Here is a 125,146-nt window from a genome sequence, read left to right as displayed (position 1 = left end):
TGTAAATCCATGCACTAGATTTCAACCAGACTAGTGATGAGGTGTGGCACAACTGTCATCATGCCTTTTCATGAGAAATGCAAAAGAACCTGCCTGACAACTGTCACGTCCTGATCGTAGATGGCTTTGTATGTTTCCATTTTTAGTTTGCTCAGGGTGTGATGTGGGTGGGTATTCTATGCTGTATGTCTAGGTTGTCTATTTCTATGTGTTTGGCCTGGTGTTGTTCCCAATCAAAGTCAGGTGTCTATCGTTCTCTCTGATTGGGAGCCATACTTAGGTAGCCTGTTTTCCCACTGTTGTTTGTGGGTGGTTGTTTTCTGTTTAGTGTATGTCACCTTGCAGAACTGTTCGTTTATCGTTTTTTTTTGTTGTTTTGTTATAGTAGTCGTATTCATTAAAAATAATTATGAGTACTTACCACGCTGCACCGTTGTCTTCTCCTTCTCCTCTATATGACGATCGTTACAACAACTAGAGGATGACCCTTTCAGAGCATTTTTTAAAATTAAATCTTCACACAAACAGGAAAATACCCTTGAGGTTTAAAACCTGTTTTGCAAGGGGGATCTGGGTAACAGCAATTAGGTGTTACCATGTAGCCTTGCCAACTCGAAGCTGGGGAACAATAGTATGTTGAGGGGAGAAGAAGGGAGGAAGAAGGGGAAAAGAGCGTTGAAAGAAAAGGAGGGAAAAATTTGAGAGAAAATAACAAAAAGGGAAAGGTTAAGGGTTCTTCTTCATGATGTGTTTATTATTCATTATTTATTACGATAAGCTGAAAAACAATGAAAACGTAGTTTTTTTCCTGTATTTGAAACGGAAGATTGAACCCGAAGGTACCGTGTTCAAATCCTGCCTCTGCCAGAAATAACATATGTTAACAACTATAGTTTCCAAAAATGTTATTATTTTTCACATGGGTTATCTTAAATTCACCTAAGTTAATAGAATGATTATGGTGGCATAATCATAAAATATATAAGTGTTTTTCTAATGAGGTTGCTTTCTTACTCTACTATGTTCTCAGTACTATACTCCGTGCTTCTACATCTGCATTTCTTGCTGTTTGGGGTTTAAGGCTGGGTTTCTGTATAGCACTTTGACATCGGCTGATGTAAAAAGGGCTTTATAAATACATTTGAGTAAATTGGATGAATTTGTTTATGCAATTGATATCTTAAATGATCAGTTATCTGTTGCATTTTCTTTTGGACTACATGAACTCAGCAAAAAAATAAACGTCCTCACTGTCAACTGTGTTTATTTTCAGCAAACTTAACGTGTAAATATTTGTATGAACATAACAAGATTCAACAACTGAAACATAAACTTAACAAGTTCCACAGACATGTGACTAACAGAAATATAATAATGTGTCCCTGGACAAAGGGGGGGTCAAAATCAAAAGTAACAGTCAGTTTCTTGACTGGCCACCAGCTGCATTAAGCACTGCATTGCATCTACTCCTCATGGACTGCACCAGATTTGCCAGTTCTTGCTGTGAGATGTTACCCCATTCTTCCACCAAGGCACCTGCAAGTTCCTGGACAATGCTGGGGAGAATGGCCCTAGCCCTCGAACTCCGATCCAACAGGTCCCAGACGTGCTCAATGGGATTGAGATCCGGGCTCTTTGCTGGTCATGGCTGAACACGGACGTTCCTATCTTGCAGGAAATCACGCACAGAACGAGCAGTATGGCTGGTGGCATTGTCATGCTGGAGGGTCATGTCAGGATGAGCCTGCAAGAAGAGTACCACATGAGGGAGGAGAATGTCTTCCCTGTAACGCACAGCGTTGAGATTGCCTGCAATGACAACAAGCTCATTCCAAATGATGCTGTGACACATCGCCCCAGACCATGACGGACCCTCCACCTCCAAATCGATCCTGCTCCAGAGTACAGGCCTTGGTGTAACGCTCATTCCTTTGACAATAAACACGAATCCGACCACCACCCCTGGTGAGACAAAACCGAGACTCGTCAGTGAAGAGCACTTTTTGCCAGTCCTGTCTGGTCCAGCGACGGTGGGTTTGTGCACATTGGCGACATTGTTGCCGGTGATGTCTGGTGAGGACCTGCCTTACAACAGGCCTTCAAGCCATCCGTCCAGCCTCTCTCAGCCTATTGCGGACAGTCTGAGCACTGATGGAGGGATTGTGCGTTCCTGGTGTAACTCGGGCAGTTGTTGTTGCCATCCTGTACCTGTCCCGCAGGTGTGATGTTCAGATGTACCGATCCTGTGCAGGTGTTGTTACACGTGGTGTACCACAGCGAGGACGATCAGCTGTCCGTCCTGTCTCCCTGTTGTGCTGTCTTATGCGTTTCACAGTATGGACATTGCAATTTATTGCCCTGGCCACATCTGCAGTCCTCATGCCTCCTTGCAGCATGCCTAATGCATGTTCATGCAGATGAGCAGGGACCCTGGGAATCTTTCTTTTGGTGTTTTTCAAAGTCAGTAGAAAGGCCTCTTTAGTGTCCTAAGTTTTCTTAACTGTGACCTTAATTGCCTACCATCTGTAAGCTGTTAGTGTCTTAACGACCGTTCCACAGGTGCATGTTTATTAATTGTTTATGGTTCACTGAACAAGCATGGGAAACAGTGTTTTAAACCCTTTACAATGAAGATCTGTGAAGTTACTTAGATTTTTACGAATTACCTTTGAAAGACAGGTTCCTGAGAAAGGGACGTTTCTTTTTTTGCTGAGTTTAATACCTGATTAGAATTAAATACATCACGTATTACAATTTACTCAGAGCCACATATTTTAGTTAAGGAATGTGAAGAATAATTGACCTACAATCAAAATTCAAATAATTGATTGAAATATATATATTTTTTTGTTAATGACAAATTTGAAACACACAACCCCTAGTGGCCCAAGGTAATGAGTGATTATGGCAATTGACTGATTCTGAGTGAATGACAACAGAATCCAAGCATAGAACATCCATGCAAAGAATAAAAAACACCATCTGATATAGGGCTAGGGCTCGATTCTATTAGATTAACTATGGTCAACACCCACATACCGGTTGTTTTATCGGTGTCGGAGGTGGAACTGTGTTAGATCTGTCATGTGATGCTGTTGATCACACTGGCAGCTTGAAAATCCAGCTCCAACTACCGTTGCAGAAATATTATTTGCTCAACAAGTTTAGAGCCTCATTTTATATTTTGAGAGTACCTACAACTCCAACTTTTGATATGAGTAAACTTAAGCAGCAGCATGTTGACAAGAGACAACTAAATACATGCTTCCTAGTTTCTCCTTCAAACTAGCCAATAAACAACAAGGCAGAGTCTGACACAACCACGAGCCTGACGGATAGGTAGCTGCATATACTGTATTTCCAAAATCTAGGATCTCTTGACAAAATGTCTGCTTATCAATAGAGTAAACTAGGAAATCCAGCGCTCTACAGTATCAATGGATGGGAAACTGACTGATCAGTGGCGTCATTAGGCCTGGGCTTCTGGGGCTTCAGCCCCGGATGTTTTTGCGCCAGCCCCAAATCTTTTGATGGTAAAATAAATATATATATTTTGTTTAATGTATTTTATGAATTTATTTCAGGCTGATATGAGATACCATAACCACACATTTAAAACAATTGTTTAACTGAATATTTATGACAGAAATATACAATGCAATATAGCAGAAACTGCAAGAAGACCCTGGGGTGACAGTGGTTGCTGTGATTGGTTGAGATTTCACAATGCAGTGGACCACTCACATCTCTTGACCCCAACCCTACACCACCGGTTAGACGTCAATGTAATCACTCAGCAAAACACTGGTCACTGTCGTAGCTGAATCAGAATTAGTTAGGTAACATATTTCATAATATGCAGAATATTAGAAAGGGAGAAGGGCTCCACTATGTCTGTACGCTAGTCACTCCCTTCTTTTCCCATTGGGGGAGGAGTATGGCAGTGTCTGGAATCATTGTATTACTCCTCTGATGTTGTATGAATCTTGACCTGGTATATGACCTAGAGAATCACTCCCCTTTCTGAGCTTGTCCAGGAGGGGGTGTATTTGAGATGGGAGTATCTAGAACTGACAATTGATATATGCCATTGGATTAGGTAATGTTTTGGTCCTAAGTGGTACCAAGAACGAGATTAGAATCTCGTCTAAAGAGACCAAACTGAAGGATAATTTATAGCTACTGCTATCTGGCTATGGGATACTCCTCTTTCAAGTAAAAGGCCTAAGATCTGTGGTTTGTCATGTGAGTTGAGGGGTGTATCTTGGCTATAAAAGATACTAACTATTCTTTTGTAAGGCACTCAGAGAATTCATTTATAGACACTGAATTGATCTGAGAGTCAAAAGGGCTATGGTGAAACTCATATAATTAAAGATGGAATGTAAAATAAAACTCTGACTTGTGTGGTTTGTAAACTCTTTCCATTTAGTAATACAGGAAATTACCACGACATCACTCAGCCAGAGTACGCAGCATAGCACAGAGCAATTATGGAATTTGGGAACTTTTTCAAAAAGAGAGGCAAAAAAAGCAAGCACTTTGAGCATGAGCAGACAGCAGTGAATGAGGTGGAGGGCAGAAAGTCAAAGTGCTGTAGCAGCAGCAGAGTTGGCCACAGGTTTGTGCAGGGGTGGCGGTAACTAACTAGCCAGTCTCCCTCAGCATAAGGGCTGGCTAATGCTAATAAGCTAGCATAAGCACTCAGCATACTTAAGCTACTGGGTGTCAGAGTTATTTAACAGTATATTTAGTGAATGGGCAAGCTAAGGATATGAATATAAGTTCTGATATTAGCAAGTGTTGATTTCCTGCAAGTGTATTTGACAGGTTTCGTTTCTGTAGCTAGCTTGGCTGGCGAGCCACGTCGGTAGCTACTGGCTGGCTAGCTAGCTGAGACAGAAAAGGTGAGTGAACGTTTTTCTGACTGAAGCACACATCTTCTGACAGTGCCCCACTGTGGAAGGAAGCGGAACTTTACTACAACTTGATATTTAACCCTGTTTAAAAATGGGAAATGTTGAGGCTGTAGAACTGACTTAATGAAAGGAATCAGAGGTCTTATGGGGTTATGGTATGACTCACGAACACGACAGCATCGGTTGTTAGGCTCTGACATCCACACGTTTTCCAGCAGTTGTCTGAACTCTGTCGCGGACATCCTGACTTCAAAGAGGTCTTCTCACAAAACTGTTGGATCGACAAACTAATGGCACCAATAACGAAAGAAACTCATGAACACGAAGGTGTAGGTTGATCTGCTCCTCGATGGAAATAGTCTAATTTACGTTGTAAAGTTTGACGGTCCCTAGCTAGCCCCAGAGCTAACCAATCCAAAGTCAGGTTGCCCACCAGCCAGCTGAACCTAAATGTTGAAATAATTTGGCTAACTCTTCTCACCTGCAAACACACATCAAATCACACCCCAAAACAAACTCACATTTCAATTCAATCATGGCCACTTTCATTTCTTAATGAACCAAATCTAAAACAAGGCTAAATCAGGAAGTGCATTAACCCTTTAAAACAAATTAAATGTTGCACCTTGCAGATGAGCCAAGGAGGAGCACTTAGAACAGCAGCAGCCAGAGGCAACTGGAGGAAAGAGGATGATTTAGGTCACGTGGCAACACCAGGCCCGCAAGCTGAATCCGGCCCTTGACACATTTCTAGTCGGCCCGTACAATGATTTGGGTGGTCAATTTATTTTGACACGCTTCCTTACCGCCGTGATGAGCTGCACTAAATGTCACAGGAAGCACTGCCAACGTGCTTCAAGCCAAATGGCAGCGCATTGCCACACACCCACACACAAGCCAGGAAGCTGTATCATCTGTATCAATCTGTAATTGCACTGACAGAATCTTCTACCAAACCAAATGTTTAAACAATGTGAACGGATCAGCTAGTCCGAAGCACCCCAACACAGGCAGGGGGCATAAAATGAGACCAGAGGCAATGGTTGTGGTTCCTTTTCTTTTGTATAGTCTCCTAAACAGGTCTTCTTTTGCCTGACAAAATAACTCCAGTACAGGGAAGTCCAACGTTGAAACACCAGTGTAACAAAACAAATAAACTAAGCGGTTGACCAAAAGGCTGTGGCCAAATTGGAAAGCAAAATAACAAACGGCTACTCCTGTCTTAGACTATCGTCTACACATAACAGTTACAGGAGGAACACTTCTCTCTACCTAAAGCCTGCCTAGGTTAACGGAGAGACAAGGTGCCTAGTCACAGAAGCTTTCTCTGAGGTAGGCAAAACCAACATCCTCACAGGTCCCTGTCTCTACTCCCAATCCATCCCCAGCTCCTCTCCTGGCACACCTATATAGAGGAAGACACAAAGCAATGGGTACGCTGGGTACGGATTGGCTTTACACTGAGTACCTATCCCCTGAGGAGGGTGCTGTCGTGTCGTCTTCCTCCGGCTGGTCACTGAAGTCTCACAACATGTCGTAGGCTAAATGTCCATGCCAAGTCTGGGTTCCAACGGATCATTGCTGTAGCCTACAGAAAATGTCATCTTAGTCATCAAAAAGTTATAATATAACGGATTCACGCGAGGTTATAAATTACTACTAAAGGACAATAGGACACACAAGACAGTATAAATGAGTCAACAGTTGAGTCCTCTACATTTATGAAATTACAGCCTGGTGGACAGTGAATTAAACGCTTTCATGTGTCCCGTTTACAGAGAGCAGTGGAGTACATACACATGCCACAGTCCTAGCTCGGTTTTTAAAGCTTAACAAGAAATAACAAAAAAATAAAAAACTGCAACAAAACACCATGCAAAGGAGAAACGTGTCGGCCTATTACAGTAGCCTAGGCTGGCAACAACTACAATATATTTTAAGTATTTCTTATTTTGTTTTAATATGTTAAAATGCTATATATGTAAGCGCGCAATGGTATGGTCTCTATTAACCAATCCACATGGTGAGTCCAGATAAATGTTTATTATTGTTTGGTTTAATTCAACCCATTCACATAAAGTGTCTCAGTCTCTTATATTCTTCCTTTAGTATTATAGAATGTGTCACATAAACAATGTTTATCCACTAGGAGTAGTGGTATAGTCTTGATAGTCAACACACCAAAACAAAAGCAACAGTATGGTGCCTCAATAGTCAATGTATACAATCAAACACTGATATACTGTATATTCAGACTGATAACACTCAATGAAAATGAGCAGTGGGCTGATTTCTCCAACCATCAGCATTAAAGACTCAAAAAGAAACAGTAATTTCACAAAAGCACATACTGTACAGTACTCAACAAGGCGTAGCAAAGTATTTCTCACACTCAGTAACCCTCAATAACTAATAGCAAAATAGTTCAACACTAGTTGGTGGAATATCCAAACAGTCACCCAATCCATGACATTGTAGATAATCAACCTCTGATTATCAGATAACTTGAAAGTATGTCACAAACAAAATAGTCAATAAAATAAAATGATGTTAATTTTGTTTCAACTCAGTCCCGTTTAACAAAATAAACCAGCGACTGAAGCCTAAACTATCTTCATTGTCAATGTCCTTTCATCTCCCATCATAGAACACCTTTCTTCCATGAGAGAATCGTGTTCTTTCTTTTAGAGTCACTGTGAAACAATCTCAAGTCCGCTTCTTTCATATCCGTTACCAAACTAATGATCTTCAGCTTCAATGAGTTAGTAATCCGCATCTCTAGTCAGATTTAGCGATATGCTCCAGCTCATGAGTTTCCAGAATAGCTGTATTTGCTTAATTCACACTGTCTGCTACTGTGGCTAATTGTTATTTGTTGCCAACTTCACACCATCTCTGTCCATTCACACTGCCACTATTCTGTTCTATGAATGACGTTGAGTCTAAGTCCAACAGTGACAGTTTTTACTTCCCTTTGCTGTAGTTCAATGTCTGCTTTCCTCCAGCTGCAACTTCCTGCGCTATTCAATGTCACGATCCTTGACATTGCTGGTCCCGATCCCGTGCTGCTGCTAACTCGCCGCTCTGCAGCCGAAGGCTCTATGGGCCATTGGCAAGCTCGCTAATATTGCTTGCCGCAGCAAACAATTTGTGGTCTCTCTCGCTCCGCTTGCAGCGCCGATGAATGAAAATAGTATTACACAGAAAGTCTCTCATTCGTTCTCCAGTACAATCTTAGAAAAATGGGGTCCAAAAGGGTTCCTCAGCTGTCCCCATAGGAGCACCGTTTTTGGTTCAAGGTAGAACTCTTTTGGGTTCCATTTAGATCCCTCTCTGGAAATGGTTCTACATGGAACTCAAAAGGGTTCTACCTTGAACCAAAAAGGGTTGTTCAAAGGGTTCTCCTACGGGACAGCTGAAGAACCCTTTTAGGTTCTTGATAGCACCTTTGTTTCTAAGAGTGTAAACTCCACTGATTTCAGGTAAGTCACGTTATTTCTAACTGTATTTATTGTCTTCTTCTTTGGAATCTATAGGCTATACTGTACATTTCTCATTCATAATGTCAATTGCATTTGCATTACATTGTTATGTAATTCATGAGATTATTGTTATATAGCCTTCTCTATTGTACCCATGTGGAAGAGATGAGTTTGGCGTATTACAGGCTGACTACACCGCTCGCGTCGCGTGCACTGCAAAATACATTTTGAAATCTATATTATTCAATTATTGCACCCACACTGCTCGCGCACGCCAACGTGTCTGCGTTGCCACCGGCTAAAATTGAAGTCAGTTCTATTTGTGATGCAGATCGCGCTGCAAGTCCCGCCTCTCCCATCTCCTCATTGGTTTATAGAACCAGGTACCCACGTGCCATCTCCTCATTGGTTATACCCATGTGGGTGACTGAAAGACAAACGAGGTCAGTGGGGGTAATGCACCTAATTTATGGAAGTTGCCAATTGCAATATAAAGTCCAGAGAAGAAAAAGCCTGGAAGGAGGAGAGATGACTAGAAACGATTCGGTTGACCGTTTTATGTGTGGATTAATTGTCGGAGTAAAGGACCTTGTGCATTTCAGGTAAAATAGCAACTCAATGTTTTTTCCCAGGACAAATTAACTAGCAACAGCAAGATATCTAAATAGAACAAATTACCTAGCAAGTGCAAGCTAGCTAGCTAAATTGCCATAAATGTTTAATGCTTTTCGACCTGTCCCCAAATTAATGTAATTGGTTCAGAGTTTGTTTTGATATTTTAACCTGCGTGTCGTGATCTTATTTGGTGTGGGGGGACAAAATAAATGTATGCACGATGGCGCACGCGCGAAGCCGGTATGGGTTCCGTGTTACTAGCAGCACAATGTTTGGTCATGGAAGTTTTTCATGTTGTTGTCAGAGAAAAAAAGATCAACACCAAGCCTGATCCTTTGGTTGGCGGATCACGTTCAACTAAAGGTGCATACACCACCACCTACTGCTCTAAAGTGTGAGGCCAGTTACATCCTACATACATTAAATTATCTTCCTTATTCCTGTTCCTAAAGTAAATGGAAAAAAATCACAACCAACTACCCCTACACCTATATACCACTATTTTATATAAATCACCACCCCATGAACTTTTCTGCAGTAAAATCTCATACACCCAGGTACTTCTCTGCAGCTGCCACGTACACTCATTAAAAACCCACTACCCCATTCCACTACTTTGACCCTATCTGCTCCTGCAACATGCCAACGGCCTGGGAGGACGGGACACCACCACTCAACACTGTAACTCTTCTGGAGTCGTATACCCAAAATACCTCCCTGCGGCTTCCACCACAACATATATTTTCTGTGACTTACTTTCCATTTCAGCGGTACAGTTGATAACCATTGCTATGAATGCTAAGAAGCCAACCTTACTAAAGCATAACTCACTCATTACCCTATTCTTCTGTACTGGCACAGATCTATTGCTCACAGAGATGCTCTCAGCATCCCTCACCCTTGACCCTCCTCCTCCACTTTCTTCACTGCCTCAGCATAAAACACCCTCTGCACTACTCGACTCTGGACACTTTAATCTGCCTCTCTCGCACCGGACACTTCTGATCCCCAGCAACATGAGCACCCCTACAATTGACAGATACAACTTTATCCTCTGAAACTCCACAATCATCTATCCCATGCCCTCCTGCACACTTCCCACATCTTAGAATCTCCCTCCTTCACACTGCTGCAACATGACCATAAATGTTGCACCTGAAACAGTGGAACAGTGGATTCTGCACAAAAGCTCTGGCAGGATAACTGATACAAGTATTTGAGAACAAGTATTTGATACACTGCTAATTTTGCAGGTTTTCCTACTTACAAAGCATGTAGAGGTCTGTAATTTATCATAGGTACACTTCAACTGTGAGAGACGGAATCTAAAACAAAAATCCAGAAAGTCACATTGTATGATTTTTAAGTAATTAATTAGCATTTTATTGCATGACATAAGTATTTGATACATCAGAAAAGCAAAACTTAATATTTGGTACAGAAACCTTTGTTTGCAATTACAGAGATCATACGTTTCATGTAGTTCTTGACCAGGTTTGCACACACTGCAGCAGGGATTTTGGCCCACTCCTCCATACAGACCTTCTCCAGATCCTTCAGGTTTCAGGGCTGTCGCTGGGCAAAGCGGACTTTCAGCTCCCTCCAAAGATTTTCTATTGGGTTCAGGTCTGGAGACTGGCTAGGCCACTCCAGGACCTTGAGATGCTTCTTACGGAGCCACTCCTTAGTTGCCCTGGCTGTGTGTTTCAGGGTCGTTGTCATGCTGGAAGACCCAGCCACGACCCATCTTTAATGCTCTTACTGAGGGAAGGAGGTTGTTGGCCAAGATCTCGCGATACATGGCCCCATCCATCCTCCCCTCAATACGGTGCAGTCGTCCTGTCCCCTTTGCATAAAAGCATCCCCAAAGAATGATGTTTCCACCTCCATGCTTCACGGTTGGGATGGTGTTCTTGGGGTTGTTCTCATCCTTCTTCTTCCTCCAAACACGGCGAGTGGAGTTTAGACCAAAAATATCTATTTTTGTCTCATCAGACCACATGACCTTCTCCCATTCCTCCTCTGGATCATCCAGATGGTCATTGGCAAACTTCAGACGGGCCTGGACTTGAGCAGGTGGACCTTGCGTGCGCTGCAGGATTTTAATCCATGACGGCGTAGTGTGTTAGTAATGGTTTTCTTTGAGACTGTGGTCCCAGCTCTCTTCAGGTCATTGACCAGGTCCTGCCATGTAGTTCTGGGCTGATCCCTCACCTTCCTCATGATCATTGATGCCCCACTAGGTGAGATCTTGCATGGAGCCCCAGACCGAGGGTGATTGACCGTCATCTTGAACTTCTTCCATTTTCTAATAATTGCGCCAGATGTTGCCTTCTCACCAAGCTGCTTGCCTATTGTCCTGTAGCCCATTCCAGCATTGTGCAGGTCTACAATTTTATCCCTGATGACCTTACACAGCTCGCTTGTCTTGGCCATTGTGGAGAGGTTGGAGTTTGTTTGATTGAGTGTGTAGATAGGTGTCTTATATACAGGTAACGAGTTCAAACAGGTGCAGTTAATACAGGTAATGTGGAGAACAGGAGGGCTTCTTAAAGAAAAACGAACAGGTCTGTGAGAGCTGGAATTCTTACTGGTTGGTAGGTGATCAAATACTTATGTCATGCAATAAAATGCAAATTAATTACTTAAAAATCATTCAATGTGATTTTCTGTTTTTTTGTTTTAGATTCTGTCTCTCACAGTTGAAGTACCTATGATAAAAAAATTACAGACCTCTACATGCTTCGTAAGTAGGACAACCTGCCAAATCGGCAGTGTATCAAATACTTGTTCTCCCCACTGTATATAGCATTTTAATGAAAGAGATGGAGACCCGCACACTGTAAAATAAAAGAGGAATATATCTATAGTATGTTAGGAATAGTTGATTGGTTAAGATCATTGTTTCTTTGCTGAACCAGTCAATCATTAAAACAGAACCAAGACGTTCTAAGGAAGGTCTGTTGCGTCTTTGTACTGAATTAGCTAAGGTAGTCAAGCGCAGGAGAGCAGAGATGTCAAAGTAGCGTCTTTAATAGGCAAGTCCAAAATGGGTCAGGTACAATACCAATAAACGCCCAAGACATAGGAACACACAGTCACTCACGGAAGGAGAAAAAACAGCGCTCCTTACTTTTCCTACAACACTGTACACACTTGAATAACCTAAGGAAAACCTCAACGAGCAACACGAAAATAATCCCACACAAACCTAAGCGGGAAACGGGGGTAAATATACACACAGAAATTAAAGCAAATGAAAACCAGGTGTGAATGAAATGTCCATTTTCTAATAATTGCACCAACAGCTGTTGCCTTCTCACCAAGCTGCTTGCCTATTGTCCTGTAGCCCATCCCATCCTTGTGCAGGTCTACAATTTTATCCCTGATGTCCTTACACAGCTCTCTGGTCTTGGCCATTGTGGAGAGGTTGGAGTGTGTTTGATTGAGTGTGTGGACAGGTGTCTTTTATACAGGTAACGAGTTCAAACAGGTGCAGTTAATACAGGTAATGAGTGGAGAACAGGAGGGCTTCTTAAAGAAAAACTAACAGGTCTGTGAGAGCCGGAATTCTTACTGGATGGTAGGTGATCAAATACTTATGTCATGCAATAAAATGCAAATTAATTACTTAAAAATCATGTGATTTTCTGGATTTTTGTTTTAGATTCCGTCTCTCACAGTTGAAGTGTACCTATGATAAAAATTACAGACCTCTCCATGCTTTGTAAGTAGGAAAACCTGCAAAATCGGCAGTGTATCAAATAATTGTTCTCCTCACTGTAAGTGGACAATATAAAGCGCCATATTTTTTCTAATAAAACAATGGCCAGTTTGGGTCACAGTTGTATGCAATTCTTTTGTTTTAAACAAACATAATAGGCTACGTATGGCCTGCAAATTAGACTGCATCAAACCGGGAGAAGCTAGCTAATGTTAGCTAGCTAGGCTAACTGAGGCTGCAGTACATGTGATTTTTCATCCTACAGTCATCCTTCAATAACAACTCCATTCAGTACATTAAGTAGCAGTTGGTTGGTTCTTGGTCGTTGCAACCTGTCCTCCTCCTTTCATTTTTTATTCCATCTTCCATTGATTAGAAATCTCCTAACTTCCTGCTGGATGCAAAGACAAAGGGGATGTGCATGGCCTATCAGGAGATTTTTATTTTATTTTACCGTTATTTTACCAGGTAAGTTGACTGAGAACACGTTCTCATTTGCAGCAACGACCTGGGGAATAGTTACAGGGGAGAGGAGGGGGATGAATGAGCCAATTGTAAACTGGGGATTATTAGGTGACCATGATGGTTTGAGGGCCAGATTGGGAATTTAGCCAGGACACCGGGGTTAACACCCCTACTCTTACGATAAGTGCCACTACCTGGACAACGAGCACAGCAAGAGGCGCATCAAGGAGGTGCTGCAGAAAATCAGTCTGCCTGACCCTCAGCAGGCTGATGATGACTTCCTGGTCCATGCAGTGGACACAACTGAAGCTTACACAGAGTGAGTGTCTGTGTATGTCATAGTTTACGCCCTGAGGGAGCTGCTCAAGTGCAATGACACCAGGACAGAACTTTTCCCCATGATTAAAAACATTCAAATAAAAAAATAAAACATGTAATGTCATTTACTTTCTGATAATTGAGTGTTGTCAAGATCAAACATAATTTTAAGCAAGATGTATTTTCACCTAAAACCAATTATATTTTCTTATTCCTTGTAGCTTTTGAAAAAAACGTACGTTTTGAACTTGACAATGAATCTTTCTCCTTCGACAAATGTGCTGACTTTGCGGATGGTTATGATCTGATAATGTGGGAAAAATATAGAGAAAAAAAATAAGGGAGATTTCACACATCAGCTAAAAATAATTTGGGTTGACGCATAAAATAAATAATTGGCTTTCTACGCAACAACATGGTAAGAGCAAAATAAAACAATTGCCGTATTATCATTTAAAACAAAAAAAATGTGCTCTATGCATAGCCGTGGGAAGAAGGGGTGCTGAGGGTGCTGCAGCACCCCCCCCCCGATAAATCAGATTATTTTTATATATTTTTTAATAAAACATCTATTTGTGCACTGAGCCTTTATTACTCCTGTGTGAGTGGACAAAAATAGTTGTCAGCCAAGCAGGGAGAACACAATTCTCAGTAACCCCACCCCTAAACATCTTCCCGAAGCCATGGCTCTATGCACATCTTGCCATGATTGTTATTGCTGCAAAGCTTTAAAGGATTTTCTATCTATCCCCCACTCCCACATTCCCCAGTTTAGAAGCTCAGAATCTTGGGTTCTACCTGGAACCAAAAAGGGCTTTTCAAAGGGTTATCCTATGGGGACAGCCAAAGAACCCTTTTAGGTTCTAAATAGCACCTTTTTTTCTAAGAGTTTAGGCAAACCAAGCCTCCAACTTTGTCGGGCTCACCAGACCCTGCAGGGCCTGGGCTTCACACTGTGTCTCCTGCTCTCTAATCAAGGCCTTGGCATATATATTTCTGGCCTTTCTAGCCTTTGATCCTGCAAAAGAGGAGCGCCTGCATAAGCTTTACAAGCCTCCACTAATCATCATACTCCTCACTGCTGTCCAGGGTATCATTTGCACCCTCTGGCCAATCTTTGAATCTCCCAAGGTAGGCCACACAACATCCCCACAGAGCATGCAAATCCAGCTCCAGTGTGATGTGTGCCTCCAACAGGGTTGGATAGTACACCACCAGGAGGGTAGCTCTCCAGGAACAGGGTTGGAGAGTACACCTCCAGGAGGGTAGCTCTCCAGGAACAGGGTTGGAGAGTACACCTCCAGGAGGGTAGCTCTCCAGGAACAGGGTTGGAGAGTACACCTCCAGGAGGGTAGCTCTCCAGGAACAGGGTTGGAGAGTACACCTCCAGGAGGGTAGCTCTCCAGGAACAGGGTTGGAGAGTACACCTCCAGGAGGGTAGCTCTCCAGGAACAGGGTTGCAGAGTACACCTCCAGGAGGGTAGCTCTCCGGGTACAGGGTTGCAGAGTACACCTCCAGGAGGGTAGCTTTCCAGGTATAGGGCTGGAGAGTACACCTCCAGGAGGGTAGCTCTCCAGGAACAGGGTTGGAAAGCCCTGGGCTATATTATCTTTAGCATGCTAATGTAGCTTGTGGGTGGGCAAACTATACATCTTCAGGAGTGAACAAGCACCACCACCCAGAAAGGCCTCTGCTATTCTAGTCTCCAACTACGGCATCATCTTCTGACACTTCCTCCCCAGGGGCTATGAGGTAGATCTACCATGCACCGGGTCGGAGGGAGGGAAGATTAGAGGATTTTCAGGGGGTCTTTTCCACTAAGTCTGCAGGACAGGAGTTGGGTAATAGCTCCAGGGACTTTGGAGTCACTCAGCACTAAGATCAGAAGGCCATTCCCCCCTCATAGCTCCACCTCAACTCTAGACCGCCCTTGGTGAGGGCCATTGGGCCCACTCAGCCAGAGGTGAGAGGTTAGAGGTGTTCTTTCTGTTGCACCTACTTTAAAAGGATAACATCTTATAAAGGCTTCATAAAGTGAGCATTCAAATACAATAGTGATAGCTACCAATAAACGTTTTTATAATCAGCATTATACTGTATATTAATTTTGATTGTAAGTAGAGGGTGGTGTTGCCTTTTGTTTAGGGGGGCCATGGATATTGTTTGTATTGCTTCTTTGAATTTTCTGTTTCTCTTGAAAAGAGTTAACAAACGTTTCTTCGTAAGATGACTGACCTGTGCCAGTACATTAACTCTTATGGAAAAAGAACACATCAGGATTCCCCCTTATATGAACATCTGTATTGTAAACAGGTAACTGGGTATCTGTCAAATCAAAATACTTATTCAATAAAGTCATGGTTATTTTCCTTAATTTTGGAGACCTACTTGCTTCATTCTATGGTGTAATTCTCTTAGTAAAAAAGTCACACTTCTACCTGATTGAACCTCAAATACAACAGAAAAACAAGTATGCTATTATATAATGGACACCTCCACCTGTATCAAAAACATTCATCTCTGCCTCTCTGTTCTTAGACTCCATTAATACATCAGGCTAATTGTATTGGTTGGCCAGGCTTGTGGTGCAGCCAAAGCTTTACACACTGAATGGTTGGCCAAGCACAGATCAGGATGAAAAACAGCTGAGAATAGCCATACAGCATAGCTTACACAAGCACCAGTCACTGCTGTCGAAACGTGCTGAATACAAATCGTCCTAACCTAAACTCCAAATTATAACAGCACACTGACTGGGAGCACATACTGTAGTTCCCAGAAGACAACATAAAGACAATAAATAGGTAGTTATCTACATACAAGTCATTATATTTATAAGAACAATGCTATTTCAGATGCAGTTACTTCTTACGGGTTGATGGAGCCATGCTAAGATGTTAAGGAAATAACACAAATCTAACATAAATCATGAAAACTCCCATAACAAGGAAGTGATGGAAAAGATCAATGAAAATATATAACGCAAGTGTAACGGCAGTCCTCCTCCTCTTCATCTGAAGAGGAGGAGTATTGAGGGAACCAAGGCGCAGCGTAGTGAAATGACATATTTTATTAACGAAAACACGAACTTGACTAAACTAACAAAACAACAAAACGGTGTAGACAGACCTAGACGACGAACTTACATAAAACAAGAAGAACGCACGAATAGGAAACATAGACTACACAAACCGAACAAACCGTAAACAGTCCCCGTGGTGTACAGACACAGACACGGAAGACAATCACCCACAACGAACACTGTGAAAACGCCTACCTAAATATGACTCTTAATTAGAGGAACGCCAAACACCTGTCTCTAATTAAGAGCCATACCAGGCAACCCAATAAACCAACACAGAAACAGAAAACATAGAATGCCCACCCAAACTCACGTCCTGACCAACTAACACATATAACAAACTAACAGAAATAGGTCAGGAACGTGACATAACCCCCCCCTTTAGGTGCGAACTCCGGATGCACCAGCACAAAGTCTAGGGGAGGGTCTGGGTGGGCATCTGACCACGGTGGTGGCTCAGGCTCCGGGCGAGGTCCCCACCCCACCATAATCAATCCTAGCCTCCATCTCCCCCTAAGAATGTCCACCCTCATTTTACCCCCACAAAATCCTCTTAGTAACATCAATGACAGGGACAGCACCGGGACAGAGAGATAGATCAAGACAGAGGGATAGCACAAGACAGATGGATAGATCTGAATATAGACGTAGATCATGATAGAGAGGGAGATCAGAATAGACGGGCAACTCCGGACTGAAAGGCAGCTCCGGACAGAGAGACAGCTCTGGACTGAGGGGCAGTTCTGGGTATATAGCCGTTTCTGGCTGAAGGGCAGCTCATGGCTGACTGACGAATCTGGACGCTCATGGCAGGCTGACGGCTCTCGACGCTCATGGCTGGCTGACGGCTCTCGACGCTCATGGCTGGCTGAAGGCTCTGGACGCTCATGGCTCACTGACGGCTCTCGACGCTCATGGCTGGCTGACGGCTCTCGACGCTCATGGCTGGCTGACGGCTCTCGACGCTCATGGCAGGCTGACGGCTCTCGACGCTCATGGCAGGCTGACGGCTCTCGACGCTCATGGCAGGCTGACGGCTCTGGCTGCTCATGGCTCGCTGGCGGCTCTGGCAGATCCTGTCTGTCTGGCGGCTCTGGCAGATCCTGTCTGGCTGGCGGCTCTGGCAGATCCTGTCTGGCTGGCGGCTCTGGCAGATCCTGTCTGGTTGGCGGCTCTGGCAGATCCTGTCTGGTTGGCGGCTCTGGCAGATCCTGTCTGGTTGGCGGCTCTGGCAGATCCTGTCTGGTTGGCGGCTCTGGCAGATCCTGTCTGGTTGGCGGCTCTGGCAGATCCTGTCTGGTTGGCGGCTCTGGCAGATCCTGTCTGACGGACGGCTCTAGCGGCTCCTGTCTGGCGGGCGGCTCTAGCGGCTCCTGTCTGGCGGGCGGCTCTAGCGGCTCCTGTCTGGCGGACGGCTCTGTAGGCTCATGGCAGACGGGCGGCTTTGCAGGCTCATGGCAGACGGATGGCTCAGACGGCGCTGGGGAGACGGATGGCTCAGATGGCGCTGGGGAGACGGATGGCTCAGATGGCGCTGGGGAGACGGATGGCTCAGATGGCGCTGGGGAGACGGATGGCTCAGATGGCGCTGGGGAGACGGATGGCTCAGATGGCGCTGGGGAGACGGATGGCTCTGGCCGGATAAGGCGCACTGTAGACCTGGTGCGTGGTGCCGGAACTGGAGGCACCGGGCTAAGGACACGCACCTTCATGCTAGTGCGGGGAGCAGGGACAGGGCACACTGGACTCTCAAAGCCTACTCTATACCTGGTGCGTGGTACCGGCACTGGTGGCACCGGGCTGAGGGCAAGCACATCAGGATTAGTAGGGGGAGAAGAAACAGTGTGTACAGGGCTCTGGAGACGCACAGGAGGCTTAGTGCGTGGTGCCGGAACTGGAGGCACCAAACTGGATACACGCACTACAGGGAGAGTGCATGGAGAAGGAACAGGGCTCTGGAAACGCACTGGTAGCCTAGTGCGTAATGTAGGCACTGTAGGTACTAGGCTGGGGCGGGGAGGTAGCGCCGGAAATACCGGACCGTGCAGGCGTACTGGCTCTCTTGAGCATTGAGCCTGCCCAACCTTACCTGGTTGAATGCTCCCGGTTGCCCGACCAGTGCGGGGAGGTGGAATAACCGAACCTATGTAGGCGAACCGGGGAAACCATGCATAAGGCAGGTGCCATGTATGCCGGCCCGAGGAGACGCACTGGAGACCAGACACGTTGAGCCGGCCTCATGACACCTGGCTCAATGCCCAATCTAGCCCTACCAGTGCGGGGAGGTGGAATAACCCGCACTGGGCTATGCACTCGTACAGGAGACACCGTGCGCTCTACTGCGTAACACTGCGCCTGCCCGTACTCCCGCTCTCCACGGTAAGCCTGGGAAGTGGGCGCAGGTCTCCTACCTGCCCTTGGCCCACTACCTCTTAGCCCCCCCCCCCCCCCAAGAAATTTTTGGGTGTTACTCACGGGCTTTTTGGGCTTCCGTGTAACTCCGGTTCCCTTCTCCGGTTGCCTCTGCTCTCCTCAGTGCCTCCAGCTGTTCCCATGGGAGGCGATCCCTACCAGCCAGGATCTCCTCCCATGTGTAGCAACCTTTCCCGTCCAATACATCGTCCCAAGTCCATTCCTCCTTCTTTTTCTGTCCCTTACTCCGTTTACTCCGCTGCTTGGTTCTGGAGATTTGGTGGGTGATTCTGTAACGGCAGTCCTCCTCCTCTTCATCTGAAGAGGAGGAGTATTGAGGGAACCAAGGCGCAGCGTAGTGAAATGACATATTTTATTAACGAAAACACGAACTTGACTAAACTAACAAAACAACAAAACGGTGTAGACAGACCTAGACGACGAACTTACATAAAACAAGAAGAACGCACGAATAGGAAACATAGACTACACAAACCGAACAAACCGTAAACAGTCCGGGTGGTGTACAGACACAGACACGGAAGACAATCACCCACAACGAACACTGTGAAAACGCCTACCTAAATATGACTCTTAATTAGAGGAACGCCAAACACCTGCCTCTAATTAAGAGCCATACCAGGCAACCCAATAAACCAACACAGAAACAGAAAACATAGAATGCCCACCCAAACTCACGTCCTGACCAACTAACACATATAACAAACTAACAGAAATAGGTCAGGAACGTGACAGCAAGTTACAACAACAGGCATGGCACAGGCTAAGCTTGATCTGCTCCCCTAACAGAGAGGTACAAACAGGTCATTTCTCTAAGTCTGTGTTGTACACCTGACTGACCGGGGTTGGCAGGGATTACAGTGGGACACTAACTGCTTGGAGACAGTTGTCTATGAGCTCAGACTGGGCACTTAGTTTGATTACCCTCGCCTCTTAGCCCTGACTAGGGTTGCAAAGCTACCGGTAATTTACCAATGTCACCGGATTCTTTGGTCATTTTTGTTGATTAACAGAAAATCTATGACAATCTATCGTCACTTTGGTAATTATTACTTGAATAACTAAATATAAAAAATATTGATATACACTGTGTATACCATTTTGTCTTGCCCATTCACGATCTAAACGGCACACATACACAATCCATGTATCAATTGTTAAACATCCTTCTTTAACCTGTCTCCTCCCCTTCATCTATGCTGATTGTAGTGGATTTAACAAGTGACATCAATACGGGATCATAGCTTTCACCTGGATTCACCTGGTCAGTCTACAGTGCATTCAAAAAGTATTCAGACCCCTTGACTTTTTCCACATTTTGTTACATTACAGCCTTATTGTCACACAATGATCTGTTTCACCTGTCTTTGTCATTTTCTCCATCCCCCACCAGGTGTCGCCCATCTTCCCCATTATCCCCTGTGTATTTATACCTGTGTTCTCTGTTTTTGTTGCCAGTTTGTCTTGTTTGTTCAAGCCAACCAGTGTTTTGTGTCTCAACTCCTGCTTTTTCCAGTTTCTCTTTTCTCGCCCTCCTGGTTTTGACCCTTACCTGTCCTGACTCCGAGCCCGCCTGCCTGACCACTCTGCATGCCCCTGACCCTGAGCCTGCCTGCTAACCTGTACCTTCGCGCCCCTCTGGATTACCAACCTCTGCCTTACCCTGACCCTGCCTGCCGCCCGGTACTGTTGCCCCACCTCTGGTTTACTGACCACTGCCTGCCTTGTCCTGTCTATTGCCTGCCCCTGTTGGAATATTAAACTATTGTTTATTCGACGTGGTCTGCATCTGGGTCTTACCTTCATACTTAATAGTATAAACTGGCCATGACTGACCCAGCAGACCCGGACCAGCTGCGCAACGCCATCTCCTCCCAAGGAGCCACTGATAGGCACGAGGAATTGCTTCGTGGACTGATGGAGGGGGTCCAAACATTGGCTGAGCGCCATGACCGGGCGTTGGACATGCTGCTGGAAAAGTTATGCGGGTCATCTCGGTGGCAGCCTGCCATGGTGGTAACCCCACCGCCCCTCAGCAACTCGGCGGTTAGCAGCGCCATCCCACCGGCCACTCCACCTTCTCGGGAGCCCCGGTTACCTCCTCCAAAATGCTTTAACGGAGAACTGAGCACCTGTTGGGTGCTTTTAGATTGGTGTGCCCTCATTTTCTAGCTTCAGCCCTCCTCCTTCCCATAGGATCACTCCAAAATAGCCAACCTCATCACGCTGATGTCTGGATGGACTCTCACCTGGGCTACCGCCGTATGGGAACAGCAACCAGCTGTATGCACGAGCCTGGAGGGGTTCGTAGGAGACGTGAGGAAGGTCTTTGATGCCCCGTTCTCTGGGAGAGAAGCTGCCCAAAAGCTAATCCAGCTCCAAGAGAACGCCCGCACTGCGGCCGACTATGCGGTGGATTTCCGTATGTTGGCAGCGGAGAGTGTGTGGAACCCGGAAGCACTGTTCGACATGTACCTGCACAGCGTCTAGGAGGAGGTTAAGGACGAGCTTGCGGCTCAGGAGTTACCCACAGATTTTGACTCCTTCATCGCTTTGACCATCCACATCGATGGGCGATTGCTGGAACAACGGATGGAGAGGAAATTCGATTTCACTCTGTCATGACGTTGGCATGTTGGTGGAGGTTTATGACCCCCATAAATACCTTTCCCCTTTTTCCTCTCTCTACTCTACCGATGTGACTATTGAAAATCCCTTTGTTAACATAGAGAATCTGGTAACATCAAAAGGTGGGAAACTGAACCATATTTCGGTAATCCAACCAGTTGAAAATATGCATATTTAAATGTTTAAATATGAAACTATTTGTGAAAAGATAAAATGTAATTTTATCTTCTTAAATGAGAGAACGGTTTGTCATAGAGAAACTCTGCTCACTCAGAGGCCCCGCCCAGGTGAACAGACACTGGTTGTAAACTATGAAACACGCCCTTCTTTCACCACTATATAAACCCGTGACGAAAATTCAACTTCCTGTTCCAAGGATGTGAGAACTTGCGGTCCCTGTGTTAAAAAGGACAAGGTTACCTACAGAACTAAGCCAACCTCAGCGTGAGCTCTGGTTGAACGACAAGAACCTAACGAAATTAGCATCGAATTTCAACGTGAAGATGACGATCCACACGCCGAAAAGATGAATTTCGACTATACCAGCCAGAATATAGCATGAGCTTAAAGTATGGCAACTTGGTATGAACTTTGAATTTTTATTCACTGAAGAAGTGATACCTCCTAGCCGTTGCGTTAGCGCAGCAACTGTAGATGTGGGCTAGGAGAGGACGGACAGAGTATCTGTTCTCCCACACGACGACGGTACTACCAAGTACCTGTTTTAACACCAGATATTCTTTAAAAAAATATTTTTTTCAATAATTATTTATTACAAAAAACACAAGGAGGGGGTAACATTAAAGTATTAGAACATGAAGGACAAACAATACAGCATCAAGACACTATCAAACATATATCAGTCTTTCCACAACAGAGCCATCCTTATGTGTGAGGGTGCGTGTGCATGATAGTGATATAAAATATATGTCATATTTTCCTTTTTCATGATGACAATCTTGTGAAGACCGAACCCTCCAAGAACCCCCCACAGTTCCCCAATAGCTGTCCCTCAACCATTCGAGACCCCTCCCACAGTCCCCCCCAACCCCCTGGAAGAAAAAAAGAAATACAATTAATTCCATTCCCCACCCCCAAGAAACCCGCAATGCACCAACAACCAAAATAATGAACTGAAAGAAAAAAGGGAAAGACAGAAGAAAACAGCCAACAACAATGCAAAAAATAAAATAAAATAAATGTAAAGCAAAGGACATCAAGGACAACTGAAATCATAACAGCAATGCCTACTGTATATGTTTGTGTGCATGTCTGGCACTATTACATGTATGTGTGTGTTCTTGTATGTGTTTATTTGAATGAGAGTGTGTGTATATGCATGTGTACAAACACCTGCACGGCATCAGCCTCAGGCAAACCAGCATTAGTTGTAAAAACACTGCCACTTAGTGTCATTCAAATGTACTTTTGTTATGTTTCATTTTGACTTATTTTTCTCCTTTATCTTTTGACCATCATTCTCTCACACAGCAGCTCCACTCTCTCTTGTCTCCAATTCCACATACCAACCCTCAGCTTCCCTCAGGCCATCCCATCTATCTCTGCTGGCCACCCACTTCGTGTTTCTATGCAACACATATCTTTCAACTATGCTGTGATGTTTAACGTACAATTTCAATCTATCTAATCGAATAGAATCTACATGAAGGACATAACTCTACCATTACAATTTACAATATAATTTAAGAACAAAATACCCTTTTCAAACATCTTTCCCATAAATACAGGTATTTTATCAACCAGCACATTTGATTTCAGCCATAATATTTGTTGTAATACTATTCTTAGGCTAAATTGACCATAATTAGTGCTTGTAAAGTTACTGCCATCAGAGGTATTATGACGGTCAAAATTCGAGCTTCAAGAACCTTCAACCTAATTCAAGAAATTAATTTTTTTTAATTCCCTTGCCTGTTTGCCTGTGAGCCAATGCCACAGAAAATTGAGATAAGTTATGTGTGTAACAAATCTGAGTAAGTTGATGTGTATGATATTGGATATGATATAATGAGAGTGTGTACGATGTCTGTATAAGAGTAAGACTATAATGTGTGATGTCCATATAAATAACAACTCTGCCTTTTTGCATGTTTGAGTGTCTATGTGTGTAACATGTAGTGCGCATAGCCTTAATATTCATAATTGTAATCCATTTCGTATCACCATCATAGTTGCATCATAATTACCTTTAACATAATTGACAAACACATCCCAGCATTTCCATAGCAATTGACATTTCACATGATCATGAAAGAGACCTTGCATTACTCTAGAGACGTCTTCACTACAGTACAAATGTATTCCGTACAATATATTATTATTCCCCAATGCCCCTATTTTGATATCTTCCCCTTGGTTGTTGTAAACATATATAAACTTGTAGACAAATACATAAAAAATATAGATAAACAATAAACACATAAAATTATAAAACAGTTCTCGACAATAAAGAAAGAGGGAGAGAAGAGAAAAGAGAGAATGAGAATAAGAGAAGAGAGCGAGTTCTGCAAGGTGCTACAAACACTAAACAGAAAATAACCACCCACAAATAACAGTGGGAAAACAGGCTACCTAAGTATGGTTCTCAATCAGAGACAACAATAGACAGCTGCCTCTGATTGGGAACCATACCAGGCCAAACATAGAAATACAAAACCTAGACATGCAAACATAGAATGCCCACCCACATCACACCCTGACCAAACAAAAAACAGAAACATACAAAGCAATCTACGGTCAGGGCGTGACAGCGAGATCAGGTGTGTGTGTGTGTGTGTGTGTGTGTGTGTGTGTGTGTGTGTGTGTGTGTGTGTGTGTGTGTGTGTGTGTGTGTGTGTGTGTGTGTGTGTGTGTATAAGGTCGTATGTGTAAGCAAGCATGTAGTTGAGTACGTGTGTCAGGATATGGCCAGGATTGTTCAGGTTTTGGTCACTAGATGTCCCCATTGCACCTTTTTTGAACCTTTTGTTTTTTCCTTGCTCTAATTATTGTTTGCACCTGTGTGTCGTTTCCTTGTTGGTATTTAAACCCTGTGTGTTCCTCAGTTCTTTGCTCAGTGTTTGTATGTTAGCACCCAGCCCCAGCCTTGTTGTGAACATATATTTCTCTTGTTGGATTTTCCAGAGGTTCTCTGGTTTTGTTCTTGTTTATTTTTGATTAGTCTTTTGAGGTTTGTTTTTTCCCTGCTGTTCTTACCACTTTCTGGATTTTCTTTGTATTTTGAAGGATATCCATTTTTTCCTCTTGGCTTTATTTTTGTCGTTGTGGATTTAGATTCTTTGCCTGAAGATCTTTTCCTTTTATTAAACCACCATCTCTAGTACTGCTGTGTCTGCCTCATCTTCTGGGTTCTGCCGACTATTAGTGACTGTTTCTCACACCGGGTCCTGACAACGTGTGTGTTCATATCCACTTCATAATGTTCAGATATTTTAAACAGTTCCCATACCTTCTTTTTTTCGTAACCTGAAGTCCCTGTAGAATTTAGTACAACCACGGTGTTATGGAGCTCTCTCTGAATAGCTGTCCATCTATAAAGAGTTTGTCCACAATGATAAAGGCACGCCTACCATCCATCCTTTGTTGTCTTTGAACCAGATATAGTCTCTTATGACGTTTGTTTACCTCCCTGGTCATTGAGACCGAATTTGGACCCTTTAAGCTCCCTTCCTCTGCTTTTGATCAGCTTCTTTTGTTGGTAGTGTTCAAATTTTGCAATGATCGGTCGGGGACCCTTGGTCTTGTCGCTCCGAGCTCCAAGTCTGTGTACTCGGCGGAAAGCCACCTTGTTTACAGTCTCTATAGGAAGTTTCAATGTGGATTTCATGAATTCTCCGATCGCGCCCTCTGGATTATTGGATGCGCCCTCAGGAATCCCAGAAAAATTTAGATTTTCACACATGCTACGACTTTGTATGTCTAGTAGCATCTCCTTCATCACCCTGTTTTCCCTGAGTAGACAATCCATGTTGGAATCGTGTATTTTTACCTTGGCTGTGAGTGTCTTGTTTTCTCTTTGGAGCGCCAGACATTCTTCAAAAGACAAGCCGGCCTTCCATCTACGACCAACCGATCGAAGCGCAGCTCAGAGTAAATATTTATTGCATTTTCCTTTTCCAAATGGGCGGTTATTTAGAATGCATAAGATTCTGTATTTACTATAGAGTAGCTACCTACGGCCCGATAGAGACACAAAATGTTTTTGTTCCTCAGTCTTCCCGCTCTTTCATTCAAAACCCAACCCCCTTTCTTTGTGTAACCAGCCGTCATATCTGTTCCATCCGCCAGGGACGTTTTGTAATCAACGTATGATCCATTCTGTGTAGATGTAATTCTGTGTGATTATTTAGTTATTTAGTAAATAAATAATTACACCAAATTTTGTTTTGCTGATTCAACTTGTTAGCCAGGGTTCGTGAAGATAACCAAGATTTTTCCACTTTCAGATGAGACTAAATAAGGTTACGATTAAATATTGACTGCTATTGAGGTAAAATATTACCTGGTTTTTAAGAGTTTATTCGTAAGACAACAGCTCTATTAACATTCTTTCGTGGTGCCCCGACTTTCTAGTTAATTACATTTACCTGATTAGCTTAATCAGGTAATATTAATTACAGAGAAATTATTTTATAGAATAGCATGTCATATCACTTAATCTGGCATAGCCAAAGACACAACAACTCGCACGTCCAGGGATTCCACCTCGCCTCCGAGTCATCCCGGAAGTCCCCGACGGTCCCGTGTGCGAGAGCACCCAAGATTTCACGACGTTCCTTGAGAGTCACCGGGGAGGGCCGAGGCACTGTTTCCCGAGCCCGTGCAACGAGGCAGGGCTGGACTGTCGCCAGCAGAATAGCAACACCAGATCAGCACAAGGAGCTGTCTGTATTGCGGGACTTTTGGTCATTTTGTGTCCTCGTGCTTGGTAAAAGACCAGGCTCACCGGTAGGAGTGAGTACTCTGGTGGGGCATATGGGGAACTTTTCTACTTCCCTTACTCGCACCACTTTTCATGACATTCTGCTGTGGGAAATTCCTTTGACCTCATGGCTTGGTTTTTGCTTTTTTATTTTTCTTGTTTCCGCTTTGTCATTATGGGGTATTGTGTGTAGATTTATGAGTAACATTTGTTATTTAATCAAATTTAGAATAAGGTTTAAACGTAACAAAATGTGGAAAATGTTACTTTCCAGGTGATCTTAATGTTTTGTATACTCAGTGTATAGTATTAATTTGTTATATCTGTGCCTATACTGTCCATGGGTTTCTAGTAGATAGACCATATGGTTCAAGAGAAAATAGCCTAATTAATGAAAAAAGCATCTAATCAACAATTACATTATTTTTAATTAACTCTATAACTCTTACAACTATCGACTTTTTCAACAACTGCCACCAGTTTAACATCAAACCATTGACAAGGAATACATGTTGACATAATAATAAATAAGTGTGAAAAATAATGGAAATTATATTTCATGCTGGAACCCTCATACTAAACACCAATGGTATTCACTGAGTTGATGGTTTATATTTAAGATTTATTTTTACAGCTGTCATTCTATTTTAAAGTCATCTTATTGAATTATTTCAAATATTTGACATAATAAGGCCACACAGAGGGCCAGACAGAATTAGACACCTGGACATAGACACCTGGAAGTACCCAAAAGGGCCACTAGATGTCTTGAGATAGATTACATAAAATCCATGAAAGATATCAAAATGCTGGTAGTTTACTGGTAAACGTATAAAGCTTCCAGTAATATACCCTCCCTTTTCAACCCTAGCACTGGCATACGCCCAAATGTATCACCCGATCAAATGCCCTGGCATACGCCCAAATGTATGACCCGATCAAATGCCCTGGCATACGCCCAAATATATCACCCGATCAAATGCCCTGTCATATGCCCAAATGTATGGCCTGATTGAATGCCTTGGTATATACCCAAAGGCCTTGATATGCCAGTGTATGAAATACAATATGTCGAAACATATATGATCCAAGCATGTTTTTTTGTATGCTTTATTATCAGTATATTAGGCACTGAGAAAATACAGTATGCCCAACTAAGCAGAATGATCATTTGTTATGGTTCATTTACTTCAGTCTGTGTAGAGTATTATTGTAATTACAATGATATGCCCAATGTATGACAGAGGCCTTGGTATGCCCAATATCTGACAGAGGCCTTGATATGCCCAGTGAAAGACAGAGGTCTTGATATGCCCAGTGTATGACAGAGGTCTTGATATGCCCCGTGTATGACAGAGGTCTTGATTTGCCCAATGTATGACAGAGGCCTTGATATGCCCAATGTATGACATACAGTATGTTGAAACATATATGATCCAAGCAGGTTTTTTGTATGCTTTGTTATCAGTATATTAGGCACTGATAAAATACAGTATGCCCAACTAAGCAGAAAGATAGCTGGTGTGGTTCATTGACTTCAGTCTGTGCAAAGTATCATTGTAATCTCAATAATGAGTATTCTCAATGATGTGAATCTGCCTGAGAAACTTTAACATACTTTATTTATAAACATACTGTTATACACCTGTATGTTATGACTTCTGTCTGCTGATCATAGACTTATACATGTCATCTTAAACTCTGAAAATGTATTGCATTCAAGTATAGACACTTGGCTTGATCAGTTGGTTTGATGTATTATCAAAATTAACTTAGAACTTTTAGATGACTTTATAGCAGTCCTATTCAATTAGTTTTTCAATTCAGTAAATCAAAATGTAAGTAACATAATATAGATGTGTACATAGAGAAACCTATGACAAGGCAACCTTTACAGGACTCCAGGAGGAAAGCATGGTATATGGATAATAAATTGATAATTGGGAAACAAAAACAAAGTAACTGAACTAGGGAACACAGGTAGCTTCCTGTCTTTGATATTACCTACATCTTGCCTGTAAACAATCGTTAGACAAGGCTAAAAAAGACACAGGGCCCTGACGATGTGGGCCCTGATTACCTTGATGAGCTTAAAGTCTTATGTGTCTGTGTGTGTGCGCATCATTCACTTAATTTGACCATCTGTGCATGCTAAAGGAGAGAGAAGAAGAGTCCTCCAATCCTATGTGATCCTTTCAGCTACTCAGTCTCTCTGGCTCTGTTTCTTGGGTAGGACCTCGTAGCTTCAAGAAGCCTCATCTACGAACCCCGTAAGAAAGTCGGTATGATCCATCTATTCAAGAACCCAGTAAAGAAGATTGATTTAGAGGCTGAATTGTTGCCGAGTTTTCGTAAGGTATGCACCCTGCTGAACACCCAAGTTTTCAACGGTAATCAGACAGAAGCACCGATGGATGAGCAGGTCTATCCACACTTACTAGGCTAAATATTTGGTTGTGTATCTCTTTATTGAAATCACATCACAAACTGACATTTTTAATCTAAAGTCTTTTTCAACGTCTGGACATAAAAAATGGGTTGTTCCCCATCCAAAGGTCATCTCTTCCCAGGGATCCCAGATGGGGTACACAAGGCTCTGCTGCCAGTACCACCAGAGGTGGGTAACATCAAGCCTGTTGAGGGAGAAAACCAAGATATTAACAATACGGATATTGACGAAGAAGTGGAGGAACTCCCACTATCAGCTGAAGAGGAAAATCCTATGGCCGCCCTGGGAAAAGTGGCGGACATGGCCCCCAACACAGCCGTTGTGTCAAACCTAGGGGCCGTCTCTCAAATAGAGGTCAAAATGACATCACAGGTGAGAAACACACAGCGTGAGGAGTTACCGGAAAAGCAGGCAAAAAAGGTCAAGAAGCGAAGGAAGAATAAGGGCGTCAAACGAGGCTGCCGAAAAGAAAAGGAGACAAACACCTCAATCATCCAGGGGAAGGTGGACCTTCCCATGCACATGGTGAGAGCTCACCAGGCCGCCTACGAATACCTGAACCCCAACATCTCCAAGTGTGAGACCCTGCTGGGGCTGCTGGACCAGGCCGCCCAGACCCAGCTCTCCCTGCAGCCCATGATGACAGCCATTGTGATGCGCTTCGAGGAGGTCAACCAGGCCCTGGAGGAAATGGCTGAGGAAGGGGAGCTGATGCTGAAGGAGCATGGCAACCACATGGCCTGGCCATCCGAGATAAGGGACCCAGCTCCCACCCCCTCCAAGCCCAATGCTGACCCATCAGAAACCCCCCCAGACCTGCTGCAGCTGCTGCTCCAGCATTCTACTGAAAAGATGAAGCTGGTGGGGAGCTCGATCCAAGGCCTGGGAGACACCGCTCTGGAAGAGGCGGCAGACTTCTTTGCCTCGCTATCTAGACTACTGGGAGATCGGCTGCATGCCAAGCGGGCAGTAGAGGAGCGTCTGACCCAGGTGCTGGCGCGCGTGGAGGCAGCTGCCAAGTGCAACCTCGATGACTTGTCCCTGCACAGCGAGGACAGTGGCATCGGGGGAGAGAACGAGTCACTGATGGGATCAGAGCGCCACCGTCGTCAACGGGGGAGTTCTGGGTCCGGTGGCAGTGCACGCCCCACACCCCCAAGCCATTCACCTGACCAGGTATGCCTTAACGAAGGTGAGGAGGGGGAAGAAAATGAGGAAGAGGATGATGATAATGAAGATGAGGAGGATGAAGAGGAAGAGAGGTCAGGGAGGGTGCGGTCCAACTCATCCCCGCCAGACCCCATACAGAACAGCAAGCACAGCAAAGGGCAGCCACCCAAACGACCCCAGACAGCTGCCCCCTTGGGCAGGCCGGTGAGACCACCACGGTCACTGTCCATAGAATCTCTACATGTTCAGGAGCTGCAACAGAAAGACCTGGACCGACGGACGGGAAACAACTCTCTGAGAAGATACTCTTCAGGGGGGCAGAGGGTTGCTAGATATGGACTCAAAGGGTCCACAAAGGCAAACCAAGCACCAAATTCACTACCAGCGATAGCACCACAACCCCCTGGTCGCAACTCCGTCAAAAGACTCATAAACACATTCAGTGGTGGGGTGGACGGCAGACCTGGCCAAAGTCTCCCTAGTGCACACCTTAGGGGGTCTAGGAGCAGTGGAACTCCACTCTTACCCGACATTGGAAGTGGAGAGGACATTGTCAATGGTAACAACAATAAGAACATCTGGGCAGCGGAAGGCGGGGAGGGCCTGGATGATGACAACCTGCCCCCCCCTCCCCCTGAGGTTCTGATGGACAATTCCTATGAGAGCAATGAGGAAAACCCGGATGATGAGGAAGGGGAAGAGGAGGACACCGACAGTAGGGGCCACCCTGTGCCACGCCAAAGGAGCACCGCCTCTCAGCGCCTGAGGGCCTCGCTGCAGAACATGACGGTGCTGCCCAACCGTGGAAGTGTCGGACCAATCAGACAGGATCACGAGACGAGGGGTGGACAGCAGCCAGCATCTGAAGGTGACCAAGAGAATGAGCAGGCCGCCTCTCTCTACCATAAGGCCCGCAAGATCATCCACCTTCGCAACGCAGCTGAATCCGCTGCAAACAAACCTGACCAGGGGGTTCGAGGACCCCTTAGAGCTGGGGTGAGTCTCAGGCATGGAAGCAGCAACCCCTATGAGGGGGAGTATTACCCCACCAGCATGCCACCGACCGTCCCACCAGTCTCCAGAGTTCGTCTACCACCCTCTTGTCCCTCTACACACCACAGACTACCAAGCCCCCCTGCTTTCGCACAGCCTAATCCACCCTCACGTCCACCCTCTCCCCGGGTCTTGAGATGGAGCAAGGAGGACAGTGGTGAAGACATGTCACCCTCAGTGTCCTTCAGCGATGCTCGATCTGTGTTCTGTCAAAATAGCCAAACCAACTCCCAGAGCTGGACCCCCCACTATAGCTCTACGCTCCCCAGACCCTATGGTGAGCCCTCCCGGGGAAGGCTGTCCACACGCGGGTCCCAGACTGTCAGTCGGCGCAGCCAGTCTGACCAGAGACCCAGCCTGACAACACAACAGGATTTGTCCAACCCAGGCACACCACGGGGCCGGACACGAGGAAGTGAGCCAAATATGTCCAAAAGCAGTGATAGGTGAGTGTTTCCCTTTACTCCCTTTGTCTAGCTACCAGTTTAGTGGATATTAGACCAAAGGCTTCCAAATTAATGTAAATGCAGAATTATGATCATGTGTTAGAAAGTAGCCAAACAAAAAATGTCAGAGAATAGTGAATAGAAAAATAAATAAATAAAGATACATTAGTTAACCTACAAAAGTAGAAATTCAACTTGATAATATCTCAATGAACTACAGTATCTATGCTCAAGTCAAACTTTATTTATATAGCACATTTCTTAAAAGGTGAGAGATAAAAACACAAGACGTTTTCTAAATTAGGAGACAAATACTATAACAACAACTGTGAAACTATGAGCTTGTTTGTTTTGCTTGACTTCTTCCAAAGGTCAATACTTTTGACGCCATGTAGATGGTATCTGATTCCATCAGCTGTCACTCAGTGGGTGGGTGTATGTACTGTAGCAAGGCTCAAGCCATGCCCACCAGTAGTCTGTGACGCTAACAGACCTAGCTATCACCCATAGACAATGATAGAGGCATCTAGCGGCCAAAAGGCCGTATTAGCATGGCCAGCGCCATTGAGGGCTTCCACCATTTTAATGTAGTCAACTGGGTGGGACTTCCAACTTCATTGGCTGATCCATCATGGTGACCCTGTTGGAGTCATGTCCAATTGGGTCATCAGGCGAGATCAGCTTATCGTGAAGAAGAAAATGTACTATTTCAAAATGGAGATAGCCTCAATGGCGCTGCCCATGCTGTCACAGACACTATAATGGCACAGATACAGAGAGTAGTCCTCTATCTATCTCTATGCTATCACCTTCAGTTTGGAACATCATCCTAAAACAGAATGTGAATCCACAGTTGGTAGATTAATTTGAGCAACAATTTAGAATTACCATTCAGGAATTTAAATGCTCAATATTCAAATGAAAAGACACCTACACACTTTATTTTGGATTTATATAACTATTTAAAAAAAATGTAAAGTCATCTCAAACTGTTAAAGTAATAAACAACTTGTCAAAAGAGCATAGCGCAAACAAACGTTTATTCTACATTTCTCAACTATAAATAATCACAACAACCTAGCTAGAAGTGTTTACTTGATACAAGAGCCATTCCGTAACATTAAACGTATGTACACTTTAGTAGCCCTAACCATTTTGATGAACAGATGTGACCTGAGATTTAACTTAGAGGCAAAACAAAATAAGTAGAACAACAAATACGTGACACAGCTTACACATATGGCAGCCTGCACAATTTTCAAGCTTCTTTCAATTCCTACAGACGCCTGAGGATTCTTCATAGGTGTGGTAACTGGTGTATTCAATGGCAACTAGAGCGAAACAAGTCCAGTGGCATTTTGATGGATCAGTTTTCCAGGTAGTGGGTGTGATCATCTGATTTTTTCAGATACATCAACTTTGTCTATGTGGGTTAATAATCGTCATGTCACAGTAAATTCCAAAGTCTGCATAACAAACGTGTGCTTAACAAGTTAGTCAATGGTCAAGTATTGGGGAACACAATCTTCAAAGCAGAGTGCTGATTATCGAGATTGGATGTTAACCTAGCAGTTGAGAGCGTTGAGCCAGTAACAGAAAGGTCGCTGGTTCGAATTCCCGACCTGACCAGGTGATAAAAAATGTTTTTAAATCAAATTTGGTCGATGTGCCCTTGAGCAAGGCACTAAACCCTAATTGTTAATTTAAGTCGCTCTGGATAAGAGCGTCTGCTAATTGACTTAGATGTAAAATAAATAAATATATATAAACACAGTAGGCCAGAGGGGGAGAGAGTATCACAGGAATGTGGACACTTCTTACTGTAAAAAACTGAAGTTACACTTCTCAGCATTAGATGAGGTGCTATAAGTTTAGCCTAATGTTACAGCAGACGATCAACGTCAACAATGTATTTTATTGGTACATTTACCCTTCTTCAGTGTGAGTAATTAAACATGGGGGTACTGAGGACTGCAAATTGCAAGAACATGTTGTCTGTTAGGTCATTAGCATAAACTTGATCACAACAACTTTAAATTCTATATTTGAACCCAATACCTTGTTATCAGTGTTTACATCACCATCACTCACTTACCCTACGTACTGCCTCCAGATTTACCCTGAGACAAACCACCTGTTTGGCCTAATCCTGGGTAGATTAGCTCTCCTTCCCCACTGCATCTCCCAGCTACCTGGTCCGCTACCCCATAATCCACGACTACATCCACAACTAAAGCCTCTCTTTTTCCTGTTGTCTTATAGGATGGTCAATGGTCTTGTGATGGAAGGGGACAACCAATCAGATCCAATTGCTGTTGATACTGATTTGGATCCTGAGCAGTAGTGCATGGCAGTCTGCCAGGGCAGAATCTACCAAGCGAATTAGAGGGTGAGGACTGAGCATAGAAAGGGATTATGGATTAGGAGGACTCTTAAGGCTAAGACTTCCCTTCTAATGAGAAGAGAAGGGGCTTATTCTAAGAAAGTGTGTTAGGTAATTGACCATGCCTCTCCCTCAGATTGCTTGACTGCAATAGAGAAAAGGTTGAAATACAGTGTACATGTTTTGGTCTATCTATTACGTCCTCTGATATGATGTTTTGTAATACAGTAATTACTGAAAACAAAAAACTATTTTGGGATATGTTGATTTATTGAAGAATAATAACGAGTGTACGTTGCGATCTGTCAGTACATTTGTGGAAATTAAAATCAATGTAATATACTGTATTGACTAAGACTAATTATATATTGGTGAATAGGTATAATTATTTGTTTGTTGTCCATGTCCTATTGTTTTTGAATTAGCATTTTGTGTTTGAACTGTTGGTATTGTTGTTATACAGTAACTACAGAGTTTGTTTACAAATGTTGTTTTATTATTATTTCGTAGTTTCACCTTTGTATTTTGTTTATTTCTGTTTTTTTCTACCTGTTCCCAATAAAAAAAATATAAAAATATACTGCCAACAGAGGAGAGAGGTGTAACTTAAACACATTACGTCACCCAGCTAGAAATGGCTCCCCGAATCGTCTCACAATACAGTTCTCTGAGCATTAAAATAATTATAGGTTATATTCTGTGTTATTATGTTAGGCCTATACATTTTCTTGGGGGGACCTGACAAATGAGCATGTATTACAAGGGAAATAGTCAACTGCTCATTTGCAAAAAACATTTTCATAGTTCCTGATTCCCACACCCTTGCTGTGCATAAAGGATAAACTCATCATTTTGAGTCAGCTATGAGATAATAAACCTGTTGTACCACTGGTCCATTTTTTATAGAACTGCACCCAGAAACGTGAAATACTGTAGCAAATTGCAGCTTGTAGCAGATTGTATTTTCATAAAAAGTCAAGCTAGTCTGCACCAGAACATTAATTTGTCTGACTGTCTACAGTAATGATTTACAGAGAGAATGCAAGAGAGAGAGAGTATGTGAGAGAAAGAGAAGTAAAAAGGTTAGACATCAGGAATTTACAGTCACATTGACAGTACATACAGTGCAATTGGGAAGTGTTCAGACCCCTTGACTTTTTTCATGTTTTGTTACGTTACAGCCTTATTATATATTTGATTAAATATTTTTTTCCCCCCATTAATCTACATACAAGACCCCATAATGGCAAAGTAAAAACGTTTTTTTAGTAATGTTTGCAAATTTAAATAACAAAACGGAAATATCACATTTACATAAGTATTCAGACCCTTTACTCAGTACTTTGTTGAAGCATCTTTGGCAACGATTACAGCCTTGAGTCTTCTTGGGTGTGACGCTACAAGCTTGGCACACCTGTATTTGGGGAGTTTCTCCCATTCTTCTCTGCAGATCCTCTCAAGCTCTGTCAGGTTGGATGGGGAGCGTCGCTGGACAGCTATCTTCAGGTCTCTCCAGAGATGTTCGATCGGGTTCAAGTCCAGACTCTGGCTGGGCCACTCAAGGACATTCAGAGACTTGTCCCGAAGCCACTTATGCATTGTCTTGGCTGTGTTCTTAGGGTTGTCCTGTTGGAAGGTGAACCTTTGCCCCAGTGTGAGGTCCTGAGTGCTCTAGAGCAGGTTTTCCTAAAGGAACTCTGTACTTTGCTCTGTTCATCTTTCCCTCGATCCTGACTAGTCTCCCAGCCCTTGTCACTGAAAAACATTCGCACAGCATGATGCTGACACCACCATGCTTCACCGTAGGGATGGTGCCAGGTTTCCTCCAGACGTGACATGTGGCATTCAGGCCAAAGAGTTCAATCTTGGGTTCATCAGATTCATCATTTCTCATGGTCTGAGAGTACTTTAGGTACCTTTTGGCAAACTCCAAGCAGGCTGTCATGTGCCTTTTACTGAGGAGTGGCTTCCGTCTGGCCACCATACCATAGAGGCCTGATTGGTGGAGTGCTGCAGATGGGTGTCCTTCTGGAAGATTCCCCATCTCCACAGAGAAAGTCTGGAGCTCTGTGAGTGACCATCAGGTTATTGGTCACCTCCCTGACCAAGGCCCTACTCCCTTGATTGCTCAGTTTGGTACCCTTCCTCAGATCTGTGCCTCGACACAATCCTGTCTCGGAGCTCTATGGACAATTCCGTCGACCTCATGGCTTGGTTTTTACTCTGACATACACTGTCAACTGTGGGACCTTATATAGACAGGTGTGTGCCTTTCCAAATCATGTCCAGTCAATTGAATGTACCACAGGTGGACTCCAATCAAGTTGTAGAAACATCTCAAGGATGATAAATGGGAACAGGATGCACCTGAGCTCAATTTCGAGTCTCATAGCAAAGGGGCTGAATACTTAAGTAAATATGGTATTTCTGTTTTACATTTTTTATATATTTGCACAATTTCTAAATACCCTATAATAAAGCGAAAACAAGGTGTTTGTGGATTGATGAGGATTTTTTATTTATTTAATCAATTTTAGAATAAGGCTGTAACGTAACAAAATGTGGAAAAAGTCAAGGGGTCTGAATACTTTCCGAATGCACTGTATAAAGTATGAAACCGATTAGACTTTCTGCCAGTTGTAACCTCCATTGCAATGCACACTTACTTGACACGCATTCGTTTTACACAACTCTGGTGCTTTCGTTTCAACATTTTTGTGAACCCCTCCTACCTGCCAACTTTAGGGAGTGTCATGCTTCGCTGTGAACTGTCTCGACTTGCCAGTCGGCTTTAGGAGCACCTTTCCCAAGCTACTCAAACAGCCTGTGAATTCCCCTGCTGTCAATTGGGTCTTTCAACACAAAATGACAGACAAAGGACTCACAGATGAGGCTGCGTCCGCAGCATGCAAAGAAGGGGAACCTATCACCCAGGTGAGTGCCACACGGATGGAGCGCACATTAAATAGAATATGTAAGCTAGCATTAATGTATCACTTATTTACAGTAGGCCTATTTTACTTGCTTGACAGTCTGTCTCAGCAAACCTGTTGTTGAGCAAGAGTCCCCCTCAGCTATGTTAGTTGTAGGCTACATAGCCCTGTGCTCCTTTAGCAAATACCATAGGAAAGTGTTTACTAGTAGTCCTAGTTCCAGGCCTTAGAATGCCATTATTTATACAGAGTAATGTGTTGCCTCTAGTTTGAGTTCTAACTTATCTTCTAGAGTTGTAAACTGAGAACATAGCTGAGGAGGACAGGGTAAAAACATATTTTGCAATTGACCTCTCTTTCTCTCTAATTCAATTTCAGTTCAATTTCAATGTAAGGGCTTTATAGGCATGGGAAACGTATGTTTGCATTGCCAAAGCAAGTGAAATAGATAATAAACAAAATCAAAATAAACAATAAAAAATTAACAGTAAACATTACTTACAAAAGTTCCAAAAGAATAAACACATTTCAAATGTCATATTATGTATATAGTGTTGTAATGATGTGCAAATAGTTAAAGTACGAAATGGAAATGAAAATAAATAAACATAAATATAGGTTGTATTTACAATGGTGTTTGTTCTTCACTGGTTGCCCTTTTTTTGTGGCAACAGGTCACACATCTTGCTGCTGTGATGGCACACTGTGGTATTTCACCCAATAGACATGGGATTTTATCAAAATTGGATTTGTTTTCAAATCCTTTGTAGGTCTGTGTAATCTGAGGGAAATATGTGTCTCTAATATATATTTGGCAGGAGGTTAGGAAGTGCAGCTCAGTTTCCACCTCATTTTGTGGGCAGTATGCACATAGCCTGTCTTCTCTTGAGAGTCAGGTCTGCCTTTGGCGGCCTTTCTCAATAGCAAGGCTATGCTCACTGAGTCTGTACATAGTCAAAGATTTCCTTAATTGTGGGTCAGTCACAATGGTCAGGTATTCTGCCACTGTGTACTCTCTGTTTGGGGCCAAAAAGCATTCTAGTTTGCTCTGTTTTTTTGTTAATTCTTTCCAATGTGTCAAGGAATTCTCTTTTTGTTTTCTCATGATTTGGTTGGGTCTAATTGTGTTGTGCTCTCTCTCTCTCGCCACCCTCTCTCTCTCTACCCCTTCTCTTGCTCACTCTGTCTCTCCCCATCACTCTCTGTCTCTCTCTCCCCCTGTCCCTATCTCTCTCTCCCCCTGTCCCTCTCTTTCCACCTGTCTCCCCCTCTCTCTCTCTCACTCTCTGTCTCACAATCTTTCCCCGTCATTCTCTGTCTCTCTCTCCCCATGTCCCTCTCCCTCTCTCTCACCCCATCACACACCCCCCCCCTCTCTCTCTCCCCACCTGTCCCCCTGTTTCTCTCTCTCCCCCCCTGTCCTCTCTCTCTACCTGTCCAACCGTTTCTCTCTCGCCCCTCTCTGTCTCTCCCCCTCTCTCTCGTTCACTCTGTCTCTATCTCCCCGTCACTCTCTCTGTCTCTCCCCCTGTCCCTCTCTCCCCACCTGTCTCCCCCTCTCTCTCTCTCTCTCTCTCTCTGTGTCTGTGTGTTTCCCCCTGTCTCTCCCCAGGACTACATGATGCAGCAAACCATGCTGAGGGTAAAAGACCCTCTCAAGTCTTTAGACTTCTACACTCGCATCATGGGCATGACGTGAGTCCCATACTGCTCTCTCACACACACACACAAAGGGGTTTCAGGCCTAGTACCCTACCCCTCTAGAAGATGTCTCACTCTGTGATTGGAACGAGGAAGGACCTAACTGAATTTGTCTAAAAGAAAGTTTAATTTTCGTTGCAAAACCTTTTCCATTTGTAGTAAATGGTTTCTATTGCTAAACGTTTTGCAAGAGAATCGGCATAATGAATACACCCCAATTGTGATTCCTATTTGTCTCAGGTTGCTGCAGAAGATAGACTTCCCATCAATGCTCTTCACATTCTACTTCCTGGGTTATGAGGAAAAGAAGGAGATCCCTACAGATGTAAAGGAGAGGACAGCATGGACTTTCTCTCGACGAGCCACCATCGAACTCACACAGTAGGCACCCCACTTAAAACCTTACCACACACAAGTACATAGATTCCAGATCTGCTAGTTGAGCTATGAAGTGCCCTGTAAACATGGAATATAATAGAAGATGATCCAGTAACATCTAACCAGGGGTCTCCAACAGGTCGATGAGATGATCCAGTAACATCTAACCAGGGGTCTCCAACAGGTCGATGAGATGATCCTGTAACATCTAACCAGGGGTCTCCAACAGGTCGATAAGATGATCCTGTAACATCTAACCCAGTGGTCTCCAACAGGTCGATGAGATGATCCTGTAACATCTAACCCAGTGGTCTCCAACAGGTTGATGAGATGATCCTGTAACATCTAACCAGGGGTCTCCAACAGGTCGATGAGATGATCCTGTAACATCTAACCAGGGGTCTCCAACAGGTCGATGAAATAATCCTGTTACATCTAACCCAGGGGTACCCAACATGTCGATAGCAAGCTATAAGTAGTTTGTGTGCTGTCAACGAGTAGCTCGCAAGTTGATACTGAGAAATAATCAGTAGCCTAATATTACATGATTAAATCAAATAAATAATTGTTCTAATCAAACGACAAGTTCTAGGCCCATTTATAGGGAACAGTCGAAGGCAGATAGCTTAGCACCCCGTGTTATCGGCATATATTACCTTCAACGGTGTTATCTTGTGATCAAGCCATCAATGTTTTGTGATTATTGGTGTTGTAAAAATGTTAGCCAACGGGTTATCAATTAGTAGTATTTCCACTGAAATGTCAAACATGCTGTCAGCTTTTTGATAAGTGGGTTATCAAAAAACATAAGTTCCGTATTATTGGCATACGGTCCTGTCACGCCCTGACTTTAGTTATATTTGCTTTCTTTATTATTTTGTTTAGGTCAGGGTGTGACAAGGGTGGTTTGTTTAGTTTTTGTATTGTCTAGGGGGTTTTTGTATTGTCTAGGGGGTTTTGTCTTGTCTAGGGTTTTTGGTTATCTATGGGGATTTTGTATTGTCTAGGGGTATGTAGGTTTATGGTGGCCTGAATGGGTTCCCAATCAGAGACAGCTGTTTATCGTCTCTGATTGGGGAGCCTATTCAGGTTGACATTTTCCATGTTGGTTTTGTGGGTAGTTGTCTATGTTTAGTTGCCTGGATGCACTATGTTGGCTTCACGTGTCGTTTGGATATTTATCGTTTTGATGGCGACATCGTTAAATAAAGTATGTACGCTCAAAACGCTGCGCCTTGGGCCACTCCTTTAAATGGCCGTGACAGGTCCCCAGTTATTGGCCACCTTACTATTTGGTTTAATTACAAGATATATCCTATAAAAAATGTTAAAAAATGAGACACCAACCTCGTATCCAAAGTGTTTACTAGATAGTTGGCTAGCCTTCCTGTGAAAAAAAAAAAAGACTTGCCTGTCAACTTTTCATTGCGTAGCCCGGTGCACCCTCCTGTGGACTCTTAAAATAATTGTCATTCACCAACAGATTCAGTCTTGTAACCAAATAATGTCTCATAATTTGTTTTACAGATGAATCTTATGTTTTGAGAAAGTAGATAACAGTTTAATATTAAAATATAAATGAGTATGAATAATTTACATAAAATAAAACTTTAACTTCAGTCATGTGCATTGACAAACAATTAAAACAATGTTGGAGTTTGTGTTGCAGAGATGCACTTGGAAAGTAAAGGAAGATGGGTTGAATAAATATATATTTTTGACATGTTCAAAAAAAAAAAAATATTTAACCTTTATTTAACCAGGTAGGCAAGTTGAGAACAAGTTCTCATGTACAATTGCGACCTGGCCAAGATAAAGCAAAACAGTTCGACACATACAACAACACAGAGTAAACAACACATGGAGTAAAACAAACATACAGTCAATAATGCAGTAGAAAAATAAGTCTATATACAATGTGAGCAAATGAGGTGAAATAAGGAAGGTAAAGGCCATGGTGGCAAAGTAAATACAATATAGCAAGTAAAACACTGGAATGGTAGATTTGCAGTGGAAGAATGTGCAAAGTAGAAATAGAAATAATGGGGTGCAAAGGAGCAAAATAAATAAATAAATAAATACAGTAGGGGAAGAGGTAGTTGTTTGTGCTAAATTATATATGGGCTATGTACAGGTGCAGTAATCTGTGAGCTTCTCTGACAGCTGGTGCTTAAAGCTAGTGAGGGAGATAAGTGTTTCCAGTTTCAGAGATTTTTGTAGTTCGTTCCAGTCATTGGCAGCAGAAAACTGGAAGCAGAGGCGGCCAAAGGAGGAATTGGTTTTGGGGGTGACCAGAGAGATATACCTGCTGGAGCGCATAAATAATTTTATATGAAAACAAACAAAACAATTAAATCTCGATCTCCATCCCTATCTTGTCACAAAAATTTGAATAGAATAGAAAATTATCCAACCAGAATGAAAATGTTTGTTTTGTTTTTTTGGTAGATACAGTACTGCACCAGAGAATTTTGATCCTCTGATGCAAGCGATGTGGGTGGTCCACTGCGACAACCATGGGTCAACCGGCCGCTCAGCCTGTCCGCCCGGGTCTACCGAGGTACACCATGCACCTTGGTAGATAAGAGAATAAAACTGTTACTAGCAGATGAAATGTGCATACACGTGGTAATCTCCTAAAAACAAAAGATGCCTAACATTGGCAGCCTGGCGGATAGCCATCCCTGCCCCGCAGTCCTCCACTGCATGGAACATGTCCACCTCACTCCACTGTTTCCTCTTGACTTTCTCCATGCTGTGGTGGTAAATACATGTAGCTATAACTTGGCATACTATACACATTTTAGAAAGATAACTCAATCTGAATATGTATAAACATTTACATTTCAAAGTTAAGGCAATTGAAAGGTGATGAACGTTTTCACAATAACTGAAAGTGTACCCACGTTTTTTATTTGATGATATCTGTAATGAGAATTGTCCCAATTAGTTTGATATTGATGCATACATTATAACACTTGACTAAATACTACCTCTATGTAACGTTAGCTGTTGTAAGATGAAACATAGCCTACAGTGATAAGTGTCAAAAAGTTAATGGTTCAAAGTTCAAAATTAATTTTTGCAGATTGTACAAAACGCCCCCGTCAGAGGACTCTAACTTTCATACGGTAAAGCTTGACAACTTTCAGTTGTTTTCGTGATATGTATTATCTAAAGCTTAGATAATGTCTTTCCTTTTTGCTTACTTAGCGGTTCTATCAACATTTAGCAACCAAGCTAGCAACAACATTAGCAAATCCGTTAGCTATATTTCAGAGGTAAAAAATTGGATATTAATGAACGACGTGTTGTCTGTCGCGCATTCGAATTTTACGATATACAGCGTTTCCCACAAAATGTATACATATTACTTTTTTGAAAACTCTCAAAACCTAACTTACATAAATTGCAATAAAAATCGGTGGTCAGTTAACTACAAGGGTGTCTTCAGTTAGCTAGAAGGGTATCGTTCATTTAAATGTTGAGCTCGAGGTGATTTAGTGCTCCAACCGCTAGAGAGTGTCCGATGTTGGGGGAAAATTAGCTATAACATATGAAAAAGTATAGAAGTTTGCTTGTTTGAAACAGGTATAACGTTACTGTCAAATACATTACTCCTACCGGACAGATAGTAGTGATGGGCATTCCGACTCTTTCGGCTCAGCTCACCAAAAAGAGACGTCTCTTTTGGTTCTCAGACTGCTCTTTAAAAAAAATATGTTTTGTATTTTTTCAAGTCAAACAGTTTGCGATAGTTTGATTATGATTGGTGTTAAAACAATTATAATTAAATTATTAAATGAAATCATACTCAAACTTAACCACAATCTGTATTTAAAAATGCATTGGTTTGTTATGAAAAAGAATGCTAGTAAACATGTGCATTTAAAGTATAACTTTTTAATGTATATAAACAAAGTGCATATAAATGTAACAATTCAAAACGAGTACAATCTGAACAACATAATAATAGAATATTGCACCATATCAAAGACAAATAAATAACAATGTGCAAAACTGCAGCATCCCACTTAAAACATTAAACTGGTACCTCTTTGCTCTCTCTTTATTGCCATGTTATAACCAGCAGCACACAGCAATGCTGACCATATTTATCTTATATGATAGATTTTGTATTCAGAAATGCAAGCTGCCTCACTTTCGAGGGGCTGATGCGGTTTCTTCTCTCAATAATTATTTGTCCCGTTTTCGAGAAGACCCTCTCAGAGGGAACGGATGTGGCCACCATGCAGAGTCTCCCTGTCATGACTTTAGTAAGCCGTGGGTAGACAGAGGCCTTGTTCTTCCACCAGGGGCTCCTCCAAATAGGATCGGACCTCCATTATGGCGTCTGCTGAGGGATTTGTTTGTGCTGCATCCCCAGTTGCTCTCTCGTCAAACAGCATCCAAACAGCAGACGTTTGTGGCACTACTGCTGGTGCTTCTGCTCCATCTGATCCCTCTTCTTCCTGTTGCTCTGGTGCCTGAGCCAGCTGACTGCTGGGGATGTCCCTCCCTGCTACTGAGGTTATTCTTTGAAGAGCCTCATCAATCGCTCTGGCATCACTGAAGGCTAACTTTTTAAACCTGGGGTCAAGTGCAGTGGTTTCTGATAGGACGTGATTATATTCCATTCTGTGGAACTTTCTGTCCATTGATGAACATAGGGTGCCCATCAACTCTGCCACATGTCCTGTGGTTACATTTTGCTTCTCTCTGGCGGCTGGCTGTGATTCGCTGCAGACCCTGACACAGGAGTATCACTTTTGAGGCTGTCACATAGCTGAAAAGAGAGAACAGTAACTTATTAGTTCAGGTTCATGTTTTGTCTACTGATACTACATTCTCATCTACTGCTCATATACATATATAATACTGGATTAAATAATGATGTAGTAAGAACTGCTTATGTACCTCTCTTCACTGATCTCCACAGTGACCTGCTCAAAGGGTTCCAGGACTCTGCACACGTCCTCCACCACCTCCCATTCCTATTGGGTCAGAGCATCAACAGGTGCATTGACAATGGCCAGGGTAGAGATGATGGCATCCTTTGACTCAAGAAACCGCTTCAACATATCAAATGTTGAATTCCACCTTGTAGTGCAGTCTTGATTGTTTAGGCCTCAGCTCAGGCATCCCCATCTGGCGTTGTGTAGACTTTCGTTTTTCAGCACCTACTGTGCTCAGGTGGAAGTATTCCACAGCTGCTTTCACTTTGTCCACAGTGGGCTTCATCACCTTCAGAGCATCTCTTACAATGAGGTTGATTGTGTGGGCAAGACATGGATGGTGGGTCCATTTTAAAATGTTCATGACATTTTGTTATGTTAGCTGCATTGTCGCTAACACAACAGACCACTTTTCCATCTACGTGCCATTCTCTGCCACTCTCAGCAGTTCCTCTGCCAAGTTCTCTGAGGTGTGTCTGTCGCTGAACTGAAAGCAGTCCAGAAGACAGCTAGACATCGAAAAATCTTCAATGAAGTGACATGTAACTGACATGTAAGAAGTGGTTACCCTTGATGTCCAGCAGTCAGCGGTAAGGCAAACTGCAGTAGTTTTTTGGACTCTTTCCCGCACTGAAGCCTGTGGGCTCTCGTATAGTTGTGGAATAAGTACTTTTGAAAGGATGTTCCTGCTTGGAATTGTGTACATTGGATTTAGACTATTGCTATAATTTCTAAAACCTCTGTCCTCCACGATCGAAAATGGCTGGAAATCGGTGGCAATCATTTTAGCCAATGCAATATCAATTTGGCCTTGTTTTGCTACAGACATAGACTTTGGTCCATAGAAGACATAAACTGGTCCATAGAAGACTGCGTTGCTGTGGGTCGCGGAGTTGGCCTACTTGACTGAGTGGATACATCTCCACGTGTGAAGGTGCTGGCTCCACCACTATCACTAGCAGGCCCGCTAGTTTCTGGAAGCTCCGCTACAGCTAGCTTCGCAGTTGGGTGCACAGTTCAAATATGCGGTGTTGTCACACCCTGATCAGTTTCACCTGTCCTCGTTATTGTCTCCACCCCCTCCAGGTGTCACTTATTTTCCCCAGTGTATTTATCTCTGTTTCCTGTCTCTCTGTGCCAGTTCATCTTGTATGTTAGTCAAGTCAACCAGCGTGTTTTTTCCGTAATCCTTTTACTATTCTCTTTTTGATAGTCCTCCCGGTTTTGACCCCTGCCTGTGTCTGGACTTCTTTCCTGCCTGCCTTATCATCCTGCCTGGCCTAACCTTGATTCGGCCTGCCCTTCGGTACCTTTTGGACTCTGAACTGGTTTTGACCCTTTTGCCTGTCCACGACCATCCTCTTGCCTTCCCCTATTGGATTAATACATATTGTAAGACTCCAACCATCTGCGTCCTGTGTCTGCATCTGGGTCTTGCCTTGTGTCATGATAGGTGTAGGTTGTGCGTAGAACCGGCTTTATATGAGATTTTGTTTTGGCAAATTCTACACTGTGCTCTAACATTGTCTACGTTATTAAAATGCACCCAAATGCTACTGTGCTTCCGACTCATTTTCCAGCTGTTGTTTTCACAGCTGTCCTTCCTCTCTCTCCTCGGCTGCTAAGTGTGTGACTGTGAGTTGGCTCCGCCCTCCCTCACGCATCTTTGGTTCATTGGTTGACACTGCGTGTCTGATTGACAGGAACAACAGGTGAAGCTGTTAGTCTGAGCAGACAGTCAAAACAAATGTGTGTGCACTTGAGCATTTAGGCCTATTTTATATTTCTTTTTTGTTCTTTGAATTAGTTAATTATATTCATTTAAATCTTTTGATTATTCATATCTTAATTTTTATTTTATTTTTATAAATAGATTTGGCTCTTCTGATATGTGAGCCAGCTCCCAACATTCACCTTCAAGAGCCGGCTTGTTAGCGAACGACCCATCACTAACAGATAGCCATGACACGTGTTGAAGTAGGCCTACAACAGTGCTTTCAGAGACTTGACCGAGTTCACATAAAAGGGCCAAAACACATGGAATACCGAACAACTGAAAACAAAAGACATTACTGCATTGGCAAAACTTGATCAAACTTATATAAATAATGTCACGATCGCCGTAAGCATACTCAGACCAAAGCGCAGTGCGATATGGGTTCCACATGTTTATTCAATGAAACGCACAAAAACAATAAAGAACAAACGAAACGTGATGTTCTGGAGTGCTCGCAGGCAACAACACAAAAACAAGATCCCACAAAAAAACAGTGGGGAAATGGCTGCCTAAATATGATCCCCAATCAGAGACAACGCTTAACAGCTGCCTCAGATTGGGAACCATACCAGGCCAACATAGAAATAAAACAACCTAGATTACCCACCCTAGTCACACCCCGACCTAACTAAAATAGAGAATAAAAAGGCTCTCTATGGTCAGGGCGTGACAAATAAATAAAAACTGATAGGGAAACAAACAAATCTTATTACACCATAGCCCAAACATTTCTCAAGGCTGCATGTCGTCTGAGATTCCCAAAGATTGGAAAGCAGCTGCGGTCATCCCCCTCTTCAAAGGGGGGGACACTCTTGACCCAAACTGCTACAGACCTATATCTATCCTACCCTGCCTTTCTAAGGTCTTCGAAAGCCAAGTCAACAAACAGATTACCGACCATTTCGAATTCCACCATACCTTCTCCGCTATGCAATCTGGTTTCAGTGCTGGTCATGGGTGCACCTCAGCCACGCTCAAGGTCCTAAACAATATCTTAACCGCCATCGATAAGAAACAATACTGTGCAGCCGTATTCATTGACCTGGCCAAGGCTTTCTACTCTGTCAATCACCACATCCTCATCAGCACACTCGACAGCCTTGGTTTCTCAAATGATTGCCTCGCCTGGTTCACCAACCACTTCTCTGATAGAGTTCAGTGTGTCATATCGGAGGGTTTGTTGTCCGGGCCTCTGGCAGTCTCTATGGTGGTGCCACAGGGTTCAATTCTTGGACCGACTCTCTTCTCTGTATACATCAATGATGTCGCTCTTGCTGCTGGTGAGTCTCTGATCCACCTCTATGCAGACGACACCATTCTGTATACTTCTGGCCCTTCTTTGGACACTGTGTTAACAACCCTGCAGGCGAGCTTCAATGCCATGCAACTCTCCTTCCGTGGCCTCCAATTGCTCTTAAATACAAGTAAAACTAAATGCATGCTCTTCAACCGATCGCTGCCTGCACCTGCCCGCCTGTCCAACATCACTACTCTGGACGGCTCTGACTTAGAATATGTGGACAACTACAAATACCTAGGTGTCTGGTTAGACTGTAAACTCTCCTTCCAGACTCACATCAAACATCTCCAATCCAAAGTTAAATCTAGAATTTGCTTCCTATTTTGCAACAAAACATCATTCACTCATCCTGCCAAACATACCCTCGTAAAACTGAACATCCTACCAATCTTTGACTTCGGTGACGTCATTTACAAAATAGCCTCCAATACCCTACTCAATAAATTGGATGCAGTCTATCACAGTGCCATCCGTTTTGTCGCCAAAGCCCCATATACTACCCACCACTGCAACCTGTACGCTCTCGTTGGCTGGCCCTCGCTTCATACTCGTCGCCAAACCCACTGGCTCCAGGTCATCTACAAGACCCTGCTAGGTAAAGTCTCCCTTATCTCAGCTCGCTGGTGACCATAGCAGCACCCACCTGTAGCACGCGCTCCAGCAGGTATATCTCTCTGGTCACCCCCAAAATCAATTCCTCCTTTGGCCGCCTCTCCTTCCAGTTTTCTGCTGCCAATGACTGGAACGAACTACAAAAATCACTGAAACTGGAAACACTTATCTCCCTCACTAGCTTTAAGCACCAGCTGTCAGAGCAGCTCACAGATTACTGCACCTGTACATAGCCCATCTATAATTTAGCACAAACAACTACCTCTTTCCCTACTGTATTTATTTATTTATTTTGCTCCTTTGCACCCCATTATTTCTATCTCTACTTTGCACATTCTTCCACTGCAAATCAACCATTCCAGTGTTTTACTTGCTATATTGTATTTACTTCACCACCAAAGCCTTTTTTTTGCCTTCACCTCCCTTATCTCACCTCACTTGCTCACATTGTATATAGACTTATTTTTCTACTGTATTATTGACTGTATGTTTGTTTTACTCCATGTGTAAGTCTGTGTTGTTGTATGTGTCGAACTGCTTTGCTTTATCTTCTCATTGTAAATGAGAACTTGTTCTCAACTTGCCTACCTGGTTAAATAAAGGTGAAATAAAACAATTATATATATTTTTTCATATAATGGTTGTGCTCACAAAGACTTGCACAGACTCTACACTGGACATTCAGGACAAAGCCAGAGAGGAAGAAGCAAAGCGAGAGGGTTTACTCCGCCCAAAAATTTGACAATGAAAGTAAGACCACAAAGTCTTACTTTGAAAAGTCTTACTTTGAATTAACTACATGTAGTTAATTCAAATATTTGTAATGTTTTTATTTAACCAGGCAAGTCAGTTAAGAGCAACATTTTATTTACAATGCTGTTCGGTTACTGACCCAACGGTTACCTTTCGGTTACTGACCCAACGCTCTAACCACTAGACTACCTGCTGGGGTGAATGATGGCCCTGGCTAGAATGGTCCTACCCCATCTCGCCTCCTCCAGCCTGCTATCTATCTTTTTGGACATGTATTTCCATTGTTAGAGCGGTCACTCGACTATCTTATAATAGAACATTTTTGACAAAGCTCTCATCTGAGCAGGTTTAAGAAGGGGTGCTTCATGTGTTTCATGTTTTTTTGTATTACATACATTCTTCGAAATTCACAACAAAATGACATAATCTTCATCAGCTAATCTCATAGAACAAAACGTATAAGATCTCCACGGACCTTATTTTCGGCATTTATCCAAAAACCTTAACCCATTAATTTTCCTCATAGGCTTTGTCCAACGAACCATGGCGGATTTGGTGTCTAGAAAAGACGGCATCAATATCTCTCTCTTATTCCTGTTTAATGTTCTTCACTAATTACTTTCTCCTCAGAAACATGGACCGAAACTATGGTTCCTACCCTGTCACAATACCATGATGGTGAAGATGATATACTGTATTTCTCACTTGACTCTTCTCTCTTCTCACTTCTCTGTTCTCTATAAGCAACTGGGGCTCTGAGTCAGATGAAAAATTATCTCTTCACAACGGAAACTCTGAACCGAGGGGTTTTGGTAAGAAAACTATATGATCTTTTAATTCAACATTTGAATGTGGTACAGCCGTTGTGTTTTTCAACCATGAGACAATTCCACATTATTTAAATTGTCCCACTCCACTTTCTCTATCATGCAGGGCACATCGGCATTGCTGTACCTGATGTTTATGCAGCCTGCAAAGTATTTGAAGAACAAGGAGTAACATTTGTTAAGAAACCGGATGATGGTATATTTTTCCCTCTTCTTTTCCCTCTCTCACATTATTTTGTGTTTATGTTTAGGGTCTCTGTGAAAAACAAATTTGTGTATAGAGTACATTACAGTTGACTAGTCATCTGTATCAGGCTGTTTCATTTGTGTTTTCTCAATTTGTAAATGTAACATTCTATTGTATTTTTTCACACAGGTAAAATGAAGGGAGTGGCCTTCATACAGGATCCTGATGGATACTGGATTGAAATTTTGAGCCCAAACAACATGTTCTCCTTAACATCATAGGGAGGCAAACTGGGCCAGCACAAACTTACTGGGTTCTGGAAAAAGGATGTGACATAAAAATAAGAGTGAAACTGAATAAGGTAACAAAGGGGGTTATGTGAGGAAATTAAGAAGTGAAGATGGAGTTTTTGCTTACGATTGGGATCACATGCAGGTTCCCGCGGTACTATGGACACTCAAGACAAAGGATGGGATAGCCGTAATATAACGAGACAACACTGCAATAACATCTGGTAAAAATGTGTATGTGACCAATAAAATTTGATTTGAGATGTTGGGATGGGACAAACTGACAATGAAGATGACCAGGGTAAATAACTGCTCCTAATGTGGTCTGACTGAGATTGGGATAATATCAGCCTGGTCAACATATTTGCAATAAACAGATGTGGATCATCCTCGTATTTTCAATTCCTCTGTCTTTCTATTCAAATTGTAAAGGTTTAACCAACGAGACCACTCAGCCTATTTATTTGGCTGAACATTAGAATTTGGAGCAGTAATCCCCTTGGATTTAACAACAAACAGATAACCAAGGTTGTCTCGTCAGCACCATTTCCACAGTAAAATATGAGTGACTGTGGAAAATAAGGCTTGCAGAAAACCATAGCTGCTGAAAGAAGTAACCATAGCATCAGTAGGTCTTATATATATACATATATACACACACAATACTGTTCAAAAGTTTGGGGTCACTTAGAAATGTCCTTGTTTTTGAAAGAAAGCACCATTTTTGTCCATTAAAATAACATAAAATTGATCAGAAATACAGTGTAGACATTGTTAATGTTGTAAATGACTATTGTAGCTGGAAACGGCAGATTTTTTATGGAATATCTACATAGGCATACAGAGGCCCATTATCAGCAAACATCACTCCTGTATTCCAGTGAATTGGCAACTCCGTGCTGCTGGCCTTCTAGGCAGAGTTGCAAAGAAAAAGCCATATCTCAGACTGGCCAATAAAAAGAAGAGAATAAGATGGGCAAAAGAACACAGACACTGGACAGAGGAACTCTGCGTAGAAGGCCAACATCCCGGAGTCGCCTCTTCACTGTTGACTTTGAGACTGGTGTTTTGCGAGTACTATTTAATGAAGCTGCCAGTTGAGGATTTGTGAGGCGTCTGTTTCTCAAACTAGACACTAATGTACTTGTCCTCTTGCTCAGTTGTGCACCGGGGCCTCCCACTCCTCTTTCTATTCTGGTTAGAGCCAGTTTGCGCTGTTCTGTGAAGGGAGTAGTATACAGCGTTGTACAAGATCTTCAGTTTCTTGGCAATTTCTCGCATGGAATAGCCTTCATTTCTCAGAACAAAAATAGACTGACAAGTTTCAGAAGAAAGTTATTTGTTTCTGGCCATTTTGAGCCTGTAATCGAACCCACAAATGCTGATGCTCCAGATACTCAACCATTCTAAAGAAGGCCAGTTTTATTTCGTCTTTAATCAGAACAACAGTTTTCAGCTGTGCTAACATAGTTGCAAAAAGGGTTTTCTAATGATCAATTAGCCTTTTAAAATTATAAACTTGGATTAGCTAACACAACGTGCCATTGGAACACAGGAGTGATGGTTGCTGATAATGGGCCTCTGTACGCCTATGTAGATATTCCCCCAAAAATCTGACATTTCCAGCGACAATAGTTATTTACAACATTAACAATGTCTACACTGTATTTCTGATCAATTTGATGTTATTTTAATGGGGGAAAAAATGTGCTTTTCTTTCAAAAACAAGGACATTTCTAAGTGACCCCAAACTTTTGAACGGTAGTGTATATACATTTATTGTTGTACTTGTAACCCCCTTTTCTCCCTAATTTCATGATACCCAATTGGTAGTTACAGTTTTGCCCCATCGCTGGTCGAGAGCCATGCGTCCTCAGAAACATGACCCTGCCAAGCCGCACTGCTGTTCTTGTATAGATTTACAGGAATTTGTTATCGTGGTACAGTTTTAAAACTATTGTATTGTTGGATTATAATACATTTGAATATTGTTGATCATTTTTGCAAGTGTCAGATTCGCCACCTGCATGTACACGGCTTGTCCTATTCCTATACACAAGGGGCGCTGTTTTTTCTTTGAACATTACCGCTTTTCCCACCCAAATAACATCCGGGTGTGACCCAATCCATTTGTGTTGTGATGGTGGAATTTTTCAGTCCGATTGCATATTATTTAATTTTTTACGCAAATTTGCCATTAATTCCCACGATTTTGATTGAATAAAGGGGAAAAGAACTTCAAGAAATTGTTCTCGTGGAAGGGAGAACGAAAGGGGATAGCTAGCTACGCTTATTGTGCTGGTATGTCACACAGGTGAAAGTGAAAACCAAGCGTTTGCGTCTTTGACTGCGTCATACAGCTATCTGACATGTTTTGATTGATTCGCTAGATTATTGGTATGGTTATAAACCGTGTGGTTCGAGCCCTGAGTGCGTATTGGCTGAAAGACGTGATATATCAGACCTTAAACCATTTATTGTATCTTTATTTAACTAGGCAAGTCAGTTGTGAATAAATTCTTATTTTCAATGACGGCCTACGAACAGTGGGTTAACTGCCTTGTTCAGGGGCAGAAGGACAGATTTTTATGAACAGAAAAAAATACTATTTACTGGTATAATTACGTTGGTAACCAGTTTATTAATAGCTATAAGGAACCTCGGGGGTTTGTGGTGGAAATATGGCCAGTGTCCAAAAGTAAGGGCTGTATCCAGGCACTCTGAGGTGCGTCGTGGGTAAGAACAGCCTTTAGCCGTAGCATATAGGCCATATACCTTATTGCTTAATTATCTAGCTACCTATTAAATGGACAATATCATTGTTGCATTACACAGTAGATAACGTTACACAGCTAGTTATGTCTACAGGTATAAAGCCAAGGTTAGCCCCCTGCAGTTATGGAACGTTTGCTCACAAGTATAATTCAATTGCCTGATGACCCAGATGTAATCATGTGATCCTTCCTTAACCCATAGAAAATCCCAGGACACCATTTGACAACTTAAAAATGGTGAAAGTCCTCAATGGTGCTGCCCATGCTAAAACTGTCTTGGTCACTTGAGGCCTCTCATTCTCTATGGGAGGGTTTGAATTTGTCAAATATAAACATTTGTTTGCGTTTTCCACATTTTGTAGTAAACTGTATCTGTTGCAAAATGTTTTGCGACAGAAGCGTAGTTAATACACCCCAGGTTGTCAAACTATGTTTTCTCCTCTTGTGTCAGATGTTAGTGAGACGCCTCCAGTCAAATCACAATGAGTAACAACAGCAATCCTTTGCGTCCACTGGCCTCTGTGTCAGAGATTGACCACATCCACCTGCTATCAGAGCAGCTGGGCGCCTTGGTTCCAGGTGAAGAGTACAGTGATGTCACCTTCATTGTGGAGGAGAAACGCTTCCCGGCCCATAGGGTCATTTTGGCAGCACGATGTCACTACTTCAGGTACACCTGTTTGAATGCTTTTTTCTTTTACTTTGCAATGCATGAGGTCCTTGGCTTCCCATGAAATGTCAGATGACTGTCTCTGTCGGACAGTTGGCGATTAAATATAACCTTAAAATTATTTTAGGTAATAGTGTACAAAGAAGACTGGGTAACAGTCTATGAAATGTCTAACAACCTTTTCCCCAGAGCTCTGCTGTATGGAGGGATGAAGGAGTCCCAGCCGCAGGCGGAGGTGACACTGGAGGAGACCCGAGCCGACGCTTTCTCCATGCTCCTCCACTACCTTTACACGGGCCGGGCTAGCCTCAGCTCAGCCCGCGAGGAGGTACTGCTGGACTTCCTGGGTCTGGCCCACCGCTACGGCCTCCAACCACTAGAGGACTCCACCTCTGAGTTCCTGCGCACCATCCTGCACACGCACAACGTGTGTTTGGTGTTTGACGTGGCCAGCCTGTACTCTCTGGGTGCGCTCAGTGAAGCATGCTGCGCCTACATGGACCGGCATGCCCCGGAGGTCCTGGCCTCGGACGGCTTCCTCACGTTGTCCAAGGTGAGGAGGAAGGTTCACGTTCATTAACAACGAATAGAAGAACATGGATCGAAACAGGAAGGGGACTACCTGGACTTGCTATTAAAAAAAATCAGTTGCAAAATGTTTTCAAACGATTTTCATTGTGTGCCCCAATGAACAAAACCCAGATGACTGAATCAAAGAAGGTAGTCTGAACTGAATCTGCTTCTATCCTCTCTGTGCAGACTGCTCTGCTGACTGTGGTACGGAGGGACTCGTTTGCAGCGAGCGAGAAGGAGATCTTCCAGGCGCTGTGTCGCTGGTGCCGGCAGACCGGCGAGGGTGGCGCCAGGCAGGAAGTGATGTCGGCCGTGCGGCTGCCGCTCATGAGTCTGATGGAGATGCTAAACGTGGTGCGTCCCTCGGGACTTCTCAGCCCAGACGACCTGCTGGACGCCATCAAGACGCGCTCAGAGAGCCGCGACATGGACCTCAACTACCGCGGCATCCTCAGTGGGTCTCAGTCTCTGCTAGTCCTGTTCTAGTAGTCAGCAACTAATAGTTTTATTTGTCAGTGTGTGTGTGTGTGTGTGTGTGTGTGTGTGTGTGTGTGTGTGTGTGTGTGTGTGTGTGTGTGTGTGAGAGAGACACAGTTGAAGTCGGAAGTTTACATAGACTTAGGTTGGAGTCATTAAAACTCCTTTTTCAACCACTCCACAAATTTCTTGTTAATAACAAACTATAGTTTTGGCAAGTCGGTTAGGACATCTACTTTGTGCATGACACAAAGTAGTTTCATTTATATTTCACAATTCGAGTGGGTCAGAAGTTAACACACAGTAAGACTGTACCTTTAAACAGCTTGGAAAATGATGCCATGGCTTTAGAAGCTTCTGATAGGCTAATTTACATCATTTGAGTCAATTGGAGGTGTACCTGTGGATGTATTTCAAGGCCTACCTTTAAACTCAGTGCCTATTTGCTTGATATCATGGGAAAATCAAAAGAAATCAGCCAAGACCTCAGAAAAAAAATGTAGACCTTCACAAGTCTGGTTCATCCTTGGGAGCAATTTCCAAACGCCTGACGGTACCATGCTCATCTGTACAAACAATAGTACGCAAGTATAAACACCATGGGACCACGCAGCCGTCATACCGCTCAGGAAGGAGACTCGTTCTGTCTCCTAGAGATGAACGTACTTTGGCGCGAAAAGTGCAAATCAATCCCAGAACAACAGCAAAGGACCTTGTGAAGATGCTGGAGGAAACAGGTACAAAAGTATCTATATCCACAGTAAAACGAGTCCTATATCGACATAACCTGAAAGGCCGCTCAGCAAGGAAGAAGCCATTGATCCAAAACCGCCATAAAATGCCAGACTACGGTTTGCAACTGCACATGGGGACAAAGATCGTACTTTTTGGAGAAATGTCCTCTGGTCTGATGAAACAAACATAGAACTGTTTGGCCATAATGACCATCGTTATGTTTGTAGGAAAAAGGGGGGGGGCTTGCAAGCCAAAGAAAACCATCCCAACTGTGAAGCACGGGGGTGGTAACATCTTGTGGGGGTGCTTTGCTGCAGGAAAAACTGAGTTTAAATGTATTTGGCTAAGGTGTATGTAAACTTCTGACTTCAACTGTATGTATTCAATGTGATGCCTTTGTGTTACAGTCCCAGAGGAAAATATTGCCACTATGAAGTACGGGGCCCAGGTGGTGAAGGGAGAGCTGAAGTCAGCGCTGCTGGACGGAGACACCCAGAACTACGACTTGGACCACGGCTTTTCAAGACACCCCATAGAGGAGGATGGCTGCGCTGGCCTCCAGATTAAGCTGGGTCAGGCCTACATCCTCAACCATATCCGCATCCTGCTCTGGGACAGAGACAGCCGGTGAGAGAGACATCCAGTGTGTTTTAGGGGATCCGTTTGAGCAAAGCACAATCACTTATCTTTATGACATAAGTTCTTTGGGATGCAAAGTGATTTACAGATCAGTGATTTTGATCAGTTTTACTGTCTTGTAATCAATCACGCACATTCCTTTCTCTCTGAAGGTTTCGCTCAACTGATGAGCAATGTTTTCATAGTGTTTTATATATTGAAGTAATGTTCATATCACATTACTGTCATAAAGATAGAGATACTCTTCAACATTGCTTTAGGGCAATTCCACGTTAACAGAGTGATGAACGGTAGACCACCAGGCTGTAGCAGGACCAGGAGAACAGACCACTAGGATCAGAGAGTCGCGACATGGACCTCAACTACCGCGGCATCCTCAGTGGGTCTCAGTCTCTGCTAGTCCTGTTCTAGTAGTCAGCAACTAATAGTTTGATCTGTCAGTGGGAGTATGTGCATTCTGTTTGCGTCTGAATTGCGTGTGTGCGTGTGTCTCTTTGTATTCTGTGCGTGTGTGTGTGCGAGAGAGAGCGATATCACATTACTGTCATAAAGATAGAGATACTCTTCAACATTGCTTTGGGGCAATTCCACGCTGACAGAGTGAGGCTGTATGTCAAACAGAAAATGTATGTGCTCACTACTGTAAGTCATTTTGGAAAAGAGCATCTGCTAAATGACAAAAATGTAAAACATAAACAAAAACCAATGATTGCGAAGTTAACAAATCGTACAACACTTTGCACAATGACTACTTTTAACAATCTCCACAGAAAATTTTACAAAAACACATTGACTTGAAGAACAGTGCAGTTGCGAAGTTTGGTAACAGAATGATGGTTTGTGCTTTTTGTGCCGTCATTCTGTTACCAAACTTTGCATCTACACTGTTTGGTGAAAAATCTGAGTCCTAGTATCACTCTGTTAATGTGGAATTGCCCTTTGGTCACTGCGATATGTATGGCCCATTACCCTCTCTCTGTATTTGAGCAGGTCTTATTCTTACTATATTGAAGTGTCCATGGATGAGCTGGATTGGATGCGTGTTGTAGACCATTCCAAGTATCTGTGTCGCTCTTGGCAGAACCTCTTCTTTACACCACGTGTAGCCAGGTAAATCTTTACCTATGGTTTTCTTAGGGTTGGCACCAATTTAGACTTTTGGTTCCACAACATAGGCGTGATTGTGTCCTTGTGTCCCAGGTACGTGCGCATTGTAGGGACGCATAACTCTGTCAACAAGGTCTTCCATCTAGTGAGTTTGGAGTGTATGTTCACACACCGCTCATTCACTCTGGAAAAAGGTCTTCTCGGTAAGGCAAGAATATCAACCAGAATACCAGTGTTATACAGTGCCTTCAGAAAGTATTCAGACCCCTTGACTTTTTGTAGATTTTGTTACGTTACAGCCTTATTCTAAAATGTATTAAATAATTAAAAATCCTCAAGCAGTCTTCACACAATACCACATAATGACAAAGCAATAAAAGGCTTTAACTTTTTTTATGAAAATGTATAAACAAAAAACAGATCCCTTATTTACTTAAGGATTCAGAACCTTTGCTATAAGACTCGAGATTGAGCTGAGGTGCATCTTGTTTCCATTGATCATCCTTGAGATGTTTCTTCAACTTGATTGGAGTCCACCTGTGGCAAACTCAATTGATTAAACATGATTTGGAAAGGCACACACCTGTATGTAAAGGTCCCACAGTTGACAGTGCATGTCAAAGCAAAAACCAAGCCATGAGGTCGAAGGAATTGTACATAGAGCTCCGAGACAGGATTGTTGTGGCACAGATTTGGGGAAGGGTACCAAAACATTTCTGTAGCATTGAACGTCCCCAAGGACACAGTGACCTCCATCATTCTTAAATGGAAGAAGTTTGGAACCACCAAGACTCTTCCTAGAGCTGGCCGCCCGGCCAAACTGAACAATCAGTGGAAAAGGGCCTTGGTCCGGGAGGTGACCAAGAACCCGATGATCACTGACAGAGCTCCAGAATTTCTCTGTGGAGATGGTATAATCTTCCAGAAGGACAACCATCTCTGCAGCACTCCAGAAATCTGGCCTTTATGGTAGAGTGACCAGATGGTAGCCACTCCTCAGTGAAAGGCACAAGGCCGCTCGCTTGGAGTTTGCCAAAAGGCCCCTAAAGACTCTCCGACCATGAGAAACAAGATTTTCTGCTCTGATAAAACCAAGATTGAACTATTTTGTCTGAATGCCAAGCCTCACGTCTGGAGGAAACCTGGCACCATCACTACGGTGAAGCATGGTGGTGGCAGCATCATGCTGTGGGGATGTTTTTCAGCGACATTGACTGGAAGACTAGTCAGGATTGAGGCAAAGATGAACGGAGCAAAGTAGAGCGAGATCCTTTATGAAAACCTACTCCAGAGCGCTCAGGGCGTCAGACTGGGGCGAAGGTTCACCTTCCAACAGTGCAACAACCCTAAGTACACAGCCAAGACGACGCAGGAGTGGCTCCGGGGACAAGTCTCTGAATGTCCTTGAGTGGCCCAGCCAGAGCCCGGACTCCACATCCAACCTGACAGAGCCTAACACGGAACCCAAACCGGCTGCGCTATCGTGCATACATTTATTTTGTCCCCCCACACCAAACGCGATCACGACACGCAGGTTAAAATATCAAAACAAACTCTGAACCAATTACATTAATTTGGGGCCGGGTCGAAAAGCATTAAACATGTATGGCAATTTAGCTAGTTATCTTGCACTTGCTAGCTAATTTGTCCTATTTAGCTAACTTGCTGTTGCTAGCTAATTTGTCCTGGGAAAAAACATTGAGTTATTTTACCTGAAATGCAGGTCCTCTACTCCGACAATTAATCCACACATAAAACGGCCAACCGAATCGTTTCTAGTCATCTCTCCTCCTTCCAGGCTTTTTCATCTTTGAACTTATATGGTGATCGGCATCTAAACTTTCATAGTATTACCACGACGACTGCCAAAACAGTTCATCTTTCAATCATCCACGTGGGTATAACCAATGAAGAGATGGCACGTGGGTACCTGCTTCTATAAACCAATGAGGAGATGGGAGAGGCAGGACTTTCAGCGCGATCTGCGTCAGAAATAGAACAGTTCTATTTTAGCCTTTGGCATCGCAGACGCTCGTTGGCGCGCCCGCAATAATTGAATAACATGGATTTCTAAATGTATTTTGCGGCGCACGCGACGTGTCCGGTCTGGTCAGCATGTAAGAGGATTTGCAGAGAAGAATGGGAGAAACTCCCCAAATGCAGGTGTGCCAAGCTTGTTGCGTCATACCCAAGAAGACTCGCGGTGGTAATCTCTGCCAGAGATGCTTCAACAAAGTAAAGTGTCTGAATATTCATTTTTTTATTTTTTTAAATAAATTTGCTAAAATTTCTACATTTGTTTTTGCTTTGTCATTACGGGGTATTGTGTGTAGACTGAGGGGAGGGGGGGACAAATGAATCCATTTTAGAATAAGACTAACGTAACCAAGTGTGAAAGTCAGGGGGTCTGAATACTTAATGAATGCACTGTAGATGATTTATAAAATACATTGATCAACATTTTAGACTACATTTATACATATTTAAATTGCTCTGATTTAACAAATATTTCAAAACTCCTCTCGCACAATTCTCTCCCATCACTTTCATGTCTGCAGTCCCCAATGAGAACATGGCTACCATCGCGGCCTGTTCCAGTGTCATCGAAGGGGTGAGTCGGAGCAGAAACGCCCTGCTCAACGGGGACACCCGCAACTACGACTGGGACTCTGGCTACACCTGTCACCAGCTGGGCTCTGGGGCCATCGTCATCCAACTGGCTCAGCCTTACTCTATAGGCTCCTTAAGGTGTGTGTGTGCACGTACACGTGTTTTTATTTGTGTGTGTGTGTGTGTTTTCACTGTTGCTGAGTTTTTGATTCTGTCTGCACAGTTGCTATAAAAAAAAATGTTTTTCTTCCATCTGGACAGACTACTACTGTGGGACTGTGATGAGCGATCCTACAGTTACTACATTGAGGTCTCCACCAATCAGCAGGAGTGGACAAAGGTGGTGGACCGCACCAAGGTGCCATGTCGGTAAGACTCCCAGTCACCCTTTCCCATACTCTTCAGATAATCTTTGTACAAATCTGTCCATTTTGAGATCTTTTAAGTCTTGTTTTTCTTCAACAGGTCGTGGCAGACGCTCAAATTCGACAAGCAGCCTGCCTCTTTTATCCGCATCGTAGGAACTCACAACTCCGCAAACGAGGTGAGAGGATTGCAAAAATGCCGTCATTTTTTTATCTGCCGTCATTTTTGTGTTTATAGCCTTTCCTCATTCTCCGTTTGGCTTTGTTTTTCAGGTGTTCCATTGTGTCCACTTTGAGTGTCCGGCCCAGTCTGACGCGGAGGTGAAAGAGGGCAGTCCTGGGCAGGAGTCCAGTTCCACGTCCCAGAACCCCAGACCTGTTCGGCCCTCCCGTACCCACAGCCTGCTCCCCTCCCTGCCCTCCTCATCCTCCACCTCCTCACAACCCCACCTCTGAGAGAAAAGGAGAAACCCTCAAGGCCACCATTTTGCACAACCTTTATCTATTACACAGGATGCACTGCTAAAATGCTGCTAAGCATACTATCCATTTTGATAAAAGATTGGCTTCTATTGCAATGATGAACATGTTTTTAGGGCACTCATACAGTCCTCCCTGTCTGAAATGATAGGCAATGTTGGGAAAAAAAGGCTATGGAGTAAATTTGTCCATGCATTTTCCATGAAGATATTGGCTAAAATTTGTAGCCAGTTTAAGGGTACTCAATTAGAACTTTTCAAAGCCTATGGGCCAGGTGCTATCCAGACAGTGGAGGTTGAAGCAGTACTGCTTGTCCAAAGATTAACCAATGCAATACAGCAGTGATGTTGGCAATAATATCACCTTAATGTTTTTCTTCTCATTTAAAAAAATGAACAATCACAATTGGAACAAGTTTTTACTTGAATGTCCAAAAATTATATTTTGACATTTTTCATAATTTCTATGCATTTTTAAGTAGTTTATTTGCACTTGTTGGTTAACTAGAATGATCATGTTCACCTATGGTTTTTATTTGCCGAATTCATTCGCTTCACCCCCCCTTGGGCTAAAAGACTATTACTGTCTTGGCTTACAGTAGTATGGCTGAGCAGCACTTCAATGTCTTGCTTCAAATCGTTTGGTATATTCCTAATTAATATTCATGGTTTATTTGCAGAGTCTTAACTATACTATATTTTAACTATATTGTTCCCCATATTTACTGTAAGAAAGTTGTCTAGGGCTACTAACACAGGAAAACTGTACAGTGCTGGTAATAGCTATTTCCATGAATGGATTTGTTTTTGTAATTTTATTATCCTGACCTCTTGAGGAACATTTCAAGTGCTGCTTGTGTTTACCTCTTGTCTATGATTTTGTTTGTGTGGTTTTATTTTGGCTCAACGATTTATCAATGCTATTCTTCCTATCCTCCCTCACCTTTAGTTGCCTGGCTCTTAATATGGCTCTTTCCTCTTATCTCCTTTGCTATTTTGGTAGCTTTTGTGTAGATTTTACCAATCTTTTTGATATTTTCACATTGCTGCTATTGCACGAGGGATGAACATTGACTTAAAGTAAATTACTGTTAGTAGAAAGCAGATTACCTTTCTCAAATCTATCTTTGCCATTCTCGTTCCTGAATAGTTTTGATTGCATTTTGTTGTATTTTCTTAGTATAATAACGTCATTACTGTCAATGTACTATATCATCATTGCTGGCGGTTGCTTGTGTTATTCTATATCACTGCCATTACCATACAGTGGTATTTCTTTTCAAAAGAGGTCTATTTTGTAGATGTTGATAGAGATTCAGCAGAAATGTCTCAATGTTTCACTGTTCAAATAATGGTGATTGATTTGTAAAGTCAAAGTTTGCACTACTCTAGTGGGCACCGAGAAAGTTTTTTTTTTTCAAATACTGTGTATGGCAAATGTTAGTGGCTCAAATGTATGTAAACGGCATTATGTCCTACGACTTATTTTGCAGTAATTCGCGTTAGCAACCCTCAAACTTGAAAGACCAAATGTTTTTAACATTGCTGATTAATACAGGTGTTGAATGCAGCCTTGGACATCCATCCTCATGACACCCTACCAGCTGGCAATCACGCTTTTAAACAATGCTATATTAAAACTTGTCATCATGACTCATGTCTTTGTATTTTGACATGTTTTACACGACACTAATATTATCAGAAACCTGTCCAACTCTCGAGGGAGGAGTTAGACCAGTGTTTCACAAACCTCTCGGGGGACCCCAAGAGGTTTCACAATTTAGTTGCAGGCCTGAACTAGCTCACCTGATTGACCTAGTCAAGAGCATGATGATTAGTTGGCAAATTGAATCAGTTGCGCTAGCTGTGGAATAGATCAAACGCATGGAAAAGCTGGGGTCCCCAAGGAGAGGGTTGACTACAACTGGGAGGGAATCAATTAATTATATCAGGGATGGGAAATTCCAGTTCTCTGGGGCTTAATTGGTGTCACACATTTTCTCCAGCCTTATTGCTAACACACCTGATTAAACTAAGTATGTTCTAAACTGAAGACCGTGATTAGTTGATTATTGGAGTCCGGTGTGTCACCAATCAGGCCCAGAGGACTAGTTTCCCATCCCTTATTTATATATACACACATCATTGGAGTGAATAGATTCCAGCACTTTCTCTGAAGAATGCATTTCAAGCACTGCAATTACAACTTTCACAATATGTTTTTTTATATATACTTCGAATAATGTGTGTTGTGTAATTACTACTCTGACGTGGAATGGATTTTGTGGTCCTCCTGCTTCAAAGCTGATCGATGTTTTGGGTTGTCCCAAACAGACCAAGGGGGTTGGGACATATTAAATATCGCACTTTGTAATACTTATTGTTCAATTTAAACCGTGAAATAAATCAACTGTTTTATATTACATGTGTTTAAAATGCATAAATCTAAATAGTTGCTTGTGTGTCGGCGAGCATACGTTCGTTAGCTCACCCACATCCCTCTTTTATTTTCGACCATAATGCCTCTCGTCCCAGTTGGTTCCTATATAGTTCATTGACCTCGTTACGCAGGAATCTGAAACACTGGGGATTGTGTTCAAAGCACGCCATTTTGATTCTATTGATAGGGCACAGTGCACGTTTTATTCTAAATGTGAGCCATAATGAGGGTCAGGTACCCGTAGTTTCCTGATCTGATTACTTTGTACATGTCGGCCCGCTGTATAATACGTATCGTATTTGAGGCCAGACTGCCCCCACAGGCAAGATAAATAGGGTGGTCCCGCGGAGAGGGACGCAGCACACGGTGTACTATAGTGGAATGATAACGAGGTAACTGCTTATACGCTGTGTCGAATACGTGTGATAATATTGAGATTGTTGGAAATATTTATTGTAATGTTGTATTTGTGTGGTTCATGTTACAGGTTGGATAAAGCACGAACACCCCCTCTGGCTATTCGTAGTAGCCGAGCTCCAGCTGATTGCGTTGAGTCCGGTGTGGACACTTGAATGCTCAATTAATCCAAACTGAGCAGTTTATGACTATTTGGATCCCTGTGGCCGCTCGTGTCGGCAAAGCCATCCACCTTCTTTGTCCAAATTGACCGAGGACTATTTATAGAAGCGGATATCATAGATTTGAGTTGGCTGAAGATCCTTGACAAAGACAAGGCCCCTGTCTCCTCCCCAGCCTTGCGTACCATCATTTTATTGAAGACATGGGGGATACTGGTAGTGAGCGCAGCAAACCTTTACCAACTCGGTGTCCCTGTGGATTTTGGGGGTAAGATGTCGCACATCATGTATTATTTGTTGTGGATATGGGTTAATGTGGGGATGGTAATTAATGTCGCCTAGACTAAATCCATTGTTGGGCAGACCGGGTGGGGGTTGGGGATAAGTTGATAGCCGAGCTAGCTCCACAACTGATCAGAATGTTTTTATAGATCTCCCCTCTGTCCGTGAGTGTAGTTCTATCAAAGCGTGAAATCTCCAGAGCATGATTTTACAACTGTGGTTTTGAATGTTTTACGTTTTCTGGTTAGAATCTGATGTGGTCTAGGCTATTATTCGGTCTAGTTCGGCTAGCTATGTCTCCTTAAATGGAAATGAAGCCAGTCATATAGCTGTGATATCCTAACTGAAGATGAAACGTTGGACACTTTATCCAATGTTCTCCCGACTGTCATTATATTGTAACCACAATCATCGAGTTTAAGCACGTTCCTCCCTCATATTCCAGTCTCCTTTGTGAAATAGAAGGACCAAGCAAATATTATAGCCTGTGTTAGGAATAAAAAAAAATGTTGATTTGTTTGAACTGGGCAGTTAATCCTGTATGGGGAATTTTATTACCAAAACCCTGCCCATCTTTTTTGGCCCATGCACTCTACTAGTCACACTGAGGCTCTTCAGGGCAGGTAGCCTAGTGGTCTGCTGTTTTTCAGCGGAAAAGGAAGCTAGGTTGAAAATGGTTGTATCCCCTGAAACGGAACATCCGGTTGTTGGAAACTTTGCTTAGGCTACATGTGAGTAGTTCAGTTTGCTCACATCTGTCAACGTCAGGTGACGCAATCGGCAGCCTGTTTATTGCTCCTACAGTCCACACCCCGTTTGAGGTGTCTGAAGCTTGTCAGTTTTCCCCTCTGAAGGCCTCTCAGGCGTTCTTTCCTTGTAGCCCTTCCCTTGTGTTAGACCTATATCTCTTTTTAGAGAACGCCTACTTACAGCCAGAGCCATGAACACATCCTGTTCAGTTTGAGTATTGCTGTTGACTAGGGCTGTCTGTCATGGCAGGCTATGCCTCATTAAACATTGGGAGGGGTGTCTATCTCAACACTGCAGGATATAGGCTTAGCATTTAGAAGTTGGCTAGTTTCAAGAAATCCGGGATGAATTTGCAGTGCCTTTCTGTTTTTGGTCAGTTCTTACATGGTGCATAAAATTGTGACTGAGTGCGAAGGACAGTCTTTGATAATGACAGGCCCATAGATTTCTATGGACACTGTCCATTGGACAGACCATTCTAGACTGATATTATGTTTTGATCAACATGTTAGCTCAGCGGAAGCCCTTAGGAAGACAAGGCATTCGGTTATGATGCGTAAACTGAAAGTGGGTAGGCAAACAAGTCTTCAATGTAGTGAAAGGATTCAAGGATTAAGCTAGCATGGGGCTGGTCAGAACTCACTTCTATGATGGAGGCTTTTCTAGGTATGGGCCTAGACACTGTACCGCTGAATGACATGTGATGTATGTGGGGAAGTTGCTGTTAAGGTCATAGTAGGATGAGTCCTAAATGTATCCCAAGTCAATTGGAACACTGCATTGGTCACGTTCCCTCCAAAGGGCACAATGGGCTAAATACCTTAGAGTTCCAGCCTCTCCCATATTGACAGTGATCACAGAGCCCTAAACAGAAACGTTCCAGCATTGTGAGTGTCAGAGATGTCCAGAATGAGAACAACCATTAGCCAACCTCTGGAAACATAATGTCATTGAGGGAGGGATTCAAAGGAAAGCCTGGAAATGCTGCATGTTTAGTGGAAGATGTTCAACTCAACAAAAAAATACATGTTTTTGATGTTACATGGAAGGGTTTGGTTTGTTTGCATGAATGTATCATGGAGTTTAGTCTGCCATGTGTTGCGTTGGCCTATTCTACATGATTAGGATTGTGAGAGGAGAGAACCTGTCTGCTTTGACGTTTGGTTTTCTATATAGGTCTAGATTGTGTCTAGCCTATTTCTGACCAAAGCATCTTGTAATGTATACAGTATTGCAAAAATGTGATTGATCCACAACGATGTTGTTGGCTCTATCCATGTTGTTGACTAGCCTACTCCAGTCAGTAATGACCCCTCACTGGCTGTTGGTCAGTTGTCCTAAAAGTCAAAGCCTGTCAGGATGGCCTCGCCGCACATCTGCTTAGCCTGGATTGATTAGCTTCTTAACCAATGAGGGATAAGATCAAAGGGATGTTGGTCTACCTGTCACTCATTTGTTGCTGTAAAAAAAATCCACTTTTTTACTACCTTGTGCTCCTTCCCTTTTGAACGGTTTGTGACGCCCTTTCCATTCCCCTCCCCCATAGCCTTTGTTTCCCCCTTCTCTTCTTCCCTGCCATGACTTTCTGTCATCTGTCACCCCTGCCATCAGCTTGTTTTCACTCACTCTGTAGCTATGGCAACCTCGTAGGTCCATCAGACTGTCTGGGTACAATAAAATGGGTCATGTTTGAGTGTCCTGAGAGGAATTGAAATAGTCATGCATGTTTTTATTTGTTTAGCTGCAAATAAGAGGGGCAGATTGCGTTGACAAATTGTTTAGTGGGCTTGGTACCATCTTTCTGTGACTGATTCTTATTTTTATCTCTCCCCAGGTCCAGTAAAACCATGAACCTCTGCTCAAAATGTTTTGCTGGTAAGCCTTCCCATATGTGTGGACAATGGGTTTCTGTTATGTGGCAGAACTCTGTGTGTACCTGAGGCATCAGGAGGGGGTGTGCAGATTTCTGCCTCGTGTGATGTCTCTGCTGTTTATAACACATTCAATTAGCCAACTTAGTTCGTTAGACATATTTTGTAGAAGTAAAGTGTTTCCCCTTATGGTATAAAAATCCCTGTGAAATATTCCATAGGCATGCTGTAAAAAAAATATTAGGCTATTTTCAGAATCCAGAAAGGGCCATAAACCTATTTCCAGATGGACGACTTACTGGCATAATGGCGATCTCTCAAGAATGAGTAAGATGGGTGTCAGGGAAAATATTCACCCAGGTCTGATGTCATGCATGCCTGTATGTCAGGGTGTTGACTCTCAAGCCTGCTGTGGTAAATGATTGCAGCTCTAAAATTGAGATTGTGACTGAAGTTTTGTGACTGGCTTCTGTAGTCCTTTTTGGGAGGCGTGGAACTCTGGCAGTGTCCATGGAAACGAGTGAAGACGGCACCTAAGGGGGCAGCATTGCTTAGAATAGATTTGATACACAAGAGCACAGCGACAGCAGAAGTGAGTTCTATGGAGGATTAAGAGATGACCCCGCTGCTTTTTAAGCTTGTGCTGCCCTCATGGTATGGGGATTTGATGGATAGACTCTGGTAGCCTAAAATATGGTCATTTTGAGTTTATGATTGGCATCTTGGGGGTGGGGGGGGTGGTGATGCATGCCCCCGCGTGTATGTTTGTGTGCGCCAAATCAAATGTTTTGTCACGTGCCGAGTACAACAGGTGTAGACATTACTGTGAAATGCTTACTTACAAGCCTTTAACCAACAATGCAGTTCAAGAAATGGAGCCAAGAAAATATTTACTAAATAAAGTAAAACAATTTAATCAAATCTAAAAGTTAACACATTAACATTCCTTAACAATTACAAGGCTATATACAAGGGGTACAGGTTAGTATAGGTAATTTGTCAAGTGACTGCATAGATAATAAACGAGTAGCAGTAGTGTATAAAACGAGGGGGTGGGGGTTAATGGAATTAGTCCGGGTGACCATTTGATTAATTGATCAGCAGTCTTATAACTTGGGGGTAGAAGCTGTCAAGGAGCCTTTTGGTTCTAGACTTGGCGCTCTGGTACCGCTTGCCGTGCGGTAGCAGAGAGCAGTCTGACTTGGGTGACTGGAGTCTTTGACAATTACTTTGGGTCTTCCTCTTACACCACCTAGTATATAGCTCTTGGATGGCAGGAAGCTTGGCCCCAGTGATGTTCTGAGCCGTACGCACTACCCTCTGGAGCGCCTTACGGTCAGATGCCGAGCAGTTGCCATGCCAGGTGGTGACGCAACCGGTCAGGATGCTCTTGATGGTGCAGCTGTAGAACTTTGAGGATCTGGGGACCCATGCCAAATCTTTTCAGTCTCTTGAGGGAGAAAAGGTGTGCCCTCTTCACGACTGTCTTGGTGCGTTTGGACCATGATAGTTAGTTGGTGATGTGTACACCAAGGAACTTTAAGCTCTCAAACCCGTTCCACTTAATCCCCGTCAATGTTAATGGGGGCCTGTTCGGCCCTCCTTTTCCTATAGTCCACGATCAGCTCCTTTGTCTTGCTCACATTGAGAGAGAGGTTGTTGTCCTGGCACCACAGTGCCAGGTCTCTGACCTCCCTATAGGCTGTCTCATCGTTGTCGGTAATCAGGCCTACCACTGTTGTTGTCAGCAAACTTGATGGTGTTGGAGTCGTACTTGGCCATGCAGTCGTGGGTGAATGGGGAGTACAGGAGGGGACTAAGCACACACCCCTGAGGGGCCCCAGTATTGAGGATCAGCATGGCAGGTGTTGTCTACCCTTAACACCTCGGGGGCAGCCAATCAGGAAGTCCAGGATCCAGTTGCAGTGGGAGGTGTTTAGTCCCAGGGTCCTTAGTGATGCGCTTCGTGGGTACTATGATGTTGAACGCTGAGCTGTAGTCAATGAACAGCATTCTCACATAGGTGTTCCTTTTGTCCAGGTGGGAAAGGGCAGTGTGGAGTGCGATTGTGTCATCTGTATGCGAATTGGAGTGGGTCTAGGGTTTCCGGCATGGTGGTGTTGATGTATTGAAGCAGCTGGTCTGTCAAGAGCCGATGTATGTGGTGCTTGGGGCACTAAAAAGCATTATATTTCATCTGTCTTTCAGATATCGAGAAGAAGCAGACGGATGAGGACTGTGCCCCAAAACCCAGCCCGAGCACTGGGAGTACCCAATCGGCTGTCTTCAATAGCGAGACGAGTAGCAGCAGCAAAAGTAGCCAATCCCTATTGTCGTCGCCACTCACTAGCTCCGAGCAGCCATCTGCATCAACCGAAGACCCTGTCCCCATGTTATCCAATACACAGGATGGTAAGATGAAGGGTCCACAACTTAAGAGTTTTGAGATGTTGCACTTTCTGAAACCTTTGAATTAATTACTATAGCTGAGTTCATTTTCAGTCATTCAATCTGACCTGGGTTCAAATACTATTTATGGTATTTCAATTACTTTCACATAGATTTTGAAGAAAGTATTTAAATATTTTTTTATTTGAAAATAAAAGTAGTTGAATATTTGGAAATGTATTAGGAATAACTTAAAAATAACGTATTTTTAAATACTCAGATTTGAACCTAGGTCTGTTTGGTCGTAGGGATATTTGGAAACAATTATTTGGAAAGTTTTGAATAGTATTAATATGAACTTATTTGAATACTTAAATTGAGTTGAGACTGACACACACACACCCACCCTTCAAACCCCCTATGCCCTTTTTGAAATCTCTCTTTAAAAGTCACTGAGATCTCTTCTAGCTATGCTAGCCAAGATAATGGTCAACTGACCATTTTTATGCAAGATACCACCCTGCATCCCACTGCTGGCTTGCCTCTGAAGCTGTGCAGTGTTAGTCCTGGTCAGTCCCTGGCTAGAAGACCAGATGCTGCTGGATGTGGTGTTGGAGGACCAGTAGGAGGCACTCTTTCCTCTGGTGTGTGTGCTGTCTTTCGGATGGGACGTTGTAGTCACTAAAGATCAAATTGTTTTTGTCACATGCGTCGGATACAACAGGTGTAGACCTTACCGTGAAATTCTTACTGAGAAGCCCTTAACCTGTCTAGGATGAGGGTGCCGCTAGCGGCACTCCCCCCCCCCCCCCCCCCCCCCCCACCCCCACTGAAAAACCAGTGCCGCGAAATTCAAAAAAAAAATTTTTTTTAAATATTTAACTTTCACACATTAAAGTCCAATACAGCTAATGAAAGACGCAGATCTTGTGAATCCAGCCAACATGTCCGATTTTTAAAATGTTTTACAGGGAAGACACAATATGTAAAGATGTACATCTATTACCTAAAAACACATTAGCATAATCCACCATCTTTTATTTGTCCACCAACACCAGTAGCTATCACCAATTCGGCTAAACTAAGATATTTATAGCCCCTAACCAAGAAAAACTCATCAGATGACAGTCTGATAACATATTTATGGTATGGGATAGGTTTTGTTAGAAAAATGTGCATATTTCAGGTAGATGGCATAGGTTACAATTGCACCCAAAATCAAAAATGGACTAGAATAACTACATAGAGCAACGTGTTTACCTACTTACTAATCATCAAACATTTCGTAAAAATACACAGCATACACTAATCGAAAGACACAGATCCTGTGAATACAGACAATGTTTCAGATTTTCTAAGTGTCTTACAGCGAAAACACAATAAATCGTTATATTAGCATAGCACATAGCAGCCCAGCATTGATTCTAGCCAAAGTGAGCGATAACGTCAACATCGCCAAAATATATTAATTTTTTCACTAACCTTCTCAGAATTCTTCAGATGACACTCCTGTAACATCATATTACACAATCCATATAGAGTTTGATCGAAAATGTTTATATTTAGCCACCAAAATCATGGTTAGACAATGTGAAATGTAGCCCAGCTGGTGAGAAAATGTCCGTGCGCCATTTAGACAGTGATCTACTCTTATACATAAATACTCATAAACGTGACTAAAAAATATAGGGTGGACAGGGATTGATAGACAATTTAATTCTTAATACAATCGCGGAATTACATTTTTTAAATTATCCTTACTTTTCAATACAGTTTGCGCCAAGCGAAGCTACGTCAAAAAACATGGCGTCCTAAGCCACTAACATTTTTCGACAAACACGATTTATCATAATAAAAATGTCCTACTTTGAGCTGTTCTTCCATCAGTATCTTGGGCAAAGGATCCTTTCTTGGGTCTAATCGTCTTTTGGTGGAAAGCTGTCCTCTTGCCATGTGGAAATGCCAACTGCGTTCGGGATGAACTGGAAGCGCGCCCAGCAATTCACAGCGTTTCAGAAATCAATGTCCCAAAATCGCACTAAACGGATATAAATTGCTATAAAACGCTTTAAATTAACTACCTTATGATGTTTTTAACTCCCATAACGAGTAGAAACATGACCAGAGTAATATTACTCCCTCTACTAATGCTTGGAACAAGTGCGGGTCGATGTCCTCCAGGCGCATTACGCAGCAAGAAAAGAGTTCCTAGCTACAGGGTTTTTTAATTTGTAGTGCCTGTGAACGCGCAATCGACCCCATTCAAATCGTCATCACGTAAAGGCATCCAGGGGAAGACGTAAGCAGTGTCCGTATACTCATAGCAATAACTGCGTCCTTTTAACTGACTCCAGATCAGGGGCCAACATTTCTGAAATCTGACTCCATGTCAGGGAAATTGCTGTAGAATGGGTTCTGTTCCACTTAGAGACAAAATTTCAACTCCTATAGAAACTATAGACTGTTTTCTATCCAATAATAATAATAATATGCATATTGTACGATCAAGAATTTTGTGGGAAGCCGTTTCAAAAATTACACGATTAGCATAAATAGTGACAACAGCGCCCCCATCAACAGGTTAACCAACAATGCAGTTAAAAAAAATATTTACTAAATAAATCAAAACTAAAAGTAGCAAGATTACACAACAATAACGAGGCTTTATACAGGGGGTACCGGTACCAAGTCAATGTGTGGGGGTACAGGTTAGTTGAGGTAATTTGTACATGTAGGTAGGGGTAAAGTGACTATGCATAGATAATAAACAGCGAGTAGCAGCAGTGTAAAAACAAAGTAGCGTTGAGGGGGTGTCTATGTAAATAGTCTGGTGGCCATTTGATTCATTGTTCAGCAGTCTTGTGGGTAGAAGCTGTTAAGGAGCCTTTTGGCCCTAGACCTGGTGCTCCGGTACCGCTTGCGGTGCAGTAGCAGAGAGAACAGAGAGAACAGTCTGACTTGGATGATTGGAGTCTTTGGCAATTACTTTGGGCCTTCATCTGACACTGCCTAGTAAATAGGTTCTAGATGGCAGGAAGCTTGGCCACAGTTATATACCGATCCATTCGTACTACACTCTGTAGCGCCCTACGGTCGATGCCAAGCAGTTTCCCTCTTTTTCCTGTAGACCACGATCAGCTTCTTTGTCTTGTTCGCATAGAGGGAGAGGTTGTTGTCCTGGCACCACACTGCCAGGTCTATGACCTCCCTATAGGCTCTCGTTGGTGATCAGGACTACCACTGTTGTCATCAGCAAACTTAATGATGGTGTTGGAGTTGTGCTGGGCCATGCAGTCGTGGGTGAACGGAGTACAGGAGGGGACTAAGCACGTACCCCTGAGGGGCCCCAGTGTTGAGGATCAGCGTGGCAGATGTGTTGTTGTCTACCCTTAACACCTAGGGGCCCGTCAGGAAGTCCAGGATCCAATGGCAGAGGGAGGTGTTATTCCCAGGGTCCTTAGCTTACTGATTACCTTTGAGGGCACTATGGTGTTGAATGCTGAGTTGTAGTCAATGAATAGCATTGTCACATAGGTGTTCCTTTTGTCTAGGTGGGAAAGGGCGGTGTTGATTGAGATTGCGTGATCTGTTGGAGCGGTATGTGAATTGGAGTGGGTCTAGGGTAGAGGTCGACGGATTATGATTTTTCAACACCAATACCGATTTATTGGAGGACCAAAAAAAGACGATACCGATTAATCAGCTGATTTTTTTTTTTGTGTGTTTTTGGGGAATTACAACAATACTCAATGAACACTTTTAACTTAATATAATAGATAAATAAAATCAATTTGGTTTAAATAATGCAAAAGCAAAGTGTTGGAGAAGGTAAAAGTGCAATATGTGCCATGTAAAAAGCTATCGGTTAAGTTCCTTGCTCAGAACATGAGAACATATGAAAGCTGGTGGTTCCTTTTAACATGAGTCTTCAATATTCCCAGTTAAGAAGTTTTAGGTTGTAGTTATTATAGGTATTATGACGTGTCGACTATTTCTCTCTATACCATTTGTATTTCATATACCTTTGACTATTAGATGTTCTAATAGGCACTTTAGTATTGCCAGCCTAATCTCAGGAGTTGATAGGCTTGAAGTCATAAACAGCGCTGTGCTTCAAGCATTGCAAAGAGCTGCGGGCAAACGCACTGCTGTTTGAATGAATGCTCACGAGCCTGCTGCCTCCCACCCCGCAGTCAGACTGCTCTATCAAATCAGACTTAATTATACTATAATAAACACACAGAAATGAGCCTTAGGTCATTAATATGGTCAAATCCGGAAACTATAATTTCAAACAAAACATTGATTCTTTCAGTTAAATACGTAACCATTCCGTATTTTATTGAACATGTGGCAACCCTAAGTCTAAATATTGCTGTTACATTGCACAGCCTTCAATGTTATGTCATAATTATGTAAAATTCAGGCAAATTAATTACGGTCTTTGTTAGGAAGAAATGGTCTTCCCACAGTTCGCAAACGAGCCAGGCGGCCCAAACTGCTGCATATACCCTGACTCTGCGTGCAATGGACGCAAGAGAAATTACACAATTTCCCTAGTTAACCTGTCTGGCACCGGGAATCCGCTAGCGGAACTCCTCCCACATTCCACTGAAAAGGCAGAGAGCGAAATTCAAAATATATATTTTTGAAATATTTAACTTTCACACATTAACAAGTCCAATACAGCAAATGAAAGATACACATCTTGTGAATCCAGTCAACATGTCTGATTTTTAAAATGTTTTACAGCGAAAACACCACACATTTGTTAGCTCACCACCAAATACAAAAAAGGACAGACATTTCACAGCACAGGTAGCATGCACAAAGCCAACCTAACTAACCAAGAACCAACCAAACTAACCAAGAAACAACTTCATCAGATGACAGTCTTATAACATGTTATACAATAAATCTATGTTTGTTCGAAAAATGTGCATATTTGAGGTATAAATCAGTTTTACATTGCAGCTACCATCACAGCTACCGTCAGAAATAGCACTGAAGCAGCCAGAGTAATTACAGACACCAACGTCAAATACCTAAATACTCATCATAAAACATTTCTGAAAAATCGATGGTGTACAGCAAATTAAAGACAAACATCTTGTGAATCCAGCCAATATTTCAGTTTTTTAAAAAAAAGTGTTTTACAGCGAAAACACAATATAGCATTATATTAGCTTACTACAATAGCCTACCACACTACCGCATTCATTCAAGGCACGTTAGCGATAGCAATAGGCACGTTAGCGATAGTGAATAAACCAGCAAAAGATATTAATTTTCACTAACCTTCATAAACCTTCATCAGATGACAGTCCTATAACATCAGGTTATACATACACTTATGTTTTGTTCGATAATGTGCATATTTAGAGCTGAAATCAGTGGTTATACATTGTGCTAACGTAGCATATTTTTCCCAGAATGTGCGGATAATTATTACACTCAACTATTCTGACCAAATAACTATTCATAAACGTTACTAGAAAATACATGTTGTATAGGAAATGATAGATACACTAGTTCTTAATGCAATCGCCGTGTTAGAATTCTAAAAATAACTTCATTACGACATCCAGCTTAGTTATAGCGAGAGAGTACCCAAAATCTGGGCGCAAACGACTATTTCACGTTTGACAGATATATGAAATAGCATCATAAAATGGGTCCTACTTTTGACGATCTTCCATCAGAATGTTTTACAAGGGGTCCTTTGTCCAGAACAATTGTTGTTTGGATTTAGAATGTCCTCTTCTCCAGTCAATTAGCACGGAAAGCTAGCAAAGTAGCGCGAAGCTCTCCTTCCTGAACAAAGGCACACAACGCAACACGCCTAACGTCCCGAATAAATTTCAATAATCTAATAAAACTATATTGAAAAAACATACTTTACGATGATATTGTCACATGTATCAAATAAAATCAAAGCCGGAGATATTAGTCGTCCATAACGACAGCTTATCAGAAGGCAAAACCAGGTCCCTTCACGCGCTCTCCAGAAAACAGGAAACTGGTGACAAGTCATGCCGAGAGCTTTTATTCGACCCCAGATCAAGTTATACACTCAATTTCTTCTCTCACTGCCTGTTGACATCTAGTGGAAGACGTATGAAGTGCATGTATACTGATATATATGAAGCCCATTTATAGGCAGGCCCTAGAACAGAGCATCGATTTCAGATTTTCCACTTCCTGTCAGGAAGTTTGCTGCAAAATGAGTTCTGTTTTACTCACAGATATAATTCAAACGGTTTTAGAAACTAGAGTGTTTTCTATCCAATAGTAATAATAATATGCATATTGTACGAGCAAGAATTGAGTACGAGGCTGTTTAAATTGGGCACGATTTTCCCCCAAAGTGAAAACAGCGCCCTCTGTCCTCAACAGGTTATTGCCTGCTAACATGAATTTCTTAACTAAATATGCAGGTTTAAAAAATATATTTGTGTATTGATTATAATTAAGGAAGGGATTGATGTTCATGGTTGGGTACATTGGTGCAACGATAGTGTTGTTTTCGCCAATGTGCTTTTGTTAAATCATTACCCGTTTTGGCGTAGTAGGCTGTGATTCAATGATAAATTAACAGGCACTGCATTGATTATATGCAAGACAAGCTACTCAACTACACATGGTGGATGATATTATTAGGTTAACTAGTGATTATGTGAAGATTGATTGTTTTTCATAAGTAAAGTTTAATGCTAGCTAGCAACCTTTTTCTCTTTAGTTCATTCTCTTGGTTGTTGGTGCATTGGGGGGGTTCATGGGGGTGGGGAATGGAATTATATATTTTTTTGGGGGGGGGGGGGGGGGGGGACCTCAAATGGTTGAGGGACAGCTATTGGGGGAACTGTGGGGGGGATCTTGGAGGGTTCGGGTTCACATTTTTTGGCCTGGTGGTAGATTTGTCAACGTGCCCTTGAACAGGTCATTGACTCTGGATGCCTCTGTGTGTCACTCTGAATGGGAATCTGTTGGATGACTGGTATGATGTAGTTGTTGAGCGGCGGATATTCAATAAAAAACAAAGCTAGCAACCTACCTTGGCTCCTTGCTGCACTTGTGTAAAAGGTGGTCAGCTTGCCACGCAGTCTTCTCGTGGATTGCAACGTAATCGGCGTCCAAAAATGCAGATTACCGATTGTTATGACAACTTGAAATCGGCCCTGATTTAATTGGTCGACCTCTAGTCTAGGGTTTCCGGGATGATGGTGTTGAAATGAGCCATGACCAGCCTTTCAAAGCACTTCATGGCTACTGACGTGAGTGCTACCTGGCTGTAATCATTTACGCAGGTTAGTTTTGCTTTCTTGGGCACAGGGACTATGGTGGTCTGTTTGAATCATGTAGGTATTACAGACTCGGTCAGTGAGAAGTTGACAATGTCAGTGAAGACACTTGCCAGTTGGTCTGCGCATGCTTAGAGTACACATCCTGGTAATCCGTCTGGCCCCCGCGGCTTTGTGAATGCTGGCCTGTTTACAGGTCTTGCTCTCATGGGCTAGGGAGAGCGTGATCACACAGTCATCCAGAACATCTGGCGCTCTCATGTATGCTTCAGTTTTGCGTGCCTTGAAGCGAGCATGAAAGGAATTTAGCTAGTCTGGTAGGCTCGTGTCACTGGGCAGCTCGCGGCTGGGTTTCACTTGGTAGTCCGTAATAGTTTGCTAGCCCTGCCACATCTGACGAGAGCCGGTGTAGTAGGATTCAATCTTAGTCCTGAATTGACACTTTGCCTGCTTGATGGTTCTTCTGAGGGCATAGCGGGATTTCTTATAAGCATCCGGATTAGTGCCCCACTCCTTGAAAGCGGCAGCTCTAGCCTTTATCTCATTGCAGATGTTGCCTGTAATCCATGACTTCTGGTTGGAATATGTACGTACTAGAGGTCGACCGATTAATCGGAATGGCTGATTTGTTTTCATAACAATCGGTAATCAGCATTTTTGGACGCTGATTACATTGCACTCCACGAGGAGACTGCGTGGCAGGCTGACTACCTGTTATGCTAGTGCAGCAAGAAGCCAAGGTAAGTTGCTAGCTAGCATTTAAACTTATCTTATAAAAAAAACAATCAGAGCCTTTACGTACACCAGTCACCAGTTACGTACACATGGTTGATATTACTAGTTTATATAGCTCGTCCTGCGTTGCATATAATTGATGCGGTGCCTGTTAATTTCTCATCGAATCACAGCCTACTTCGCCGAACGGGTGATGATTTAACAAGCACATTTGTGAAAAAAGCACTGTCGTTACACCAATGTGTACCTGACCATAAACATCAGTGCCTTTCTTTTAAAATCAATACACAAGTATATATTTTTAAACCTGCATATTTAGTTAATTTTACCGCTAGCATGAATTTCTTTTAACTAGGGAAATTGTGTCACTTCTCTTGCGTTCCGTGCAAGCAGAGTCAGGGTATATGATATGCAGCAGTTTGGGCCGCCTGGCTTGTTGCGAACTGTGAAGACCATTTCTTCCTAACAAAGACTGTACATAATTATGACATAACATTGAAGGTTGTGCAATATTTAGACTTAGGGATGCCACCCGTTAGATAAAATACGGAATGGTTTCGTATTTCACTGAAAGAATAAATGTTTTCAAAATGATAGTTTCTGGATTTGACCATATTAATGACCTAAGGCTCGTATTTCTGTGTTTATAATAATTAAGTCCATGATTTGATAGAGCAGTCTGACTGAGCGGTGGTAGGCAGCAGCAGGCTCGTAAGCATTCATTCAAACAGCACTTCGCTGTGCTTCAAGCATTGAGCTGTTTGACTTCAAGCCTATCAATTCCCGAGATTAGGATGGTGTAACCGATGTGAAATGGCTAGCTAGTTAGCAGGGTGCGCGCTAATAGCGTTGCACTCGCTCTGAGACCTTGAAGTAGTTGTTCCCCTTGCTCTGCAAGGGCTGTGGCTTTTGTGGAGCGATGGGTTACGATGCTTCGAGGGTGGCTGTTGTCGATGTGTCCCTGGTTCGAGCCCAGGTAGGGGTGAGGAGAGGGACGGAAGCTATACTGTTACACTGGCAATACTAAAGTGCCTATAAGAACATCCAATAGTCAAAGGTATATGAAATGCAAATGGTATAGAGAGAAATAGTCCTATAATAACTACAACATTAAACTTCTTACCTGGGAATATTGAAGACTCATGTTAAAAGGAACCACCAGCTTTCATATGTTCTGAGCAAGGAACTTAAACGATAGCTTTTTACATGGCACATATTGCACTTTTACCTTCTCCAACACTTTGTTTTTGCATTATTTAAACCAAATTGAACATGTTCCATTATCAGTGGCGTGCCTGGGCCTTCAGTGAGGTACTACACAGTCCCACCCGAATTAATCCACCTCTTATTACCATCATTATGATGCCATGGCTCTAGACACTATACATTTAGACAGAAACGCAGGCATTGCGTCACCTTGAAAATGACAAATTGACATTTTTGGGTAAACAGTGTTTATCCAAAAACATGACACAATCAATGAGTCTTTTCAATATTTCCCTTCACCTTTTCATTGTGCAGCTCTGTTGCCCTGCGCGCTTGTTCTTTGAGCTGTAGATCCACTCCGGTGTCCCCAAAAGTTTTCAAAAGCACCATTGCTTGTAAGTGCCCAGCCGTACTTTGGTGTCTTGTTGCTGCCTTGGTTAGACAACTCAAGTTTGCAAAGCCAATGTGGCTCCAAACACCAAATCGATCACTTGCAAATAATAGGCATTCCCAGCAGTACAGTTTGCAGTGCTTCTCGGAGCCAAGGAGCCTGTGAGCCATTGACAGCGCTCGTAGTCGAAACTTTGAAAGTGGCGAGCGAACGAACCCCTTTCCCGCCTGTGACAGGCTTTGTGGCGTCGGGCGACCTCTCCTTACAATGTCTAACTTTTCTTAAAGTTCGTCTTGAGAATGGCGTTATAATTATATCCTCGACCAAATCGATATCTTCTCCTCCTTCCGCCATTGTGGGTTGAAAAAACAGCTTAGTAGTACGCAAATCAATTTGTTTATCAAATTCAGTTTCCTAGATCTCCATAGGACCTGCCTCTCAATATTGGTAATCCAATCAAAAGACGTGCACGCACTACACCTGCTAGCTGGCTCCTGTGTAACACTGGAGCCAGCCAGCAGGCGTACAATAGCCAACTCTAAAGCTGATTGGTTGACACTAAATTTTCATTTCCATTCACTATAAGCTACAAGCGCCCGCACTGTTGATTCTGAAGGCCTGAGGGCAGATTTTAGACCCCTGGCAACACATGATGGCTGAATATGATTGGATAAAAGATCTAACATAAAGACCAGCCCTCCAAATCTCAACCTGGGGCTGGAAGCAGTGCAACCAAGAGGAAAGCTATGAAATGAAGAGTATAACTCTTACTCTGGGGAATAATTTAATACATATTTGTGGGAAAATGTATTTAAAAAAAAAATCTATTCTGGTGTTTAGGCCAGCAGAGAAGGCCTTGCAGGCCCTGACGGCCCACCACTGTCCATTATTGATTTTATTGATGTATTATATTAAGTTAAAATAAGTGTTCATTCAATTTTGTTGTAATTGTCATTATTACAATTAAAATGAAAGTTGGCCGATTTATTTTTTTAATCGTATCGTCTTTTTTTGGTACCCCAATAATCGGTATCGGCGTTGAAAAATCATAATCGGTCGACCTCTAGTACGTACGGTCACTGTGGGGACGACGTCGTCAATGCACTTTATTGATGTGACCAGTGGTATACTCCTCAATGGACTCCTGAGTGGTGCAGCGGTCTAAGGCACTGCATCTCAGTGCTGGAGGCATTCACTAGAGACCCTGGTTCGATTCCAGGCTTTATCGCAGCTGGCTGTGATTGGGAGTCCCATAGGGCGGTGCACAATTGGCCCAGTGTTAGGGCTTGGCTGGGGTAGGCCGTCATTGTAAATAAGAATTTGTTCTTAACTGACTTGCCTAGTTAAATAAAATAAATGCCATTGGATGAATCCCGGAACATGGCACTTACTGTACGAGTGTTAACCCAGGGGTTCTGGCTAAATTACCAATTTAGTCCTCATACCATCATGGTAATCAATAATCATGTGATTATTATTATTTGACCATGCTGGTCATTTATGAACATTTGAACATCTTGGCCATGTTCTGTTATAATCTCCACCCGGCACAGCCAGAAGAGGACTGGTCACCCTTTATAGCCTGGTTCCTCTCTAGGTTTCTTCCTAGGTTTTGGCCTTTCCAGTGAGTTTTTCCTAGCCACTGTGCTTCTACACCGGCATTGCTTGTTGTTTGGGGTGTTAGGCTGGGTTTCTGTACAGCACTTTGAGATATCAGCTGATGTAAGAGGGGCTATATAAATACATTTGATTTGATGGCCACCTAATCATCCCCAGCTTCCAATTGACTCCTTCGCCCCCCCCCCCCCCCCCCCCCCCACCGGGATGCTGGCACATGTTGACTCCAATGCTTCCCACAGTTAAGTTGGCTGGATGTCCTTTAGGTGGTGGACCATTCTTGATACACACTGAAACTGTTAAGGGTGGAAAAACCCAGCAGCTTTGCAGTTCTTAACAAACCAGTGCACCTGGCACACACAGTTCAAAGGCACTTAAATATTTAAATAGTTCACCCTCTGAATGGCACACATACAATCCATGTCTCGGCTTAAATCTTTCCTTAACTGTTCTCCTCCTCTTCATCTACATTGCTTGACGTAGACTTAACATGTGACCTCAATAAAGGATCATAGCTTTCACCCGGTGTCTGTCATGGAAAGAGCAGTTCTTAATGTTTTGTACACAGTGTATATACTGTATGCATTTCATGATCTGTGTTGGCAGAGGTCCGTAAGGTTGGACTGACAGCTTGCTTCTATTTCTGCCTCTGGAGGAGTGGTTCTGTGTGTGTCTCACTCTGCTGGCAATGCATGCACTCAGCCTGGCCTAGATAGGATGCATAGTGGGGCAACATGGTTGCACTGACAATCTGTTAAGATCTGCTTGCTTCTCCCAGGATTTCATTTAAGGTCCCCAGTTTTAAACTAATTGCAGTATCTTGTGTTTTTCTTTGTTACCTTCATGTTAATGTAAGAGTATGTTGATATAAACAGAGACTTGGCATGTCAGGATTTTTATATGGATTTTGATGTTACTTGAGCTTGTCTTACTACATAACATTGCCACAAGGTCTTGTCTCCAAAGCTGTATCTAATTCCCTGCTTCTTGGTCTAGGTGACACACATCTGGGCTCTTGATCAATGAGGAATGTTTCCTGTCTTATACTTTCTTTTTTCTCTCTCTCTCCACAGAACTATTATCATGCACAGAAACAGCTCAAGGCACCCTCTGTACGCCCAAAAAACGTCCTTGTGAATCAGGTACAGCCTTGCTCCTGCTCCCTGTGTTTGTGCAATACTGTACGTTGGACTCTGACACTGTGTAACCTTCTGTTTTTTCAGCTTCAGGGCCGGAGAGCGAGGCGTCACCGGAGAAACAAGCACGGGGAGACTCTGAGGGGGAGGTGGTTAGCGAGGAGCCTAGCCCAGGGCCCAAGCAGAAAAACCGCCGGCGCTGCTATCGCTGCCAAACCAAACTGGAGCTGGTACAGCAGGAACTGGGCTCCTGTCGCTGCGGTAAGTATGGCATGGGAATGACACAAACACATCTGCCCTTGGTTTTCATGTCTCCTAACTGCGACTTCAGTCATTTTAACATTCTCTTGTTCTCCTTCTGTCTTTCTGCCTCGTTCTTCCTCTCCTAGGCTACGTGTTCTGCATGCTGCACCGTCTACCTGAGCAGCACGACTGCCTGTTCGACCACCTGGGCCGTGGGCGCGAGGAGGCCGTCCTCAAGATGGTGAAGCTGGACCGCAAGGTGGGCCGCTCGTGCCAGCGCATTGGAGAAGAGTGCTCCTGAGTTGCCCCCGTTGACCCCCCGTCTCCACACGATGCACTTCAAGAGGGGGAAAGGAGCGAGGGAGGGAGTGGGGAGAGAAGGGAGAGCGAGCATGGTTGAAATAGACTCACAATTTGCCCCACCATTCTGGATCTGAGTATTGTTGATCCACTCCTGTTAGTCTTGACAGTTTGGACTCTGACTTGGACACTGTCACCACGGCAACTTCTGGAGCCACACTGTCACTATCGCATGTTCATTTTCACAGCCTTAACTTGCCCAGTCTTCAGATTCAACAAGGACCCTGTAAAGAAAGAACGGTCAGATTATTTTTTTTTTTTGCACACAGCAGCGCCACCATAGCGCAACTCTTTTCCCTCTGCTTCACCGATCACAAAAGAAGACTGTCTGCAACAGTACTTTCTATATGAAACTGACCTCTCTCTCCTTACCGGCTCCTTGGTTGTCTTTGTAAGCAGGTTTTCACTATGTCAATGGTCACTAAGGAACGGAACATAGACCTGTCTGTCCCTTGACCACTCCTCAGGTTGTAGGAGGGTGGGATATCGACCTTTAACTCCCCCACCTTATTTTCTCTTTTCCTTTCCCAATGGCTCTGCATGGCATTGGATTGAATTGGCTTGTATGTGTCGAGTAAGGACATTGTCCCCCGGGTCCTGGGTCAGTTGTTGTGTGGCCGTGTTTGTTCCTATGAGTCTCTGCCAGAGTGGTTTGAATCCAAACCAGACCACTAACCTTTGTACTGCAGCCAGCCTCCTCCTCCGCTCCTCTCAGTTGGATCAGTCTGAACAAATGGACTGGGGAGACGCAAGCAGAAGCTCTTCTCTGCCTGCTGCCCTTTGAATGAGTGTTGCTGTTCCTGCTCTTTGTTTTGTAATGCACTCTACTCCCTCTTCTGTACATACAAAATCCCTGACTCCTTGGACTATTGAACCATGGCTCTGTTCATATGGCCATACTAGAATACCACTTAGAATGCATGCCTCATACGTTGGTTCATTCTAAGTAGTATACTGCTAGTCTGTTCCATATCGTTCTCCTACTACCCTAGTCACACTACTTGACTGCTGGTCCCAATGCTCATCTCATTCTTCACTCACTTCATCCCCCTCTCCTCTGCTTCCTTCGACTCTCACTGGTCCCCTTCTGGTGCGAGGAATGATTTGAAGAAAGGAGAGAGTGATGTGTAGTGGTCAACAACAAAAAAGGAGCGTACTGTCGTGGCTGGTTTTATTTTGATATTTTGCGACCTGTTCTCTCGAGTGCTAATGGAAGAAATTAATATCTTTCTGTATCTTAAAAGAAATTGTATTTAACCATATGGTTTTGATTTACTTACACACTAGCATAGCGCTGCATATTTAGTTAAATGTATAAAAAATAATTTTGTTTTCTCTTATTGTATTTGGCCTTTTTGCTGAGGATGATTAAACTGGATTAGAGGAGCACGTAGTCTGTGTGATCTTTTAAAGTTGAATTATAATGGGAAAATAAGGGTAAACTTAAGGAGTCTATCTAACGTGAAGTGCAAACCTGATTCTGTCGACTGGCCGTAAGGGGGGAAAAAAGCTCATTGACACTTTTTACATATACAACTTGTGTGAAAAGTAGAAATACTTTTGACTGATAAACGAACAATAAATATCATACGATTGCATCTGTGCCCATACCCTTCTGCTTTGTGTTAACTTAATCTAGCCCTTGTTTTGAGGATTGCCAAATACCTTTCCCCGTATTAATGTCCTCTATTGAGCAGAGAAGTGGGGCAACAAAAGGTGAAGTTGGACACCTGCTCGCCGAACATATCATTACATCTCGGGTGCCCAAACCCCATCTTGCTTAATGAAACACAGCAATTAAAATCATGTGCTCCCTGGTCAAAATGAGATGAACATCAAATTAGGATATGAATGTCAGTGTGATCTGTCACTATTTCAGTCTAAAGACTAAGATTCTGTACTCTGTGTGTGTACTCAAAGGAACACAAGTGCAAGTTATGTATTTCAACATGACTCAATACATGTCAACAGCATACAGTATGCACACAAACACAGTAAATATTTCACATATGTAATGGAAGAAAAATAAGCTTATTTGCACTACTGTATGGAATAGATAAAGAACCTATCAAACATACTCCATTGCGAAAACAATGTCATTTGTTTTGGTCCGGGGGGGGGGTGGATATTTAATGGCATGACGAGGCCACTCCTGACAGGACTCTGCTGAAATGTCACCACAGGCAGCCTCCATTGCATAGAGAAGGGCCATATGTTCATGGGGTTTGTGATCATACCACCACCATGCTGAAAACAACGCAATGGGATTGAGAATTGTAAACCTGGTATGGTCATGGAATCAGTTGCGAGCCTGAGCAGCCTGATGGAAACTCACATTGTCCCAAATTATAACATTTGCTGCTCAGGATCACCTGACCGTCTGCTCTGTCTGAAAAAGAGTAAGGTGTGCAGGAAATGTAGAGATGGGCAGTGTTCTATGGTCCAAGGTTGTCATGGCGGTGGAGGACTCCATTGTGGCTCATAACTGTGCATATGGTATCATTTCCCCATGCTGACCAATGATGTTCCTTCCTCTCCTACTAGTCTTTGCTAAATTAATCTATGAATATGAGTTCCTGGGGGATGGTACTTGCATCCAACTTCATGATTCTCTGAAATGACAGTAAATACTGTATAGTAAAGTTCCCTGGCAACATCATTGAGTCTGTTTCAAAAGTGTAATACTAGTACATTACTTGTACTGTTTTATCCTTCACTCTTTAAGAATTCCTTTCAAATGGGACTCTGTAGATTTGCTTCATCCGGAGATGGTGTTTAAGAATGCGGGCTATGGTTGATCCGGTCACTCTGATGTTATGCAAAACAGCGGGGTTTTCAATCATCCGTTACATTTAAACTCAGTTTTTCACAATTCCTTACATTTAATCCTAGTGAAAAAATTCCCTGTCTTAGGTCAGTTAGGATCACCACTTTATTTTAAGAATGTGAAATGTCAGAATAATAGTAGAGAGAATGATTTTTCAGATTTTATTTCATCACATTCCCAGTGGGTCAGAAGTTTACATACACTTAATTAGTATTTGGTAGCATTGCCTTTAAATTGTTTAACTTGGGTCAAATGTTTCAAGTAGCCTTCCAAAAGCTTCCCACAACAAGTTGGGCAAATTTTGGCCCATTCCTCCTGACAGAGCTGGTGTAACGGAGTCAGGTTTGTAGGCCTCCATGCTCGCGCACACTTTTTTCAGTTCTGCCCGCAAATTTTCTAGTGGATTGAGGTCAGGGCTTTGTGATGGCCACTTCAATACCTTGACTTTGTTGTCCTTAAAACATTTTGCCACAACTTTGGAAGTATGCTTGGGGTCATTGCCCATTTGGAAGACCCATTGGGAACCAAGATTTAACTTCCTGACTGTCTTGAGATGTTGCTTCAATATATCCACATAATTTTCCATCATGATGCCATCTATTTAGTGAAGTGCACCAGTCCCTCCTGCAAAAAAGCACCCCCACAACATGATGCTGCCACCCCCGTGCTTCACGGTTGGGATGGTTTTCTTTGGCTTACAAGCCTCCCCCTTTTTCCTCCAAACAATGGTCATTATGGCCAAACAGTTCTATTTTTGTTGCATTAGACCAGAGGACCTTCCTCCAAAAAGTACAATCTTTGGCCCCATGTGCAGTTGCAAACCATAGTCTGGCTTTTTATGGCGGTTTTGGAGCAGTGGCTTCTTCCTTGCTGAGCGGCCTTTCAGGTTTAACTACCCTGGTAGGTTGACTAACAACCTGATCCAGGTTCTTCCTTTGTTCTCATCCTCCTAGATCTATCCGCTGCCTTCAACACCATGAACCATCAGATCCTCCTCTCTACCTTCTCAGGGCTGGGATTCTCAGGCTCTGCACACTCTTGGATTGCATCCTACCTGGCAGGCCACTCCTACCAGTTGACATGGAGAGGATCTGTGTCTGCACCACGTACTCTCACTACTGGTGTCCTCCAGGGCTCAGTTCTAGGCCCTCTCCTCTAAATACACTAAGTTACTCGGCTCCGTCATATCCTCACATGGTCTCTACTGTCATTGCTATGACCTCTCCATCCTGGTTGACAACTCCAGTGTCGCCTTACCAAAGCGCAAAGAACCTTGACGTGACCCTGGACAACACCCTGACGTTCTCTGCAAACATCGAAACAGTGACCCGCCCCTGCAGGTTAATGCTCTACAAAATCCGTAGATTACCTCACACAGGAAATGTTGCAGGTCCTAAATCAGGCACTTGTCCTCCCCCGCCTGGACTACTGCAACTCGCGGTTGGCTGGGCTCCCCGCTTGTGCAATCAAACCCCTGCAACTTATCCAGAATGCTGCAGCCCACCTGGTTTCAACCTTCCCAAGTTCTCTCATGTCACCCCGCTTCACCACACACTCCACTGGCTTCCAGTCAAAGCTGGCATCCACTACAAGACCATGGTGCTTACCTACGGAACAGCAACAGGATCTGCTCCTCCCTACCTTCAGGCTATTCTCAGACCCTACACCCCAACACTCAGTTCTGCCACTTCAGGTCTCATGGTACCCCAATAGTGGAACCAGCTTCCCCTTGAAGCTAGGACAGCAGAGTCCCTGCCCATCTTCCTAAAACATCTGAAACCCTACCTCTTCAAACCATATCTTAAATAATCCTCCTACTCACCTTGACCCCCCTGAAGAAATAATAATAACAACTTAACTTGCATGTGACCCCCACCCCTTACTTTCTATGACTGTGATATGTGGTTGTCCCACCTAGCTATCTGAATATAAATGTACTGATTATGACTGTGATATGTGGTTGTCCCACCTAGCTATCTTAAGAGGAACTGTAAGTCGCCCTGGATAAGAATTTCTGCTAAGTGACTGAAATGTTTTTTTTAAATGAAAACATACAAAAGTACAGTGCATTCAGAAAGTTTTCAAACCTTTTGACTTTTTCCACGTTGTTACATTACAGCCTTATTCTAAAATTGATTCAAATTGTTTTTTTCCCGCCTGTTTTCCCATCATCAATATACACACACAATACCCCATAATGACAAGGCAAAAACTGTTTATTTTGTATTTTTGCTAATGTATAAAAAAAAATTATCACATTTACCTAAGTATTCAAACCCTTTACTCAGTACTTTGTTGAGTCACCTTTGGCAGAGATTACAGCCTTGAATCTTCTTGGGTATGATGCTACAAGCTTGGCACACCTGTATTTGTGGAGTTTCTCCCAATCTTCTCTGCAGATCCTCTCAAGTGCTGTCAGGTTGGATGGGGAGCGTTGCTGCACAGCTATTTTCAGGTCTCTCCAGAGATGTTAGATCGGGTTCAAGTCCAGGCTCTGGCTGGGCAACTCAAGGACATTAAGACTTGTCCTGAAGCCACTCCTGCGTTGTCTTGGCTGTGTGCATAGTGTCGTTGTCCTGTTGGAAGGTGAACCTTCACCCCAGTCTGAGGTCCTGAGCACTCTGGAGCAGGTTTTCGTCAAGGATCTCTGTACTTTGCTCCGTTCATATTTCCCTCGATCCTGACTAGTCTGCCTGTCGCTGAAAAACATCCCCACAGCATGATACCACCATGCTTCACCATAGGGATGGCGCCAGGTTTCCTCCAGACGTGACACTTGGCATTCAGGCCAAAGAGTTCGATCTTGTTTTCATCAGACCAGAGAATATTGTTTCTCATGGTCTGAGTCCTTTAGGTGCCTTTTGGTAAACTCCAAGCAGGCTGTCATGTGCATTTTACTGAGGAGTGGCTTCCGTCTGGACACTCTACCATAAAGGCCTGAATTGTGGAGTGCTGCCGAGATGGTTGTCCTTCTAGAAGGTTATCCCATTCCCACAGAGCAACTCTGGAGCTCTGTCAGTGACTATTGGGTTCTTGGTCACCTCCCTAACCAAGGCCCTTCTCACCCGATTGCTCAGTTTGGCCGGGCGGCCAGCTTTAGGAAGAGTCTTGGTGGTTCCAAACGTTAACATTTAAGAGGGTCGAGGCCACCGTGTTCTTGGTGACCTTCAATGCTGCAGACATTTTTTGGCACGCTTCCCAATATCTGTGCCTCGACACAATCCTGTCTCTGAGCTCTACAGACAAATCCTTCGACCTCATGGCTTGGTTTTTGCTCTGACATGCACTGTCAACTGTGGGACCTTATATAGACAGGCATGTGCATTTCCAAATCATGTCCAATCAATTGAATTTACCACAGGTGGACTCCAAGTTGTAGAAACATCTCAAGGATGATCAATAGAAACAGGATGCACTTGAGTTCAATTTCGAGTCTCATAGCAAAGGGTCTGAATACTTAAGTAACTAAGGTATGTTTTTATTTTTCATAGTTTAGCAAAAAGTTAGTTTACGCTTTGTCATTATGGGTTATTGTGTGTAGATAGTTTTTTTTTCCTCAATCATTTTAGAATAAGTAATAAGAAAATGTGGAAAAAGTGGAGGGGTCTGAATACTTTCCAAACGCACTGTATGTGGACACCCCTTCAAATGAGTGGATTCTGCTAATTAAGCCACACCGTTGCTGACAGGTGTATAAAATTGAGCACACAGCCATGCAATCTCCATAGACCTACATTGGCAGTAGAATGGCCTTACTGAAGAGCTCAGTGACTCAACGTGGCACCATCAAAGGATGCCACCTTTCCAACAAGTCAGGTTGTCAAATTTCTGCCTTGCTACTGCCCCGGTCAACTGTAAGTGCTGTTATTGTGAAGTGGAAACGTCTAGGAGCAATAACGGCTCAGCCGCGAAGTATTAGGCCCCACAAGCTCACAGAATGGGACCGCCGAGTGCTGAAGCGCAAAAATCGCCTGTGCTTGGTTGCAACACTCAATACCGAGTTCCAACTACCTCTGGAAGCAATGTTAGCACAAGAACTGTTCGTCGGGAGTGTCATTAAATGGGTTTCCATGGCCATGCAGCCGCACACAAGCCTAAGATCACCATGAACAATGCCAAGCGTCGGCTGGAGTGTTGTAAAGCTCACCACCATTGGACTCAGGAGCAGTGGAAATGCGTTCTCTGGAGTGATGAATCACACTTCGCCATCTGGCAGTCCGACGGACGAATCTGGGTTTGGCGGATACCAGGAGAACGCTACCTGCCCCAATGCATAGTGCCAACTGTAAAGTTTGGTGGAGGAGGAATAATGGTCTGGGGCTGTTTTTCATTCTTTGGGCTAGGACCCTTAGTTCTGGTGAAGGGAAATCTTAACGCTACAGCATACAATGACATTGTAGCAGATTCTGTGCTTCCAACTTTGCAGCAACAGTTTGGATAAGGCCCGTTCCTGTTTCAGCATGACAATGCCCCGTGGACAAAGTGAGGTCTATACAGAAATGGTTTGTCGATCGGTGTGAAAGAACTTGACTGGGCTGCACAAGAGCCCTGACCTCAACCCCATCTTAAACCTTTTGGATTAATTGGAATTCAGACTGCGAGCCAGGCCAAATCGCCCAACATCAGTGCCTGACCTCACTAATGTTCTTGTGGCTGAATGGCAAGTCCCCGCAGAAATGTTCCAACATCTAGTGGAAAGCCTTACCAGAAGAATGGAGCCTATTATAGCAGAAAATGGGGGACCAACTCCATATTAATGCCCATGATTTTGGAATGAGATGTTCGACGAGCAGGTGTCCACATTTATTTGATCATGTAGCGTTCCTACTGTAGTAGGAGTAGTAGACTATCACCGGGCTCACCGTGGTGCCGGTGAAGCTTGTGGAGATGAGCTCTGAGCGGTTGGTCAGGATGGTGTCACAAGTGGCGCAGGAGAACAGGCATGTCCCACCATTGTGGTCCAGGAAGATCCTTCCCATAGCGGTGTTGTCAGCAGAGACCAACCTTCAGGAAAGGAAGAAAAAGGAAATCAATATAAAAAAAATGGAAAGTCATGTAAGACACTCATTCACACACAGCAGCTGAACAGAGAGAGGAGAGCAGTGAGGTGGGGATGGCTCATAGGAAGTGAAACAGGGGCGTGTATTCACTACGCCGACTCTGTTGCAAAATGTTTCTTAAAAGGAAGCAAACGAAACAGGGAGCGACCTACCTGAATTTGTCCAATAGAAACGTGTTTTGCAACTGTTTAATGATTACGGGCCTGGTTCACGTAAGACAGCTACATAAAGATGCGTATATACTGCCCAGTTAGTGATTTCTTTGTTTGTTTACAAGTGTTATAGTATGAGCCTATTGAAATCAACATGGCTGCCAACTCATTTAGGTCAACACATCATATGGATGACAGATGGTAAGAATTAAGAAGTGTCTCTTCTGTTCTGTTTCATAGTGAACGGTTGTCTTCATTGGCTGATGTAGACGACTCCTTGGGGGTAAAAGCCAATTTATGCGTGATCTGGGGTAGCGGGCCGGAGGCTCCGTACAAGGGTGTGACGCCATTGAGATGTCTCCGGAGGCCAAAAACAAGCTCTGTACCGCATCACCGTGCGCCTCCCAAATTTTGTAACAATGCGGAGGGTTCCGTATAGCTCCACATTGAAATGATTGGTTGACGGTAGATGGGGGCGATACGTCCTGTACTTTTTCCAACTACAACGATGTTTAATTAGCATAAAATATCATGGGTTTCAATGAGAACCATAGGAATACAGGAGGTATCTGTTCAAAATGACCCTGCTCATTGGACAATTCATTTAGAAGACAAACCTTAAACATTCAGGCTATCCTAACTTAAAATTATTAAAACTTAAACTATATCTACAGAGAGAAAAATTAGCATAAAATAACCCACCAACAGTAACACCAACTATCCAAACTATAGACACTAAACCAACTTTCACATGTTCAGGCTATTCTACCCAATCAATCAACAAACCAAATCTTTCCATCTATCTACCTTTTCAACTATAAACAGTCAATACCATTACCAGAGGTGGGTAAAGTACTGAAAAGCTGTAATTAAGTAAAAGTACTGTTACTTACATTGCAATTTACTCAAGTAAAAGCAGCCTAAAGAAACTAACAGTGGTGGAAAAAGTACCCAAATTGTCATACTTGAGTAAAAGTAAAGATGCCTTATTAGAAAGTGACTCAAGTCACCCAGTAAAATACTACTTAAGTCTAAAAGTACTTGGTTTTAAATATATTTAAGTATCAAAAGTAAATGTAATTGCTAAAATATACTTAAGTATCAAAAGTATAAATCATTTCAAATTCCTTATATTAAGCAAACCAGAAAGCACAATTTTCTTGTTTTAATGTATTTATTTTACAGATAGCCAGGGGCACACTCCAACACGGACATTATTTACAAATGAAGCATGTGTGTTTAGTGAGTCCGCCAGATCAGAAGCAGTAGGAATGACAACGGATGTTCTCTTGATAATAAGTGCATGAATTGAACCATTTTCCCGAACTGCTAAGCATTCAAAATATAGCGAGTGTCAGGGAAAATATATGGAGTAAAAAGCAATTCCTTTTCTGCAGGAATGTAGTGGGGTAAAAGTTGACAAGAATATAAATACTTCAATAAAAACTTTAAAGTACTATGTAAGTACTTTACATCACTGGAAACTACTCAAGTAAGAGTAAAAAAGTATCCAGTCAGAAAATGAATTAAGTACTAGTTACAAATGTAGTTTGGTCATGTTTTACATCCTATGGTAAATTGTGAGCGACAGCTAACATTTTTTTTATAACTTACTGCAAATGAATAGACATGCATGTATTATTTAAGCCTAACAGCATTATCTTTCAGATATCCTCAGCACAGGTAGGCTGTACAGTTTAAATTACAGTCTTATTCAAAGTTGACTTTATCAATGACCTCAATTTCATAAAACAGTACTTAAGACATTGGAGTAATTTCACAATTTCAATAGCATTAATGAAAATTAATTTCAATTACTTGTGATGGTGAATGCGTACTAAGAAGATTTAAACCAATTGTGATGTTGATTTTTTTAAATTAAGAATAAAATATCCACAAGGATCAGGTAAGTATTTCAACAGTCAACCAACAATCAATATTGACATTTCACTATCAATCCTGTTACTAGTATGCAAATCAGACAAATTTCAGCATGGAATTAAACATCAAGGTAAGAATCATGTAAGTAATAAATAATCAAACTGTGCAGATACTGTATCAATTGCCATAGTTAACTCATCTTTTGTTCTACTACGCTCCCATTGGCTAGCTAGCGTTGTCTCGCTCACAGGCGATCAGCACAGAGACAGTGGTCTTCCAAGGTAAGGATGGAAAGTGTAATTATGCTTATTATTCATAATTTCTCATTTATTAGCTAATCATTCAGTCGAATACTATTTTACAGCCACTGAATCTGTCTTTGAGCGTTCAAGGGACATTAATGGTTAGCTCTGTCCAACGACATGTTATTATATTTTTCAAATCTTGAAATACAAGGGCAAATGTTACTACTTCTACTTCATCACAATCCCGGATCCGGGAGCACCCCCATCAGTAAAAAAGCTGACTAGCATAGCCTAGCATAGCGTCACAAGTAAATACTAGCATCTAAATATCATTAAATCACAAGTCCAAGACACCAGATGAAAGATACACATCTTGTGAATCCAGCCATCATTTCTGATTTTTAAAATGTTTTACAGGGAAGACACAATATGTAAATCTATTAGCTAACCACGATAGCAAAAGACACAACTTTTTTTCCACCATTTTTTTCCTGCATAGGTAGCTATCACAATTTCGACCAAATAAAGATATAAATAGCCACTAACCAAGAAACAACTTCATCAGATGACAGTCTGATAACATATTTATTTTATAGAATATGTTTTGTTAGAAAAATGTGCATATTTCAGGTATAAATCATAGTTTACCATTGCAGCCACCATCACGACTCTCACCAAAGCAACTAAAATAACTACAGAGACCAACGTGAATTACCTAAATACTCATCATAAAACATTTATGAAAAATACACAGCGTACAGCAAATGAAAGACAAAGATCTTGTGAATCCAGCCAATATTTCAGATTTTTTAAGTGTTTTACAGCGAAAACACAATATAGCATTATATTAGCTTACTACAATAGCCAACCACACAACAGCATTGATTCAAGCCAACAATAGCGATAACGAATAAACCAGCAAAATATATTAATTTTTTCACTAACCTTCTCAAACTTCTTCAGATGACAGTCCTATAACATCATATTACACAATACATATAGAGTTTGTTCGAAAATGTGCATATTTAGCGGCACAAATCGTGGTTATACAATGAGAATAGTAGCCAAGCTGCCAACAATATGTCGGGAGAAATCTTGTGAGAGGCACCTAATCTAATCAGTAACTAAATTTAAACTTGACTAAAAAATACAGGTTGGACAGCAAATGAAAGATACATTAGTTCTTAATGCAATCGCTGTGTAAGATTTTTAAAATTAACGTTACTACGACATACAGCGTGCGTTAAAGCGAGACCGCACCGAAATTAATGGAGGAATATGAGTTTTACATTTTCCAACAGAACAACGAATTAACATCATAAATAGTTCTTACTTTTTGATGAGCTCCCATCAGAATCTTGGGCAAGTTGTCCTTTTCCCAAAAGAATCGTTGCTCGGTTGTAGATTGTCGTCTTCAACGTTGGAATTAGCAGTAAACATTAGCCATGTGGGCCAGACGTGCCCAACTCACTAGAACGCAGCACAAATAAATACCCGAAAATCGCAATATACTGATATAACTCGGTTTAAAATAACAACATTATGATGTATTTAACACCTATATCGAATAAAATCAGAGCCGGATATATCTAAGGGCTATAACGGGAGCTTTCTAGAACGCCATCCTGAGGTCTGTCTTGCGTCATGGCGAAGGAAAGAAAGAGAGGACCCCACGTTGCCAGCCCATTTATAAGGCCTCAGATCTGCCTAGCAACTCCATTTCAATTCTCACTATTTGTTGACATCCAGGGGAAGGCGTATGCAGTGCATCTCAACCAATAGAAGACATGCAAATTAATAAACCGACCTCAGAACAGCCTGCAGATTTCTCACTTCCTCATAGGAAAATTGCTCCAACTCGAGTTCTGTTTTACTCACAGATATAATTCAAACGGTTTTAGAAACTAGAGAGTGTTTTCTATCCAATAGTAATAATAATATGCATATTGTACGAGCAAGAATTGAGTACGAGGCAGTTTAATTTGGGAACGAAATTATTACAAAGTGCAAACAGCACCCCCTATTGAGATAAGGTTTTAATCAGTGGCTGAAATTTCACACTACGTGATATTCACTTCCGGACTTGGAGCACTCACAGCGTTGTAGAATGCATATTTGAAAAACGGGGCGTGGTTTTGGCTTAACTGTTTTGGGAAAAAGATGCACGCTCCTCAAGTCCGGAAGTGAATATCACGTAGTGCGAAATTTCAGTCGGATCCTTAAGATTAAGTAGTCTAGGTAAATTTAGCTGACCTTCAATTGCGGGAATTCAACAGAGTTGAGACATTTTACAACTCATTGAAACTCTGAATATAAAAACATGGGCAAACGTTACCAAACATGATAATAATAGGCCAGCATTACGGTAGGCAGTGTAAGAAATACCATTGTAAATAACACAAGCATATTGCTATTACATTGTTATAACTAACTTCTTTCTAAGCAGGGTTTCTCACACACCCAGAGACAGATGGCTGACACAGAACATTCATAAACACTGATAAGAAAAGGGTGCAGACACACACACATACTCAAGGACAGAGGGCTAACTACACACACACAAAATCTCCTGTTTTAGCTGAACATTTTGATAACAAGGAACTTTTGTTGCAAGACTCAGAAGGATGACGTCCAGCTCATCAGGACCAATCTGAGAAGACAACAACCTGTCCAGAACCAACCAAAGGACCAGAACTTCCAGACTCAACCTACTTTCTGTCCTGTATAAAATGACTATGTATTTCTGTTATCTCAACCTGCAGGTTCATTACGAGCTGAATGAACGAGTCCATGCATGTTTGTATCAGATATCTTTACCTCTGAATAAAACTGCTTTTTATTATACGAATATCCACCCTGTCCAGAGTCTCTACTTCGTCTCAGTTCTCCAGTAAACTTGTGTCATCAACAGCAGCTAATTGTTAAATTACACTTTACATTCTTAAATTGGAACGCCACTGCGCTAATCGCCTGTGAGTGAGACAACGCTAGCTAGCCAATGGGAGCGTAGTAGAACGCCCCTCAATAACGGGTGTGATTTTGGCTTAACTACGTTAGGAAACAGAGACTCATGTCCAATGTCATCCTTTTCCGAACCGTTCCTTTCCACTTCTTTCTCCCCCCCTCGGTTCTGTCGCTACACGCTGTAAATAAAATAAACAAATATGGCACATAAAGCTTACTGAGATTTTCCATTATATGACATGTGCTTACTAGCTAGTTCCTAGCCATTTCATTTGCACTCACAATTTCAACAGCAAAAGTATATCCGAGAAATACTTATTTTACTCCAGAAATATTTAATATTAGAAAGGCAGATGGTAATTAAAGGGGGTTTGACGACAATGAGAGCCAACGGACTTGATTACGTTATTTTAAATACATTTCATTGGTCAAGGGGTTGTGAAATGTTCATACAGACATACGTAAAAGGGAACCAATTGTATCGATTAATAAAAAAAATAAGAACCTCACATTCAATGTGATTTTCATCTGACAACAATGATAATATAAATATATTGAACTGAAATTATTTGGTAAAATTGAACAAGTAAAAAGTTATTTCCTTCAGAAATTACATGAGTAAAAGAAAAGTACTAGTTCCTCAAATGTATCTAAGTACATGTAACGCATTACTTGTAACGAGTTACTACCCACCTCTGACCATTAATTCTGCAGTCACTGCCACTCATTTATTTCACAACTATAAATAGTACAAGATAAGTTAGGAAACACACCACATTTTCTAAAGAAAATGTATTTCTCCAATTTAAAAACTAGCAGTCCTTGGTGTAACAGTTGGTATAATGGGACAATTCTAAGTACAACGCATTTCTCACCTCTGGACTGTGGTACTTTTTCCGAGCCATATCTCGCGCCGACTCTACAGTGGCTTAATCTAAACAGGAAGCCTGTTTGACTCCAGTACAAGCGCATGGTATGAATCTATTATGTCTATAATGTGTGATAGCTAACCTTATATTACAAAGCCATCATGTATGTTAATGTCGAAGACACATCGCATACCCAACTTCTTCTCACCGTGAATCTGTGATTTTCAGAGTTCTGTGTGGACACGTATGTTAAAACCTGCTTCGTTGTATTTCCCCCTTCTTTTTGTCATCGACGCGTCAGCTTTGTTTATTCTTTCACAGCTGTTCCGCAGACTGTATCAACATCCGGTACATGTGACCCCGCCCCCTACCCAGTAGGGGAGTTATCAGAGAAACCCAAAGGGTGCTGCCGAAACGAAACTGGGTGAGGACCAATCTGTCGAACCACTGTCTTTGAAATTACACTCACAGTAAAACCATAGACAATAAAGGAAGCTGATAAAACTACACTTTTGCTTTTCAGAAATATTAAATAAATATTTTTTTGAAAGAAGATGAAATGATGAAGCTAAACTCAGGCTTTATTGTACATTGTAATGTGTAGGATATCAGCTAGTCAAATCAAATGTTATTTGTCACATGCAACAGGTGTAGACCTTACAGTGAAATGCTTACTTACAAGCCCTTAACCAACAATGCTTTAAGAAGTTAAGAAAAAAATAAGTGTTAAGTAAAAAATAGATAAAAGTAACAAATAATTCAACAGCAGTATGAGAAACTCCTGGATCAGAACCCAGGTAGGCTGTCTAGCAACATAGCCTACTGACGGTCAGGTAGCAAAGTTTGCATCACAATACTTTCTGTGCTCAAACAACGCAGGGCAATTTGGGCTCCTGAGTGGCGCAGCGGTCTAAGGCACTGCGTCTCAGTGCAAGAGGCGTCACTACAGTCCCTGGTTCGAATCCAGGCTGTATCACATCCGGCCGTGATTGGGAGTCCCATAGGGCGGTGCACAATTGTCCCAGCGTCATCTGGGTTTGGCCGTAGGCCGTCATTGTAAATAAGAATTTCTTCTTAACTTACTGAGTTAACTTACTGAGTTAAATAAAAAAATTATTGGACATACAGTACACAACAGTAAGATCACAGAGAAGATCAAAAAAGTGATTAATCTCACTCCCAGACACTCCCGCCCTATGAAGGTCTGTTGGATCAACTCGTCAAACGCGACCTTTGTCGTTGGGCATGAGATTACAAAGAGAGTCTACTGGCATCTTGTGCTGCACATACTGTAAAGCCAAAGATAAGCAGGGCTCCTAATGAAGATGATAGCTAGACAAGAGTGCTTGAGTGGACAGTGTCATGAGAATTGTGTGTCCTTGGGAGATAGATAACAAAGATAGATATTGTGGCAAGACTTATCTCTGAAGTTATCAGAATTGAAGTGAGATAGTGATCATTGTGTCAAGTGTCTCAGATTAGGAGTGGTGATATAGTTCAAACTGATCCGAAATCAGCACTCTCTATTCTATATGGTAAGGTTTTATGGGAATTGGGGCACACCTCACTTGAGTCCAGGCCACTGTAGCAATCATGTCTCAGATTGATAGAATGATTGATTTCCTGTACTACTGCCACAGAACAATAAGGACAGCGAGACACATCCAGGTGTTCACATGTCCTGACCATCTTATGTCTATCAATAGAGGTGTCATAATACCCAGAAAACCTAGCGATCAACAGGGAAATGGTTCCAATCGTTTTTCCACCAATCATTTTTCCCATAGAGAATTTCAGAAACACTTAAAATAGGGGCTGGGTTTCTTGTAGGCTTATTCTGGTGTGACGTTTTGATAACCATGTAAATCTCTCTCCGACAAGGTGACTTAATCAATATATTCGGCTCTATTGACTCTCAGATTCGAAAATGCTTATTAGCATCAAAGTAGACACCATAGAAGACTACAAATCCCTGCAAGCTCCTGCACGTCATCTCTAGCTGACACGTTTGCTAACAGGTATTGTGTCAATTTAAAACTTGCACAAGAAATTGTGCCAATTTATTCATTACTGAATTTAGCAAACATTAGATAGTTAATCCAGAGATTCTTACCTTTGCCTCGATTCAGCAGTCTCGTCCAGATCATCATGGCATTTGTAGTTCTTTATGATAGCCACATTAGCAGCTAATTATTATTTCATTGCTGGGCGGGGGGGGGGGTAAATATAGTCAAATATATTGATTAAAGTCACCTTGTCCGAGAGAGATTTACACGGTTATCAAAACGCCACGCCAGGGTAAGCCTATGCGAAGCAGCCATTATTTGAAGTGTTTCTATAATCCCCTATAGGAAAAAGTTGTGTTACAAAAACGATTGGAACCATTTACTTGTTTGACCGCTAGGTTATATGAGTATTATGACTCATACTGTGGTACTCTATACAGGAACAACCACTCACACTGTCCTCCAACTTCAACTCCAAACTATTATCAAAAAGACTATTAACATAAATACATAAACAGGATTTCAGATCCACATTACATTTACAGTACGGTGAATCAAGAAACATAATGGACTGGATCTCAGTTGTTGTGGTGCATGATTGTACAGTCCAGTCAAGCAATTTCATACATCTCAGTTCAGTAATCTGTTAATCCTTTTTGATAGATGAAACAGATAACAGGTTATATACATATTGTAATCAAGTATAATATATCTCCCTCACCTTTCCTTCTGGCTGTCTCTAACCTCTGTAATCAATAGAGACAGATCATGAAGATAAATTATGAAGCAATTTAACGACACACTGTCACTGTTATGAAACATCAGGCACATATGGCTGGCCAAGAGATGTGCCCTGAGGACAATCTATAAAGAAATTAAATGTGCGTACATTCATATCACCATCAAATGATTACCCATTCATATGACCAATTTATGATGAAACTATGAAACCTTTCTATTTAAATTGCTCTTGCACGATACACTATATATACAAAAGTATGTGGACACCCCTTCAAATTAGTGTATCCGGCTATTTCAGCCATGCAATCTCCATAAATAGTGGAAGTGGAGTGGAAGCCTGTTCTCTGGAGTGAATGGATGAATCCGGGTTTGTTGCTACCTGCTCGAATGCATAGTGCCAACTGTAAAGTTTGGTGGAGGTGGAATAATGGTCTGGGGACGTTTTTCATGGTTCGGGCTAGGCACATTAGTTCCAGTGAATGGAAATCTTAACGCTACAGCATGCAATGACATTCTAGAGGATTCTGTGCTTCCAACTTTGTGGCAACAGTTTGGGGAAGACCCTTTTCTGTTTCAGCATGACAATTCCCCCGTGCACAAAACGAGTTCCATACAGAAAGGTTTTGTTGAGATCGGGGTGGAAGAACTTGACTGGCCTGCACAGACCTCTGACCTGAACCACAACGAACACCTTTGGGATGAATTGGAACGCCGACTGCGAGCCAGGCCTAATCGCCCAACATCAGTGCCTAACCTCACTAATGTTCTTGTGGCTGAATGGAAGCAATTCCCCGCAGCAATGTTCCAACATTTAGTGGAAAGCCTTCCCAGAAGAGTGGAGGCTGTTATAGTAGCAAAGGGAGGACCAACTCCATACTAATACCCATGAATTTGGAATGAGATGTTCGATGTTCGACATACTTTTGATCATGTAGTGTAGCTATTTCATCAGCCAGCTATTCAATGCCTGCACTCATAATCCAGGAATTAATACAACTTCTTATTTACAGATTTATTTTCATACAGTTTGAAATACAGTATGTTTTGTAACAGGTAGTCATTATAGGTTAATCTCCCTGTCCTTGTAGCAGGAAGTCAAGGATATCACGCATTTCAAATATCGCTGTTAGTTATATCACTAGCAATCACTAGCAATCTATTACCAATGAAGCTTTTCCTGAAGAGATTGCATTTAAACATTTTACACCACGCATAATACAAGATTGTGATTGTGATTTGCATCTATTGTATAAAACCATTGTCAAAGCAGTTAAAGGTGTAGAATAGATGGATAAATACAAATAGGATGCTCTGAAGTAAAAAATAATAATACGACATTGGAAATTGTTCATGTAAAAGTGGGGCACACCAATGGTTACGCATTGTCTTTGTTTTCAAACTACTTCCCGAGTACACACACTTCTTATTGTGAGAACCGGAAGCATACCTGTGGGGGAGTCTAACTGGTAGTAGTTACTGTTGTAGGCTTTATCAGTATGTATTCCAAGCATGTGATTTTATTTGACCATAGGGAAAAGAGCTAGTGTATAAATATCGAAATGCAGAATTAATTCAATTGAGCTTCAGCTCTTACAAATTCCATCCCTCTGCTGATGCTGTGCAAGCTCAACTTTTCTAGGTGATACATTATGTCACAAAACACACTTTCTCACAATACCAATAAGCAACTCACCCCACTTATATATTTAGCCTAACCCCCAATATTGGCTCGTCACATGGCATGATATGTTGTTAACAATGATTTTCAGTCAGTTTTATGAAAGGTAGTGCAGTGATTAAATAAATCTCAAACATAAAAGCAACCCCCATCTTTTATCTCCTCTCTCTCGCTCTCTCTCTCTCTCGTCCGTGCTTTCTTTTTCTTCCATCCATTCCCTTGAACGTGAGCCCAACCCCTCCCACTATGCATATACATGATGTGTGGGCTTTACCATGGACAGGTATATCTGTAAATCACATCAAACAGCAAGGTAGAGGAAAGCAAGACGGTAATGGACAATACGCCAAGACAGCGGAGCTGTTAGACAAACAGACAGACAGTCAAACAGAAAGACAGACAGACAGAAGACAACTGGTGGCTATATGAGGACAAACATTGACAGACGAAGGATGCTTCCATTACTGGTTATAGCTTTGCTGGGGTTCCCCACGGCAACAGGTTTCTATACACTTCTATAGCCTATTCAAATGATCTGATTATTTTACATATAATAGTAACTGGGTAAAGTGAAGAATATCAGTGTATTTTTGTCTTAGGTTTGCAGGAATGATATTGAAGAACATTTGCAAGTAGAGTCAAGTTGTATTCCTGTAGTGATTATTGTCATAAAGTAATATCTTAGGGACCTTGTCAATTAAACCCTCTCTTGTTTCTACTGTATAGCAACATCATAGGGGGCAATGAACTCTTGTTTCTGCTGTATGGCAACATCATAGGGGGCAATGAACTCTCTTGTTTCTACTGTATGACAACATCATAGGGGAGGATTCCTGTTGAATGTGTTCTGTTAAAAACTGTTTCTCTTTTCTCAGAAGATAACACTCAAGCGAGCAAATTTTTGAAAAACTACAGTGTTAAACTCATATTCGTGAATGCATTGTGGCAGTATTTGTAACATAGAGAGAGAATAAATAGATACTTTATTCATCTCTAAAGCAGGGGTCCCCAATTACATTCAGACGTGTGGCGATTTTTCCTTGAGCCGATGGTCGAGGGGCAAAAACGTAGTTATAAATAATTTGTACACTGCAAATTGACTGCTAGAATCCAAAACGGATATAGTATTTGACAAAAACAATAATTTCAAACTTTGATTACTTTGGGATATGATCACGTCTTTCTATTTAAGTGTGGGAATACTTATTTTAATCACTTTGAGCAGATTTTATGGTGATTTTCCAGTCTTTTATGTCCAACAACAAAAATTATTAAAACATTTTGCTCAGAAAACTTGGGAGACCAAATAAAGTCGCTCTCGGACCAAATTCGGTCCCACATGTGACTTTATTTGGTCGCCCAAGTTTTGAGCAAAATGTTTGAATAATGTTTGAGAGTTCATTCATAATTGTGGAACCCTGCTCTATAGTATGTGACCTGTAATGTCTCCTCTGTTATTCCCAGCCTCTGCAATGCCTTGCACCCACACCTCTCTCTCCGAGTCCCTTCCGTCCTCAGGTGAGTGTTCACTAACAATCAGTCATTAGTGATATACAATGGCTTGACTGCTGAGGATGTAAAGTACATCTTAACTGATCTAAGAACCATATGGTTTGGTCTTGTAGCCGACATGATCTATCTGCGTTCATTCAGTTCTATGTGTGGACGTCTAGAATATAGAGATCTGTCTGGGTTAATTCAGCTCTATATCTGGACACCTAGAATATAGAGATCTATCTTCAGTCTCTTTAGTCCTTTTTGAGTTGAGTTGGCTGTCCTGAACGATCAACCAATGTGGTCTTTTGCGGTCTCCTAATTTCACTCCTTTCTCTCCAGCTCACAGTGTCAGACCCTCAGATGTGGCTGTGCTCTCGGCCATTGGACTGCCCCACACACAAAGGTAAGCAACACATCAATTTCTCTAACCTTGATAGATAAGGGGACACTACCAGGGCTCCCAAGTTGTGCAGCGGTCTAAGGCACCGCATCTCCGTGCAAGAAGTGTCACTACAGTCCCTGGTTCGAATCCAGGTTCTATCACATCCGGCCGTAATTTGTAGTCCCATAGCGCGGTGTACAATTGGCCCAGTGTGGTCCGGGTTTGGCTGGGGTAGGCTGTCATTGTAAATAAGAATTTGTTCTTAACTGACTTGCCTAGTTAAATAAAGGTTATATAAAACATAAAACCACACTGATTCAATGTGAACACAGAAAGGTTTTCCAGACTTCTGTTTTTCTCTCTCCCTGAAGCAGTGAGCTGTCCAGAGTGTTATTGAGACTTCACGGTAAGCCTGCTATTCTTGGGGGGTTTGAGGGGCTCCTTGATGTATCAAATCAGTTATCTGAACCAGAAGACAACAAACGCAGGCTATTAACACAGACAGACAGGCAGACAGACACAGACACAGACACGCACACAAGTACACACACAAAAATAGCTGACAAATTCTAAAGAATCCTACCACGTAGCCAATTTCCTGTGACCTTAAGCACTAAAATGATAGTCTCTGTCAAATAAAATCTCAATACAACACACTTTGATTGGTTGATAAGATTGGTTGATAAGAGATAAGATTGGTTGATAAGACATGTTGGTCTGCTGACAGATCCTCCTCCTCCCCATGCCAAATTTCCTCCATTTGCAATCTGACCCTCATCATGTGTATAAATATATACAGTTGAAGTCAGAAGTTTACATACACCTTTAGCCAAATACATTTAAACTCAGTTTTTCACAATTCCTGACATTTAATCCAAGTAAAAATTCCCTGTCTTAGGTCAGTTAGGATCACCACTTTATTTTAAGAATGTGAAATGTCAGAATAATAGTAGAGAGAAGGATTTATTTCAGCTTTTGGTTCATTCATCACATTCCCAGTGGGTCAGAAGTTTACATACACTCAATTAGTATTTGATAGCATTGCCTTTAACTTGTTTAACTTGGGTCAAACGTTTAGATTAGCCTTCCACAAGCTTCCCACAACAAGTTGGGCGAATTTTGTCCCATTCCTCCTGACAGAGCTGGTGTAACGGAGTCTGGTTTGTAGGCCTCCTTGCTCACACACGCTTTTTCAGTTCTGCCCACAAATTAGGATTGAGGTCAGGGCTTTGTGATGGCCACTCCAATACCTTGACTTTGTTGTCCTTAAGCCATTTTGCCACAACTTTGGAAGTTTGCTTGGGGTCATTGTCCATTTGAAGAACCATTTGCAACCAATATTTAACTTCCTGACTCATGTCTTGAGATGTTGCTTCAATATATCCACATAATTTTCCATCCTCATGAAGCCATCGATTTTGTGAAGTGCACTAGTCCCTCCTGCAGCAAAGAGCCCACACAACATCATGCTGCCACCCGCGTACTTCTCGGTTGGGATGGTGGTCTTCGGCTTGCAAGCATCCCCCTTTTTCCTCCAAACATAACGATGGTCATCATGGCCAAACAGTTTTAATTTTGTTTCATCAGACCAGAGGACATTTCCCCCAAAAGTATGATCTTTGTCCCCATGTACAGTTGCAAACCATAGTCTGGCTTTTTTTAATGACGGTTTTGAAGCAGTGGCTTCTTCCTTGGTGAGCGGCCTTTCAAATTATGTCAATATAGGACTCGTTTTACTGTGGATATAGATACTTTTGTACCTGTTTCCTCCAGCATCTTCACAAGATGCTTTCTGTTGTTCTGGGATTGATTTGCACTTTTTGCACCAGAGTACGTTCATCTCTAGGAGACAGAATGCGTCTCCTTCCTGAGCGGTATGACGGCTGCGTGGTCCCATGGTGTTTATACTTGCGTACTAATTTTTGTACAGATGAACGTGGTACCTTCAGGCATTTGGAAATTGCTCCCAATAATGAATCAGACTTGTGGAGGTCTACAATTATTTTTCTGAGGTCTTGGAAGGTTTCTTTTGATTTTCCCATGATGTCAAGCAAAGAGGCACTGAGTTTGAAGTTAGGCCTTGAAATACATCCACAGGTACACCTCCAATTGACTCAAATTATGTCAATTAGCCTATCAGAAGCTTCTAAAGCCATGACATAATTTTCTGGAATTTTCCAAGCTGTTTAAAGGCACAGTCAATTTAGTATTTGTAAACTTCTGACCCACTGGAATTGTGATACAGTGAATTAAGTGAAATAAATCTGTCTATAAACAATTGTTGGAAAAATTACTTGTGTCATGCACAAAGTAGATGTCCTAACCGACTTGCCAAAACTATAGTTTGTTAACAAGAAATTTGTGTAGTGGTTGAAAAACGAGTTTTAATGACTCCAACCTAAGTCTATGTAAACTTCCCACTTCAACTGTAAGTTGAACGTTTATTTAATTTCATCCAGATAATCTATGACCAGACATAATTTAGGCCTTTTAACCATTTTTGAAGATAAGATTGTGCTTGAAAAGGATAAAAGCATTGAAAAGAGTGTGCATTTGGAGGGAAATTAAATCAGTTTAGTTACCTACTTGAGATAATGGGATTGTCAGGCCTGCTCTTATAAAACTTACTGTAACTATTGAACAGTCTTCCATGTCTAATAGGTTATTGTAGATTACTGCAGTATCAATTAGTATCATTGAGAGTAATTGGTTTTAAAAGAGGTTAATATAAGTTAACCTCCCACTACTGTGTGATATCGTTATTGGTCTGATATCAGGACCAACCCTGATACCACTAACAATAAGCCAAGATAGAATCACCAAATTGCAACTTTGCTGCCAACAATTTCCACAGAAAGCATTTCACACGGAAGAGATAAAGACTATTGTACCTCTCACACAATCGAAAAAGGACATTAATAAAGATGAAAGCGATAGAGCATTATACTGTACTCTCAACTCATATGGTACTTACTTTGTGTTAGTACAAAGAAAGCCCTAGATGCCATACTTGTCTCATCAAACAGATTGCATGTGCATCCATTTATTTTATTGTATAAGGAACCAACTAACTCTACCTTTTTGTCAGAGTTAGTTGATAGTAAATACCTGTTAGCCATTTCTAATAGTGCTTTTTTCACCCCATACTAATGTGCTAAGTAATGTGCATATGCAATGTTGATTTCACTAATAATCAAGCAACTTCCTCCCCTCTCTCTGTCACTTCAGAGCTGCTGACCATGTTTAACCCTGCAATGACCAGTAGTCTTCCTGGTCAGACAAACCTGTATTCTGAATCATCACAGCACAGGTAAACCACAGCTACACTCAGCTCCCTGTGAGAGCATGAAAGAAAGAAAAAATGGCATTTCAGACAATGTTTAATTCATTTGCAGAGCTCTTGTGGAGCAGGCAAAGGAACTGTCTCTCACCCTCAGGAGGAACCAGGTATTCTAGTATCTCTCCTTCTACATAACCCAACACATTGTCCTAACAGCCTCCCTGTACTGGTTTTCATCTCTGACTGTGTCTTGTACTTCTCTCCAATAGGCCGTTGATCTAGACGCAGACTGGAAGCTGGTGATGCTATTCGTCCAGGTGGATGAGCTCTGTTTATGTCATGACCAGGTCATTAGCCAAACACTCACATCACACGCCTGGATTTAAGTGAAAGTCTGCATTTCATGACACTACAGTGTTTTTAGCTACGTTCCTTTGAGTGAGTGTTGTGTGTTTGTTTCTATACAGCTCAGCGAGACTGTCACAGCTGCTGTCCAGGAGGTGGATCTTGCTCTGCAGGTGCTACAGTCACAGGTGCGTTTTGGACACTTGTGTGACACTCTTAGCGATGCTACAGCACATGAATTTAGGTGATCATTAAGATTGTTCATAATGTATTTGCAGTTGAAGCAGACCATTGTCAATGTTGCAGTGTGGGATGGAGAATATGTTCATCAGAACAGGTGATACTCTCCACCAATAGCATATCTTCTTAATCAGTCAGTGCACTCATTCCCTGAGTTTATTATTTTAATTTTATTTGACTGATTGCAGTGCAATAATTATATTGATTATTGTACTGTTATGTTAAGGGTACTAGCACACAAGCATTTCACTGCATATTTTATACCTGCTGTAAACTGTGTACATAACGAATATAATTAGATTCGATTTTCTGGATTTTTAAACGATTCTGTGAATCTATAGTGACTAGCTGGTAGATGTTTGGTTTGATTGCTTATATGTCTATTGACAGGATGTGTCAATGTATGGAGGAAAGACATGAATGGGAACTCAGACTGCTGAGGGCCATGCTCACTCAAGTCCTGCAGGTTCAATGTCTTGCATCATCAATGTCTTGCATCATCAATGTCTTGCATCGCCAATGTCTTACATCATCAATGTCTTACATCATCAATGTCTTACATTATTAATGTCTTACATCATCGATGTCTTACATCATCAATGTCTTACATCTATGTTTTACATCATCAATGTCTTACATCCATAACTTACATCAATGTGATCTCCCCTATCTCCCCAACATCTATGTCAGGGTTCCCCAACTGGCGGCCCACGGGCCGAATTTGGCCCCACTGTGTTTTTATTCCCCCACCCCTAAATTGTCGGACAAAAAAAACCTACCAGTTAACTTCATTTTGGAAATCTGTTCCCAAGTATTCCCACGCATAATAGAGAGACACGTGATCGTATACAAATGTAAGCAAGGTTTGAAATTATCATGTTTTTGTCAAATATTATATCTGTTTGTGATTCTTGCAATCAAATTGCAGTCTACAAATGATTTGTAACGATGTTCTGGCCCACCAACCATCCTCTTATAAAAAAATCGGCCCGCGGGTGAATCTAGTTGACGATCCCTGACCTATGTCCGGTTTATATTGTTGTCCCCATATAAATAAGATAAGATTAGATTGCATTTTATTGTCTGATTTCAACCAAACACAATGGTATCATAAAAACTCCTTACAGGACATACTGCAAAATAGAATAAACAACATATGAACAGAAGAGGTTGTAGTACAGGGGACTATACAAGTGAAAAATAAAGTTGCACACTCATCTCTCCTTGCTGTGGATTTAGTGGACCAACATTTCAGCTAAATAGGTATATTGTATATAGTTCATTTTTTACTAACTCTTTTTCATGGTGGTCAGTAGGAGTCCCTTAACGGACACCTGGTGGAGAAGCAGTGGTACAGCAACAAAGATGACTTCACTGTCCTACTGCAGGATGTCCCCTTCATCACAGCAGACCCAGCCTCCTTTATTGTGAGTGACAAGCCATTGAAGCTTCCCCCAATTTTTTATACATTAATGTGACTCTCACTGTGTGATGCAGAGCTGAATTGTTATTGATGTGTGTGTGTGTAACACAAATGTTCATCTATGTACAGAGCGCTGCCCCCAGAGCGGGTGCATTACACACAGACAAACTAGCCGTACAGATGTGGGCCAACTTGGTGAGTCACACCATATACTACCCATGCTGCTAACACACGCATTGTCTCTGCTCTCAGTCCTAGTCGAGACAAACAAAGGAGAATTTACTCTGTTTTTTAAATTCTGTTTTTCAGCTGCAGCCCACCATAGGCCAGCAGAACATGGAGAACAATGATATGATCATCTTGGTGCCATGCCCCAGTGAAGTGAGAGAGCGCGGCAAGCCTCCAACACATACCTGACCTGGGGTTGTTTTTCTTTCAAATACTTTCCGCGTTTAACTGGGCCTGTCGACTGCCAGATGAGCGGGGTTTGCACTTGGGAAGATGCATTGGTTCCATTGGACCAGACAAGCTCAATGAACTGCAGCTAAAGTATTTGAAAGAAAACAAATACTATTTGAACCCAGTCCTGAAATCTGTCACGTACAGTACATTTGTGGGATTAATAGAATATAATGTACATACAGTATATGAGTGTAAACCTGAGTGTAATAGGAATTTCCAGGTGAACAAAAAGGAGATCAATCATTGGTCAAGTCAATCAAAAATCTATCCGGTTTATTACACGTTGTAACAGGGAGACACATGCAGAGAAAATGTCTAACTGGCCTCTTGGAGACGGGCCTTTTGTATCCAAATCAGATGTTCTATAAACACCAGCCTGAGAGATAGTGACTTTGTTAGCTGCTACAGAATCAGAAAGTGTTCATAGAACGCCATCGATACAACACTGAATAATCAGTGTGTCCTTGTACCTCCAGTCTGGCGTCAACTACTATCATCAGATATGACAATAATTCATAACAAGTCTAGTGAACATCAACCTGCACCTTGAGTTTTACAAATAGAACACTGGCAAGTATGTGTATTACAGAAATTCCAAATATGCTAAACATTGTGTTGATCACTCTAAATTAAATATGAACTTTATTCATCTTAAATAATCCCATTACAGCGAGCTACTCTAGATGAACACCTCAACACACAATATAGTATGATTAAGCAATAAGACCGAGGGGGTGTGATATTTGGCCAATATAGGCGCAACGTGGAATGCCTGGACACAGCCCTTAGCCGTGGTATATTGGCCATATACCACAAACCCCCGGGGTGCCTTATTGCTATTATAAACTGTTTACAAACATAATTAGAGCAGTAAAAATACATGTTTTGTCATACCCGTCTGATATACCATGGCTGTCAGCCAATCAGAATTCAGGGCTCGAACCACCCAGTCAATGATATGATTTAACCCTACTGATCCTCATCTTCCACCCTTTATACATTCATCTGTCCGCCTCTCTGTCTCTCTTTATCTCTCTCTGTCTCACGCTTTCTCTCTCCCCCCGTCTCTCCAATAGGACTGGCCTTTCTTGAGAACAGAGCGGAACTCTCCCTCAGATCACACCAATGAGCTCTCTCCTCTTTTCGACCCTGTGAGTTATTGTTGTCAGGCCTGTTGATCACGGCTGATGTACTGTAGGGCCCTGCACATTGTGGTGTCTGTGTACACATTATACATGGTAATGACTCTGGATGTGCTCTGCGTGTCTTGTCATCAGATCATGGGCACTCATATGCCCTGCGAGGACCATAGCCCTTCCAACTCCACACCCACCTCAGGTAAGATGAATCCTCTCAATATACAGTATACAGCTTTTAGAGTTATTTGTTGAAATAGAGGCAGTGTACCCTGATATTACTGAGTTATGGAACATTCAACTTTTCGAGAAAGGACAGGTAGGTGTCAACAGGTTTCTGATAGGGCTACCTGGATAAAGTTTGCCTTACGCCATTCTCATCACCTGATCCATCTTCTATGCGTTCACAGTTCACGCCCTTCGGCCTGGCGATATCAAAGTCGTAGCTGCAGTGGGAGACTCTCTGACAGTAAGTCACCTACTCCTTGTTTACCTTTTATCTGTAGTAGTACATGTTTGAGTTACTTTACATACTGTGAGCCAATCTACATTACCCAGTTGTAGGGCTGTCACTTATCATGTGTGATTTCTATCTGTATTATTAAACTCATGCTATTGCTATAATCTATAACACTCTCTTTGACTGGTCGGCAGGCGGGCAACGGTGTCGGATCGGGATCCAGTGTTAACAACTTACTGGATGTTACGACGCAGTACCGGGGTTTATCATGGAGGTGGGTCCTTATCACCCCTGTAATAAAACAATTGTACAGAGTGGATTGTCAATGTCAGTTCATCTTTCTGTGCGGTGTGTTACCTGGGAGAGGTGAACACTAATCTATATGGTTGGCATCCCTAACCAGTCTATATTCTGTCTTTGTGTTTCTCAGTGTTGGTGGTGACGAGAACCTCACCACTGTCACCACTCTTCCCAGTGAGTCTCCTTTTTTTTACCGTTGTCATCTTGTTTTAGTTATCAGGCTGCTCATGTACCCAAATTGTTGCCAAAATGTTACCAAAATGTAGCCAAAATATTGATAAAATGCTGGAATTCACATTTACACATGTACATTAAGTAAGTAAAATACCGTTCTCCTATGTGTATCATTATCAAATCAAATCACATTTTATTTGTCACATGCGCCAAATCAACATGTGTAGATCTTATAGTGAAATGCTTACTTACAAGCCCTTAACCAAACATGCTTTAAGAAGTTAATAGAAATAGATAAGTGTTAAGTAATTTAAAAAAAATCAAAGTAACAAATAATTAAACAGCAGCATTAAAATAACAAGCGAGGCTATATACAGGGGGAACCGGTACAGAGTCAATGTGCGGGGGCCCGGTTAGTTGAGGTAATTTTGTTAATATGTACTGTACATGTAGGTAAAGTGACTATGCATAGATTATAAACAGAGAGTAGCAGCAGCGTAAAAGACGGGTCTGGGTAACCCTTTGATTAGCTGTTCAGGAGTCTTATGGCTTGGGGGTAGAAGCTGTTAAGAAGCCTTTTGGACCTCAACTTGGCGTTCCGGTACCGCTTGCTGTGCGGTAGCAGAGAGAACGGTCTACGACTAGGGTGGCTGGAGTCTTGGACAATTTTTATGGCCTTCCTCTGACACCCCCTGACATAGAGGTCCTGGATGGCAGGAGCTTGGCCCCAGTGATGTACTGGGCCGTACACACTATCCTCTGTAGTGCCTTGCGGTCGGAGGCCGAGCAGTTGCTATACCAGGCAGTGATGCAACCAGTCAGGATGCTCTCGATGGTGCAGCTGTTGATGCGGTATGCAAATTGGAGTGGGTCTAGGGTTTTTGGGATAATGGTGTTGATGTGAGCCATGACCAGCCTTTCAAAGCACTTCATGACTACAGACGTGAGTGCTACGGGTTGGTAGTCATTTAGGCAGGTTACCTTAGTGTTCTTGGGCACAGGGACTATGGTGGTCTACTTGAAACATGTTGGTATTACAAACTCAGTCAGGGACAGGTTGAAAATGTCAGTGAAGACACTTGCCAGTTGGTCAGCGCATGCTCGGAGTACACGCCCTGGTAATCCGTTTGGCCCTGCGAATGTGAATGTTGATCTGTTGAAAGATCTTACTTACATCGGCTACGGAGAGCGTGATCACACAGTCGTCTGGAACGGCTGGTGCTCTCATGCATGTTTCAGTGTTACTTGCCTCGAAGCGAGCATAGAAGTAATTTAGCTTGTCTGGTAGGTTCATGTCACTGGGCAGCTCGTGGCTGTGCTTCCCTTTGTAGTCTGTAACCGTTTGCAAGCCCTGCCACATAGGGACGAGCGTCAGAGCCGGTGTAATACAATTTGATCTTAGTCCTGTATTGACCCTTTTCCTGTTTGATGGTTCGTCGGAGGGCATAGCAGGATTTCTTATAAGCTTCCAGGTTAGAGTCCCGCTCCTTGAAAGCGGCAGATCTACCCTTTATCTCAGTGCGGATGTTGCCTGTAATCCATGGCTTCTGGTTTTGGTGGTTCAATGTGGGCTACCCAGATCAATGTGGCCAGGTTGGAATGATGTGTTGTTTTCTTTTGTGTTGCTGCTCAGATATCCTGCGTCAGTTTAACCCCTCCCTGACCGGCTTCTCAGTTGGTAAAGGCAAAGAGCACACCCCTCAGGCCTTCCTCAACCAGGCTGTGGCCGGTGGAAAAGCCAAGTAAGTCTCATCACCCATCCATTTGATCATTTTCTATCCAGACATACCTGCCTCACTGACTGACTATATTTTACTGAATAGGTTTTTTTGTTTTTATTTGCTGAATGGTGATGTTGGATTGTCTGTGTTTGTTTTGAAGAGACATACCAGAACAAGTGCGAGCATTGGTTGCCAGGATGAAGAATGACTCGGTTAGAGACTATCCTGAATTATATTTTAATCTTGGTGGAAAAAGTACCCAATTGTCATACTTAAGTAAAAGTATACATACCTTAATAGAAATGTACTCAAGTAAAAGTGAAAGTCACCCAGTAAAATACTACCTGAGTAAAAGTCTAAAAGTATTTGGTTCTAAATATACTTCAAAAGTAAATGTAATTACTAAAATATACTTAAGTATCGAAAGTAAAAGTATAAATACATTTTCTTGTTTTTTAAATTTACGGATAGCCAGGGGTACATTGCAACACTCAAACATGATTTACAAACAATGCATTTGTGTTTCGTGAGTCTGCCAGATGAGAGGTAGTTGGGATGACCACGTGTTCTCTTGATAAGTGTGTTTTGGACCATTTTCCTGTCCTCCTAAGCATTCAACATTGTAATGAGTAATTTTGGGTGTCAGGCAAAATGTATAGAGTAAAAAGTACATTATTTTCTTTAGGAATGTAGTGAAATAAAAGTTAAATAAATAAATAGTCAAGTAAAGTACAGATACCCCAAAGAACGAATTAAGTAGTACTTTCAAGTATTTGTACTTAACACCACTGTCTACCACACATAGATTGATATAATACACAAGTTCATATTATCTGAACATGTCCTCTTACACAGCTTGTTAATTTCCAAGAAGACTGGAAAGTGATCACTTTGTTCATTGGAGGCAATGACATGTGTGACCACTGCTACAGCTCTGTGAGTACCAATACGATGTGTATACGTTACAATACAATGCGACACCATTCTGTATCGTGACCTTCTCTAACAACTCTGTCTGCAGTGATACTGTACTGGATGTGCATGTTCCATTGCTCTGACTGTCACTACCTGTTATTGTCCCACAGCTGTTTTACTCCACTGAGAACTATGTGCGACACATTCGTGAGTCTCTGGATTACCTTCATAAACAGGTAGGCGTGTCACTGTTTTTTCTCTGAATTTGTCCCTTTTCCACCTTCTTACATTTACAGATCAGATAGCACAAACTTTCCTCTGTTTTCAATTACTTTTTTCAATTAAAAAAACTTTCTGTCTCTCTCTCTCTCTATCTCTCGGTCTCTCTCTCTGTCTCCCCCCCTAAGGTCCCTAGAGTCCTGGTCAATCTGGTGGAGCCACTCTACATCCCCGTCCTGAGACAGATGCACACAGACTTAAATGCAGATCTCAAGTGCCCAACCTGGCTTGTCAAGTAAGTGTCCGTCCCTGCAGGTGGAGAATCTAACTAGAGCATTTGCTGGAAGGAGTTTTCACCATTGTAAAATTCATGATGGGGAATGTGCAAGTGCACACTTTGAATCTAGATGCAGCCTATCTATAATCCTCCTCATCAAGCCACCACTTTCATATGTTTGCCATATGCAGGGAAATGTGCCAATGGATCTCTGAAATGTAGATAAATAACACCTGATCTCTGAAATGAAGATCAATAACACCTGATCTCTGAAATGAAAATCAATAACACCTGATCTCTGAAATGTAGATAAATAACACCTGATCTCTGAAATGAAGATCAATAACACCTGATCTCTGAAATGAAGATCAATAACACCTGATCTCTGAAATGAAGATCAATAACACCTGATCTCTGAAATGAAGATCAATAACACCTGATCTTGTGTCTCTCCTTCAGTATTCTGTGTCCCTGTGTCATCTCGCCAAAGGAGGGTTCTGAAGCACTTCGTCAACTCAATGGTCTGAACAGAGATTATCAGGTATGGCAAAGACTAATTCTGCAGTGCATGTGGGACCACACTATTATACTTGACTATGGTAAATACAATGGTGCGTGATGATTAATTACCAATAACAAAAACAAACTAACCTCTTTCAGCGTGGACTGCATGAGCTTGTGGAGTCAGGACGATACGACACCCATAACAACTTCACGGTGGTCCTGCAGCCTTTCCTACGAGACATCATCGTTCCCCAGACAGAGGTTAGGCACACTGCATTGTCACTCCTCTTGACTGTGAATCAACAATAGATTAACTGATCAATCTGTGTGATTCCAATGCCCTTTCATAGTGCCACACACATTCACACACACACACTCAAACTGTCCACTCTGTCTCACCCACAGGACGGACGTCCAGACCGTACTTACTTCAGTCCTGACTGCTTCCATCTCAGTCAGAAGACCCATACTCTGATAGCCCGCGCTCTCTGGAATAACATGGTGAGACTCAATAACACTGTCACAATATATCCATCGATAGATTATATAGAGCCTGACATGTCATAAATACATGTGACATGTCATATACAGTGGGGAGAACAAGTATTTGATACACTGCCGATTTTGCAGGTTTTCCTACTTACAAAGCATGTAGAGGTCTGTAATTTTTATCATAGGTACACTTCAACCGTGAGAGACGGAATCTAAAACAAGAATCCAGAAAATCACATTGTATGATTTTTAAGTAATTTATTTGCATTTTATTGCATGACATAAGTATTTGATACATCAGAAAAGCAGAACTTAATATTTGGTACAGAAACCTTTGTTTGCAATTACAGAGATCATACGTTTCCTGTAGTTCTTGACACTGTCACAATATATGAAGTCGCCTCTTCACTGTTGACATTGAGACTGGTGTTTTGCAAGTACTATGCAGGTACTATTTAATGAAGCTGTCAGTTGAGGACTTGTGTTTCTCAAACTAAACACTCTAATGTCCTTGTGCGCTTGCTCAGTTGTGCACCAGGGCCTCCCAATCATTCTTCTTGCTCTTGGTTTTCCCTTAGCTGGAGCCTCTGGGCAAGAAGACTGTCAAACTGTACTTTGATGATGGTATCCCTGTGAAATGCCCCTCTAAGGTACAGTCTTATGGCTCCACATGTTTACAATTGTAGCAACTACAGAAGTACTGTGTCGTCTTCACATCACTTTATGCCATTAACTTAACTGACTATATTTTGGTCACTCATGAGATTTTACAAAGAAGAGTGCGATAAGAACATATGCCAGTTAATGAATATAAAGTGTTGATAGTACTATATGTTTAGCTTATTCAAATGTATCTCTGTCTTCCCCCAAGACCTCACCATTCGTGCGGACATATGTCAACAGCAATTACACCTATGAGGAACCCACCCCAACACCTCCACCAATCACGGTAGGCCACCCACCGAGGTTCAAATCTTTGTGACTTCTAGTAAAACGTGTTGATAAGGTGGACCAGGCTAATACTTTCAAGTGATAATGGATAATGACAGCAGTTATTAAAGAACTATGTTCATCATTAATTTAGGTATGGTGGCATTGAACTGTGTTCATCATTAATTTAGGTATGGTTGCATTTATGAAGGAAATGTGTTAAAATACTGTCTCACTTTGATCTGTCTGTCTGTCTCCCTGTCTGCCTGTCGGTTTGCCTGTCTGTCTGTCGTCTCTCCCAGAACTGGGGAAGTGACTTCTCTTGTGTGGCCCTGGCTCCATCCACCTCTGTGCCTACATCAGGTGAGAGTGAGTGTGTTAAGAGATGACAAGGTTTCATAAGAGGAAGTGCAAAGCTAAGGGAAGGTCAATGACCTGGTTGCATGACATCTGTCCAACCCCCTTACCAGACCAATCAAATCAAATTATATTGGTCACATACACATGATTATTGCGGGTTTAGCGAAATGCTTGTGTTTCTAGCTCCGACAGTGCAGTAATACAGTTGAAGTCGGAAGTTTACATACACTTAGGTTGGAGTCATTAAAACTCGTTTTTCAACCACTCCACAAATTTCTTGTTAACAAACTATAGTTTTGGCAAGTCGGTTAGGACATCTACTTTGTGCATAACACAAGTCATTTTGCCAATAATTGTTTACAGATTATTTCACTTTGCGAAAAGTGCAAATCAATCCCAGAACAACAGCAAAGGACCTTGTGAAGATGCTGGAAGAAACAGGTACAAAATTATCTATATCCACAGTAAAACGAGTCCTATATTGACATAACCTGAAAGGCCGCTCAGCAAGGAAGAAGCCACTGCTCCAAAACCGCCATAAAAAAGCCCGACTATGGTTTGCAACTGCACATGGGGACAAAGATCATACTTTTTGGAGAAATGTCCTCTGGTCTGATGAAACAAAAATAGAACTGTTTGGCCGTAATGACCTTCGTTATGTTTGAAGGAAAAAGGGGGAAGCTTGCAAGCTGAAGAACACCATCCCAACCATGAAGCACTGGGGTGGCAGCATCAAGTTGTGAGGGTGCTTTGCTGCAGGAGGGACTGGTGCACTTCACAAAATAGATGGCTTCATGAGGATGGAAAATTATGTGGATATATTGAAGCAACATCTCAAGACATCAGTCTGGAAGTTAAAGCTTGGTCGCAAACGGGTCTTCCAAATGGACAATGACCCCAAGCATACTTCCAAAGTTGTGGCAAGATGGCTTAAGGACAACAAAGTCAAGGCATTGGAGTGGCCATCACAAAGCCCTGACCTCAATCCTGTAGAAAATTTGTGGGCAGAACTGAAAAAGCGTGTGCGAGCAAGGAGGCCTACCAACCTGACAGTTACACCAGCTCTGTCAGGAGGAATGGGCCAAAATTCACTCAACTTATTGTGGGAAGCTTGTGGAAGGCTACTCTAAACGTTTGACCCAAGTTAAATAATTTAAAGGCAATGCTACCAAATACAAATTGAGTGTATGTAAACTTCTGACCCACTGGAAATGTGATGAAAGAAGTAAAAGCTGAAATAAAAAATTTTCTCTACTATTATTCTGACATTTCACACTCTTAAAATAAAGTGGTGATCCTAACTGACCTAAAACAGGGAATTTTTATTGGGATTAAATGTCAGGAATTGTGGAAAAACTGAGTTTAAATGTATTTGGCTAAGGTGTATGTAAACTTCAGACTTCAACTTTATGTAACAAGTAATGTCTAACAATTTCACAACATATACCCAATACACACAAAGTAAAGGAATGTTATCAAGAATATTTAAATATATAGATGAGCAATGTCATAGCGGCATAGACTACGATACATTAGAATAGTATAGAATACAGTATATCCATATGAGATTAGAACTGCAAGATATTTAAACATAATTAAAGTGACTAGTGTTCTGTTTATTAAAGTGGCCAGTGATTTCAAGTCTATGTATAAGACAACAGCCTCTATACATAAACACTACATGTCTGCGATAGGTGTCCAATCACACTATATGTCTGAGATAGGTGTCCAATCACACTATATGTCTGAGATAGGTGTCCAATCACACTACATGTCTGAGATAGGTGTCCAATCACACTATATGTCTGAGATAGGTGTCCAATCACACTACATGTCTGAGATAGGTGTCCAATCACACTACATGTCTGAGATAGGTGTCCAATCACACTACATGTCTGAGATAGGTGTCAAAACCCAACAAATTATAGCAGTGTATGATAACTATGTTGTAACATTATGGACTATGGGAAGTGGAGTGTATTTGTGTTTATTGATCAATCTGTGCCTCTGTCCCCAGTTCATAAGCTGCGACCAGGAGACATCAAGGTGGTGGCAGCACTGGGAGACTCAAACACTGTAAGTGTGTGTATGCATGTGCCTGCATCCGTGCATGTGTGCGTGTAGAACAAAACTTGCCTGTCAGACTTTTATATTATCCTTTGTGCTGAGAGGACATATTCTTTACATGGTGGGTTGTTCATGTGCCTTTGTTGTCATTTGTTTGCAGGCAGCAGTTGGAGCCAAGGCAAAGAACGTGTTGCAGCTCAACACGCAGTATAAAGGAGTGTCATGGAGGTACAGTGTATTCCGAAAGTATTCAGACCCCTTGACTTTTTCCAAATGTTGTTATTAAATTGTTTTTTCCCCCTCATAAATCTACACGCATAAATCTCCATAATGACAAAGCAAAAACAGGTTTTTAGACATAAAACCTTATTTACATAAATATTCAGACCCTTTGCTATGAGACTCAAAATACTGTACATACATTCTGTAATAAATCATGCACCAACATAGTCCAAATGCATAGCATACATGTTATGGACCACTTGCAGAGCACATTGATACTGCCAGATTGTTTCAACACTGGTCAACAGGGAAATGGACTAAATGTGTGTGTATTTCTGCAGCATCGGAGGAGACCAAGCCTTGAACACTGTCACCACACTACCAAGTGAGTCACTGTTTTCTCTTGTCTCTCTCATCCTATTGGCTCACCTTATCTGTCCATTAAAATTATCCAAATGAGCCATAACTTCACATATGACTATTTCTGTAACATTGTTGGAGAAAGGCTGCAATGAATACATAGGAGGTTGGTGGCACCTTAATTGGGGAGAACGGGCTCATGTTAATGACTGGAGCGGAATTAGTGGAATGGTATCAAATACATGGTTTCGAGGTGTTTGATGCCATTCCATTTGCTCCGTTCTGGACTTTATTAAGAGCTGTTCTCCCCTCAGCAACCTCCTGTGAATGAATAACCAGTGCAAATGATTTTGTGACAGTAGATTTTCAGCATTTACAGATACATCCACAAGATGGCAGTCTCAGCATATGATCTCATGACATTCCTCTGGACTGCAGCCACCTTGCATAGAGGAAACATGGTTTATCCAGCTGGCATTGCTCTCTCTGTAATAAAGCTAAAATGGACCATTTGATAATGAAATGTCTGCTTATTTTCCATCTCTACTTTTTTTTCTCTCTCTCTCTCTCTCTCTCAGACATCCTGAAGAAATTCAACCCTTCTCTCTATGGCTTCTCCAAGGGTCAAGGCTTCCTGCAGAATAGTGGCTTCAACATGGCGGTGCCTGGAGCCAAGGCCTTGTGAGTAGAGAGATAAGCTTAGACCTCTCTGTGCCCTCATCCACTCACTGTCCTCTTTTTCCAGTAACACTATTTCCAATCCTCTTTTTTAAGTATTATCACCTCCCCAATAGTTTCTCCTGTCCTGTCTTCTCATTTGAACAAAGGCATAATAAACACTATGTTTTAACAAACGTTTCTTTGTCTCTTCTAGTGAGATCCCAGCTCAAGTCCAAGCTCTCATCAAGGCCATGAAAGATGACGAGGTGAGACTGGTCTATGTCCCATTGGCACCTATTCCCTACATAGTGCCCTACTTTTGACCAGAGCTCTATGGGCACCATAGGTCCTGGTTAAAAGTAGTGCACTACATAGGGGACAGGGTGCCGTTTGGGATGCACACCTCTTCCATGACTCTATCACTGTTTTGAATAGTTATACTGGACTCAGTTTCTAAGAATAATGACATATTGTTGTATTATGAGGGTATGATCATCTATAGCTACAGTATGTCTCTCTTGTCATTGTCTCCCTCTTTACACGCACACAGAAGGTGCATTTTGAACATGATTGGAAGCTAGTGACCTTATTCGTTGGTGCCAGAGATCTTTGTGATTATTGCATGGACCAGGTATGTATTCTTATCTTAAAGTCAAACATACCGTGGACAATTATTGTAATTTTAATAGTTGTAGTGTCCAAAAATAGTGTTAAAGTGTTTTTTATGCTCTACTTTACACAGAACAATCTTACACCCAAGAACTACAGTGAGCATCTGATGTTGAGCTTGGACATGCTGTACAAAGAAGTTAGTGATGGAAGGCTTGCTTTTCAGAATCATTTTCAGAATTTTAAGATCTTAAGCCAAATATCATGCCATTTCCCTCCATCTCTCTCTAAGGTACCGAGGTTAATGGTCAATGTTGTCGAGGTTCTGGAGATGGATCCATTGAGGAGAGTGACTAAGGACGCTCTGGTCTGCACCCTCATGCAGAGGTTTGTATGAAAACTCCACATTTCCCTACGAAGACGATAGCTACACCCACTGCATCATATGCCTGTAGAATGTGTATATTCACAGCGTTAGTGAATGTTTTCCATTCAAGTGTCTTTGTTATGCACAGAAATGCTTGCCCCTGCTTTTTCAACCCTGAAGAGAACTCTCCCGAGCTTACAGAGGTCAATCGGATCAACCAGGAATACCAGGTAAGTGCAGAGCAGGGTCTGAACACAGGAGGTTGGTGGCACCTTAATTGGGGAGGACGGGCTCATTAAATATATATATATATATATATATATATATATATATATATATATATATATATATATATATATATATATATATATATATATATATATATATCACCTTTATTTAACCAGGTAGGCTAGTTGAGAACAAGATCTCATTTACCACTGCGACCTGGCCAAGATAAAGCAAAGCAGTTTGACACATACAACAACACAGAGTTACACATGGAATAAACAGTCAATAATACAGTAGAAAAAGTCTATATACAGTGTGTGCAAATGAGGTAGGATATGGGAGGTAAGGCAATAAATAGGCCATGGTGGCGAAGTAATTACAATATAGTAATTAAACACTGGAATTGGAGATGTGCAGAAGATGTATGTGCAAGTAGAGATACTGGGGTGCAAAGGAGCAAGATAAATAAATAAATACAGTATGGGGATGAGGTAGTTGGATGGGCTATTTACAGATGGGCTATGTACAGGTGCAGTGATCTGTGAGATGTTCTGACAGCTGGTGCTTAAAGCTAGTGAGGGAGATATGAATCTCCAGCTTCAGTGATTTTTGCAGTTCGTTCCAGTCATTGGCAGCAGAGAACTGGAAGGAAAGGCGCCCAAAGGAGGTGTTGGCTTTGGGAACGACTAGTGAGATATACCCGCTGGAGCGCGTTCTACGCGTGGGTGCTGCTATGGTGACCAGTGAGCTGCGATAAGGCGGGGCTTTACCTAGCAGAGACTTGTAGAGGACCTGCAGCCAGTGGGTTTCGCGGCGAGTATGAAGCGAGGGCCAGCCAACGAGAGCGTACAGGTCGCGGTGGTGGGTAGTATATGGGGCTTTGGTGATAAAACGGATGGCACTGTGATAGACTCTATCCAATTTGTTGAGTAGAGTGTTGGAGGCTATTTTGTAAAGGACATCGCCAAAGTCGAGGATCGGTAAGATAGTCAGTTTTATGAGGGTATGTTTGGCAGCATGAGTGAAGGATGCTTTGTTGCGATATAGGAAGCCGATTCTAGATTTCATTTTGGATTGGAGATGCTTAACGTGAGTCTGGAAGGATAGTTTACAGTCTAACCAGACACCTAGGTATTTGTAGTTGTCCACATATTCTAAGTCAGAACTGTCCAGAGTAGTGATGCTGGACGGGCGGGCAAGTGCGGGCAGCGATCGGTTGAATAGCATGCGTTTAGCTTTACTTGCATTTAAGAGCAGTTGGAGGCCATGGAAGGAGAGTTGCATGGCATTGAAGCTCGTCTGGAGGTTAGTTAACACATTGTCCAAAGAAGGGCCAGAGGTATACAGAATGGTGTCATCTGCGTAGAGGTGGATCAGAGAATCACCAGCAGCAAGAGCGACATCATTGATGTATACAGAGAAGAGAGTCGGCCCGAGAATTGAACCCTGTGGCACCCCCATAGAGACTGCCAGAGATTCGGAGATCCAGAGATCCCCCCTCCGATTTGACACACTGAACTCTATCAGAGAAGTAGTTGGTGAACCAGGCGAGGCAATCATTTGAGAAACCAAGGCTGTTGAGTCTGCCGATAAGAATGTGGTGATTGACAGAGTCGAAAGCCTTGGCCAGGTCGATGAATACGGCTGCACAGTAAGGTCTCTTATTGATGGCGGTTATGATATTGTTTAGGACCTTGGGCGTGGCTGAGGTGCACCCATGACCAGCTCGGAAACCAGATTGCATAGCGGAGAAGCTACGGTGGGATTCGAAATGTTCGGTGATCTGTTTGTTAACTTGGCTTTCGACGACCTTAGAAAGGCAGGGTAGGATAGATATAGGTCTATAGCAGTTTGGGTCTAGAGTGTGTCCCCCTTTGAAGAGGGGATGACCGCGGCAGCTTTCCAATCTTTGGGAATCTCAGACGATACGAAAGAGAGGTTGAACAGGCTAGTAGTAGGCGTTGCAACAATTTTGGCAGATCATTTTAGAAAGAGAGGGTCCAGATTGTCTAATCCAGCTGATTTGTAGCGGTCCAGATTTTGCAGCTCTTTCAGAACATCAGCTATCTGGATTTGGGTGAAGGAGAGATGGGGGAGGCTTGGGCGTGTTGCTGTGGGGGGTGCAGGGCATTTGACCGGGGTAGGGGTAGCCAGGTGGAAAGCATGGCCAGCAGTAGAAAAATGCTTACTGAAATTCTCAATTATCACAGATTTATCTGTGGTGACAGTGTTTCCTAGCCTCAGTGCAGTGGGCAGCTGGGAGGATGTGCTCTTATTCTCCATGGACTTTACAGTGTCCCAGAACGTTTTGGAGTTTGTGCTACAGGATACAAATTTCTGCTTGAAAAAGCTAGCCTTAGCTTTCCTAACTGCCTGTGTATATTGGTTCCTAACCTCCCTTGAAAGTTGCATATCACGGGGGCTATTCGATGCTAATGCAGAACGCCACAGGATGTTTTTGTGCTGGTCAAGGGCAGTCAGGTCTGGAGAGAATAAAGGGCTATTTCTGTCCCTGTTTTTTTTTTTATTGAATGAGGCATGCTTATTTAAGATGGTGAGGAAGATACTTTTAGAGAATAACCAGGCATCCTCTACTGAGGGGATGAGGTCAATATCCTTCCAGGATACCCGGGCCAGGTCGATTAGAAAGGCCTGCTCGCGGAAGTGTTTTAGGGAGCGTTTGACAGTGATGAGGGGTGGTCGTTTGACCGCAGACCCATTACGGACACAGGCAATGAGGCAGTGATCGCTGAGATCTTGGTTGAAAACAGCAGAGGTGTATTTGGAGGGCAAGTTGGTTAGGAGGGTGCCCGTGTTTACGGGTTTGGGGTTGTACTTGGTGGGTTCATTGATCATTTGTGTGAGATTGAGGGCATCAAGCTTAGATTGTAGGATGGCTGGGGTGTTAAGCATGTCCCAGTTTAGGTCACCTAGCAGCACAAGCTCTGAAGATAGATGGGGGCAATCAATTCACTATATGGTGTCCAGGGCACAGCTGGGGGCAGAAGGTGGCAAGCGGCAATGGTGAGAGACTTGTTTCTGAAAAGGTGGATTTTTAAAAGTAGAAGTTCAAATTGTTTGGGTACAGACCTGGATAGTAAGACAGAACTGGTAATGGCTGGAGTGGAATGGTATTAAATACATCAAACACATGGTTTCCATGTGTTTGATGCCATTCCATTTACTCTGTTCCAGCACTTATTATGAGCCATCCTCCCCTCAGCAGCTTCAACTGGGTCTGAACTACCATTCTGAACAACTGGGATTTTAACTCTATAAGGAATTGTCATGTGTTACTGGTATGGAAGGTCTTGGCCAATGTTCCAATGTGTGGAGTAAAGTGTGTTACTCACAGATACATGAGTTCTACAGGTAACGATACAGGCATTCAATGTGATCAGATCAATCCAACATAACTCTACAATACTTAACATTCTCTCTTTGTTATCTCTACTCTCTCTGTGCTTCTGTCCAGATGGAGACTGAGCGACTGGTCTCTGGGGGGCACTATGATGGGCGAGAGGACTTCACTGTCGTCGTACAACCCTACTTCCGAAATGCCTTTGTCCCTTTCATTGGGGTGAGTGTGGTTTAACTGCACACATGCAAGCACAGACACACACACACACACACACACACACACACACACACACACACACACACACACACACACACACACACACACACACACACACACACACACACACACACACACACACATTGACACTGTTCTCTTGTCTCCATAGGATGGGAAGCCTGACTTGAGTTTCTTCTCGGTGGACTGTTTCCACATCAGTGAGCGAGCACACGCTGAGATGGCCATCGCTCTCTGGAACAACATGGTGAGGACAGTCACTTAGAGATTAGTCCAGTCCCAGATCTGTTTGTGGTGGAATGCAAAATATCAGGTATGGAACTAATCACATTTTGTGTAATTATACAACATGAAATTCAACACTTGTTGCATTACCAACTCCTCTGGTCGTTGTCAAGACAGCACCCACAGATCTGGGACCAGGCTGCATAGAGTGCACTCTGAGACATAACTCACAACACATGCGCTATGTCCATAGTATTTCATGTTTATGTAGGTTACAACACATGAGCTATGGCCATAGTATTTCATGTTTATGTAGGTTACAACACATGAGCTATGGCCATAGTATTTCATGTTTATGTAGGTTACAACACATGAGCTATGGCCATAGTATTTCATGTTTATGTAGGTTACAACACATGAGCTATGGCCATAGTATTTCATGTTTATGTAGGTTACAACACATGAGCTATGGCCATAGTATTTCATGTTTATGTAGGTTACAACACATGAGCTATGGCCATAGTATTTCATGTTTATGTAGGTTACAACACATGAGCTATGGCCATAGTATTTCATGTTTATGTAGGTTACAACACATGAGCTATGGCCATAGTATTTCATGATTATGTAGGTTACAACACATGAGCTATGGCCATAGTATTTCATGATTATGTAGGTTACAACACATGAGCTATGGCCATAGTATTTCATGTTTATGTAGGTTTGTGGCCTGACAGCGGTAATGTTTTGTTTTTACAGTTGGAGCCTGTGGGCAGGAAGCAAGTCTACAACAACTTCACATACGACCGCACAAAAATCAACTGTCCTTTTGAGGTATGTTAACATGAACACAACCTTTATTATGGAAAACTTTGGTCAGGTGTTTGCTGAAATGACAATCAGTAAGTCAGTCGTTGCATTGGCTGACTCGACAGTGCGTGTGGGTTGTTGAGTGTGTTGGTTGAGCAGCAGTCATATCACCTACTGAAAGCTACTTCTTACAATGTAGCAGAACAAGATCTATTCTCATGTTAGTTTCCCTTAATCTGACATTTGCTCTCTTCTTTAGGATCAACCCTTCATCTTCACTAAGGTCAATAGCCTCCCAAGCCCACCTGTAACCCCCACCTCACCTGTCCCAAACCCTGGCACCACCACCCCAAGCCCTGTGGCCCAGTGTGACTCATCCATGCCTGTGTGGGTGCCCGTGGTGCTTGGTATCACCGGGTTACTGATCGGCTGGGGAGTCACCTGGCTATTTATGTCCTGCAGAGAACGGCAGAGTAAGAGGAAAATGGTAGAGGGATTGATTGAGATGAAAGGAACTGGTTTCTAATGATATTCTGAGAGGGAGTTTGGAGATGGTCACAAAGGCTTGAATACACATGCACAAACACACACACACATACACACACACACACACACACACACACACACACACACACACACACACACACACACACACACACACACACACACACACACACACACACACACACACACACACACACACACACACACACACACACACACACACACACACACACTGGTTATGGCATATTTTCTTCCTATGAATAAGGTGTGATTTGTACACCTTGCATTTCCTAAGAATGTACCATATTCCTTTGTATTTAAACAATAAACATTGTTGATGAACATTCCATTCAGCAACCGATAAATCAATACTTTCTTGTAGAGATTCTATTCCATAAGTCTGAGTCTG

The 125,146-nt window shown here is 42.4% G+C and overlaps 5 protein-coding genes and 1 long non-coding RNA gene across 8 annotated transcripts; 5 read left to right on the top strand and 1 right to left on the bottom strand.

Annotated features, from left to right (window-relative positions):
- Positions 1–28,819: 28,819 nt before the first annotated feature.
- On the top strand, positions 28,820–34,661 carry LOC129825717 (photoreceptor cilium actin regulator-like). The gene is made up of 2 exons (XM_055885901.1): positions 28,820–31,727; positions 33,990–34,661. Exons 1-2 carry the CDS (start codon positions 29,143–29,145, stop codon positions 34,069–34,071), a joined length of 2,667 nt encoding a protein of 888 aa, XP_055741876.1. The 5' UTR covers positions 28,820–29,142; the 3' UTR covers positions 34,072–34,661.
- Positions 34,662–36,903: 2,242 nt separating this feature from the next.
- LOC129825419 (lactoylglutathione lyase-like) lies at positions 36,904–50,218 on the top strand. The gene is made up of 6 exons (XM_055885514.1): positions 36,904–37,044; positions 38,656–38,738; positions 38,985–39,125; positions 49,264–49,331; positions 49,453–49,542; positions 49,723–50,218. Exons 1-6 carry the CDS (start codon positions 36,976–36,978, stop codon positions 49,812–49,814), a joined length of 543 nt encoding a protein of 180 aa, XP_055741489.1. The 5' UTR covers positions 36,904–36,975; the 3' UTR covers positions 49,815–50,218.
- Positions 50,219–51,925: 1,707 nt separating this feature from the next.
- Positions 51,926–61,905, top strand: LOC129825417 (BTB/POZ domain-containing protein 9-like). Its single transcript, XM_055885511.1, has 11 exons — positions 51,926–52,124; positions 53,049–53,267; positions 53,457–53,820; positions 54,027–54,294; positions 55,460–55,679; positions 56,682–56,801; positions 56,892–57,001; positions 59,357–59,546; positions 59,670–59,777; positions 59,874–59,952; positions 60,047–61,905. Exons 2-11 carry the CDS (start codon positions 53,080–53,082, stop codon positions 60,227–60,229), a joined length of 1,830 nt encoding a protein of 609 aa, XP_055741486.1. The 5' UTR covers positions 51,926–52,124; positions 53,049–53,079; the 3' UTR covers positions 60,230–61,905.
- A 901-nt stretch (positions 61,906–62,806) lies between these two features.
- On the top strand, positions 62,807–82,936 carry LOC129825418 (AN1-type zinc finger protein 3-like). Of its 2 annotated transcripts, XM_055885512.1 has the most exons (7): positions 62,810–63,084; positions 63,180–63,538; positions 66,137–66,177; positions 68,382–68,585; positions 80,885–80,953; positions 81,035–81,208; positions 81,337–82,936. In XM_055885512.1, the coding sequence occupies exons 2-7, from the start codon at positions 63,474–63,476 to the stop codon at positions 81,489–81,491; spliced, it is 708 nt and encodes a 235-aa protein (XP_055741487.1). In that variant the 5' UTR covers positions 62,810–63,084; positions 63,180–63,473; the 3' UTR covers positions 81,492–82,936. The 2 variants fall into 2 exon arrangements, with proteins under 2 accessions (XP_055741488.1, XP_055741487.1); XM_055885513.1 differs by lacking the exon at positions 80,885–80,953 and having other exon boundaries at positions 62,807–63,084.
- Positions 82,340–95,910, bottom strand: LOC129825421 (uncharacterized). Its single transcript, XR_008754860.1, has 2 exons — positions 95,757–95,910; positions 82,340–89,381 (listed from the first exon to the last, which is right to left on the bottom strand). It is a non-coding gene; the product is annotated as an uncharacterized LOC129825421 (long non-coding RNA).
- A 4,385-nt stretch (positions 95,911–100,295) lies between these two features.
- On the top strand, positions 100,296–124,858 carry LOC129825416 (phospholipase B1, membrane-associated-like). 2 transcript variants are annotated; one of them, XM_055885510.1, is made up of 42 exons: positions 100,296–100,474; positions 101,438–101,491; positions 101,810–101,873; positions 102,227–102,258; positions 105,081–105,162; positions 105,248–105,299; positions 105,402–105,479; positions 105,600–105,665; positions 105,756–105,814; positions 106,108–106,183; positions 107,034–107,144; positions 107,270–107,335; positions 107,450–107,521; positions 108,679–108,753; positions 108,880–108,940; positions 109,149–109,207; positions 109,393–109,472; positions 109,629–109,672; positions 111,306–111,414; positions 111,554–111,605; positions 112,249–112,329; positions 112,479–112,544; positions 112,716–112,822; positions 113,264–113,345; positions 113,465–113,569; positions 113,714–113,809; positions 114,379–114,450; positions 114,672–114,749; positions 115,033–115,093; positions 117,108–117,166; positions 117,318–117,385; positions 117,721–117,764; positions 118,318–118,420; positions 118,614–118,665; positions 118,950–119,030; positions 119,142–119,207; positions 119,301–119,395; positions 119,524–119,605; positions 123,079–123,183; positions 123,350–123,445; positions 124,183–124,257; positions 124,493–124,858. In XM_055885510.1, the coding sequence occupies exons 1-42, from the start codon at positions 100,399–100,401 to the stop codon at positions 124,757–124,759; spliced, it is 3,309 nt and encodes a 1,102-aa protein (XP_055741485.1). In that variant the 5' UTR covers positions 100,296–100,398; the 3' UTR covers positions 124,760–124,858. The 2 variants fall into 2 exon arrangements, with proteins under 2 accessions (XP_055741485.1, XP_055741484.1); XM_055885509.1 differs by having other exon boundaries at positions 102,224–102,258.
- The last annotated feature ends 288 nt before the right edge of the window (positions 124,859–125,146 follow it).

The sequence above is a fragment of the Salvelinus fontinalis genome, chromosome 27, assembly GCF_029448725.1.
Source record: "Salvelinus fontinalis isolate EN_2023a chromosome 27, ASM2944872v1, whole genome shotgun sequence".
Classification (NCBI taxonomy): domain Eukaryota; kingdom Metazoa; phylum Chordata; class Actinopteri; order Salmoniformes; family Salmonidae; genus Salvelinus; species Salvelinus fontinalis.
This window is presented reverse-complemented; position numbering and strand designations above follow the sequence as displayed.

What these genes read in the sequence shown, in the direction of transcription:
- LOC129825717 (XM_055885901.1), top strand. Translation starts at nt 29,143, where the DNA reads ATGGGTTGTTCCCCATCCAAAGGTCATCTCTTCCCAGGGATCCCAGAT. An exon ending in ATGTCCAAAAGCAGTGATAG is followed by an intron (nt 31,728 to 33,989) that starts GTGAGTGTTTCC and finishes GTTGTCTTATAG; the next exon opens with GATGGTCAATGGTCTTGTGA.
- LOC129825419 (XM_055885514.1), top strand. Translation starts at nt 36,976, where the DNA reads ATGACAGACAAAGGACTCACAGATGAGGCTGCGTCCGCAGCATGCAAA. An exon ending in GCCACCATCGAACTCACACA is followed by an intron (nt 39,126 to 49,263) that starts GTAGGCACCCCA and finishes GTTCTCTATAAG; the next exon opens with CAACTGGGGCTCTGAGTCAG. An exon ending in TGTTAAGAAACCGGATGATG is followed by an intron (nt 49,543 to 49,722) that starts GTATATTTTTCC and finishes TTTTTCACACAG; the next exon opens with GTAAAATGAAGGGAGTGGCC.
- LOC129825417 (XM_055885511.1), top strand. Translation starts at nt 53,080, where the DNA reads ATGAGTAACAACAGCAATCCTTTGCGTCCACTGGCCTCTGTGTCAGAG. An exon ending in GCTTCCTCACGTTGTCCAAG is followed by an intron (nt 53,821 to 54,026) that starts GTGAGGAGGAAG and finishes CTCTCTGTGCAG; the next exon opens with ACTGCTCTGCTGACTGTGGT. An exon ending in CTCTGGGACAGAGACAGCCG is followed by an intron (nt 55,680 to 56,681) that starts GTGAGAGAGACA and finishes GTATTTGAGCAG; the next exon opens with GTCTTATTCTTACTATATTG.
- LOC129825418 (XM_055885512.1), top strand. Translation starts at nt 63,474, where the DNA reads ATGGGGGATACTGGTAGTGAGCGCAGCAAACCTTTACCAACTCGGTGT. An exon ending in CTGCTCAAAATGTTTTGCTG is followed by an intron (nt 66,178 to 68,381) that starts GTAAGCCTTCCC and finishes TCTGTCTTTCAG; the next exon opens with ATATCGAGAAGAAGCAGACG. An exon ending in AAAACGTCCTTGTGAATCAG is followed by an intron (nt 80,954 to 81,034) that starts GTACAGCCTTGC and finishes CTGTTTTTTCAG; the next exon opens with CTTCAGGGCCGGAGAGCGAG.
- LOC129825416 (XM_055885509.1), top strand. Translation starts at nt 100,399, where the DNA reads ATGAGGACAAACATTGACAGACGAAGGATGCTTCCATTACTGGTTATA. An exon ending in CCAGGATGAAGAATGACTCG is followed by an intron (nt 111,606 to 112,248) that starts GTTAGAGACTAT and finishes CCTCTTACACAG; the next exon opens with CTTGTTAATTTCCAAGAAGA. An exon ending in AGGCCATGAAAGATGACGAG is followed by an intron (nt 118,666 to 118,949) that starts GTGAGACTGGTC and finishes ACACGCACACAG; the next exon opens with AAGGTGCATTTTGAACATGA.